General features: G+C 48.7%; 2 protein-coding genes and 2 pseudogenes across 2 annotated transcripts; 2 read left to right on the top strand and 2 right to left on the bottom strand.

The window, feature by feature from the left end:
* Positions 1 to 25,806: 25,806 nt before the first annotated feature.
* LOC140409381 (stromal cell-derived factor 2-like protein 1 pseudogene) lies at positions 25,807 to 26,323 on the bottom strand (annotated as a pseudogene).
* Positions 26,324 to 68,151: 41,828 nt separating this feature from the next.
* On the bottom strand, positions 68,152 to 119,655 carry cetn4 (centrin 4). Its single transcript, XM_072495703.1, has 5 exons — positions 119,479 to 119,655; positions 90,608 to 90,763; positions 89,118 to 89,246; positions 88,873 to 89,010; positions 68,152 to 68,327 (listed from the first exon to the last, which is right to left on the bottom strand). Exons 1-5 carry the CDS (start codon positions 119,479 to 119,481, stop codon positions 68,238 to 68,240), a joined length of 516 nt encoding a protein of 171 aa, XP_072351804.1. The 5' UTR covers positions 119,482 to 119,655; the 3' UTR covers positions 68,152 to 68,237.
* LOC140409493 (large ribosomal subunit protein P1 pseudogene) lies at positions 80,085 to 80,455 on the top strand (annotated as a pseudogene).
* A 190-nt stretch (positions 119,656 to 119,845) lies between the features above and the next one.
* Positions 119,846 to 125,665, top strand: bbs12 (Bardet-Biedl syndrome 12). Its single transcript, XM_072495702.1, has 2 exons — positions 119,846 to 119,979; positions 122,798 to 125,665. The coding sequence occupies exons 1-2, from the start codon at positions 119,953 to 119,955 to the stop codon at positions 124,940 to 124,942; spliced, it is 2,172 nt and encodes a 723-aa protein (XP_072351803.1). The 5' UTR covers positions 119,846 to 119,952; the 3' UTR covers positions 124,943 to 125,665.
* The last annotated feature ends 18,514 nt before the right edge of the window (positions 125,666 to 144,179 follow it).

The following is a 144,179-nucleotide window of genomic DNA, read 5'->3' as shown; positions in this document are numbered from 1 at the left end:
CCATGGCAACAGCCGACCACCCACACCCCCCACCCATCCACCCACCCAGCACCCTCACCCCCCTCCCCAACCCCACCCACCCCACCCGCATGCACACCACCCCCCCCATTGCCGATCCACCTGCGGCACAATGGCCGGGCTCACACAGTTGCGGGTGGACGCGTGTCTATTGCAGGCCATGGAGGATGATGACAACCCGCCCTGCGATGAGCTCCTGGCTCCACATCGTTGGACTATGTCTAACCCATGGCCACAGTACCACCATCCACCCGGACCATCCCTGCATGCGGCTGTGACATTGCAGCGCACGGTCCCGTCCTCTGCCCGGGGGGATGTTGATGGCGGCCCAGGGGGAAGGGGGCAGACTTACCTGGGGCTGAGGTAAGACCACCCCTCACACACACAGTTGCGCTCAACGTACATGACACCCCCGCACGCTTTGGACAGAGCACAAAGGCAGCTTCTGTAGGTGTAACATTGACTTTAATAACCAAAGGAGTTCATGCACGTGCCCTAGCCCCTAAAACTCATCTGTGCCCTGCACCCGTGCCAACTTACTCAGTGTCTAATTGTTTGGCCTTACGGGCCCTTTGACTACGTCTACGTGGTTCCCCAGACGGTACAGCAGAACTGGAGGTGGACTCCTGTGATTCCTGCCCTCTGACACTGGATCCCTTTGGCGGCCGTTTCCTGGGGCGTCCTCGCCTAGAAGGGCCAGGCTGCGGCCCGGGCGACTGGGATGGCGAGCTGCCAGCTTGTCCTGCCCGTTGCCCACCCGATGCACCTGGGACGGAAGGGGGGGAGTCCGAGGTGTCGCGGTGTTCCGGGACCTCCCCTACAGGGGGAGCCGGGACGGACCACACCACCTCCTCCTCCCTCGGGGTGCCCGATGGCCCCCAGGCCTCTACATGGGTGGGGGATGCGAACGGACTGGCCATCCGACGCCCCCCCGACATCTGGCGCTGCCAGTCCTGGAGGCCCGTGCTGGTATCGACAGGGGTCTGCAGGTTTGTAACCATGGAGCCCAGGGGGTTGGCAAACCCTGTCTGTGACTGTGCGACGCCGGCTCGCACATGGCCACTGGCGCCGATGCCCTCAGCGATGGCCTGCAGAGACTGGGCTATGGCCTGCTGAGACCGGGCTATGGCCTGCTGAGACTGGGCTATGGCCTGCTGAGACTGGGCCATGGCGTTGAGCGCCTCTTCTATCTGGCGCTGGCACTGGCTCATGGCCTCCTGTGAGAGGCAGCCATGTCCTGGGCCACAGACGCCGCCTGCATGGAAAGCCCCAGGCCTCGCAAACCGTTCCCCATGTCTGACACCGTCACACCCATTGCCTCCACCGCGGACGCCACCCGTGCGGTATCGGCCTGGGTGGCACGCATGACCGGCACCACTCCCAGCTCCTGGACGCGGGTGGACTCCTCCACCTGTGACTGCAGCCGCCGCAAGCCGGCCGTCACCCTCTTCGCTCGTCTCCGGGTCGGTGGTTGCATCGGATCTATGTGTGGGTGTGGTAACTCCAGGAACCCGGGATCCATCTGGGCGGCAGATGTTCGCTAGGGCTGGGCTGCCCTCTGACCGCCCGGCCCCTGTGCTGCTCCTACCTCCACCAGCTGTACCGGGACGGCTGTGTTGTGCGCACCAGTGAGTGTACCAGACGCCTCATCACTAAAGTGCCCAACCGAGGTGAGTGTTTCTGCGATGGTGGAGGGTGTTGGTGACAGCAGTGGCGTTGTGTCGTGCTCTTCGTCCCACTCTGAGTCCATGGCACTTTGGGGTGGGGGTTCGTCTACACCCATCCACTCTGAGTCACTGTCCGGTATTTCGTCTTCCTGGGTAGTGCTGTCCCGGGTAGTGCTGTCCCGGGTAGTGCTGTCCCGGGTAGGGGTGTCCTGGGTAGTGGTGTCCTGGGTAGTGGTGACCTGGGTAGTGGTGACCTGGGTAGTGGTGACCTGGGTAGTGGTGTCCTGGGTAGTGGTGTCCTGGCTCGGCTGTGACGGGGGCCTGTGGCTGCCCCTCTCGTCGCTGGGTGGCACACGCCTGCGTCGTCGCACCCGCACGTGACGGGGGCGTCGTCTCCCTGTTGCTCCAGGTCTCTCCGTCTCCCGTGGTGTGCGAGGGGCATCCTGCGGGCGTCACATGCCGGAGGGTCCGGGTCTCTCCGTCTCCCGTGGTGTGTGAGGGGCATCCTGCGGGCGTCGCATGCCGGAGGGTCCGGGTCTCTCCATCTCCCGTGGTGTGCGAGGGGCATCCTGCGGGCGTCGCATGCCGGAGGGTCCGGGTCTCTCCGTCTCCCGTGGTGTGCGAGGGGCATCCTGCGGGCGTCGCATGCCGGAGGGTCCAGGTCTCTCCATCTCCCGTGGCCTCCGAGGGGCATCCTGCGGGCGGTCTGCATCTGCGGGGATGGGTGCCTCGACGTTTGCTCCTGCGATACACAATGAAGCATGCATGGTTAGACACGCAGGCAGTGATCAGGTGATATGGGGAAGGGGGATATAGGGGAGGGGGGATATGGGGACGGGCTGTCCATGGCTCACTTGCTAGTACGCCCCCGACCTCTGCATCAGCAACCTCCCGGTCCTCAGGTCCGCCAGCCAGTTCCAGGGCCCTTTCCTCGTGTTCGGTCAGTGGCCTTGCATCAGCGGGGCCTCCTCCAGTCCTCACATGCTCCCAGGTGTTGTGTGCGCATTTCTCCTGTGGCGGGGGGGTGGGGGTGGTGGCAGGGGTAAAAGGCAACAGTGTTAGGCAGGTATATGAATGCACGCCATCGGTTGCGCGTGTATTGCAGAGGTTAAGGTTAGGGCTGGATTCACTTGGGGATATGGGGGATATGGGATATGGGGGACATGGGGGAGGGGGGATATGGGGGAGGGGGGATATGGGGGATATGGGGGAGGGGGGATATGGGGGAGGGGGTATATGGGGGCGGGGGGGATATGGGGGAGGGGGGATATGGGGAGGGGGGATATGGGGGTGGGGGATATGGGGGAGGGGCGATATGGGGAGGGGGGATATGGGGGAGGGGGGATATGGGGGAGGGAGGATATGGGGAGGGAGGATATGGGGGAGGGGGGATATGGGGGAGGGGGGATATGGGGGAGGGGGGATATGGGGGAGAGGGGATATGGGGGAGGGGGGATATGGGGGAGGGGATATGGATATAGGGCGGGGGGAGGCTCACCCTGCCTGCTCTGACGAGGTCGTTCACCTTCTTGTGGCACTGGGTGCCTGTCCGTGGTGTCAGGGCCGCAGCGGTGACGGCCTCTGCCACCTCCCTCCACAGACGCCGGCTGTGGCGTGGGGCAACTCTGCGGCCGTGCCCGGGATACAGGGCCTCCCTCCTCTGCTCCACTGCGTCCAGGAGCGCCTCCACATCCCGTGACTGGAACCTCGGGGCTGAGCGGCGGCCAGCCATCCAGTCGGGTGTTCCGGTCGGGTGTTCCGGTCGGGTGGGGGGGAGCAGCGCGTCCTTCTGAGCCGTCACGCCGTGCGGCGTGTATGACGCTACACAGCGTGAACCACGTGCGCAAGCGCGGATCCCGTCACGTCGCTGCTAGACCATTTCGGGCCGGAGACTTTGCAACGATTTTTCCGGCGTGACGCAAGTCAGATTTGCGCCGGTTTTTGCGCCGATCGGCGGACTTTGCGCCGATAACGGAGAATTTCGCCCCAGCTGGTGGTCATGAAAAGTGCATATGAATAAAATGTTATATAAATAAAGGGCACAATCTATCCGAATGGGAACAGAGTCCCATAACACGCGTTTAGCCGGGTGTTTCCCAGTGCTCAGAGCGCTGAGAAACCCCACGCTATTGAACACCCATTTGGGTATATACGGGGCCTCAGCAGGGAATGTCCCGACGAGGCCGCATTTAATCCCGTTTCTTGCATTGAAGAGCTCCGCACGCCGGAACTCCTTCGTGCAGTAGATCGGGGTGCCATTAAATGCTATCCCAATCTCTCGACCCACCAATGTGCCCCTGAAATCCCCAACTTACCTATAAGGGTGTGCCCAGCCCCCCCCCCCCCCCCCCCCCCCCCACCGCCGCACACGCGTAGAGCACCCCCAGGCCTGATCCGCAGTGCTAGGCTGCCATCCTGGTGACTTCGCATTGCAAACTGCTGGTTCAACTCTTGGCATTTCTGGTGTGTTCTAGTACTCGGAAAAGTTCACTTTGTGAAAAAAAAGTTTTGCTGGTATTGTATAGTTTGTTGGCTGCTTTAGAAATATAGGCTGAGAATCTCTGATCCCAGATGGTCATGCACTGGATGTACCCCCCAAGATGTGCTGGGACCTGACACACTGACTACACAGGAACTTTCTAGGAAGTTTGGACTTTCGATGGGCAATCATCTGGAATGCTCCTGAAACTGAGTTAGAGTCAGAAACTTTGAATGGTTCTGATTTACATACCCTGTCACTCCTCTGAGGTTTCTGCAATTATGGGCGGTCTCATAGGCTGACTTCCTGGTTGGAGGATGAGAGGGAGTCATCAGAAAGACTGTAAGGAGCAGCGTAGCGGACAGTGAGTGGAGGACGCACAACACAGGAAGCCATACCCACAGTGGGTACTCAGTGTTGACTGGGGTGGGAAAAAGGCATGTAGCTCTCCAGCTGCACAGCTGAGTTTTCTCTCCAGATTCTCTGGCATTCTGTACACAGAAAATCTGGGGTCATGGTTGTCATGATATCCAGATCAGCATATCATGGTGTAATCACACAGACACTGATGGACAGGCATTTGGACCAACCAGCACACACACAACATCGCAGCCAATCACTAGTGAGAGCACACGCACTATAAAAGGGGGAACACGAGAGTTCCCGCTCATTCTGGTAGGAGACAGCCCGGGACACAGAGCTTGCAGTGTGACACTCAGACATAGACCATGTGCTGAGGGCCTCACCAACATTAGTGACAGGGCTAGGTCCATAGGTTAGCTGGTAGCGAACGTACGCAAGTCTATAGTTAGTTACATCTGTTAGTTAACATAATAAAATCAAGTTGTACCATCTACAGCCGTGTTGGCTCATTTGTGTATCAGGAGACCCAACACGACATGATACCACGAGTGGACGCAGACCAGCGACTGTGAGACCTACCTGCACCATTTCAGCAATCCGCCATCCTGCTCCATGGAAAGCATCAGCCCGCCGCAGCCGCTCCGAATAGCTGGCAATCTAGGTGTAAACTGGAAGTTGTTCAAATAGCGCTTCCAGCTATTCCTCGAGGCCACAGACAGGGAGAATGCATCAGACATCAGGAAGATAGCCCTTCTCCTCTCCACGGCGGGGCAACACGCCATCCACATCTTTAACTCCCTGGCATTCGCGGAAGGCGAGGACAGAAAAAAATACAAAACGGTGCTGCTCAAGTTCGATGAACACTTCAGCGTGGAAGTCAATGAGAGCTTCGAACGGTACCTATTTCAGCAGCGCCTGCAGGGTAAGGATGAACCTTTTCAATCATACCTAACACACCTCCGCATTCTTGCGCAATCCTGCAGCTGCGGGGCCACCTCCGACTCCATGATAAGGGATCAGATAGTTTTTGGGGTTGGCAGACACCCTGCGCCAGCAGCTCCTTAAAGTGAAACAAGTAACCCTGGCGACTGCAATCGAGACCTGTGTCCTCCATGAAAACGCGACCAGCCGGTACTCCCATATCCAGGCGGCCGAAACGGCGCGGCACGGGGCCCCCGAAACGGAGTGGGTCCAGTCGATCGAGTACCTCCCGGCCCACGGCCCGGACGAGGGTGGCCATTGTGCGTGCTTTCCAAGGCCTCCCGCGCTTGTACACGCCAAAAGAGGGGACGCTGAGGCAGAGGAACGCGGTGCACAGCTACACAGGACCGCACCGCGCATGCACGGTGGTGCAACGAACGTTACGAACGTAATGACGTCACGACGTGCAGCAACTGTGGATCTGCACATTTAAAGCGGCAATGTCCTGCTAGAACCCGACAGTGCCTACGCTGTGGCAGGTTGGGCCACTATGCTGCCTCAACCTTCCAACTCGCAACAATTCCGCCAGTCTCGCAGGACCGTGCGGGCCATTCAGCCTACATTCACTGGCTCACCTCCAGACACCTTGCAGACCGGCAACACCGACGACAGCGAGCCCTTCCGCGTTGCGGTCATCCATAAGAACAGGCTGTCCCCAAGTAGGCACCACCAGCAGCTGCCAGTCCGCACCATTAATCCGGACGATGAGTGGTGTGCCACCCTGACGGTCAACCCGAATTCGTCGCCCACCTGAGAGACTGAACTTATGAGCCTGTTTTGGTTTCTTTTGTTCCATTGGACTTACTGAACTGGTTTACAGTACTGTTGACATGTTTCTATTATCGTTCTGTGTCCGAGAGTTGGCATTTGTTCCATTCTTGGTACACTTTTGTTCTCATGTTGCACCTGACATCTTCCTATGTATATAGTTAGCCTCCTGTACATTTTGTAGTTAATCTCACACACGCATATTTAGTTGCACCCAGTACACAATCTTATTTATTATCATGCAGGCACATATTTCTTGTGAAAAGGGGGGGATGTCATGATAGCCAGATCAGCATATCATGGTGCAATCACACACACACTGATGGACAGGCACTTGGACCAACCAGCACACACACAACATCGCAGCCAATAGTGAGAGCACACGCACTATAAAAGGGGGAACACAAGGGTTCCCGCTCATTCTGGTAGGAGACAGCTCGGGACACAGAGCTTGCAGTGTGACACTCAGACATAGACCATGTGCTGAGGGCCTCACCAACATTAGTAATAGGGCTGGGTCCATAGGTTAGCTGGTAGCGAACGTACCCAAGTCTATAGTTAGTTGCATCTGTTAGTTAACATAATAAAATCAAGCTGTACCATCTACAGCCGTGTTGGCTCATTTGTGTATCAGGACACCCAACATGACAATGTTTTCTGCCCTCACTCTGGCAGGGTAGGACCTAATAGAGCCAGAAACTCCGGTTCCAGAGATTGGGGCGCCATCTTTAAAGCACGCCTTGATCTGCGTTAAAAAGAAACCCCCACCCCCTCAAAGACATGGGGGGCCCACCCAACCCTCCTCCACACAAGCACCAGGGAAATCCCCACCCAAACAAGCACCAGGGCAATCCCCCCCACCCCCCACCCCCCCCCCCCCCGCCTCCACAAAAGTGCCCATGCATTGCTATCCAGATTGGCAGCACCCCCAAGGTGCCAGGAGGCAGAGAAAGGCACTGCCTGGGCATGTCGCACCCCCTCCCAGGGCCTACACTTACTTTTGCACCGGCAGGGTCCACTTGACAGCTTCCCATTTTTCAAGAGCTGTTGTAAACCTTGCCGACTTCATGGGTGGAACATATGGCGGGGAAGCACTTTTAAATATATGTAAATGTATTTAAATAAGATTCCTTCTCAGGGTGACGTCACCAGTGAGGGGCTGGGTAAACTGAAAAATGAGGGGCGTCCCACCCCGCCACCGGCTGCCGTATTCTCCGGCGCCGTTTTTCGGGCGGGAGTGGGATTCCCGCCACACCCGGTCTGGGGGGGGTGGGTTGGCAGAGGTTTATAAGATGATGAGGCAGAGAGATAGAGTGGACGTTCAGAGACCATTTCCTCAGGTGGATGTAGCTGTTACAAGGGGACAAAACTATAAGGTTCAGGGTGGGAGATATAGGAGGGATGTCCGAGGTAGGTTCTTTACTGAGAGAGTGGTTAGGGTGTGGAATGGACTGCCTGCTGTGATAATGGAGTCGGACACTTTAGGAACTTTCAAGCGGTTATTGGATAGGCACATGGAGCACACCAGAATAACAGGGGGTGGGATAGCTTGATCTTGGTTTCGGACAATGCTCGGCACAACATCGAGGGCTGAAGGGCCTGTTCTGTGCTGTACTGTTCTATGTTCTATCTATGTTCTAAAATTCTTAAAACATAAGTCGTGTCATGCAATCCTTTGCTTCAGTCAGTGGGAAGTTCATATATCTTTTTAAAAGGTCTTGGTTTTTTGGGGGATCATGACAAAAGGTCAGGAAGATGAGGCAAGGAGGACTATGATATTTTTCTCGTTCCATTGATGGACATCTCTGTTAACAGGAACATCTGATTACAGGCATATTTGGGTGTGTTCAGCTTAACAGCTCGTCAGAAATCGTCAGAGATAGATTAGTCAGAGAACTCTGTGGTAATGGAGAGACACTTAAGTAAGGAAACCATGTTTTAAGTGTCGGTTTGAAATGGAGGAGCAAAATCTTTGTGATTGTAACTTTCAGGAACAGGAGCTAATGGAATTTTAAGGTCACTTATCCACCATCCAATGTACATTAGGGCTGAGCTCCTGCACAGCAGATGCCAAGGAACAAGGCTTCATTAATTATCATTTGGAGCTTTAAAGAACTGTGTGCATGTGCACAACATTTCTGCATTACAGGTGCTTTCCCACCAAACCATATTATGTTGTGTGGAATGGGTGCATATAGCAGACCTCAACACCCAGTCATACAGTCACAATGTGAGTCAGCACTAAGGATACCGAGCATTGCATTCTTTGTAACTTAAAAGAGTTACAACAACACCCAAGAAGCTCAACGCCATCCAGGCCGAAGCAGCCTGCTTGATCGGCACTCTATCCGTCACCTTAACATTCATTCCCTCAATCACCGATGCATAGTGGCAACAGAGTGTACCATTTATATGATGCACTGCAGCTACTTTTCAAGGCTCCTTCAACAGCATTCTCCAAACCCATGACCTCTACTACCTAGAAGGATAAGGGCAGCGGACACATGACCACTATCAGCCAGTTCTCCACCTAGCCACATACCATCCGTAATTGAATTTTCGCTGGCTCAAAATCTTGGAATGCCCTTTCTAAGAGCACCTAAGTTGTACCTACACCACATAGAACATAGAACATAGAACATAGAACAATACATGGATAGAAATGTTTCAAAAAGATAGCACACCGCCAGCTTCTCAACAGCTATTTGGGATGGGCAACAAAAGCTGGCCATTCAAGAGATGCTCACATCCCATGAAAGCATAAAAATGAAATGCTCACTCCTTGAAAACACATATTAGCATATTTGGAGGTGCAATATAACCATTACTTGCTATGGTATTCACCCAATCAATTGACTCTCAACCAAAAAGTGCTCAATGACCTAATAAATTGACTAATTTAATTGAGGAAAAAATTGTACAATTCTAGATTCTTTAAAAGACAACATTTTCTTCTCTGTGTATCTTGGAAACTTAGATTGTATGACTACTATTGATAAAGACACTAAGAACTGGAAAGTGTTTAAGATCAAAGTAACTACTGAAGTGAATGAAAGGTGAGACTCTCAGATTTAAAAAGTTTGTTTCTGTGCTAAGTCTTTGGAAGTGAAAAGAGCCAATAAGTCAGTTATCAGCAAGGTGCTCCATGTCTTTATTAAGGTTACTCTGCATTCAATTATAGATGATGACCTATTTACTTTCAACCTGTTCCACTGCCAACCAACAGTCTAAGTGTTGGGCAGAGTGTGTATGTGGAGTGCTTATTTGCGTGCTGTTGGAATTCAGTGCAAGTGATTTTGTTTGTGAAGGTTCTTATCTGCATGAGATGTTTTTATGAGTTGGATGGAATGAAAATGATCAAAATGCCTTCAAAAATGTCCTTTAATCTGTGTATTTCAGATAGCGTAATTTCTTTCCCCAATGCTTTATAAACATGTGATAGTTGCACAGTTTTAGATTTTCTTCAACTAGCCACTCTAAATTGGGCAGGATAGAGGGGAATGGGGAAAATCAGGTTGTAAGGAGCCCACAACCTCTAACTTAAAATTCCTTAGCCTGATCTAACCCAAGAACTTTGAGCATTGCATTAGGAGCAGCCTCACTATGTAACCCAGTGAATTCTGAAAACAGTTCCATCATTTTTTTTATTCATTCAGAATATGGGCATCAGGGACAAGGTCAGTATTTGTTGCCCATCCCTTACTGCCCTTAACTGAGTGGGTTGTTAGGTCATTTCAGAAATCAACCATATTGTTGTGGATCAGGATTCCAATATCAGCTGGACAGAGGCTGATTTACAGTTCGTAGGGTCCTGCGCTCAACTAAATTTCTGGGCCCTCCCCCCCCACAACCTCATCCCCTCCTGGGCACACCCATCTTCGCCCCACAGAACACAAAGGTGGAAACCTCAAAAATACACAAATTGAGCATTGCTTTTTAGCTTGTAAAAACACGCCTGTATGAATAATTGCTGAATTGAAGTCCTCACAAAGTCACAGGGCGGAATTCTCTGTTGGCTAACGTCAAAATCGGGAAACGTGATTGGGTGGTGAATAGGTTCCGTGTCGAAAGCGCGGCGGCACCTATTTGACACCATCACCTCGCCATAAACACTGTTTGGATATCGGTAGTGGGCCTGCCCCGGTATTCTCAGGGGCCTCTGCAATGCTCTGCCTCTGATGGGCCGAGATCCCGATGCCGTGGTTCACTTGTGCTTTTAAAAATCGTGAATCAGGTTTGGTGGCTGCTGAGGGAGAGAGAGGAGGTTCGGAAAGTGTCTAACATCGCCATAGTTGTGCCGCTGCCCAGGGGCTTCTGCCAGGATTGGGGGAGGGGGGGGGTTAGCGGGGAGTGGCCAGGTGGTGGGCTGTGGGATCGGGGGGGGGGGGGGGGGTCATGGAGCATCATTGCCGCAGCCGGAAAGGCAGCCATACAGCTGCACACGCCGCTGACAGTCCATTGTGAACTTAGGACCACCGGTCGTAAAGGTAACCCCCCCAGGTCACCCCACTCTGGCTCCAAGCGAACCATCAGCTGTAAAGGCGCACTCCAGCACAACCAGTGCCATCTTGTTGGCTGGGATGAGAGTGTGTGAGGATTGTAATCTGTATGTGCGGTTGCAGGTTGTCAGCCTCCTGAATGTCAATCACGGACCCACGAATCCCGCACCGTTTTTCATTGGAATCGATTGTGTTCCACGTGGCGTCCGTGCTAGCACTTTCACAGTCGCTGAATCGGTCCAGGTTCGATGCCAGTTTTGCTGTCGTGAAAGTCCACGAATCCTGCCCCGGCATCAACACTTACTGCATTCTCCGATTTTGAGGCGACGTCCGGAGCATGTGTTTAGTCTTACGACCAAAAATTTGGCGCCACCCCCGCACCGATGCTCCACCCGGTGGGGGGCTAACAGCGGTTGCGCTGTACAACATGGCATGACAGATAGTGCCCCCCTGTAACCCCCCTCATCATCCCAGGACCATGCCCCCTCCAGTCCCCCCAGTGAAGCCTCCCCCCCGGCCAGTGGAACGGCACCCCCCCCCCCCCCCCCCCCCCGCTCCACCGCCCCGACTGTGGCGACGCTGGACACAGTCCGCAGCCGCCACGCCAAGTCCCCAAAAACTGTGAGCACACGCGCCCCACGCCATCGGGAAGTCGGCCCATTGGGGCGGAGCATCTGAAAAACGGCGCCACCACCGATTGCGGCGTAAAAACTGATTTTCCGGTCAATCGCCGAACGCAATTTCGGCACCGGCATTCGGAGAATCCAGCCCTATGGAACGTAGCCCATAAACTCGCCCTCCCTCCAAATACATACCAACCCTCACATACTCTCCCTTCCTGCAAGTCAGCAATCCAAACCCCTCACGCTCTCCTACCCCCACACTCGTTCCCCCACACATCCCATCCTCTCACAGCATCGCACCTCATGCCTTGCTGTTGCTGGCTTTCTCTGGGTCGTGTCACAAACCTGCCGGTCTCGCCTGCCTGGTGGCTGATGAGATATGTAGAGGGACAGGTAGTATTGAGGAAGCAGGGGGGTTGCAGAAGGACTTTGACAGGCTAGGAGAGTGGGCAAAGAAGTGGCAGATGGAATACAATGTGGAAAAGTGTGAGGTTATGCACTTTGGAAGGAGAAATGGAGGCATCGACTATTTTGTCAATGGGGAAATGCTTAGGAAATCAGAAGCACAAAGGGACTTGTTCAAGATTCTCTTCAGGTTAACATGCAGGTTCAGTCACCAGTGAAGAAGGCAAATGCAATGTCAGCATTCATGTCGCGAGGGCTAGACTACAAGAACAGGGATGCATTTTTGAGACTGTATAAGGCAATGGTCAGATCCCATTTGGAGTATTGTGAGCAGTTTTGGGACCCATATCTAAGAAAGGATGTGCTAGCCTTGGAAAGGGTCCAGAGGAGGTTCACAAGAATATCCCTGGATTGAAGAGCTTGACGTATGAGGAACAGTTGAGGACTCTGGGTCTGTACTTGTTGGAATTTAGAAGGACGGGGGGGGGGGATCTTATTGAAACTTACAGGATACTGCGAGGCCTGGATAGAGTGGATGTGGAGAGGATGCTTTCACTTGCAGAAAAAACTGGAACCAGAGGACACCATCTCAGACTAAAGGGACAATCCTCTAAAACAGAGATGAGGAGGAATTTCTTCAGCCAGAGGGTGGTGAATCTGTGGAACTCTTTTCTGCAGAGGCTGCGGAGGCCAAATCAGAGTGTCTTTAAGACAGAGACAGATAGGTTCTTGATTAATAAGGGGATCAGGGTTATGGGGAGAAGGCAGGAGAATGGGGATGAGAAAAATATCAGCCATGATTGAATGGCGGAGCAGATTCAATGGGCCAAGAGGCCTAATTCTGCTCTTATGTCTTATGGTCACGTTGTGGTGGCTTGATTTCAGTGCCCCGCTGTTGCTGGCTTGCCCTGGTTGAGTCACAAACCTGCGCGTCTCGCCTGCTCCCCCTCGCTCAGCAGCTCACCTCGGTAGCTTTCAGCGCCTCCCGCCTTGCTGTTGCTGCTTACCCTCTGCCCTGGGTCAAGTTGCCGACTGCTCCCCTCGGTGACTGACTTTACCTCGTGGTGGCTTTTGGTGCATCGCTGTTGCTGGTGTTTGAGCCTCACCAGTCAGAGTCCTATTTGTTCTGCATTGACTGCCAGCTGGTTGGGTGTTGAAGGGGTGGGGTGTGGGGTGCGGGGGTTGTGGAGTGGGGCACCCATATGGCCGGTGGCACTCTGCACAACCAATAGGCACAGTGGGCGGTCAGTTGGCTGTGCAGCAAGATGGCTGCCTTGCAAGCCATGGCAAAATGGCAATGGCGGTCCGCATCTGGACATCCCGGTCCCATAGCGGGGGGTCAGGCCACCCCACGGGCCATCCCCTTCTTCCCCCCTGGGCCTGGCAGAAGTACCACCCCCACCCCAGCCAGCTCTGTCAATGGCAGGACCGGCAGCCCACGGTCATGCTTCTGCATGTCCTACTTCCTCTCTCTCCCTCACCAGCTACGGTGCCTGTTGCCTGTTTCCCGATTTTTTTAAACCACAAGTGAACCACGCCGTCGGGAAATCTCCCCGGTGGAGGCGGAGCATGTGGAGGCCCCGGAGTATACCGGGTCAGGCCCGCTAAGGATATGTGAACGATGTTTACCAGTACATGCGGAGTAGAGCACATTGATGCTGCTGTTAACGCACCAGAGCATGGCATTCTGCCGTGCGCCCAGCACCCGCCACGGTTTTGGCGTTACGTCCGATTCTCCGTCCAATCGCGTTTCACGATACCGGCGTGGGCCCTCGGATCTTTCATCAGAACTAGAAAAAGTTAGAGATGTAACAGGTTTAAAGCAAGTGCAGGAACAGCGAAAGGAGCAGGAGAGGTCAATTAGGCACTTTACAGCTTTCCCGACTCATCATTGAGTTCAGCAATTTCATATCATAGCCATTACTCCCCAGTAACACCACATCTTTTGTTTCTTTACTTGTGCACTATCGGGCGTGATCTAACCATGCCGGTTAGGAGAGGCCAAAATCGGGAACAGCGCCGGTATGCCCGGGCATCAGACTGTACACACTTTGAACTGGACCAAGCCTGCCAAGATGCCCGGGCAGCAGGATTCGCCACTATTGCCAGGATGCCAGAGGACTAGGGGCTAATTGATGGCACGCAGGTCGCCCTGCGCGCACCAGGGAGCGCCCTTCATTAACAGGAAGGGGCTCTACTCTCTGAATGTCCAACTTGTGTGCGACCACCACCTCCGGATCATGCACGTGTGTGCACGTTTTCCATGGAATGTGCATGACATCTACGTCCTCGGACACTCGGAGACCCCATGCCATCTTCGAGGACCACCACAGGATGACGGGCTGTCTCTTGGGGGGATAAGGGGTACCTGCTGAGGTCCTGGCTGATAATGCCAGTACGGAGGTCAGAGACCAAGGCGGAGACCCGGCATAATGAGGCCATGTTTTTTCTTAATAAATTTAGAGTACCCAATTCATTTTTTTTAAATTAAGGAGCAATTTAGCATGTCCAATCCACCTAGCCTGCACATCTTTGGGTTGTGGGGGCGAAATCCACACAAACACGGGGAGAATATGCAAACTCTACACGGACAGTGACCCAGAGCCAGGATCGAACCTGGGACCTTGGTGCTGTGAGGCAGCAGTGCTAACCACTGCGTCACCGTGCTGCCGTTAACGAGGCCCTGTTGCCACCCGTGCTGTCATTGAGCAGTGCATCGGAGAGCTCAAAATGCGGTTCCGATGCCTGGACTGCTCGGGTGGTGCACTGCAGTACACCCCCGCTTTGTGGTGGTCTGCTGTGCCCTCCACAACCTGGCACAGTAGCGGGACGATGTGCTGGAGGAGGAAGAGGGACATGCAGCCTTGTCTGAGGATGAGGAGAAGCTGAGCCAGGAGGAGCTGGGGAGAACCTGTGGGAGCAGCTGGACGAAGGAGAACAGGTGCAAAGGCAAGAGTCCTGCATGACCAGAGAGGCCCTCATCCTCACCCGTTTCTCATAAGACGGGGCTTTGTCCGTCATCAAAACCCCCTCTAACCCCCCTTCCCCACAACTCCCCTCGATCACCCTCTCCCCCATTGACCACCCCACCTCCACCCACATCTCCCAAGCATTCTCGCTTCTCTCCCCCCAATTCTCCGACCCTCCCTTACACCTTCCCCGACTACACTGTTCCACACTACCAGGGTCTGTGCAACATCACTCCAGAGTGATGGGCTTGTGTTGGCACTGTCAGCAGGTCACTATACAAGGCAGGAGAGTGATGATGAACTGCTGTGAGGTAAGCTCTGGTGCTCCTCAGTCTATGCATAGTCTCATTCCTGCCTTTATGCTGACAGCACGCTCACACCCATCGCCTGCACGTGGTATGCATTGCAGGCTCCTGATGTTGATCACTGTGACTGAGGGTCGGGGGAGAAGAGGGCAACAGATTGGCCTGCTGTGCGGAATAATGCGACAGAGGCTTCACATGCATCAGGTGTAACATGTTTTAATTTTGAACATTCAGAACCCTAACTATCCCCAGCTGCCGACGGTGCTCACACCCCCCCATCTTGCCAACTCAGTGATCCTCAATCTTTTTCAGCAACAATGCAATTAGAGGTGGAGGTAGCCTTTTCAAGCCCTGTGGTCTTTGATGCCCTGCCAGGTGTCCCCTGGATAGCCTGGAGCCAGAGGGGCCTGGCTGCCTTACCAGTGACTCTGGCATCACTGTGCCATCCTGTTCTACCCCCTGACCTCGAGACTCGCCAGTGCCACCTCGGATGTTCATAATGGGAAAAATAGCCCTTTCCAAAGCATCAGCACTGCTGTTGAATATATGACAAATGAATCTATGTTCCTATGTTTTTATTCCATTATCTTTGATTTTTCAATTTACTTTCCCATTATACCACATTTTCAATGGAAAGACATTTTTAAAAAATGAAAACTGTATCTACGCTGACACGCTCATATCCTGATGCAAAATCTTGACATTTGAGGCATGGACACATTTCAGTTGTCTATTACTAATTCTGTTTTATGAATAATAACCGCATTCTTCCATTGGAGCATTTTCTTCAGTTTGAACTCAAGTTTTAGTTCAGAAATTCTGAACAAATTTACACAAATAGAAACATAGAAACAGAAAATAGGAGCAGTAGGCTGGCCAGTTGAGTTTGCACTGTCAGTCAGTATGATCCTGGGTCATCCTTTATCTCAAAGCCATACTTCAACTCTGTTCCCATGTCCTTCAATGCCTTTAATGTCGAGAAATCTGAATATTTCCTTAAACATATTCAGTGATTTGTCCTCCACAGCCCTCTGTGGTAGAGAATTCCACAGCTTCACCACCCTCTGAATGAAGAAATTTCTCCTCATCTCAGTCCTAAATGGCCTACCCTGTATCCTGAGACAGTGAACCCTTGTTTTTCACCTGCCAGCAACCGCCCGCCCAACCATGGGAAGCATCACCCCTGCATCCAGTCTGTTGTCCAGTCTGTCATAATTTTATGTGTTTAAATTCCAGCATTTAGGCCTAGTCGACTCAATTTCTCCTCATACAACAATCCTGCCATCCCAGGAATCTGTCTGGTGAACCTTGACTGCACTCCCTCAGTGGCAAGTATATCCTTTCTGCAGTAAGGAGACGAAAACTGCACATAATACTCCAGGAGTGGTCTTACCAAGGCCCTGTACAGCTGCAGTAAGACATCCTTGCTCCTGTACTCAAGTCCTCTTGCAATGAAGGCCTTCTTAACTACTTGCTGCACCTGCATGCATTCTTTTAGTGACTGGTATACAAGGGCAGTGTTCCTCTGCACATCAACATTTCCCAGTCTATCACCATTTAAATAATAACTCTGCCATTTTGTTTCTAATTCTGAATGAAATGAAATGAAAATCGCTTATTGTCACAAGTAGGCTTCAAATTAAGTTACTGTGAAAAGCCCCTAGTCGCCACATTCCGGCGCCTGTTCAGGGAGGCTGGTACGGGAATTGAACCGTGCTGCTGGCCTGCTTTAAAAGCCAGCGATTTAGCCCAGTGTGCTAAACCAGCCCCTCGGCTGGATATCCTCACACTTATCCATGTAATATAGTGGGCTGGATTCTCCGCCCTGCCCCGCCACATTTCTGCCCCGACCCGCCGGCGGGATTCTCCATTACGCCGGCCGGTCAATGGGGTTTCCCATTGTGGGGCAGCCCCACACCATCGGGAAACCCCTGGCCGCCGCCAAATGGAGAATCTCGCCTCGTATTTGCCAAGTATTTGCCCACTCACTCAACTTATCCAAATCACCTCTTCATATCCTCCTCAGCACTCACATTCCCACCAAGTTTTGTGCTGTCAGCAAACTTGGAAATACTACATTTTGTTCCCTCATCCAAATCATTGATATAAATTGCGAAAAGCTGGGGCCCAAGCATTGATCCCTGCAGTACCCCATTGCCTACCATGCCAAAAATACCCATTTATTCCTACTCTCTGTTTCCTGTTTGCTTACCAATTATCAATACATGGTAATATATTACCCCCAATCCATGTGCTGTAATTTTGCGCATTAACCTCTTATGTGGGAATTTAGCAAAAACTTTCTGAAAATCCAAATACACCACATCCATTGGTTCTCCCTTATCATTTCTGCTAGTTAGATCCTCAAAACACTGCAGGAGGTTTGTCAAATATGATTTCCGTCTCATAAATCCATACTGACTTTGTCTGATCCCTTTGATATTTTCTAAGTGTCCTATTATCGCATCCTTTATAATAGGCTCAAGCATTTTTCCTACTACTAATGTTAGGTCATCCGGTCTGTAATTCCCTGTTTTCTCCCTCCCTCCTTTTTCAAATAGTGAAATGCTGAATTTGAAGACCATAGTACATCAAACCAAATCCTTACTCGAAGATTTAGAATTTGGTGGAGTGGCGGAATTTCCCATTCTGCAGACTAAGTGTGGTCACAGGCGGGAAAGTTGATATGATTCCCGCTGGGCAGCAGGATGGATTTTCACACATGATTTTCTGCTTTCCAGCTCATAAATTATGCACCAGCGAGGAGCTCATTTAATTTTGTGGCAGGGTGGGTAGGGGCTTGTCCATCGTGCCATTGCCTCATGGGGTCGTGGGTCTTCGTGTCATATTTAAACAGCCCCGGCACAGGCATTTACTTGCTGCAGGCCAGATTTGTTGTTTTGATCTGTTTCTTGATGGCACCCAAAAGAACCCAGCCCTCCTTTTCAAAGTTCATCAAAACTTTGAAGGTCACCTCCAGACCATACAGAAATGGTGGGAGATCCACTTTCTGAGGAATGGGTGTAGGCCATGCACCCACCTGACCACACCAGCCTGGGAGGAGGTCACCAATGAGGTCAGTGCCCAGACACTCAAAAGAAGAGTTCCCTACAGTGCAGGAAGTGCATGTGTGATCTCATGTGCTCTGCCAGGGTGAGTGAATATTTTCCCTACTCCAAACTCACATTCTCATAAGGCCATAAGGATTAGAGCCACAGGGATGTCATACTACCAGCAGCCGGCATAGCAGCACTGAATGTCTGTCAGCCACTGTAAGCTCGCTGTCTCATGTAAGATCTTGCGCAAACGGTGTTAATCCCTTAATAATAATCTTTATTAATGTCACAAGTAGGCTTACATTAACACTGCAATGAAGTTACTGTGAAAAAACCCAAGTCGCCACACTCGGCACCTGTTAGGGTACACTGAGAGAGAATTCAGAATGTCCAATTCACCTAACAAGCATGTCTTTCGGGCTTGTGGGAGGAAACCGGAGCACCCGGAGAAAACCCATGCAGACACGGGGAGAACAGACTCCGCTCAGGCAGTGACCCAAGCCGGGAATCGAATGGCTGCTGAGGGAGAGAGTGGGGGTAAGGAAAGTGTCCAACATTGTCATGGCTTGCTGACAGACATGCCACTGGCCGGGGGGGGGGGGGGGGGGGGGGGGCTTCTGCCTGGGCCGGGGGAGAGTAGCAGGCGGTGGCAAGGAGGCGGCCTGTGGTGTCGGGGTGGACGGGCACGGAGCACCATTGTCGCCGCTGCGCACACTGCTGACTGCAGACTGTGAACTTAGGGCCACAGGTCGCATGGATGTCCCCCCTTTGTGCCCTCTGGCCCCAGCCGACCCACCAACGGGATAAGCGCACACCAGCACAATGAGTGCCATCTTGTTGGCTGAAATGAGTGTGTGTGGGGAGTGCAATGCGTATCTGTGGCTGCAGGTTGTCAGCCTCCCGAGTGTCAATCACGGACCCGGCAAATCCCGCACCGTTTCTCATTGGAATCGATTGTGTTCCATGTGGCACCAGTGCTAGCCCCTCCATGGTCGCTGAATCGGTCCAGGAGTGGTGCCAGTTTTGCTGTTGCGGAGGTCCACGAATCATGCCCCAGCATCAACACTTAGTCTCAGGAACGGAGAATCCCACCGATGGAGTTTATTTCTTTTCTTGCCCTATTGCCATTCCCTTTGGCCATGTGAGACTAACTCTCCTGTCTTCCACCCTACCACAGATCTTCCATTTGTCCTCATCCTACCCACCCTTTACTCATAACCTTCCCCTTCTTCAGTTCTCTGCCTACAGTGCTGCAAACAAGTCTTGCAAGGAGGCAAGTCCCAAATCCACCCCAGCCAGAATGGGGGTTGAACCCCATGCTGTTGGCGCCAATATGATTCACACCAGCCGTCCAGCCAACTGACTACCCAAGGGGCCTGAGCTGCTGGAACATCATGCACTTTTACATGCATGCAGTACAAAGCGATGACTTGTGATGGTAGAGACTCCAATTTATTTTCCATCACATGGCTCACCAAGAATCTCTCCAACTCTTACCAGTGGTGTATGGTGGAAGAATTTGCAGATTGATACTAGACATGTTTGGTTGCATTACAAAGGTACCTTCCTTAGCCATCACATCCTGGAATGGGACTTGAACTTGAAGATTCTGGTTCAGAGGCAGGGACACTAACACTGCACCACAAGACCTCTGCTCAAACCTATTAAGCTCTGACTTTTCCCAGTTCTGATGAAAAGTCCTTGACCTGAAATGATAACTTGGCTTCTCTCCCCAAAGATACTGCCTGACCTATCGAATGTTTCCGGCATTTCCTGTTTTTAATACTGTTTAAAAGCTCAGTGTTGGGACCATTGCCTTTCTTAAAATATAGGACGTAAACAAATTAGAAGATTGGGCAGACAATTATGATTTGAAATATATTATGAGAAATGAGGAGCAATATATTTAGGGGAAGAAACGGGAGAAACTTACAAATGAGCAGTGCAGCAGAGTCCAAAGATGTGCAGGTTAGGTGGATTGGCCATGATCAATTGCCCCTTAGTGGCCAAGAGGTTAGGTGGGGCTACTGGGTTAAGGGGATAAGGTGGGGTACACTTTCAAAGAGTCGGTGCAGACTCGATGGGCCGAATGGCCTCCTTCTGCACTGTAGTGATTCTAGAATTCTCCGAAACCTAGAGTTCAGATATACAAATATTTAAAATACTAGATTAATTTCCATTTATGCAGTAGACCATCAAGACATGTAATGCCTTACCAAAATGATTGAGCCTGCAGAATCCATTGTAGTTTTTAAAAAACAAATTGAAATATTTGAAAGAGATAAAATGAAAGGGTGCAAGAAGAAAAAGGGGTAAGCAAGAAAACGGGTATTTTGTTCTGAGAGAGGGCTGAACTTCAATGAATCATTTCTTTCCGTGCTGTAAAATTCTATGATTCATACAGACATGCACAATAGATGGATAAATATGAAAGTGGCAGAGCTACTGCCATTTTGACTAAATGTCAAGAGAAAGGTTTGACTGGTTAATCCAGCTTTATTCAGCTGCTTACAGGGAAGGGTGGAGCTGGGAGACCTACTTTCACCCACAGAAACCTATGACCATATTAATAACTAGAAAATTGTCAGCTCATTTAGGAAGATAACTGTAGGTGTTTCACTGTTTTTAAGTAACTCTAAAGTTATAAGAGCATTTTTATCTGTCCAAATGTTTTTAATAAGCACTCAATAAAAAAGATAGAATAATAAAAATCAATCAAGAACAAATACATTTGTGAAAAATTATTAATATCATGTATAATTGTAGGTTAATTTTTTTCTTATAAATTTAGTGTACCCAATTCATTTTTTTCAATTAAGGGACAATTTACTGTGGCCAATACACCTAGCCTGCACATCTTTGGGTTGTGGGGGCAAAACCCACGCAAACACGGGGAGAATGTGCAAACTCCACACGGATAGTGACCCAGGCCGGGATCAAACCTGGGACCTCAGTGCCGTGAGGCAGCAATGCTAACTACTGCGCCACCTTGCTGCCCTAATTGTAGGTTAATTAGAATGTGGTTTAAAATGATTTCCAATGCCCTGACTTCTCCATCTACAACAGTTTTATAATTATGTGTGGCAAGCTTTCCTTGAATGGAATGTGATTTGGATTCCATCGGCAAAACAAATGCTCATAAATGATCTGTCAATCACTAACATAATAATAGAGACCTCTAGTGTTGCTGTGAAACGTAGCGGTTTATGCATCTTCTTCCTTTTATTCCATCTGAAAACCTAAATATTTTAATGTTTCTTTGTAGTCACACTTTGAATAGTATTTCTGCTATATTTACAAAGATGAGTAAATCAATTAAAAATCTGCAGTTTTGTTTGGAAATCTAGAGGCTAAATTTCCCCATCTGCGGCAAAGGAATAATCCAAGTTTCATATATCGTAAATTGGCCTCTAACTGAATTATGTCAGTCTTACCTATTAGTATTAACTGATTGGTTAATTCCACAAGATATTGCTGTTAGCTGAAGGCATTGGCAGTAACCTTACCATAAGTCTGAATCATGTAAATAAAAGACAATTTCAGGAAAATATATTTTTCTTTAATATTTTATTTGTTGGCAGTGGCAGAGAGGAATTAATAGCTTATATTGCAAATACATTCTCATGATTCATACTTCAGTTGCTCTTGGTTCACAGTAGAGCGAGTTAAGCATAAGATGTTGGAATGGTTTGGCTTGCTCTAGGAAAATCAAATGACGCTAGTATCGACACCTAACCATTTTAAAGTATTTTCAGACCACAGGAGTAGCCAAGCAAAGAAAGAAGCAATTACTCTAAATATTGGTAAGGCTGGACCACCTAATCCTCTCAGATGAAGAAACAAGGGAGCTGGAGTTACCACAGAAGGAACAGGGTTACCATTAGCAATTAAAGTAATGCATTCTTCCATAATTTGACATTTTCTGCAGCCTGAAAAAAACATTTTAAAACGTTGAATAGATTTCATAGAATTTACAGTGCAGAATAGATACTAGTCCTACCTGGATTTGTCTATACAAGATACACACCAAATCTCTCCACCCTAGAAAGACTAATTTCCTTTTACTCTGAACCAGAAAAACTGTGGTTGGTAGATAAGTGTAATTTATAAATGAATGTAGCTATTTATAAATGTTGTGGTTTGTGGAGGCAGATTGTTTGCCCCCCTCCCCCCTCCCCTCCCAGTGCAATGAGCATAATAAAGATGTGCAGGTTAGGTGGATTGGCCATGATCAATGCATGGGGTTATGTGGAAAGGAGGGAAATGGGCCTAGTTAAAGTGTTCTTTCAGAGGGTCGGTGCAGATTGATGGGCTGAATGGCCTCCTTCTGCACTGTAGGGATTCTATGAAAAAAATGTGACCTAATGGCACAGCCAGTTATTTTGGCTCTCAGCTCAGAAAATAAATTGGAGAAAACAATTCTACAAGTCAACAGAGCTGTTTTAACATAGCTTTTTTAAAAGGTATTTTGGTAGATACTTGAAAGAATGTCATCTGGCCAACCTCTCACGGGAGTGAAAGTTTAAACTGGTGGATGGGTGCCAGTCAGTGGGCTGCTTTATTCTGGATGTGTCAAGCATCTTCAGTGTTTTTGGAGTGATCCAGGTAAATGGAGAGAATTCCATCACACAGCTGATTTGTGGCTTGCAGATGGAAAAAAGGCTTTGAGGAGTCAAGAATGATACAGGATACCCAGTCTTACCGGCTCTTGTAACCACAGTATTTATGTGCCTAATCCAGTTAAATTTCTGGTCAGAAGGTGCAGGGCTGGGTGAGAGGGGGGGGGGAACTCCCAGTGGGTTAGAATGGAGGAGAGTCTATGCAGAGGGTCAGGCTTGAGGGCGTTGGCAACAGCGCTGCTCCCGATGGCTCCAGGGAAATACTCAGGGAGTCCAGTGGTAGTGGTGACGCTCAGGATCTCGAGGCAGTTGCGCCAGCACTTTAGGTGAGCGGGATCAAGGGGAATGCTGATTCGAGGGATTCATAGATTTGAACCTGGGAGGTGGGATGGGAATTTGCGGAGATGGGAGGAGAGGGGAGTTAGGGCATTAAAGTGTTTGTTTCTGGGAGGCCGGTTTGTGAAGTTGGAGGAGCTGGGGGAGGAATATGGGTTGGGGCAGGGGGAGGAGATGTTTAGGTATATGCAGGTCCAGGAAGGAGGTACAGAGCTTTCTGATTGCACGGGCTCCCACACTGTTGGATTGGGGATTGGAGAAAGGTGTGGTGCCGGCAATTTATGGGGTTATTTTGGGAGAAGATAAGGTATCACTGGATGGGATTAAGGCAAAGTGGGAGGAAGAGTTGAGGGAGGGCATGGAGGAGGGGTGGTGTGAGGTGCTACGGAGGGTGAATGCGTCAACTTCATGTGCGAGGTTGGCACCTCAAAAGGGTGAGGATGAGCCGACTTTATGAGGGGGTAGAGGATGTCTGTGAACGCTGTGGGGGAGGCCCCGAAAATCACGTTCATATGTTTTGGTCCTGTCCAAAACTGGAGGGGTAGTGGAGGGAAGTCTTTAGGGTAATCTCAAGGGTGGTGCATGTGAGGCTCGAATCAGGTCCCCTAGAAGCCATATTCGGGGTGTCAGATCGGTCGGGGTTGGAGGCAGGTGTGGAGGCAGATGTCTTAGCTTTCACCTCGCTGATTGCCCGATGGCGGTTTCTGTTGGTGTGGAGGTCGGCTTCTCCGGCCTGTGCCTCGGCGTGGCGGGGGGACCTGCTGGAGTTCTTAACGCTCGAGAAAGTAAAGTTCGAGTTGAGGAGGAGGATGGTAGGGTTCTACAACTCGTGGACCTTGTTCATCATTCACGAATTGTATGACATCGAACATTAGCCGGGGTGGGGTTGGAATGTATAAATTATTCTTTTTCATTGGTGTTTTGTATTCAAAATGTTGGGAGCTGTTTGAGGGTGAGTGGGATGAGGGGATTGTAGGCTATGGGATTGCCATTGTATTTGTTGTTATTGTTAATTATTTGTTGTTGTAAATATGATGAAAATGTGAAAAAGGGAATAAAAATATTTATAAAATAAAAAATTTCTGGTCGATGGTGACCCTTGGAGTATTGAATGTGGGGAGATTCCATGGTAGTAATATCATTGATAGCTGAGAGTGTTTAGACTCTCTTTTGTTGGATATATTGTGTGGCCTTAGTGGCATGAATGTTATTGCCATTTATCAACCCTTTTGCTGAGTTGACTTTCTACATTTTTGAAGGTTATTCAACACTTCAGAGGTTTGTTCTACAGTTTGAAAGTTTATTCTATGACATCAGGAGACGTGCTCAACGTTTTTGCCTCTGGATTCTGTCAGGGCTTCTCCACAGACACATCCAAAATCTTCCAGAAGGCAGTTTACATGTGCAGTTGAAAGCTAGATTGCTTATCAGGGCCAGCAATTATGTCAACTAACCTGAGATAGTACTAATTAGAACAGTGTTTTTCAACTATTTTTCCTGGACCTAGTATTACCAACTGGCCAACATCGCGACTGACACCAGCTGACCACGACACACCATTATTGCTCACCTTTAATGCGACAGCTGAGCCTGCTTGGTCCTCACAATCTCGCTTGCTTTGTCAGTCAGTTACATTTCTGCTAAGTACTTTAGCTGACGATTTAAGTTCTCACTCCATCCTTTGAAAAAAATTAAGAGATTTGTCCTCGAACCTGCAATGCTTAGTCTTCAAATGTCTTTGAAGTTTTGAGGGTTTTAAACTTTCATTTGCCAGTACTTTCCTGCATATAACACACATCCTGATTTGCATTGGCACAATTAAAGCCATATCTCAAGGAATCATCTTTATACTGCTTTGTTCCCAATTACAGTTTCTTCTTAATGGGTTGTTCACCAGAGGCCATGGAGCTCTGTATACAGCTCACGTCAGCACTGGTTTGTCCATCGTGAACTCTCCTGAGAAACTCTCTCGAGTGTATTCAGTTGTGAGATCTTGGCCTGTTTGTGTCTCTGGTCCTCTCTTCATTATTCAGTACTTCACACAGTTGCATGCTTGCTGACAACTATAAAATGGAGGAATCTCTCCCCGGTGATTTTGCACCTAAAGCATGGACGTACAGGGGAGAGTAGCCAAAGCATGAGAGGGAGAGATAGACCGGGAGAGGGGGGGGGGGGGGGGGAGACAGCTAAATCTAAGAGGAAGGAAAGGCGAGCCACAGGGGGGTGGGGGGGGGGGGGGGCAGGAGCGGGGAGAGGGGGGGTAGAGGGAAGAGACGGAACAATAGAGGAGAGCCAGGGAGGGGGCGTGTGATGGCATTGTACATGCCGGACGTGTGACCTTCTCTTTGCTGCCGCTTCCGGCAGAAAGACTCCATTGTTTGTATTTAAAGGCCCACGGTGGCCGGCATTCAAAACCTAAAAGCCGGTCACTGCTGGCATTCTTTCTTTTTGGACTTGAAACTTTATTTCAAGTTTATGACTTTTTACTTCTGAAAATTGAAACAATTTCAGTTGAGCTTGCACATCCTTACATTGACATACAAACGTTGTTCTAAATATATTCCCATTTCTTTAGAATTTTAAACAAGTATAGGAAAAAGTACAATCTTGTTTTTACTTTACAAACTATACTTTAGATGAGATGAAGTAACTTGTCAATGTCACACAATTTCTTACCGGCCTCCTTACTTCCCCACACATAGTCTTATTAAAATAAAGCTATAACTCATCATGTTTCAATGGCTCGGCACAGGGTTTGATAAAGACAGCCTCCATTACAGTCTAGTAGTTGTTAGCATTAGGGCTGAATGTGCCTTGGATCTCAAACAGGCCTCAGACTGGATGACCATATTGCTCTCCAGTTGTCGTTAGAAAGACTTGGGTGGGTGCCTGCATGCTGGAAGTGTACATCATCTCGCTCCCAACTGGGTCCACTGCATCGCACTATCCAAACATCCAAGTCATCTCCTTTTCCATTCTCACCAAAATCACTTACTTCCTGGTTTCTAGAGAATGATGCAAAGTGTCAGCTGTATTTACTGGCCACATTTGATCGGTATTCCTCAGACAAACCTGGCCTGGCTTCCGTTTCACTATCCAGCCGTTCCTGTCGTCAGATACATCCACCCCAGTCAGACTGCTGACCACTTCCCGACCTGTACTCCATGTCTTAGGAGCGCAAGCGGACATTGAGTCGGCCATTGGGCAGCTTGACCACGGAGCCGCAGGTCACATATTACCGATCGGTGGTGGGGGATGAGCTGAGCAGCGTACAGAGAATGAGCACCAGCGCGGAGCTCCAAGCTGGGGCTACCACTGTTAGCATTGCACGCCCACCTGGCTGGCCGTCAGCCCCCGTTTCCCCATCCCCCACACGTGGTGACCAGTACACAGCACAGCCTCGCACTGCTCCCGCCCCGCCCCGCCCCCTCGAACGCCGCAGCCAATCGGGGACTGCCCACGGCCGACATTCTTAAAAGCCAGTCAAGGACTTTGCCCGCTTTCCCCAAAATCAGGAACACCACGACCGATCGCTCCATGACCCTCCTAAACCCGCCAGCGACCCACCCGTGGGTTGCGACTCTGAGTTTAAAAAACCCTGAACTGGAATGAGCAAGATTCGGTTTTGTGGCTTTGGCTGGCTTCACACTGGTGCAGTGTGTCATTGACTGCACAAGTGGCAGATCAGCCAGGGGCATTCGCTAGCCACAGGGGCTTCCACACTGTTTTAAAAAAAATATAGATTTATTTTTATTAAAGTTTTGCAAAATTTTTCATAATAAATAGTAATAATCCTAACACAGCAAAATGGAGTGAACATTAACATAGTGCAAAAAGAGAATATACAGTAGCAATTGACTAGACGTGACCCCATGTGCCTCAGTCTTTCCACACCCTCCCAACGGAGCACTCACCCCCACTCCCCTACGGGTCGCTACTGCTGCTGACGTTTTAATTTTCCCTGAGAAGCCATCAAATGGTATTATGCCCCCGCTCAACAGCAGCAGCTCTGTACACTTCGCAAAATTATTTACACACATAAGTAGGCATCTGTTCGCGGTGTTGTCGTCCCTTGCTTCTCCCAGACGGAGTTCGCTGCCGTTGTCGTCTCGTTCCGCTTCTGCGCACTTCCATTTCTGCGGCCATCCTGTCTTCCCCGTTTTCTCTGTTCCTGTGGACGTTAAGTTTGTTAACGTTTCCTTGCCTCCCCCCTCCCTGGCTCTCCTCTATTGTTCCGTCTCTTCCCTCTCCCCCCCCTCTCCCCGCTCCTGCCCCCCCCCGCCCCCCCCCCCCCCCCCCCCCCCCCTGTGGCTCGCCTTTCCTTCCTCTTAGATTTAGCTGTCCCCCCCCCTCTCCCGGTCTATCTCTCCCTCTCATGCTTTGGCTACTCTCCCCTGTTTCTTGGTTACCTGGCTATTCTTCTGCTTGTCTGTTGGCCACAAACAGGTCTCGGAACAATTGGGTGAATGGCTCCCACGTTCTGTGGAAGCCGTCGTCTGACCCTCGGATGGCGAATTTGATTTTCTCCATTTGGAGAGATTCCGAGAGGTCGACAGCCAGTCTGCAGCTTTGGGTGGTGCTGCTGACCGCCAGCCGAACAGGATTCTACTGCGGGCGATCAGGGAGGCGAAGGCTAGGGCGTCTGCCCTCTTCCCCAGGAATAGATCTGGCTGGTCTGAAACCCCGAAGACCGCCACTTTCGGGCATGGCTCCCCCCTCACCCCCACCACCTTGGACATTGCCTTGAAGAAGGCTGTCCAGTACTTCACAAGTCTGGGGCAGGGCCAGAACATGTGGGCATGGTTGGCTGGGCCTCCTTGACACCACTCACATCTGTCCTCCACCTCCGGGAAGAACCTACTCATACGGGTTCTTGTTAAGTGGGCTCTATGTACCACTTTTAGTTGCGTCAGGCTGAGCCTTGCGCACGTGGAGGTGGAGTTGACCCTATGCAGTGCTTCGCTCCAGAGTCCACACCCTATTTCGATCCCCAGGTCCTCCTCCCACTTCATTCTTGTTGCGTCCAATACGGTGTCGGCCCCTTCTAACAGTCGGCCATACATGTCACTACAGTTTCCTTTATCTAGTAGGCTTCCCCACTGTCAATGTGCAGCTGTTAAGGAACCACAAGTTCCCTGATGTCTTCAGACCTATAAACAGAGCCAAGGGGTGGTTGCTCGGCAACAAGGGATACTCAGTTCAGACCTGGCTCATGACACCATAAATTAAGCCCAAAAATACAATGAATGTTATATCACAACATCTATGAGTGAACAGGTCACTGACTTGTTGAAGATGCAATTCAGATCTGTTGGTCCCTTTCAGTAGGCACCAACCAGGGTCTCCAGATGGTCTGTTGTGCTCTGCATAACACTGCGCAACAGTAAAGCTTGCACCCCTGCAGAAGAACAAGATGAAGAGCTCAGATTCTCTTCAGACAATTCAGAGGGGGAGGGATAGCAAGGGGTGATGGAAGAGGGTGATGAGGATAATATGCCACCAGCTACTTAAACTCTGCCTGGGATTTCTTCATTAATGCAAATTTCACTTAGGTTTCACCAGTGGATCTATGTCAGAAGGAAATGCACCAGCTACTCATTCTGCAACCCCCATGGTACTGACACGAAGCAATTCTGTAACCAACTAACCATCACTTAAACATCCCCTATTGCTCCTCAACAATTCATGTCTTCCCAAGTTTCAAAGAAGTTAAAAGGCCACTAACCACTCTGCATCCAATAATGGACAAGACTGGAAAGTTGTGAAAAAGAATAACATTTATGTGGGCCAAATAAACAACAGAAACTTAAGAAGACACTATTTACAAGGGACCCATTTGTATTCCCCTGGTTTGTCTAATTCTGCAGGGGTAGATTTAGCCATTGGGATCCAAGGCAGCTTGTGGACTACTTTTTTCTTTTTAAGCAGTCACTTGGATCGAGGATAACTTGCTTCCGCTCTGGTTTGATTGGTTTTCTGTAATGGTTGATAAGTCCAAAGGGTGATCTTCAGACGATGTGGAGAAAGTGGTGCTTGAAAAGTCGGGGAGATGTGTTTGGAGCTTTGTGCGCTCATGCCAATGATTCGACTTCACCTCTGCATGATCCCAAGTCTTTCAATGTGTCCCAAGGATCCAGTGGGGATGTTTGACCTGTTCAGGGATGTTTTGAGGACACCCCTTAAGCATTTCCGCTGTCCTTCTGTAAGTCTCCTGTGCAGGCTAAAGACCAAGGCAGTGAAATGGGTCTGAAGCAGAAACACTTTGATCCCCACTTCCATCCTCTTTCTGCTGTCCTCCCTCGTGGAGCTCAACCGTACTTTTTTTTTCCTATAAATTTTAGAGTACCCAATTCATTTTTTCCAATTAAGGGGCAAATTAGAGTGGCCAATCCACCTAGCCTGCACATCTTTGGGTTGTGGTGGCGAAACCCATGCAAACATGGGGCGAATGTGCAAACTCCACACGGACAGTGACCCAGAGCCGGGATCGAACCTGGGACCTCGGCGCCGTGAGGCAGCAGGGCTAACCCACTGCGCCACCGTGCTGCCCTAGCTCAACCGTACTTCACTGAATTGGAAAACAGTTTGGTCCAGATCGGAGCAGATACAGTCAATGGTCAACCTATTTTTGGTGTCAGACACACTGGCTTCTTGATTCTGCCTGACGTTGGTCAAAATTCACTTGCTTAGAGCATCTCCTATTCCATGGTGCTGGGCGCTCCACCCTTGGAAAACAGATATCATTGATAAAAGGAAATTACTGCGGATGCAGTAATCTGAAGCAAAAACAGATAATACTGAACAATCTCAGCCAGTCTGACGGCATCTATGGTAGGAGAAGGGAGCTAACATTTTAAGTCTCGAAATGTCAGCTTCCTTCTCTCTCCACAGATGCTGTCAGATAATCTCATTGGTTTGATACCAAATAACTATTGGATGAGACAGATTCCTCCAGTCACTCATCAATCAAGATAAGTCTATTTAGAAGGCCTGTCATTGTCTCTTACGTTATCTACCGCTACACAATGGCCCTATGTGTTACTGACAGCCTGAGTTCATATCATTCACGAGATTTGAAGAGCAGACACAGAGCTGGCTGTTGAGGGCCAGGACCATACCTACGCCAAGGATGAGATTGGCATCTACCAAGTGAGTGAGGACTCATTGCCGGCTTCTCAGAACTGCGAATGATTTGTAATGTTGGCCACTATGCAACCAATGACTAACTGGGCGGGATTCTCTGTCCAGTGACGCCAGAATCGTGAATCACAATCGGGCGGAGAATCTTGCGTCAGCCGAAAATCGAGGTCGGCGGCGGGCGTCCAACAGAACGCCATGCTCTGGCACCTCAATAGCGGCATGAATGCGGTCCATGGCGTGCACATGCAAAATGTACAGCAATGGCCATATAATTAACGGGCCTGAGCCATAGTCTCCAGCCTCCACCAGGGCGGATGAGGCAACGGGGCTAAACAGACACCGTGGCTGAAGAAGATGAGAGAGGAAGTAAGCCAAGTGTTCAAAGGCACAACAGTGGGTTGCCAGTCGTGCTGCTGGCTGGGCGTCTGCCAGGGCCAGGGGGAGTAGCAGAGGCGACCAGGAGATAGGCTGTGAGGTTGTGGTGCCCCCTCGGACCGGGATGTCCAGGCAAGGACCACCATCTGGTTGCACACCTGATTGCCCACTGTGGTCCATAGATGTGCGGAGCCCCCCCCGCAGGCCACACTCCTAGGAGCCCACAGACCCCAGCTGACTCATCCAGGGGATGGGTGTGGCCCAGCACAGCCCTTGGTCCACCAGTTATTGGCATACCCCAGTGCACCCAACCGAGGCACTGTACCACTGCAGGGGCAGCAGGGGAACCGCGGAGCATGCCCCTACCAGTGGACGGATGCACCGTGGCCTTCGGCACCCAACCTGGTACACTGCCTGATAGAGTATAGTTTGATTCAAAGTTTTATTTATATAGGGACTAGTTGAATGCATATTGCTAATAGGAAAAAATATTAAAACTGTGTCATTTTCTCATATAATGAATTAACCATTGTATTCCAGTGTATTCAGTACTGAGAACAGATTGTTCTCTGTCTAATCAACTAATCAATTTTAGCTAGGTCTCTGCCAAGCTGTGAAACATGGCAGGTGTGAGAAAACATATTCAGTACTTTCCTTAAGACTGCGCCAGCGGACACTAAGCTAGTTTTGATAGGCAACAGTCAATCTTAAGTAATGTCCAATGTTTGATTAACAAGTTATCCTCCAAGTAACAGACATTCATTTGAACAAACCAGGAGGTCTCAGCTGAGAAATTAGAAGCCAATGAACGTAAACAAGGAGTTAAACCAGAGATAAGAATTTCCTTAAAAGTAGGACCTCATGGTCGAGGTTCTTTGCTCCTGAATTCTTGAATCATCTATCTGTTTGTTTGTATTCAAGTGATTATCTTTTGTGCTTAATGCTTTTTGCAATGTGGTTGATTTTTTAATGCATTCTTTGATATTTTGTTTCTAAGTTTTATTCAGTTCTTATTCAAGTGTATGCCAGTGAGTAATTAACAATAAAGTCGTATTTTTGACACCTCCCAAGCAACTGAACTACCGATTCTTATTGGAAGGTAAAAAAAGAGTCCCAACACTTCCCCTCGCAGGGCAGATGTGTGCCAGTCACACCCTCAGCTAACCCAAACCGCAGGACCACCGGTTGTTACCAAGCCCTGCCTGCCCACTGCGCCCCTGCCCCCATCCATCCTGCCCCAGACAAGTAGGCACAACCGTTGTACCCACAGTACACCACAGTTACAGTCCCAACAGATTCCCACCCCCTTGGCTGAGCCCCATCCGTGGGCCCTGACCACATGCATGTCATCGGTCAGAGGCACACTTTGTCCGCCCCCCAAACCTGGAGCTACTCTGTTGGTGGCATATCACATGGCCCACCAAAGGAGGACCTCCACATTAGGGCACAGATCAGGGGCCTCAGAGAGTATCACTGGCATGGGTAGTGCCAGCCACTGGTACCCCTGCAGGGATGAGAGGCAGGGTTAGAGGCAATATGCCAGGCAATGACGGGGTCAGAGGTGTTGTGCAGAGGGCAAAGTGTCAGGGGATTTTGTTATCGAACCAGAAGTGGTTGTCATCTGCCTAGCCGCCACAGCCCTGCCAGACGCAATGAGGCTGCATGAGCAGGAGCTGCTTGGTGAGGACCCTGCAGAACAGGAGCCTGCCCCAGAGGACCTGGAGCCAGCTGGTGACAAAGGAGCGTCGACCACCCAACAGGCCGAGGAGGAGATGGGAAGGAAGCATTGCATCAGGCCTCGTGTGTATCGGTAGTGCCTGTCGTACAAGGACCTGCCAGACCAAGTGTGTCGCCGAAGACTCCAGTTGACCCTATGGCATATCTGCTCTATCATGTCGCATCTGGAGCCGCGGGTGTATGGGGGAGGACACCCTCTCCTGGTGGGCGTCAAGGAGACTTTTTGCCATGGGATCCTTCCAAGTGCCGAGTGGGGACCTGTCTCGAATCTCCCAGACCTCCGTGCACAGGTGAATCCGCACCATATTGGAGGCCCTGTATGCCCGTGTGGCATAATTAATCAACCTGAATGTGGACTGAGGCCACGAGGTTCCTCAACCAGCGGGATTCACCGCCATTGCCGGGATGCCCCTGGTCCAGGGGGTGATCCCCCTATGGGCACCACCGCTTAAGAGGGTGCCCTTCACAAACCTAAAGGGATTCCACTCCTTCAATGTGCAGTTAGTGTGTAACCACCGGTTACACATCATGCACATCTGCACCTGGTATCCTGGCAGCTAGCCTTCATCCTGGCACACTCGACGGTGCCTGACAATTTTGAGGGCGCCCCCTCCTCCCCCAGTTGAAGGGTTGGCTCCTGGGTGACAGGGGTTATCCGCTGCGGTCATGGCTGATAACACTTGGGGAAGGCAGTGACATACTGGTATTGTCACTGTACTGTAAACCAGAGACCCAGAGTAATGCTCTGGGGATCCAGGTTCAAATCCAATCACTGCAGATGGTGAAATTTGAATTCAATAAAAATCTGGAATTAAAAGTCTAATGACAATGAAACCACTGTCAACTGTCGTTAAAAACCCATCTGGTTCACTAATGTCCCTCAGGGAAAGAAATCTGCTGTTGTTACCTGATTTGGCCTACATGTAACTCCAGACCCACAGCAATGTGGTTGACTCTTAACTGCTCCCTCAAGGGCAATTAGGGATGGACAATAAATGTTGGCACGGCCTGCGACGCCCACGTCCCATGAACAAATTTTAAAAAAGAAACGTTATAACAAAGCCATGCAGAAACCAGGAGCGTACTTGAGTGGTGCATTGGCTTACTAAAGATGCGAGTCAGGTGCCTGGACCGCTCTGGAGGAGCCCTCCAATACAGCCCCTGGAGGGTCTCCTCATCATCGCGCAGCAGTGGGGCAATATGCTAGAGAAGGAGGAAGGACGGCAGGCCTCATCCGACAAGTAGATGGGAAGGAGGGCCAGGTTGTTCTTTGTTCTTTAGGGTCTTGGCCAAGGGTGGTATCATGGCCGGTACAGGCTATGAGGGCCGAAGGGCCTGTTCCTGTCCTGTATTGTTCTTTGATGGGCAGGACATGGGGGGGGGGGGGGCGGTGGCAGCCACAGGAGGCCACACACATGTGCACCAGGGAAGCCACACACGGGACAATCTAATTGCCTCCAGGTTGCCGACAAGGGGGCCTGGCCACTGACAGCTTGAACATCCTGTCCCACTTCCACACACTCCCCTGTCCACCCTCCCTGCACCCCCCCCCCCATGCCCCTGCAGCTGCACCCCCACTTTGTGCTTCCCATCACCTGCTTCACTACAGGGTGCTGGCCCTGGGTTGGCAGTATCAGCACGTCTGGTCCATGGGATGGAGGATGTTGATGGTGGGATGCTGGTGAGGTGCTTGAAGAGGCTGCACCATGTTTGCTCTGCTCACAAAACAAGCACTTGGAATTATTTTTCCATAACAGAAAGACCACATGCTCCAGAGGCTACCTTGCCTTCCAATAAGGACATTGTGACACATGGGTGTAACCATTCATTCAGATATCGACGCGCTTCATTGAGATAATGAAGATCACAACAAGGGTCTTAAGGTGGCTCCAGCATGAAAGGCACTGGTGAAAAATGCTTGTATGAGGTAGTTGTCATCATCCTCCTAGAATATGGTGGTTATAAGTATCACATGCTGGGCAGCACGGCGGCACAGTGGTTAGCACTGCTGCCTCACAGCACTGAGGACCCAGGCTCGATTCCGACTCCAGGTCACTGTCCATGTGAGTTTGCACATTCTCCCCGTGTCTGCGTGGGTTTCACACCCCCAACCCAAAGATGTGCAAATTAGATGGATTGGCCACGCTAAATTGCCCCTTAATATTAAAAAAAAATTATTGGATACTCTTAAAAAAAATTTTTTAAGTATCACATGCCATTTGCCTCGCCTGCCCTGTGCTATGGCCTCTTCCTCTGAGACCACAGCTTCTTGGCCCTCATCAAGCTCAGCCCTCCGATGTCCTCATCAGAGGAGACGTACAGCTTCTCCAACTATTGTATTCCAAATTGAAGCATCAGTTTTTTTGAATACAGCAAACGATGCTGGAGGTTTTCTGGGGAGAGCACTGGAGAATGCCGCCTGACCAGTCCAGATATCTAAAACTCATCTTCGATATGTCAATAGGCTGCTCAATCAATGAACATGTTGGAGAATGAACATCATTCTAGCTCTCTTCTGAAGGATGTTTTGGCCACCAAACAGGAATCATCACTGTCCTTTGCGGGTAGCCTTTGTCACCGAGAAGGCAATAATAATAATCTTTATTGTCACAAGTAGGCATACATTAACACTGCAATGAAGTTACTGTGAAAAGCCTCTAGTCGCCTCATTCCGGCGCCTGTTCGGGTACACAGAGGGAGAATTCAGAATGTCCAATTCACCTAACAGCACTTCTTTCGGGACTTGTGGGAGGAAACCGGAGCACCCGGAGGAAACCCACGCAGATACGGGGAGAATGTGCAGATTCCACACAGACAGTGACCCAAGCTGGGAATCAAACCTGGGACCCTGGAGCTGTGAAGCAACAGTGCTACCGTGCTGCGCAGGATGTGTTGAGGGCCCTGGAAGATCTGTGGCACCTGTACGTAATTCAAAATGTAAGAGTCGTGGAAGCTCCCTGGGAATCCTGCACATACCTGCATATTCTGCTTCTGGTAGTTGTAGACCAGTTGCACATGTGGAATTCCTTCTGTTGCTGAATTGCAGTGGCTGTACCCAGGGACTTCTGAAAGTCACATATGTGCAGTTGATGGCACCCTCCACCTGTGGGAATCTGGAGATCGCTGCAAATCCCACTGCTCTGGCAGGCTGACTTTGTTCAGGAAGAACTGGATGTAATTGTGTGCTTTACTACTCAGGGCATCAGTTACCTCTCGGATGCACTTATGAGCAAAGTTTGAGATATTCTAGAGGTTTCTCTGTGGGGCCCTGGAACAAGCTACTCACAAGAAAGTTCAGACTGGTAGTCACCTTGAGAGCTACTGGCAATGGATGGCTTCCCAGTCCCTGCAGCATCAACAAAGAACAAAGAACAAAGAAATGTACAGCACAGGAACAGGCCCTTCGGCCCTCCAAGCCCGTGCCGACCATACTGCCCGACTAAACTACAATCTTCTACACTTCCTGGGTCCGTATCCTTCTATTCCCATCCTATTCATATATTTGTCAAGATGCCCCTTAAATGTCCCTATCGTCCCTGCCTCCACTACCTCCTCCGGTAGTGAGTTCCAGGCACCCACTACCCTCTGCGTAAAAAACTTGCCTCGTACATCTACTCTAAACTTTGCCCCTCTCACCTTAAACCTATGCCCCCTAGTAATTGACCCCTCTACCCTGGGGAAAAGCCTCTGACTATCCACTCTGTCTATGCCCCTCATAATTTTGTATACCTCTATCAGGTCGCCCCTCAACCTCCTTCGTTCCAGTGAGAACAAACCGAGTTTATTCAATCGCTCCTCATAGCTAATGCCCTCCATACCAGGCAACATTCTGGTAAATCTCTTCTGCACCCTCTCTAAAGCCTCCACATCCTTCTGGTAGTGTGGCGACCAGAATTGAACACTATACTCCAAGTGTGGCCTAACTAAGGTTCTATACAGCTGCAACATGACTTGCCAATTCTTATACTCAATGCCCCGGCCAATGAAGGCAAGCATGCCGTATGCCTTCTTGACTACCTTCTCCACCTGTGTAGCCCCTTTCAATGACCTGTGGACCTGTACTCCTAGATCTCTTTGACTTTCAATACTCTTGAGGGTTCTACCATTCACTGTATATTCCCTACCTGCATTAGCCCTTCCAAAATGCATTACCTCACATTTGTCCAGGTTAAACTCCATCTGCCATCTCTCCGCCCAAGTCTCCAGACAATCTAAATCCTGCTGTATCCTCAGACAGTCCTCATCGCTATCCGCAATTCCACCAACCTTTGTGTCGTCTGCAAACTTACTAATCAGACCAGTTACATTTTCCTCCAAATCATTTATATATACTACAAAGAGCAAAGGTCCCAGCACTGATCCCTGTGGAACACCACTGGTCACAGCCCTCCAATTAGAAAAGCATCCCTCCATTGCTACCCTCTGCCTTCTATGGCCTAGCCAGTTCTGTATCCACCTTGCCAGTTCACCCCTGATCCCGTGTGACTTCACCTTTTGTACTAGTCTACCATGAGGGACCTTGTCAAAGGCCTTACTGAAGTCCATATAGACAACATCTACTGCCCTACCTGCATCAATCATCCTAGTGACCTCCTCGAAAAACTCTATCAAGTTAGTGAGACACGACCTCCCCTTCACAAAACCGTGCTGCCTCTCACTAATACGTCCATTTGCTTCCAAATGGGAGTAGATCCTGTCTCGAAGAATTCTCTCCAGTAATTTCCCTACCACTGAAGTAAGGCTTACCGGCCTGTAGTTCCCGGGATTATCCCTGCCACCCTTCTTAAACAGAGGAACAACATTGGCTATTCTCCAGTCCTCCGGGACATCCCCTGAAGACAGCGAGGATCCAAAGATTTCTGTCAAGGCCTCAGCAATTTCCTCTCCAGCCTCCTTCAGTATTCTGGGGTAGATCCCATCCGGCCCTGGGGACTTATCTACCTTAATATTTTTTAAGACACCCAACACCTCGTCTTTTTGGATCACAATGTGACCCAGGCTATCTACACCCCCTTCTCCAGACTCAACATCTACCAATTCCTTCTCTTTGGTGAATACTGATGCAAAGTATTCATTTAGTACCTCGCCCATTTCCTCTGGCTCCACACATAGATTCCCTTGCCTATCCTTCAGTGGGCCAACCCTTTCCCTGGCTACCCTCTTGCTTTTTATGTAAGTGTAAAAAGCCTTGGGATTTTCCTTAACCCTATTTGCCAATGACTTTTCATGACCCCTTCTAGCCCTCCTGACTCCCTGCTTAAGTTCCTTCCTACTTTCCTTATATGCCACACAGGCTTCAACTCCCGGAGAATTTGGCAGATGTGATCACCACATCCCTTGACAAGTGAAGGCATCTAAAGCACTGTCTTCCGCTCATCTATAGTTATGAGAGCATCTTTGGTACATCCCTGGTCATGCCAAATACTTCAGTTGAATTAGTCTGTTTGCCGAATCTTCAGGGTCTTTGAGCACCCCGCTGGTGCCTCTTCTTCTGGGCAGGGCTCTTCCCTTTGCCTAGCCTGACTGCAATGGGCCCTTCCTCTCGGCCTCTTCAGTTGCTTCCTTGCCAGCAGCAATGTTGACAGCTCCATCCATTTTGCACTTGCACTTGTGTGAAAGCAGTGAACATGAATGCACAAACGGCTACAATGGTCACCTTCCATTCACAAGCTAGACTCATTGGGAAGCCCATTGGGTTGCATTCATCCAAGCTATTCCATAGCTACATCAACCCTTGCAGTGATATCACTACCTTAAGGATCACTGGCACAGACCCCCGCCCCCACAAATGCCTCAGGCCTGGCAGGGTTTTCACACAGGAGCTTGGATCTGAATGAGTGCCGCCAGGCGATAGCAGCCTTAGTCAGGGCACTGTCTGACTGAATCCTTTGGATCCCACAGCAGCCCCAACTTATTCTGATGTTATGATGCTATCTAGTTGGATTGGTGGGGGCTTGCAAATCCTGAATCCAGCAACTGTGAGGTCTAAAGGTATTTGGACCATTAGGTACATGTATTTTGGCCATTGGCCCTTTACAATTGGTTTCTTCTGATCCTTGCCATTTCTTCAAGAGAGTAAAAGGAACTTTGGAAGCCAATCCAAAAATGGCCCCAATCAAGAATAGGCTCTCTCAAAAAGTACGAGATAAGGTGCCACAATCCTTATGTAGCATTTGACTGCACCTAACATCTCTCAGCTGTGCTTTCCTCTCCATATGGTGGCCCAAAACTGCAGTAGTTGACTGCTCCCACAGCCCTTAGTGCCCTCCCTGGAAATTCTTTACAACCATTGTTTTTCAACAGCTTCACTGGATCTGCTTGAAAAATGGTGGATCTGAAGTTCATTATGGGACCAGCTTCCCTGTGACTCCCTCCCATCGTGCTAGAAGAGCAACATGTACAGGATCCATCCATTCAATCACTCTCCTTCTCCCTTTCATCCTTGACCCATTAAAAAAATTAATTCATGGAATCTGTGCATCACTGGCTAGACCAATATTTATTATCCGCTCCTAATTGCCCTTGAGAAGGTGGTGGTGAGCTGCCTTCTTGAATCAATGCAGACCAAGCAGTGTAGATACACCCACAGTGCCATTAGAGAGTTCCAGGGTTTTGACCTAGTGACACTGAAGGAACGGTGATATATTTCTCAGTTCGGGTGGTGAGTCTCTTGGTGGGGAACTTCCAGGTAATGGTGTTCCCATGCATCTGTTACCCTTGTCCTACTAGATGGTAGTGGTCGTGGGTTTGGAAGGTGCTGTTTAAGGAGACTTGAGGAGATCCTGCAATGCATCTTGTAGATGGTATACACTGCTGCTACTGTGCATTGGTTATGGAGGGAATGAGAACTTGTGGAAGCGGTGCCAATCAAGTCGGCTGTTTTGTCCTGGATAGTGTCAAGCTTCAAGTGTTGTTGGAGCTGTACTCATCCAGGCAATTGGAGAGTATTTCATCACATTCCTGAGTTGTGCTTTGTAGATGATGAAGAGGCTTTGTGGAGTCAGGAGGGGAGTTACACGTCACAGGATTCTGAGCCTCTCACCTTCCCTTGCAGCCACAATATTTATATGGCTAGTCCAGTTTAGTTTCTGGTAGGGCAATGATAACCCCAATGCCATTAATAGCCCTGTGCTACCCCCTTGAACACTTTGATGTTGATGTTCCAATGCCCTAGGTAGACCTGACTCCTCTTCACTATGTGGCCCATTGCACTGATTACTGAGATCCCCCTCCCCCCAGACCATCAAGTGACATCCCTCTTCCACAACATTATCCATTCCCTATATACAGGCTACAGATGCCTCCCCTGTGATTGTGCCATCTGCAGCCCAGTACCAAGCTGACCACACCCCACGTTGGGTGTGACTGACACATGACTGACAGGCTCTCCCCAAGCACAGCCCTCTAAATTGTAGCACAATTCCCCAGGACTTTCCATGCTTTCTGGCTTCAATTAATTACCCCACCCCACCCCCAGTCATGTGTCTGTGTCTTCTTCATCAATCATCCATCCCTGCCACCAGCCATGTGTCTCCATGTACCCTTTTCCCCAGGTTTCAGCGATGTCTCCGCTGCTGAGCTGCTTTCTGTCTGAGCCCAGCCCTGTCACTCTGGCTCTGTGGAATGACCTGGGTTCCAACATGAGCCACTTCAAGACTCTCAACCTGTGTTTCCGTTTCCACTGTTTCCTAGCAAAGGTCCATGTTGAGTGGCATGTCAATACCATAAATTAGAACATTAACAGGGCCCACATAACATGAATTACCAGTACTAAATCACTGAGGCAAGATTAATTTGCATTGATAGCACAATCCAGCAATTTCATGACTGCAACATATTTCAATTGGGAGACACGTGGTGAGATTGAAATTGGTTGGTTTTTTTGTTGAGTCCTACAGTGGAGCAACACAAATTGTCCAGCAATTTGTGGAAAATAAGAACTCATGGCATATCTTTTCTTCATGCCAAATTACTGAGTTCTTTAAAAATTAACAATGGCGAGTGCCATGAGCTCATTATTATTTTCACAGCAAGATCTGCGTCAATAAATGTATAAAGGCTTTAGGTCTTCATAACAGACTAAGTTCTTTAAAACGTGTTAAAACATAATATAATGGCACGGTAAGACACAAACCGTGAAATAGGATTTATATTATGCTTGAGATGGACAATAACCAGAACATGCTTGTCGAGTTTATATAATTTATTCCACAGCTGTTCAGGCTATAACTTGATTTTCCCACATTATAAAAAGTGCCAGTACTACGCTATCAATGTTTGAAACTCAGCTTCAGTACAGACTAGTGGTCAGAGGCACACTGTAGAAAGCGCTATTTTAATACTGGGTTTCTTCACCTAAAAGCAATTCTGCCCAGGTTTCCTAGAACTGGGGCAATCAGCTGGGCAAATTTTATTTTCTCTGATGCAACTTCTTTTGCGAAACCTCCATAGCTACACTTCTTAATAAGACAAAGCATTTCAACTCAAAAAAACCTGACCACAAAAAATCCCCCAACCTCCCACACACAAAAAACTCACTAAGAAGCTGTGAACAGGCCTGTGGCAGATACTTGTTTTGTGTCACAGAGGCAATAAAATGCTTAAATTGTATCAGTCTGCAAATGTCACTATTCTCTCCTTTTCTGTATTAAAAAAACAATCAAGTGATTAGTTTGGGTTCATATTTTGGTTAAAGACTTTATATTGCCATTTTAAAGTACTGAACAGCTTCATCCTATCAGTCTAATAGATATCATGATTTGAAATCCCAAAATACAGAATTTTTTCTCCACCTTTACAAAGTAAAGGAAAATTCCATCCACTCTGTTAGTGAGATTTGACATTGTTTCACAGGCAATTCTTTTTTTCTCATTCGCCTGAAGTCACTGACTCAAGGTTGGGTAGATTCCCAGGGGTTCTGGCAACTCCCCATACCTCATCCAAGCAAGCTATGCTTTAGTGTCCAAGTTTAAACAAATGTCAATGACGAACCTCAGCACTGGGGAAGGAGAAACAACACAATCAATCTTGTCTTATCTTAATCTCATTTCTACATTCACATTTACCTTCCATCATTAGTCAGTGGATCACAACAAAAGAAGGAAACTTGGGCAATATTCCTCTCCGTAGTTTAGGGCTGCTCAGGCATATTAGTTAGCTGGTATGTACAGCTCAACATCTATTAACCATTCTCTTCAACATCAAGAATGAGTTTTTAATTTAAAGAAGGAAGCAACAAAATGCTAGTGGTTACTATAGCGGGCTACAAAGCCAAGATAATTTCTGTTGATCAGAGTGATACCATGAGTGAGGACATAATCTTTTCATTTGTGACTTCACTTTGAAACCTATATAAAATGTATTTGAGGCTTTATTGAGTATGAATTCCCCACACAAAATGGAGTATGATATGTTGAATATATTTATTACTCAGGAATCCTCCTTCACCTCTTCTTTTCTGTACATTGATGAATGTATTGGTGCAATTTCCTGCTCTCAACTGAACAGGAAGATTTCATGAACTTTGTTTTCAATTACCATCAATTCCTTGTCTTCACATGGTCCATCTCTGACTCCTTTCTTGACTTTTGTTGCTATTGTTGGAGATAGACTGCCAAGCAATATTCACCATAAGTTCATTGATTCAGACAGCTACCTGAACTAAACTTCCTCTCGCCCCACTTCTTGCAAAAACTCCAGTCCATTCTCCCAGTTTATCACAATAGTTCTAACAATGCGATGTTTCATGCCAATGCTTTTCCTCAACCAAGGATTTAACCTGGTGTTGTGAGACTTCTTACTAAGGATTTCTCCAAAAGTGGTTGACTGGGATCTCAACCATGTCCATTCAATTTCCTACACTTCTGCTTTCGGGGCTGGTTTAGCATATGGCTAAATCGCTGGCTTTGAAAGCACACCAAGGCAGGCCAGCAGCACGGTTCAATTCCCGTACCAGCCTCCCCGAACAGGCACCGGAATGTGGCGCCTAGGGGCTTTTCACAGTAACTTCATTTGAAGCCTACTTGTGACAATAAGCGATTTTCATTTCATTTCATTAACCCCACCTCCCCCTCCCAGAATAATGATAGCTTTCCCCAGTACTCACTTTCCAACCACCCGAACTCCACATTCAACTGCCTCCGCCCTTCTCACCACCTCCAGTGTGAAGTCACTGCCAAACACATCTTCCCTCCCCTCTTTCAGCATTCCGAAGGGAGAGTTCCCTCCACAACACCATGGTCCCATCTCTATCATTCCCCAAACCCACCTCCTTTTCCACACAAGCGCAGGAGATACAACACCTTCCCTTTTACCTCTTGCATTCTCACCATCCAAGTCCTTCCAGGTTCAGTGATTCATCTGTATTTCACTCTGTTTGGTATACTGTATTCACTGCTCACAATCCAATCTCATCTACCCTACGCTCTGTGGAATGGGCCAATTCAGTCTGCAAGTGTGCCCTTAAGCTTCTGGTTGCTTGTCATTTCAATTATTTGCCTCAAACCCACTCTGATTTTTCTGTCCTGTTTCTACACTGTTCCAAGTTCATGCACAGCACTTCGACTTTCATCTAGGCAATTTAAAGTCTTCAGAATCTCATCGAGTTCAACAATTTCATTTCATAACCTCTGGGCTTTTTTTGATGGCAGCCTTTGGTTGTGAATCTGCTTTCCCATTTACAACTCCTCTAGATACATCTTTTATTTCTTGCCCCCTCACCATGGGCTGGATTCTCCGATTTGCAGACCAAGTGCTGACGCCGGCGTGGGAACAGTGGCGTTTTACGCCACAAAAAATGGTGCAAAATCTGCACCAATCCTTCGTCTGGTGGGGGGCTAGCAGCCACGCTGCATAAAACCCCCAGCTTCACCTGCGGATCACCAGCTGCGGAGGCAGGCTGCGTCCAGGGAAATATTGAAAATCCGGACTGGGGATGTGGTGTCAGAGACAGGGAAGATAAATGAGGCATTTAGTGAGTATTACCAGGGACTTTATGAGGCAGACCTAGGAGGAGAGGAGGGGGACATGGGCTGGTTGCTGGACGACCTGGAATTTCCCCAGGTGGAGGAAGCAAAGAGGCAGGCGTTGGAGGAGCCCCTGGGGCTGAGGGAGGTGCTGGATAGTATCAGGAGTATGAAGTCGGGGAAGGCCCCTGGGCCGAATGTGTACCCGGCAGAGTTTTATAAGGAATTTGCGGCGGACCTGGCACCACATCTGTTGGGGGCATTTAATGAAGCACTGGTGAAGGGGGAGTTGCCGGAGACAATGAAGCAGGCAGTAATCACACTAATCCCCAAAAAAGGGAAGGATCTGGTGGAATGTGGATCGTATAGACCCATATCACTATTGAACATGAATATGAAAGTATTGGCTAAGTTGTTGGCGGGGAGGATGGAGGATTGTGTCCCGGGGGTGGTTGTAGAAGATCAAGGACTTCCGGGTGCGGCGATGACCAGCTGAGTCGCACGTTTCGGCAGCTCCTGGTGAAACGGACTTTTGGGCTCTTGATAGGAGCCCCAACGGCAATTTTGACGGCTAAAAACACTGTGCGGTAAACCAGAAGGGAATCCCCCCTGGATACGGATGAAAAAAGGAGGAGAAAGTGGCCGGATTGCAGTGGATCCTTTAGAACAGCGGCAAGGAAGGCAAGCAAAAACTAAGATGGCGTCGGAAGGTGGCAGTTTAACATGGGGCCCTGAACAACAAGAGTTCTTGAAATGCTGTGTGGAAGAGCTCAAAAAGGAAATGAAGAAAGAGCTGTTGGCCCCGATACTACAGGCGATCGAAGGGCTAAAGGAGGAACAAAAGACCCAGGAGCGGGAGCTTCGGGTCGTGAAGGCAAAGGCAGCCGAGAATGAGGACGACATACAGGGCCTGGTGGTGAAGACGGAGACGCATGAGGCACATCAGAAACGATGTGTGGAAAGGTTGGAGGCACTGGAGAACAACGCAAGGAGGAACAACCTGAGGATTCTTGGTCTTCCTGAAGGTGCGGAGGGAGCGGACGTCGGGGCATATGTGAGCACGATGCTGCACTCGTTAATGGGAGCGGAGGCCCCGGCGGGTCCGTTGGAGGTGGAGGGAGCATACCGAGTGATGGCGCGAGGACCGAGAGCAGGAGAAATTCCCAGAGCCATAGTGGTGAGATTCCTCCGTTTTAAGGATAGAGAAATGGTCCTTAGATGGGCAAAGAAAACTCGGAGCAGTAAATGGGAGAACGCGGTGATCCGCGTTTATCAAGACTGGAATGCGGAGGTGGCGAGAAGGAGGGCGAGCTTTAATCGGGCCAAGGCGGTGCTTCATAAAAAGAAGATAAAATTTGGAATGCTGCAACCGGCAAGACTGTGGGTCAGATATCGAGGGAGGCACCACTGCTTTGAAACGGCGGATGAAGCGTGGACTTTTATTGTGGAAGAAAAACTGGAATGAGCGGGTTATTAAAAAGAACGTTTGAACAAAGTGGTGGGGCGAATGTGGGGGGCGAAGAGGGGGGTTAAAAAGGGGGGAAAGAGGAGTTTTATGTACTAATCCTGCGATGTGGTAACTTTTCTCTCTTCCACAGGTGGTGATGGGGGGAGGAGGGGAGGTGGAGGAGATGGGGCGTTGGCCATTGGGGGCGGGGCCAAGGGAGAAGCGTGGGCTTGGTTCCCGCGCTATGATAATCATGGCGGGAATAGAGAAGCAGGAAGGAGGGGGTGTCGCACGGTGCGAGCCGAGGTCACGGGGGGAAGCCGAGGTCGGCCAGAGTTTGCTGACTTCTGGGAGCAACATGGGGGGAGTAATTACGCTAGCGGGGGATCTAGCGGGGGGGGGGGGTAGGAGGGGGGAATTACTGGGTTGCTGCTGCTGGGGAGAGGGGGGAGCTGGTATGGGAGGGAATGGGCGGGGGGGCACCGCCTGGGGGAGATACAGCTGCGTGGGAACCGGGTGAGGAGCTGGAAAAAGGGGATGGCTAATCGACAAGGGGGGGGGGTAGGAAGCCCCCCAACCCGGCTGATCACGTGGAACGTGAGAGGGCTGAACGGGCCGATAAAGAGGGCACGGGTACTCGCACACCTTAAGAAACTTAAGGCAGATGTGGTTATGTTACAGGAAACGCACCTGAAACTGATAGACCAGGTTAGGCTACGCAAAGGATGGGTGGGGCAGGTGTTCCATTCGGGGCTAGATGCGAAAAACAGGGGGGTGGCTATATTAGTGGGGAAGCGGGTAATGTTCGAGGCAAAGACTATAGTGGCAGATAACGGGGGCAGATACGTGATGGTGAGTGGCAAACTACAGGGGGAGACGGTGGTTTTGGTAAACGTATATGCCCCGAACTGGGATGATGCCAATTTTATGAGGCGGATGCTAGGACGCATTCCGGACCTAGAGATGGGAAAGCTGATAATGGGGGGAGATTTTAATACGGTGTTGGAACCAGGGCTGGATAGGTCGAAGTCCAGGACTGGAAGGAGGCCGGCAGCAGCCAAGGTACTTAAAGATTTTATGGAGCAGATGGGAGGTGTAGACCCGTGGAGATTTAGCAGACCTAGGAGTAAGGAGTTCTCGTTTTTCTCCTATGTCCATAAAGTCTACTCGCGAATAGACTTTTTTGTGCTGGGAAGGGAGTTGATCCCGAAGGTGAGGGGAACGGAGTATACGGCTATAGCCATTTCGGATCACGCTCCACACTGGGTAGACCTGGAGATAGGGGAGGAAACAGGAGGGCGCCCACCCTGGAGAATGGACATGGGACTAATGGCAGATGAGGGGGTGTGTCTAAGGGTGAGGGGGTGCATTGAAAAGTACTTGGAGCTCAATGATAATGGGGAGGTCCAGGTGGGAGTGGTCTGGGAGGCGTTGAAGGCGGTGGTTAGAGGGGAGCTGATATCAATAAGGGCACATAAAGGGAAGCAGGAGAGTAAGGAACGGGAGCAGTTGCTGCAAGAACTTTTGAGGGTGGACAGACAATATGCGGAAGCACCGGAGGAGGGACTGTACAGGGAAAGGCAAAGGCTACATGTAGAATTTGACTTGCTGACTACGGGCACTGCAGAGGCACAATGGAGGAAGGCACAGGGTGTACAGTACGAATATGGGGAGAAGGCGAGCAGGTTGCTGGCACACCAATTGAGGAAAAGGGGAGCAGCGAGGGAAATAGGGGGAGTGAGGGATGAGGAAGGAGAGATGGAGCGGGGAGCGGAGAGAGTGAATGGAGTGTTCAAGACATTTTATAAAAAATTATATGAAGCTCAACCCCCGGATGGGAGGGAGAGAATGATGGGCTTCTTGGATCGGCTGGAATTTCCCAAGGTGGAAGAGCAGGAAAGGGTGGGACTGGGAGCACAGATTGAGGTAGAAGAAGTGGTGAAAGGAATTAGGAGCATGCAGGCGGGAAAGGCCCCGGGACCGGATGGATTCCCAGTCGAATTCTATAGAAAATATGTGGACTTGCTCGCCCCGGTATTGACGAGGACCTTTAATGAGGCAAAGGAAAGGGGACAACTGCCCCCGACTATGTCTGAAGCAACGATATCGCTTCTCTTAAAGAAGGAAAAGGACCCGCTACAATGCGGGTCCTATAGAGCTATTTCCCTCCTAAATGTAGATGCCAAGATCCTGGCCAAGGTAATGGCAATGAGAATAGAGGAATGTGTCCCGGGGGTGGTCCACGAGGACCAAACTGGGTTTGTGAAGGGGAGACAGCTGAACACGAATATACAGAGGCTGTTAGGGGTAATGATGATGGCCCCACCAGAGGGGGAAACGGAGATAGTAGTGGCGATGGATGCCAAGAAAGCATTTGATAGAGTGGAGTGGGATTATTCGTGGGAGGTGTTGAGGAGATTTGGTTTTGGAGAGGGGTATGTTAGATGGGTGCAGCTGTTGTATAGGGCCCCGATGGCGAGCGTGGTCACGAATGGACGGGGATCTGCATATTTTCGGCTCCATAGAGGGACAAGGCAGGGATGCCCTCTGTCCCCATTATTGTTTGCACTGGCGATTGAGCCCCTGGCGATAGCGTTGAGGGGTTCCAAGAAGTGGAGGGGAGTACTTAGAGGAGGAGAAGAACACCGGGTATCTTTGGATGCGGACGATTTGCTACTATACGTGGCAGACCCGGCGGAGGGGATGCCAGAAATAATGCGGATACTTGGGGAGTTTGGGGATTTTTCAGGGTATAAATTGAACATGGGGAAAAGTGAGTTGTTTGTGGTGCATCCAGGGGAGCAGAGTAGAGAAATAGAGGACCTACCGTTGAGGAAGGTAACAAGGGACTTTCGTTACCTGGGGATCCAGATAGCCAAGAATTGGGGCACATTACATAGGTTAAATTTAACGCGGTTGGTGGAACAAATGGAGGAGGATTTCAAGAGATGGGATATGGTATCCCTGTCACTGGCAGGAAGGGTGCAGGCGGTTAAGATGGTGGTCCTCCCGAGATTCCTCTTTGTGTTTCAGTGCCTCCCGGTGGTGATCACGAAGGCTTTTTGTAAAAGGATTGAAAAGAGCATCATGGGTTTTGTGTGGGCCGGGAAGACCCCGAGAGTGAGGAAGGGATTCTTACAGCGTAGCAGGGATAGGGGGGGGCTGGCACTACCGAGCCTAAGTGAGTATTATTGGGCCGCTAATATTTCAATGGTGAGTAAGTGGATGGGAGAGGAGGAGGGAGCGGCGTGGAAGAGATTAGAGAGGGCGTCCTGTAGGGGGACTAGCCTACAGGCTATGGTGACAGCCCCATTGCCGTTCTCACCGAGGAACTACACCACAAGCCCGGTGGTGGTGGCTACACTGAGGATTTGGGGACAGTGGAGACGGCATAGGGGAAAGACTGGAGCCTTGGGGGGGGGGGGGGGGGGTCCCCGATAAGAAACAACCATAGGTTTGCCCCGGGGGGAATGGATGGGGGATATGGAATGTGGCAAAGAGCAGGAATAACGCAACTGAAAGATCTGTTTGTGGATGGGAAGTTCGCGAGTCTGGGAGCGCTGACCGAGAAATATGGGTTGCCCCAAGGGAATGCATTCAGGTATATGCAACTGAGGGCTTTTGCGAGGCAACAGGTGAGGGAATTCCCGCAGCTCCCGACACAAGAGGTGCAGGAAAGAGTGATCTCAAAGACATGGGTGGGGGATGGTAAGGTGTCAGATATATATAGGGAAATGAGGGACGAAGGGGAGACTATGGTAGATGAACTAAAAGGGAAATGGGAAGAAGAGCTGGGGGAGGAGATCGAGGAGGGGCTGTGGGCAGATGCCCTAAGCAGGGTAAACTCGTCTTCCTCGTGTGCCAGGCTAAGCCTGATTCAGTTTAAGGTATTACACAGGGCGCATATCACTGGAGCACGGCTCAGTAAATTTTTTGGGGTGGAGGATAGGTGTGCGAGGTGCTCGAGAAGCCCAGCGAATCATACCCATATGTTTTGGTCATGCCCGGCACTACAGGGGTTTTGGATGGGGGTGACAAAGGTGCTTTCAAAAGTAGTGGGGGTCCGGGTCGAACCAAGCTGGGGGTTGGCTATATTTGGGGTTGCACAAGAGCCGGGAGTGCAGGAGGCGAGAGAGGCCGATGTTTTGGCCTTTGCGTCCCTAGTAGCCCGGCGCAGGATATTGTTAATGTGGAAAGAAGCCAAGCCCCCGGGGGTGGAGACCTGGATAAATGACATGGCAGGGTTTATAAAGCTAGAGCGGATTAAGTTCGTTCTAAGGGGGTCGGCTCAAGGGTTCACCAGGCGGTGGCAACCGTTCGTCGAATACCTCGCAGAAAGATAGATGGAATGGAAAAAAGAAGGCAGCAGCAGCAGCCCAGGATCGGGGGGGGGGGGAGGAGGAACCAGAAGGACTCTCAGGGTTGTTAATATATACTGTATAATATGTATAGGTCGTTGCGACAGATAATTATATATTGGACTGTTAAATTATATTTTTGGAGAGTGTTACTTGTGATAAGGCAGTTGCCAATTAGGGTTAGTTTTCATTTTTGTTATTTATTATTTATTCATTTTTTGTTTATAAAATAGGTCATTGTTATTTGTGTTGTTATAATATTGTGTAAAGGATGCACAATGTACTGTGTTGGTTGACCAAAAATTTTCAATAAAATATTTATTAAAAAAAAAGTAGAAGATCAAACAGGCTTTGTGAAGGGCAGATAGCTCGCGAGTAATACAAGACGGCTGTTGAATGTGGTGATGAATCCGTCGAGAGCTCTGGTACCGGAGGTGGTGGTGTCCATGGACGCGGAGAAAGCATTTGATCGGGTGGAGTGGCGGTACTTGTTCGAAGGTTTGAGTTTGGGGCCGTGATTTGTGGCAGAGGTGCGGTTGCTGTATGTGGCGCCAAGAGCGAGGGTAAGGACGAATGATAGGAGCTTACAAATCTTTGACTTACAGAGGGGTACGAGGCAGGGTGCCCGCTGTCGCCGCTGCTGTTTGCGCTGGTCATTGGCGATGGCTCTCAGGGGGTCGGCAGAATGGCAGGGGATAATAAGGGGACAGAGGGAGCATCGGGTGTCGCTCTATGCCGATGACCTCTTGCTGTATGTTTCTGATCCGTTGGAGAGTATGGGAAGGATTATGGGCCTGTTGGTGAGGTTTGGAGGGTTCTCGAGATACAAGCTGAATGTAGGGAAAAGCGAGGTATTCCCGGTGAATGAGCTGGCGCAGCCGGCTAATTTAGGGGGGATGCCATTTACGGTAGCGAGGGATCGGTTTAGGTACTTGGGGTTTCAGATAGCGAGGGAATGGACGGGGCTCCATAAGTGAACTTAACGAAGCTGGTGGAGGAGGCCAGGGAGAATCTTAAGAGGTGGGATACACTACACTTAACATTGGCGGGGAGAGTCCAAGTGGTGAAAATGAATATTCTGCCGAGGTTCTTGTTTATCTTTCAGGCTCACCCGATCTTTATACCAAAGGCGTTTTTACGGAAAGTGGACACAATCATCTCTGACTTTGTATGTGCAGGGAAGGTGCTGAGGATGGGGAGGACCCTGCTAAAGAGGCAGAGGCAGCAGGGGGGTTGGCGTTGCCAAACTTGCTTCACTATTATTGGACGGCGAATGTGGACAAGGTGCGGCAGTGGTGGGAAGGAGAAGGGGTAGAGTGGGTTAGGATGGAGGAGTAATCTTGTAAGGGGTCTGGTTTGAGGGCTATGGGGACGGCAGCATTGCCAATGGCTCCGAGTAGATATTCAGGGGCCCAGTGGTGCAGTCCACGGTGAAGATATGGAATCAGCTGAGGAGGCATTTTAGGGTGGAAGGGATGTCGGTGCTAACGCCGCTGTGCGAGAATCATGGTTTTGAGCCGGGGGGGATGTATAGTGTATACAGGAGGTGGAGGGAAATGGGGCTGGTCAAGGTGAGGGATTTGTATTTGTAGGAAGAGTTCGCCAGTCTGGAGAAGCTAAGGGAGAGGGTAGAGCTGCTGAGGGGTAGTGAGTTCAGGTATCTACAGGTTAGGGACTTTGCACGAGTGGTCTGGAAGGGGTTTCTTAGATTGCCGGGATACACCCTGCTGGAACGATTACTGCTTCCGGATGTGGAAGGGGAGGGAAGAATTGGGGATATATATAAGTGGCTGGGGGAGCAGGGAGGCGAGCGGGTGGTGAAGATCAAGGAGAAATAGGAAGCGGAGTTGGGAATGGAGATCAATTGGGAAGTATGGAGTGAGGCACTGCGAAGGGTAAACAGGATGAGCAAGGATGAGCCTGATACAGTTTAAGGTGGTTCACAGGGTGCATATGACTCGGGCGAGAATGAGTGGGTTCTTTCAGCGGGTAGCAGATGAATGTGCGAGGTGTGGGCGGGGGCCAGCGAATCATGCGCACATGTTTTGGGATTGTGAAAAATTGGGAAGATTCTGGGCAAGAGTGTTCGCGGTCTTAGCCAGGATAGTGGAGGAGGGAGTGGACCCGGACCCTTTGGTAGCAATATTTGGGGTTTCAGAGAAGCCGGAGCTCATGGAGAGGAGGAAGGCCGATGTCTTGGCCTTCGACTCTCTGATTGCACGGCGACGAATTTTGCTGGAGTGGCGGTCGGAATCGCCACCTGGCTTAGCAGCCTGGTTGGGTGACCTGTATGACTTCCTGCGGTAAGAGAAGATAAAGTATGAGTTAAGGGGCTCAGCAGGGGAGTTTGAGAAAAGGTGGGGGATGTTTGTGACCGTGTTTGAGCTGTTCGTTGCGGGGGGGGGGGGGGGGGGGGGGGGGGGGGGAATGGGTGATGGGAAGAGGGGGGAGTGAAAAAGGAGAAAAATCTGTACAAACTGTATAGTTGATTGTTGGGAAGAGTGTTTCCTGGTGTGTTTATTTGCTGTAACTTACTTTGATACAAGTTTGAATAAAATGCGTTTTAAAAAAAGCTTTACCTGCGGATACGGCTGGAGAATTGCCGGGTCCGTGGCCTCGCATGTGCATGGCGGCGGCACGTAGCAGCCGTGCCGTGAATATGGCGCTTGCCGCGTGCGTACCCGGCCTGCCACATACTGTCCCCCCAGTAACCCCCCTCGCCACCCCCAGACCATCCTCCACTCGTGTCCCCTGCCCCCAGCCCCGCCGCGCTGGACTCAGTCTGCAGCCGCCACGCCGGGTTCACTAAAACAAATGATGTGTTCCATGCCATTGGGTGTGGAGCATTTGGGGAGAGCCTCAGGTGGCGTCCTGAGGCCATCCCAACGGCATGCGGCGTACTTGAGTACGCCGTTTTTAAGGGGGCGGAGCATCCCAAATGCGGGCCGCCCTGATTTCGGCACAAACGGGGATTCTCTGGCCGATTGCCGAATTCCAGCATCGGCGACTGGAGAATCCCACCCATGGCCGTGATTCTCCGAGCCCGCGCAGGGTCGGAGAATCGCTAGAGGAGGCACGAGAATCCCGCCACGCCGCTCTGATGCCAGGCCACCGCCAATTGCAGTCGCCGCGGCGCCAGCCGGGGTACGTTGAAAGTGGCCCCCGACGCGATTCTCCGTGCTCGACGGGCCGAGTGACCGCCGGCGTCGTTCACATATGGCCCCAACCAGCGGGACCTTGGCATTCTGGCTGCGGGGGCCGTCCTGGTGGGTGGGCGGGGGGGATCCGACTCCCGGGGGGGCCCTTCACGGTGGCCAGGCCCGCGATTGGGGGCTACCAATCGGCGGGCGCGCTCATTTCTGGGGGGGGTGGAGCCTATGTTCCTCCGCGCCAGGCCCCTGTAGGGCTCCGCCATGTTGCGCGGGAGTCAGCGCGGAGACGGCAACCACGCGCATGCGCTGGCTGGAATACGGCCGTCAGCACATGCGCAGACCCGTGCCGCACCTTCTTTCGGCACCGGAGCAGCACACAGCACTCCGCCACCGTTCTAGCCCCCTGAAATCCGGAGAATAACTGGGCCAGGAGGCCCGTTGATGTCAAAGAACAAAACAAAGAACAAAGAAATGTACAGCACAGGAACAGGCCCTTCGGCCCTCCAAGCCCGTGCCGACCATACTGCCCGACTAAACTACAATCTTCTACACTTCCTGGGTCCGTATCCTTCTATTCCCATCCTATTCATATATTTGTCAAGATGCCCCTTAAATGTCCCTATCGTCCCTGCTTCCACTACCTCCTCCGGTAGTGAGTTCCAGGCACCCACTACCCTCTGCGTAAAAAACTTGCCTCGTACATCTACTCTAAACTTTGCCCCTCTCACCTTAAACCTATGCCCCCTAGTAATTGACCCCTCTACCCTGGGGAAAAGCCTCTGACTATCCACTCTGTCTATGCCCCTCATAATTTTGTATACCTCTATCAGGTCGCCCCTCAACCTCCTTCGTTCCAGTGAGAACAAACCGAGTTTATTCAATCGCTCCTCATAGCTTATGCCCTCCATACCAGGCAACATTCTGGTAAATCTCTTCTGCACCCTCTCTAAAGCCTCCACATCCTTCTGGTAGTGTGGCGACCAGAATTGAACACTATACTCCAAGTGTGGCCTAACTAAGGTTCTATACAGCTGCAACATGACTTGCCAATTCTTATACTCAATGCCCCGGCCAATGAAGGCAAGCATGCCGTATGCCTTCTTGACTACCTTCTCCACCTGTGTTGCCCCTTTCAATGACCTGTGGACCTGTACTCCTAGATCTCTTTGACTTTCAATACTCTTGAGGGTTCTACCATTCACTGTATATTCCCTACCTGCATTAGCCCTTCCAAAATGCATTACCTCACATTTGTCCAGATTAAACGCCATCTGCCATCTCTCCGCCCAAGTCTCCAGACAATCTAAATCCTGCTGTATCCTCAGACAGTCCTCATCGCTATCCGCAATTCCACCAACCTTTGTGTCGTCTGCAAACTTACTAATCAGACCAGTTACATTTTCCTCCAAATCATTTATATATACTACAAAGAGCAAAGGTCCCAGCACTGATCCCTGTGGAACACCACTGGTCACAGCCCTCCAATTAGAAAAGCATCCCTCCATTGCTACCCTCTGCCTTCTATGGCCTAGCCAGTTCTGTATCCACCTTGCCAGTTCACCCCTGATCCCGTGTGACTTCACCTTTTGTACCACTCCGGTGTTTACGCCAGCATCAACACTTGGCCGGGATTTCGGAGAATCCAGGTCCATGTCTTTTCACTTTTCAATTATCATCCTTTTTGCCATTTAATCTCTCCTGCCTTCCATCCTATCACAGAACTTCCAGTTTGTTCTTTCCTCTCTGCCCGATCGTTCCATGCTTTGCTTAAAAGATGTTACATCTTGAAACACCCAAGTTCTGATAGAGGGTCACCAGCCCTGGCAGAATTTTCCATTCCGGGACTAAGTCGCATTGCAAGGGCAGAAACCTGGGGGGTGGAATTCTCTGTTAGCCGACAGTGAAATCAGGAAATGCAATTGGGCGGAGAATAGCTTCCAACGCTAAAATCACAGTCGCCGCCAATTTGATGCCAAATCACTATTCTCCGTCACCTCGAAAACGGGGTCAATGCGTTTCACTCCGTACGTACAGTATGCACCATTTGCATATCATTAGTGGGCCCGACCCGCTACTGTCCAGGGCCTCCGCGATTCTCCGCCTCTGATGGGCCAATTTCCCGACGGCATGGTTCATTTGTGCTTTAAGAAATTGTGAAACCGGCCTGGCGGCTGCTGAGGGAGAGAGAGGGGTATGGAAGGTGTCCATAGTTTGCTGACAGTTGTGCCGCTGGCCGGGAGGCTTCTGTCAGGACTGAGGCGGGGGAGGGGGGGGGGGGGGCGGTTTGGACCGGCACAGAGCACCATTGCCGCAGCTGGCAAGGCAACCATGTAGCTGTGCACACCGCTAACAACCCACTTTGAACCTGGTGCCACGGGTTGTATAGGTGTTCTCCAGGGCACCCCCTGGGTGTCCTCTGGCCCCAGACGACCCATCAGCTGTATCGGCCCGCTCCAGCGCATGCTGGTGCCCTCACTGCCTTCCCCACCCCCCCAGCATCTGCACTCTCTGAGTGGAAGGATCAGAAACCCACAGTGCTGTCCCCATCTGCAAACCAGATGGACTGCAGTGGGGCTACGAAGCATCATCACATTGAGTTGTTCTTTTATACATGGGTTGCATGGATGTCCTTGCCACTGCAGCCCACACGCTCCCTGTACCATTCAGTAAGGTAAGAGTAAGCAGGTGAGAGTTCACTTACCCTGGTGGAGCGGATGAGTTCATTCATCTGTTTGCAGCATTGCGGAAAGTTCTCTTATGGAGGCTCTGGATACTGACCTCCAGGGAAACTTGCTCCCATGCAGGTTGATCTGACAGTTTGGCCTCCTGCTTCCATCTTCTGGTTCGAAAATGCCCTCTTCCGCATTTTGGCCTCCAGCACATTGGCTCAAGACACCATCCAAGACAAAGCAGTCTATTTGATTGGCACCCCATCCACAAACATTTACTCCCTCCACCACCGATGTAGCAGTAGCAGCAGTGTGTACAATGTACAAGGTGCAGAGAAGGAACTCATCAAGCCTCCTTAGGCAGCACCTTCCAAATCCGTGCCACTACCATTTAGAAGGATAAGGGCAGCAGGTACATGGGCATACCACCATCTGGAAGTTCTCCAAGCCACTTGCATAGAAATATATTGCCATTCCTTTACTGTTACTGGGTCAAAATGCTGGAACTCCCTCCCTAAAAGCACTGTGGGTGTACCTACACATCAAGGACTGCAGCAGTTCAAGAAAGCAGCTCGTCACCATCTTCTCAAGGGTAACTGGGATGGGCAATAAAAGTGGCCTAGCCTGTGAAGCCCACATCCCTTGAATGAATAATAAAAAGAAACTTTGAGAGATGCGTCACTGCATCTGAGAGCCAGAGCTTCCTATGATTGGCAGGCTATCTCCTCCATCAACGATGCAAATGTTGATGCCTGGACACTTTTAAATAGGGTGTTCAGATATAACGGTGTGTGCACCATCTAAGCCGCCCTGCCGCAAAATATGTTGGGTACTCCCAGACTAAAATTAATGAGACAGGCATTGTGTGATAAGGTGCAAATAGTCATGAAGGCCCGTCTTCTCAACCTTGTCCTCTTGCCTGAGGTGTGACCCTCCGGTTTAACCACCACAAATCAGCTCTCCCCTTCAGTCATCTGGGACTATGGCGACTTTACCTTTTTACTCACCAACCTCCATAGCAGGAAACATTCCTCTAACATGCCTCTGGAGCATCATCCTTCCATCTGCATGGGTTCACCACTCTAGAGGATGCGGCCCCAGAACCCTTCTGGACAACCTGCAGTGCATCAATCGCATGCCACACTATCCAATGGGTCCACAATCCAGAAGAAACAAGCCCCCCTGTGCCTCACCAATCACCCAAATCCATGGGTGGAATTTTCCTCTCCAGAACTAAGTCCTGTGGTGGGGATGGAGACAAGTAATGTTTCCCGTCGCAGTGGCCACAGGAATTTGCACAACCCAGCCTCATTAATTATGCAGCGGGGGGGGGGGGGGATGTCACCCGATGTTTTGCACAAAGTCATTACCGTCCACCATATTTAAAAGATGCCCAAACAGCAACTTATCCATCACACTGATCAAGGAGATGGCCAGAGGATGACATGGAGTTCTGGCACACAAGTTCACCCAAGGATACGAAACCTACCTGGGAGCAAGTCTCATAGAAAATAAGAGCAGAAGGCCATTCATCCCTTCAGGCTTGCTTGCCATTCATTATGATCATGGCTGATCATCCAACTCAGTAATCCTTTCCGCTTTCCTCCCATATCCTTTGATCCTTTTAGCCCCACGAGCTGTATCTAACTCCTTCTTGATGTTTTGCCTCAACTGCTTTCTGTGGTAGAGAATTCCACAGTCTGACCACTTTGGGTAAAGAAATTTATTTTCATCGCAGTCCTAAATGGTCAACCCCTATCCTCAGACTGTGACCCCCTAGTTCTGGACTCTCCCGCCATCGGGAACATCCTTCTTGCATCCACCCCATCTGGTCCTGTTGGAATTTTCTAAGTTTCTATGAGATCCCCCCTCATTCTTCTAAACTCCAGAGAATATAATCCTAACCGATTAAATCTCTCTCATATATCAGTCTGCCATTCCAGATCAATCAGGTAAATGTTCCCTCCACAGCAAGAACATCTTTCCTCTGATGGGGTGCGATTCTCTGGTCTCGTTGCGCTTTTGCGCGAATGAAACAAGGCCGGTGAATAGCAGGAGAGGCAGAAAACAAGAACCATGGCAGATGCCAAACAGTTTGAGATGATACCGGCCCGCTCCCCTAGGCAAAATCGGGATTTAGCCATAACGTGGCGAGAAACCAATTATCACAGCTTAAGCCCTATTTTCATAAAATTAACGGGAGCAACTCCTTATCCAACGGCCTCCCGTCATTCATCGGCCACCCCAGCAAGTGGTCATGCTGGCGCCAATTAGTATTCCTTTTTAAAAGCGTGAACCTGGCAGAAGGGCTTCTGTAGGGAGCCGAGGAGGTGAATAGCCATCTTTTCTCACAGGCAAAGAGCCCGGGGGCTTGGCATGGGGACCCTCGGTTGGTGGTGGAGGACCTTTGGCTGGGCAAGGGGGGGGGGGGGGGGGGAAACGACACCGCAGCGCCGGAGGGAGTGGGCCGCCATGGGAGGGAGCAGCAGCGTCTGCAGAAGCTCAAAGCGGCGGCCCATGTGCCAGACCCCGCCCCACACCCCGAGGAACTGGCCACCCATCAGGCCAGGGAGGTATCCAGAGAGCGGGTCCCGTGGTGGCCCAGGCCGGTCGTTTGAACAAATGACGGACAGCGTGTGCCACAGGAGGGTCCGCCTCAACAAGGTGACAGTGCGGCACCTATGCCACGTCCTCGTGGACTTAGCACCACATGGAGGAGGACATCTGCTCCCGGGGATTGAGCGGGGACACAGAACATAGAACATAGAAAAATACAGCACAGAACAGGCCCTTCGGTCCACGATGTTGTGCCGAACCTTTGTCCTAGATTAATCATAGATTATCATTGAATTTACAGTGCAGAAGGAGGCCATTCGGCCCATTGAGTCTGCACCGGCTCTTGGAAAGAGCACCCTACCCAAGGTCAACACCTCCACCCAACACTAAGGGCAATTTATCATGGCCAATCCACCTAACCTGCACATCTTTGGACTGTGGAAGGAAACCGGAGCACCCGGAGGAAACCCATGCACACACGGGGAGGATGTGCAGACTCCGCACAGACAGTGACCCAAGCCGTAATCGGACCTGGGACCCTGGAGCTGTGAAGCAATTGTGCTATCCACAATGCTACCGTGCTGCCCTTAAGAACAAATTACTCTACACTATATCATTCTACCGTAATCCATGTACCTATCCAATAGCTGCTTGAAGGTCCCTAATGTTTCCGACTCAACTACTTCCACAGCAGTGCATTCCATGCCCCCACTACTCTCTGGGTGAAGAACCTACCTCTGACATCCCCCCTATATCTTCCACCATTCACCTTAAATTTATGTTCCCTTGTAATGGTTTGTTCCACCCGGGGAAAAAGTCTCTGACTGTCTACTCTATCTATTCCCCTGATCATCTTATAAACCTCTATCAAGTCGCCCCTCATCCTTCTCCGTTCTAATGAGAAAAGGCCTAGCACCCTCAACCTTTCCTCGTAAGACCTACTCTCCATTCCAGGCAACATCCTGGTAAATCTTCTTTGCACCTTTTCCAAAGCTTCCACATCCTTCCTAAAATGAGGCGACCAGAACTGTACACAGTACTCCAAATGTGGCCTTACCAAAGTTTTGTACAGCTGCATCATCACCTCGCGGCTCTTAAATTCAATCTCTCTGTTAATGACGCTAGCACACCATAGGCCTTCTTCACAGATCTATCCACTTGAGTGGCAGCTTTCAAAGATGTATGAACATAGACCCCAAGATCTCTCTGCTCCTCCACATTGCCAAGAACTCTACCGTTAACCCTGTATTCCGCATTCATATTTGTCCTTCCAAAATGGACAACCTCACACTTTTCAGGGTTAAACTCCATCTGCCACTTCTCAGCCCAGCTCTGCATCCTATCTATGTCTCTTTGCAGCCGACCACAGCCCTCCTCACTATCCACAACTCCCCCAATCTTCGTATCGTCTGCAAATTTACTGACCCACCCTTCAACTCCTTCATCCCAGTCATTAATGAAAATCACAAACAGCAGAAGACCCAGAACTGATCCCTGCGGTACGCCACTGGCAACTGGGATCCAGGCTGAATATTTGCCATCCACCACCACTCTCTGACTTCTATCGGTTAGCCAGTTCGTTATCCAACTGGCCAAATTTCCCACTATCCCATGCCTCCTTACTTTCTGCAGAAGCCTACCATGGGGAACCTTATCAAATTCCTTACTAAAATCCATGTACACTACATCCACTGCTTTACCTCCATCCACATGCTTGGTCACCTCCTCAAAGAATTCAATAAGACTTGTAAGGCAAGACCTACCCCTCACAAATCCGTCCTGACTATCCCTAATCAAGCAGTGTCTTTCCAGATGCTCAGAAATCCTATCCTTCAGTACCCTTTCCATGACTTTGCCTACCACCGAAGTAAGACTAATTGGCCTGTAATTCCCAGGGTTATCCCCAGTCCCTTTTTTGAACAGGGGCACGACATTCGCCACTCTCCAATCCCCTGGTACCACCCCTGTTGACAGTGAGGACGAAAAGATCATTGCCAACGGCTCTGCAATTTCATCTCTTGCTTCCCATAGAATCCTTGGATATATCCCGTCAGGCCTGGGGGACTTGTCTATCCTCAAGTTTTTCAAAATGCCCAACACATCTTCCTTCCTAACAAGTATTTCCTCGAGCTTACCAGTCTGTTTCACACTATCCTCTCCAACAATATGGCCCCTCTCATTTGTAAATACAGAAGAAAAGTACTCGTTCAAGACCTCTCCTATCTCTTCAGACTCAATACACAATCTCCCGCTACTGTCCTTGATCGGACCTACCCTCGCTCTAGTCATTCTCATATTTCTCACATATGTGTAAAAGGCCTTGGGGTTTTCCTTGATCCTACCCGCCAAAGATTGTTCATGCCCTCTCTTAGATCTCCTAATCCCTTTCTACCGTTCCCTCCTGGCTATCTTGTATCCCTCCAACGCCCTGTCTGAACCTTGTTTCCTCAGCCTTACATAAGTCTCCTTTTTCCTCTTAACAAGACATTCAACCTCTCTTGTCAACCATGGTTCCCTCACTCGACCATCTCTTCCCTGCCTGACAGGGACATACATATCAAGGACACGTAGTACCTGTTCCTTGAACAAGTTCCACATTTCACTTGTGTCCTTCCCTGACAGCCTATGTTCCCAACTTATGCACTTCAATTCTTGTCTGACATCGTATTTACCCTTCCCCCAATTGTAAACCTTGCCCTGTTGCACGCACCTATCCCTCTCCATTACTAAAGTGAAAGTCACAGAATTGTGGTCACTATCTCCAAAATGCTCCCCCACTAACAAATCTATCACTTGCCCTGGTTCATTACCAAGTCCCAAATCCAATATTGCCTCTCCTCTGGTCGGACAATCTACATACGGTGTTAGAAAAGCTTCCTGGACACACTGCACAAACACCACCCCATCCAAACTATTTGATCTAAAGAATTTCCACTCAATGTTTGGGAAGTTAAAGTCACCCATGACTACTACCCTGTGACTTCTGCACCTTTTCAAAATCTGTTTCCCAATCTGTTCCTCCACATCTCTGCTACTATTGGGGGGCCTATAGAAAACTCCTAACAAGGTGACTGCTCCTTTCCTATTTCTGACTTCAACCCATACTACCTCAGTAGGCAGATACTCCTCGAACTGCCTTTCTACAGCTGTTATACTATCTCGAATTAACAATACCACCCCCCCACCTTTTTTACCACCCTCTCTAATCTTATTGAAACATCTATAACCAGGGACCTCCAACAACCATTTCTGCCCCTCTTCTATCCAAGTTTCCGTGATGGCCACCACATCGTAGTCCCAAGTACCGATCCATGCCTTAAGTTCACCCACCTTATTCCTGATGCTTCTTGCGTTGAAGTATACACACTTCAACCCATCTCCGTGCCTGCAAGTACTCTCCTTTGTCAGTGTTCCCCTCCCCAATGCCTCACTACACGCTTTGGCGTCCTGAATATCAGCTACCTTAGTTGCTGGACTACAAATCCGGTTCCCATTCCCCTGCCAAATTAGTTTAAACCCTCCCGAAGAGTACTAGAAAACCTCCCTCCCAGGATATTGGTGCCCCTCTGGTTCAGATGCAACCCGTCCTGCTTGTACAGGTCCCACCTTCCCCGGAATGCGCTCCAATTATCCAAATACCCGAAGCCCTCCCTCCTACACCATTCCTGCAGCTAAGTGTTCAGCTGCACTCTCTCCCTATTCCTAGCCTCGCTATCACGTGGAACCGGCAACAAACCAGAGATGACAACTCTGTCTGTCCTGGCTTTTAACTTCCAGCCTAACTCCCTAAACCCGTTTATTACCTCCACGCCCCTTTTCCTACCGACGTCGTTGGTACCAATGTGCACCACGACTTCTGGCTGCTCCCCCTCCCCCTTAAGGATCCTGAAGACATGATCCGAGACATCCCTGGCCCTGGCACCCGGGACGCCAGTACGGAGGCCGGAGACCAAAGCAGAGACCGACTAGAACGAGGCCCATGTAGCCACCTGGGCTATGATTGAGCAGTGCATCGGACTCAAGATGCCTCGACCGTTCCAGTGGTGCACTCCAGCACACTGCCCGGAGGGTTACCCGCTTTGTGGTGGTCTGCTGTGCCCTTCACAACCTCACACAGCAGCGGGGCAACGAGCTGGAGGCTGGTGATCAGGAACTCATGGCCACCTCAGAGGAGGAAGACGAGAATGATGAGGCGGCGCTGGACTAGCAGGGACTGGAGGACGAGGCCAGGGAGGAACCCGAGGACCAGCCGGAGGCTGCAGGACAGGCGGCAGCAGTGAGGGCCCGGCAAGACCAGCGAGCCTGGTAGGCCCTCATACTCGCCCGCTTCACATAGGACATGGCCTGGTCCGTCAACCCCCACTCCCATTTCCCACTCTCCCAGGGTATGTGTCACATCACTCCATGGTGCTGGAATTGTGTCCGTAACATCAGCAGGTCACTGTCGAGGGTAGGGGGAGGGGGATGCGGGGGGGTGATGTTAACCCGCAGAAAGCTGAGCGCCAGTGCCTCAATATATGCCATAGTCTGCCGCCTGCATGTCTGCTGAGTGCTCACTGATACGTATCACCTGCACGCAGTGTGACCGGGGAAAGGCGGGGGGGGGGGGGGGGGGGGATGCTTGGAGAGATGGGCCAAGGGTTCGGAGGAAGGCTCGCATTGCAGAAGTGACATAGGCGTCATACTGGCTGTGGACAAGGGGGTTTTACTGTGTTTTACAATACCCCACTCTCCCGACGGTGCTGCCCTCCCCACCACCCGCCCCCAGAGCCCTCGCTGTGCTTTGCCTTCCTAGCAAAGGTGTGTCTAGGTGTGTCCCCAGGATGCACATCTGAGGTGGAGGCAACCAGCTGCCTACCTCGTCCCATGGCCTTCGATGCCCCTGGCAGGCCCGAGGGCCCTTGCTCACTTGTCAGCGGCACATGCACAGCCGTGCTGCCCTGTCCCACCTGCTGGCTGTGAGACGCAACCTCAATGGAGGGGGGGAACTCGGGGAACTGATAGCCACCGTCGCCACTCCATTGGATGGATCCGGGTTGGCACCCAGTGCCCCCTCCTCCCAGTCGGTGCCCTTAGGGCCCTGGGGTTCACCTTGGTACAGAGGGGCAGCTGGTTTGAGCCCTGGCTGCCCCTGCATTATCTGGCTCTGCCAGCCCTGGCACCCTGATGCCTGCACCGTCGTGTCGACGCCCTCAGCGATGCTCCTCAGTGACTGGGCTGTGCTCTGCAGCGCCTCAGCAATGCCCACCTGTGACTGGGACAAACTCAACAGCGCCTCGGCCATTCCCATCCGGAATGCTAAAAAAAGATGAATGACCTCATTTGCGTTGCTAGGGTAAATAAACCCCCAGCTGTTCACGCTTATCCCAATGAATGGTACAAGGTACACGGGTCTCAATGGCACAGTGATACGGTCATCCCTCATGGCCCCACTGCAGTCCATCCACTCTGCAGGTGAAAAGGACACTCTGGGTCCCTCACCCTTCCACACTCAGAGCTCACATGTGGGAGGAGGGTGGGGCAGGGCATTCAGGTGTTGAGGGAACCAGCAAGCACCGCAGATGCCATGCTCTCCGAGTCTTATCATTCTGCATGGGCTCACCCCTTTGGAGGATACTGACCAGAATCCTTCTGGACAACTTGCAGTGCATCAATTACATGCCACACACTATTTGTAAGACTGGAAGCATGAGAAATACATGAAACCCAATTGCTCTTAACCCTATCTTCTCTCTTTTAACAGGAAAAGTTAAGGCGCAAGAGAGGGAAAAGACAGGAAGCGGCTCGCCTGACCTCAAGAACCAGTTCAAGAAGCAGGCAAGCCAGCTGGCTGGAGAGGATCCAGACCAAGCCTGCGGAGACAGAGAAGTTGGCGGGCCGCCTCCATTCAGTAAAGATGCATGCATATTCCATAGAAACTGAAGCACCATGTGTTCCTCTATGTTGAAGGCAGTTTTTACAGTCACATGTTCTCTCCTGTCACTTACAGGTGCAAGCAAAAAGAGGCAATTCATCCAGCCCACAGGAGGACCAAGGACATTGAAGAAGAGGAAGAAATGACACCACAGCAGTTACCAGCCCCCTCCACCTGTGCAGACACGCACCTCAGTGGGTACTAGATGTAATTCAGGCCAGATCTCACATTTTGGTAGTCGTGGTTGTTATTACCATTGACATTCAGTCACTTTATCCCCCGCCCCCCCATAACCTTGACCATCCAGGTGTGACATTTGATCTTCCCAGGGTTACCCTTCAACCCATCCCCATCCATCCTGTGCAGGTGAATGTTCACGTCTCCTACCTTCCCGAGGAACCCATCCCTGTGATGGTAGACGTGCCCCCACCTCCCCTCTCATTCTGCCGGCCACAGGAATCCCTCAGCGCCACTTCACCCATCACCAAACCCTCACCTTTCCACCTTACCGGCTCCCACTAACCCCTTTAGCCCCCCACCAACCCTCCGAGTGTGCCCCTAGGGCTCATCAATTGACAACACAGCACCCTCCCTCTGAACACTTTTCCCCTCTTCCTCCCCATGCCCGTTCACACCTGCACAACCTCCTTCATCTTTGTTCACACCTCCACTCCCCCCCCCCCCCCCAACCCGCTCTCCAGCTCAACCCTTCACACCCTCGCCCATTCCATGACCCCCGCTGCATCTCTTTCACCTACCACCACCCTTGCCCCCCTCTAGACTGCCACCCCCAACCTTACATTCACCTCCTCCCCATCTAATGTCAACCCCAACCCAGACCATCGCTTCCCAACAGTACCTCCTGTAGCCATCCACCTGCAGCTGTAAATCCACCTTCCGGAAGCTGCTGCAGTGAGAAGATCCATGTAGTTAATGTTCCAGGGTGATGTTCCAGTATTCATGGTTGCTGGAGGTCTCCATTCCAATCTCAAAGGCCTCAGGCCTTTTTCAGGTTGGCTGTCCCAGGCCTTTTTTAGGTTAAGTACCAATGTGTCTATATCATGTATATCATGTTAGTTCAGATATGTTCTGGACTGGTACAAAATTCCACTGGTGATGCGGATATTTGGGCGAGCGCGGGGGGGGGGTGGAAGAAGCATTCAAAGAACAAAGAAAAGTACAGCACAGGAACAGGCCCTTCGCCCCTCCAAGCCCGTGCCGACCATGCTGCCCGTCTAAACTAAAATCTTCTACACTTCCTGGGTCCATATCCCTCTATTCCTAACCTATTCATGTATTTGTCAAGATGCCCCTTAAATGTCACTATCGCCCCTGCTTCCACCACCTTCTCCGTCAGCGAGTTCCAGGCACCCATTACTCTGTGTAAAAAACTTGCCTTGTACATCTCCTCTAGTCCTTGCACCTCGCACCTTAAACCTATGCCCCCTAGTAATTGACCCCTCTACCCTGGGGAAAAGCCTCTGACTATCCACTCTGTCTATGCCGCTCATAATTTTGTAGACCTCTATCAGGTCGCCCCTCAACCTTCGTAGTTCCAGTGAGAACAAACCAAGTTTATTCAACCGCTCCTCATAGCTAATGCCCTCCATACCAGGCAACATCCTGGTAAATATCATCTGCACCCTCTCTAAAGCCTCCACATCCTTCTGGTAGTGTGGCGACCAGAATTGAACACTATACTCCAAGTGTGGCCTAACTAAGGTTCTATACAGCTACAACATGACTTGCCAATTCTTATACTCAATGCCCCAGCCAATGAAGGCAAGCATGCCGTATGCCTGCATGACTACCTTCTCCACCTGTGTTGCCCCTTTCAGTGACCTGTGGACCTGTACACCTAGATCTCTCTGACTTTCAATACTCTTGAGGGTTCTACCATTCACTGTATATTCCCTACTTGCATTGGACCTTCCAAAATGCATTACCTCACATTTGTCCGGATTAAATTCCATCTGCCATCTCTCCGCCCAAGTCTCCAAACAATCTAAATCCTGCTGTATCCTCTGGCAGTCCTCATCGCTATCCGCAATTCCACCAACCTTTGTGCAAACTTACTAATCAGACCAGTTATATTTTCCTCCAAATCATTTATATATACTACGAACAGCAAAGGTCCCAGCACTGATCCCGGCGGAACACCTCTAGTCACAGCCCTCCAATTAGAAAAGCACCCTTCCATTGCTACTCTCTGCCTTCTATGACCTAGCCAGTTCTGTATCCACCTTGCCAGCTCACCCCTGATCCCGTGTGACTTCACCTTTTGTACCAGTCTACCATGAGGGACCTTGTCAAAGGCCTTACTGAAGTCCATATAGACAACATCCACTGCCCTACCTGCATCAATCATCTTTGTGACCTCTTCGAAAAACTCTATCAAGTTAGTGAGACACAACCTCCCCTTCACAAAACCATGCTGCCTCTCATTAATACGTCCATTTGCATCCAAATGGGAGTAGATCCTGTCTCGAAGAATTCTCTCCAGTAATTTCCCTACCACTGACATAAGGCTCACCGGCCTGTAGTTCCCTGGATTATCCTTGCTACCCTTCTTAAACAAAGGAACAACATTGACTATTCTCCAGTCCTCAGAGACATCACCTGAAGACAGTGAGGATCCAAAGATTTCTGTCAAGGCCTCAGCAATTTCCTCTCTAGCCTCCTTCAGTATTGTGGGGTAGATCCCATCCGGTCCAGGCGACATATCTACTTTAATATTTTTCAAGACACCCAACACCTCGTCTTTTTGGATCTCAATGTGACCCAGGCTATCAACACACCCTTCTCCAGACTCAACATCCACCAATTCCTTCTCTTTTGGTGAATACTGATGCAAAGTATTCATTTAGTACCTCGCCCATTTCCTCTGGCTCCACACATAGATTCCCTTACCTATCCTTCAGTGAGCCAACCCTTTCCCTGGCTGCCCTCTTGCTTTTTATGTATGTGTAAAAAGCCTTGGGATTTTCCTTAAGCCTATTTGTCAATGATTTTTTGTGACCTCTTCTAGCCCTCCTAACTCTTTGCTTAAGTTCCTTCCTACTTTCCTTATATTCCACACAGGCTTCGTCTGTTCCCAGCCTTCTAGCCCTGACAAATGCCTCCTTTTTCTTTTTGACGAGACCTACAATATCACTCGTTATCCAAGGTTCCCTAAATTTGCCGTATTTATCCTTCTTCCGCACAGGAACATGCCGGTCCTGAATTCCTTTCAACTAACATTTGAAAGCCTCCCACATGTCAGATGTTGATTCACCCTCAAACATCCTCCCCCAATCTAGGTTCTTCAGCTCCCGCCCAATATTGTTATAATTAGCCTTCCCCCAATTTAGCACATTCCTTTCAGGCCTTCTTCTGCATCCCGTTAACAAGGTGCAAAATGGTTTCACGCTAGCCTCTAGTGGGAATGGTGATCCGCCATGAGCAAATGTTCCAGCTGCCATTTTACACCGGCAGGAAAATAGGAGTTTACAGCTCCCACTGCAGTATCGCCCTCCCTGCATTAAACCCACCACAGGAGGCCTGGAAAATTCCACCATTAACTCACTTTTCTCTCTTTCCTGATGCTGCCACACCTGCTGAGTATTTCCAGCATTTCCTGTTTTTTCTAGGGAGTAGGGGGATTTCTGTTCTAAAGTTGAAATTTAGTTGCCATCAGCAAGAAAAAACAAAGGGGAATTTATTCTATTTCATCCTTTTATATTTGAGCAAGGAATTCATGGGAAAGATATTGGACACCTGAAATGGAGAGCTTTCCTATTTTCCAGCATAAACATCCCACAGCTTGAACCAGGAGGAGGGGGCACTGGGTGCCATTCCGGATCTCAATGGTAGAAAATACATAAAACATATTTAACTTCAATCAAAACCATGTTTCATAAAACAAAAACAAAAATATATTTCAAAGCTTTTTCTGATACAATGAACACATAATTTTATTTGTGTGCTCGAGTACCAAGTCACACTTTGTCATATGTGCCATTAAAACTGGGTGGAGAATTACCCCCAAAATCAACCCCAATAAAAGTTTTTTACTTTTTAGAATTCAAAGGGTAAAGTAAAAACAGCTTTGTAAAAAAAATTATACTTATATACTTACCCCAACTGACAGTTCCCCATTTCCCAGTGATTCCACCAGACCCAAAATAAAACACCGAATGTAGGGCCTATGGTCTATTTACAAAAGAGTAATTAGACTACCCACAGACAAAGTACAATAAAGATTTTTTTAAAACACGTTTGAGTGATTTGAATGGCACCATTGGTAAGATCACTTCAAATATTCACAGTCATTTCAAATTAATATTTGACATAAGAGCACCGCACAGTTTTATCAGAATATAACACTGGTTTTGCACATTTTTTAAAAAAATACAGTACCCGTTTTGACTGTATACTGCAATACATCTTAATTGTGATAAATCTTAATTGCAATAAATCTTTAGTGGAACCAGACTTCAGTGGCACTTGAAGGCACATGTTCTATAAAGGGAAAGTGGAATATAATAATCGGGAATATTACTGTAAAGTCACTTAACTGCTACTTCAAAATACTATAGAAACTGAATTACACAACGCCAACTGGAGCAACAGGGTTCAAGATGCAGCAGAAATAGAATTTATCAATCTCTTTCACAAAAATGAGCAAACTATTGATTGTTGTGAAGGGGAATATTGTTTGAATTTGGATTTTCTGGGTTTAATTTAAATAAATGATATTGAATTCAAATATATCAAAGCCAAACAAATTTTCTTCATTCTTTATTAATTAAATACAGACACAACTAGTACTACTTTGGGACTGTAGGACAATATAAAATTAATAGAGGCTTGTTTTTTTCATGATCCGTAAAAATTCTTGTTCATTTATCTCACCATCACCATCACGATCAGCTTCATCAATCATTTCCTGTTTAGGAATGGAAAATAAAACTTTAAACACATTATTTGAAGTGGCATTTCTTCCTTTCTGATCACAAAACTGTAAACCTATTTGAAAAATATTTTAAGAAAAGAAACAGTATACACACATATGCTAGCAGATCGTCAGTGAATTAAGTGTTTAAGTGAATGCGAGGATTTGTTGCTTTATGGGAGGTGACTGGAAGGGCCAGATTTGCTGGAGTGAGGATCTTGTGGCATAATAGCCACGGTAGCACAGTGGTTATCACTGCTGCTTCACAGCACCAGGGTCCCAGGTTCAATTCCCGGCTTGGGTCACTGTCTATGCGCAGCCTGCACGTTCTTCTGCGCAGTCTGCATGTTCTCCTTGTGTCTGCGTGGGTTTCCTCCGAAAGACGTGCTGTTAGGTAATTTGAGCATTCTGAATTCTCCCTTTGTGTACTGAAACTGGTGCCGGAATGTGGCAACTAGGGCCTTTTCACTGTAACTCCATTGCAATGTTAATGTAAACCTACTTGTGACAATAAAGATGACTGTTATTATTATATCCCACATGGGACCTACGAGGTGGGAATGCTTGTCTTCCCCGTGCTCCTTGCGGAGTACGAGCCCCCCCACTAGGGGTGGGATAGCTCAATTACCCAATGTATACAAGGTCGACCAGTAAGGCATCGACGAGGGAGGAACCACATATACACTACCGGGTAGTATATATATTGTAAATGAAACTTTGTTCTTATTTTACTCGGTGTGGACTCACCATGTCCTTAAGGTGATGAGGAATAAACTGTTTTGCTGTTGATAAACCATCGGAGTGAGGATGGACCCCATGATATTTAGTTCCCCTGTATAAGTGGCCAAACGAACCGCTGTGTCTGCCAAAGATAAAGTATGCACTCCTTGTTTGATAAGATCAAAAGTGCTCTGCGCTACCACAGAAACGTTTGCTCCGTATCTAGCTCCTTTTGGAATATATGAACATTCACTTGTATTGGAACATGAATAGGGGCCACAAGGAATCCCAGAGGTACTCGTGACCAATAACTGGGCACTTTCACTAGTGAAGAGTTTGCCACTTTTGTAAAGAGCACCGGGATTTGGCATGTCTGCACCATCCGGCATCGAATGGATTGGCAGAGAGGGTGGTTCAGACGGTTAAAAGGGGACTCAAGAAACAGGCGTCTAGCTAATGGACACGAGACTGGCAAAATTTTTATTCATGTTCAGGACCACGCCACATGCAGTAACTGGGGTAGTTTCTGCTGAGACGTTAATGGGTCGTAGACTTTGTCCACGACTATGTTTGATTCTATCAGGCATTGGTGCGAAGGTGCACCATAATCAAGATCTGAAAAGGGCATTGCCCAGTTTGAGGTTGACCTCTTCGACACTTCGCACCCTGAAACCGCGGTGTTCGTTTGGAGCTTCAATGATGGTGCTCGCTGGCTCTCTGGGATTGTCATCCGTCAAACAGGACTAGTCTCTTACCAAGTTCGGGTCTGGGGGCAAGTAATGAAATGGCACCTGGATCACATTCACTCATGGAGGCTGCTTCCTCGTGAAGTGCCTTGAGCAAAGTCAGTCCTGAATCCTCCAGCTCCATTGCTGAGCCACTCTGCTGTGACGCATCCAGTCTCGACGCCAACATGCCGGACATTGTATGTTCCAACTCCAAAATAGAGACATAGACCTCAGAGGTCTTGGACACCGACCTCGTAGTTCAGCCGCCTCCTGACGATCATCCTGCCACGACATTCCTGCCACACGGCGTTCACCAACGAGGTATACGCCAACTGATCCAGGGCATCAGCTCCATGATGACTTGCTGGAGCCGAAGAGACTCTTGACGTCCTCTGCCTGCTCCTCCTTCTCTGCCTCATTGATCGTCAAGGGAGTCTTCGGACTTCCGGGGGGGGGGGATGGAATATCCCCTACCGGGTGGGAATGCTGATATGAGCTCACCTGTTTGGGTAATTGAGTTACCCCGACCCTATGTATAGAAGGTCGGCCAGGAAGGCACCGACAAGGCAAAAACCCAGTATGTGTCACGGGATAGTATACATATTGTTTGTGTAAATAAAACTTATTAAAAATAGCTTTTTTTCGCATATATATATATATTTTCCCTCTCTTGTTGAATACTCTATTCCAAAACTTGCTCCTGGACAGAATTTTTACTTCAGTTAGCATATGCTAAGCTTTACAATAACTCTTTCCAGAAATTTGATTGTACGTTGCTTTAATGCGGGCTGTCTTTTCAAAACACACTGGTAAGATCGGTGTGAATAGTACACTCGCTGTGAGGGGTATTCACTTCTTTTGGGGAGGCGATGTAAGCTTTTCTCTCCTTTCTTATTTTTTTTTCTTCTTTGCCTTTTCCAAATATACATACATATTTTCCTTTTGGTCAGTTTTTTTACATTTTTCAGGTGCAGGAATTCTGGGTACAGAAATATTCAACCCTTTATTTGCAATGGTTAATCTGTGGGAACCATAGACCTTTCTATGCTTTTGCTATTATAATGTCTTCTAAAACTAAGGCCGCACAGGGTGAATGCCTAATCAATTTTATCACATGGAATGTGAAAGCTCTAAATCACCCAGTTAAAAGAAATAAAGTTCTCTCTCATTTACATCATTTGAAAGTGGACATTGTCTTCCTGTAGGAAGCTCACTTATGAACATCTGATCATTTTTGAATGCAAATGGTTGGGCAGATGTTTGATTCTAATTTTCATAGTAAAGCGAGAGGTGCAGCGATTCTAATCCATAAATGCATTTTCAGGTTAGAGCTGACCATTCTAGTTAATGTCTATGTACCCAACTAAAGGATCACCTCTTCATTTCAAAATTATTTGTGTAAATTTTCTGGTCCCGCCCACTGCAGGAATCATTATGGGCGGGTCAGAAAATTTGACGGTTAGAGACTTTATACTGAGGACAGACTAGTGACCCTAAAGGAAATAACAAAAATACTGGAACTACCAAACGGAAATGAACTCCAACAACCACAGGTCAAAATCCCAAGGAGCCAACAGCTTACCCACTGACCTCGAGAAGCACAATGCAAGAGGAGTTACTGGACACGGACAGTCTGGGGAAGGGAAACTGCGGGGACCTATAAAGACGACTATTAGAAAGGACGTGCTCCCCACTGGATGAGACACGGGAAAAATGGTAGGAAAATCTAGGGACAGAAATACTCAGAGCGAAGCACTGAGTAGGGCCATCTCCAACTCCTCATACAGCTGAAAGTGGTGCACAGAGCAAATGAGTAGGTTCTTCCCGGAGGTGGAGGAGAAATGTGAACGGTGCCAGGGAGGCCCGCCCAACCATGCCCACATGTTTTAGGCGTGCCCCAGGCTTGTCAGGTTTTGGACAGCCTTCTTCGAGGCAATGTCCAAAGTGGAAGGGGTGAGGGTGGAGCCGTGCCCAAATGTGGCACTCTTAGAGATATTGGACTAGCCAGAACTATTTATGGGGAAGAGGGCAGAGGCCCTTGCCTTTCCTTCCCTAATCGTCCACCGGAGAATCCTCCACGACTGGCGATCAGAAGCACCACCCACTGCTGCAGATTGGCTGGCAGACCTGTCTTTCTCCACCTGGCGAAGATCAAATTCGCTATCTGAGGGTCAGAGGGTGGCTTCCACAAAGCGTGGACGCCAATCACCAACTTGATCCAGGACCTGTTCGAGGCCAACAGCCAAATGAGCGGCGGCGGGGGCGGACGCACGGGAGCCAACAGGACCACAGGGAAAGTGCGTGGAGTGGGGGAGGAGGCCAGAGAAAAAGTGCGTGTTGGGGGGGGGGGGGGGGGGGGGGGGGGGGGGGGGGGGGAGAGAGCTAGAAAACGGCCGATACAAATATCAGGGGGCCAAGACCACAAGAAATGGAACCCCCAAAGAGATGCCGAAAACAGGATATGGGAGGGAGGGGGGGAAAGAGAGAAGGGATGAGGCCAATTAATAGAAGGGAAAGACACCGCACACATGTAAACAGCAGATAACTGCCCATTGTAACCCAGGAAAGGACCCCGAACCAACAAATGGAGGGGGTGGGAGAGGACCGTGGGGGAGCGAGGATCGGTACAGAGGTGCTTGTTTATTGTAACCAACGCATCTATCCTTACCGAACATAGTGTATAAAATGTAAAAACTTCAATAAAATTAAATAATATGCAAATTTATGTTAATATGTTGAAATCAGGTTCACGTCCAAACTACGTCACCACCAAGGGGTGAGGAAGATCTCAAACTGAGCTCTCACCAGCGCAAATCCCGTTTTTGGCTGCCTGCGAGATTTAGCGGGAATTTTAGGATTTGTAGTCACAGCTAAAGGGGCAGGCAGATCGTGGCCATAGTTTCAAGTCAGGATGGTTGTGGGGCTTGGAGGGGAACTTGCAGATGATGTTCTTATAATTCTGCTGCCTTCATCCTTCTAGCTGGTAGAGGATGTGGGTTTCGAAGACGCTGTTGGAGGAACCTTGTGAGTTGCTGCAATGCATTTGGTGGAGGGTTCACACTGCTGCCACTGTGCGTCCATTGATGGACTGGGTTCCCATCATGCAGGCTGCTCTGCCCTGGATGATGTTGAGCATTGTTGGAGCCGCACTCATCCAAGCAAGTGGAGAGTATTCTATTGTGCCTTACTAATAGTAGAGAGCCTTTGGGGAATCAAGAGCTGAGCTACTCATCTCAGAATTCCCAGCTTCTGATCTGCTCTTGTAACAACTAAAATATTTATACAGCTGGTCTAGTTCAGATCCTGGTCAATGGTAACCCCCAAAATGTTCTTAGTGGGGGATGCAGCGATGGTAATGTCAAGAGGAGATGGTTAGATTCTCTCTCGTTGGAGATGGTCACTTCCTGGCATTTTTGTGGTGTGATTGTTGTCACAATATACACCAGTATATCATGGTGCAGACACACACTGATGGACACACAGTGGGACCAATCAACACACACAACACCGCAGCCAATCACCAGTTAGAGCACATGCACGACAAAGACAGGGGGCATCAGAGTTCCCGCTCATTCGAGCTGCAGCTAGCTAGGAGGACAGAGCTCACAGCCTGCAGCACAGACATTCACCATGTGCTGAGTGCATCGACTGGTTAAAGCTAGTATAGTGTTAACCCACAGTCAGAGTATGTTACAACAGTTAATGATTCAATAAAATAGTGTTCGCCTATTTCAAGTGTTGGTGACCTGTATGTGTTCCACGGATCCAGAGCACCCAACACAACATGATACCAGGAGTTGAGGGATATTAGCACTTCATAGACCTACCTGCAAGTGATCTGCCTTCCGCCAGCATTCCGTCATCCTGCAACATGGACAACATCAGCCCGCTGCCGCCGCTCCGCATCGCCGGCAACCTAGGGGGCCAACTGGAAGATGTTCAAACAGCACATCCAGCTCTTCCTTGAGGCCACAGACAGGGAGAACGCCTCGGATACCAGGAAGATTGCTCTCCTCCTCTCCACGGCCGGAGACCATGCCATCCACATTTTCAATTCTCTCACCTTTGCGGATGAAGAAGATAAAAAAAAGTTCAAGATGGCCCTTCTCAAGTTTGACACTCACTGCAGCATAGAGGTGAATGAAAGTTTTGAGCGCTACGTGTTCTAACAGCGTTGCAGGGTAAGGATAAACCTTTCCAATCCTTTCTCAAGCACCTCCGCATCCTTGCGCAGTCTTGCAGCTACGGGCCCACCTCCGACTCCATGATACGCGACCAGATCGTTTTCGGCGTTCAGTCGGATCCCCTACGACAGCAGCTCCTCAAAGTAAAGCAGCTCACCCCAGCGACCGCCATTGAGACCTGTGTCTTACACAAAAACGGCACGAGTCGGTATTCCCACATCCAAGCGGCTGAAATGGCGCGGCAAGCTCCCCACGAGGTGGAATGGGTCCAAGCGATTGAGCAACTCCAGGGCCTCAGCCTGGATGAGGGCGGCCATTTCGCGCGCTTTTTGCGGACTCCCGCGCTTGTGCACACCAAACGAGGGGACGGCGACGTCGAAGAACGTAATGCGCAGGAGCGCACCACGCATGACCGCACTGCGTATGCGCGGTGGTGCAGCGAGCATGCTGACGCTACAACGTGCGCCAACTGTGGCTCCGCCCATTTAAAACGGCAATGCCCTACCAAATCTCGACAATGCCTAAGATGTGGCAGACTTGGCCACTATGCTGCCTTCTGCCAAGCAGCTCAGCCTGCCAATTCATACCGCTTCAGCCAGCCTCGCAGGAATGTCCGGGCAATTCAACCCACGGTCACCGAGTCCGATGCGGACCTCCCACACAGCAGTGACACCGAGGACCCGAAGGCGCCTTTTCGAGTCGGTGTTGTGACAAAAAACAGGCTGTCCCCGAAGCAAAGACACCAGTCGCTGTCGGTATTCAGCATCGATCCAGACGATGAGTGGTGTGCCACCCTGACGGTCAACCGGTCCCAAATACAATTCCGCCTGGACACTGGTGCCTCCGCCAATCTCATTGCTGTCTGACTTCCAAAGCCTTCGTGTCAAGCCAGCCATCCTTCCATCAGCCTGCCAGCTATTGGATTACAATGGCAATGTCATTGCTGCTAGCGGCTCGTGCCAACTTGAAGTGACGCACAGGTCACGCAAAGCCATCCTTCCTTTTGAAATCGTGGGCTCCTCGAAAGCCTCCCTGCTTGGCTTGCAGGCATGTAAGCTGTTGAACCTAGTTCAGAGAGTTCACTCTCTCTCTCCTGATGACACATCTGCCTTTCAGGACACGGACTTCAGGGCACAACTCGACGCCATCACCGACCAGTACCACGACGTCTTCGAAGGCATGGGCACGCTCCCATATACCTACAAGATCTTACGGAAACAGAATGCCACGCCTGTGGTGCACGCACCTCGCAGGGTCCCAGCACCCCTTAAGGACCGCCTCAAGCAGCAGCTGCAGGACCTCCAGGACCAAGGAGTGATCTCCAGAGTCACGAAAGCAACCGACTGGGTCAGTTCCATGGTATGTGTGAAAAAGCCTTCCGGCGAATTGACAATTTGCATTGATCCAAAGGATCTAAATCGCAATATCATGAGGGAGCATTATCCAGTTACCAAGCGCGAAGAGATCACATGCGAGATGGCTCGTGCCAAGCTCTTCACCAAACTCAACGCCTCAATAGGATTCTGACAAATCCAGCTCGACAAATCCAGCAGGAAACTGTACATTCAATACCCCCTTTGGCAGATATTGTTACAACAGGATGCCGTTTGGGATCATATCTGCTTCAGAAGTGTTCCATAGGATCATGGAACAAATGATGGAAGGCATTGAAGGTGTTCGCGTCTATGTCGACGACATAATCATTTGGTCCACCAAATGCAGGAGCATGTCAGTCGCCTCCAGCGTGTGTTCAACTGCATACGTGAGCAGGGCCTACACCTCAACAGGGCCAAATGCTATTTTGGTTAGACGGAACTCAAGTTCCTCAGGGACCACATGTCCCAGTTGGGTGTGCGGCCGGAAGCAGACAAGGTTGCTGCTATCACAGCCATGAAAACGCCAGAGGACAAGAAGGCGGTCCTCCGATTTCTGGGCATGGTCAACTTTTAGGGAAGTTCATTCCTAACCTCGCCTCTCATACCACGGCTCTCAGGAGCCTGGTCAGGAAGACGACAGACTTCCAATGGCTCCCTGCCCACGAGCGCGAATGGAGAGAACTCAAAACCAAACTCACCACGGCCCCGGTCTTAGCTTTCTTTGATCCAGCAAAATCTTTGCTCCTGCAACGCGATGAGGCCTCTTCACGGGCTCCCGTTGCATATGCGTCATGCGCCATGACCCCCACAGAACAGCGCTACGCACAGATAGAAAAGGAGTGCCTGGGCCTTCTGACCGGTGTGGTTAAATTTCACAATTATGTGTACGGACTTCCTCAATTCACCATCGAGACCGACCATCGCCCACTGGTCAATATAATACAGAAAGACTTGAACGACATGACGCCTCGCCTCCAACGTATTCTTCTCAAGCTCCGGCGATACGACTTCCAGCTGGTATACACCCCAGGCAAAGACCTCATCATTGCCGACGCTCTCTCCAGGGCAGTCAACACTCCATGTGACCCAGCAGGATTAGTCTGCCACATTGACGCCCATGTGGAACTTCGTGGCCTCCAATCTACCTGCCACGGATGAACGCCTCGTCCAAATTCGCTGCGAGATGGCGGCTGACCCTTTGCTACAGCGTGTCATGCGCCACCTAACAGACAGGTGGCTCAAGGGCCAATGCCCTCAGTTCTATAATGTCAGAGATGATCTGGCGGTAGTAGACAGGGTTCTTCTGAAACTGGACCGCATTGTCATCCCACATAGCATGTGCCAGCTCGTCCTGGAACAGCTACACGAGGGCTATCTTGGCGTGGAAAAGTGCCGCTGATGGGCCCGAGAGGCAGTGTACTGGCCCGGCATTAATGACGACATAGCCAACACAGTGCTCATCTGCCCCACGTGTCAGCGCTTCCAGCCGGCCCAACCACGTGAGACCCTGCAGCCCCATGAGTTGGTCACGTCACCTTGGACCAAGGTGGGCATCGACCTGTTCCACATGCTGGGTAGAGACTACGTCCTGATTGTGGACTACTTTTCCAATTACCCGGAGGTGATACAGTTGCACGACATCACATCGTCTGCAGTCATCCGTGCCTGTAAGGACACCTTTGCTCGACACGGGATCCCACTCACGGTTATGTCGGACAACGGCCCCTGCTTCGCAAGCCAGGAATGGTCCAACTTTGCCAGACGGTACAATTTTGCACATGTGACATCCAGTCCCCTGTACCTACAATCTAACGGCAAAGCAGAGAAGGGCATCCACATAGTCAAACAACTCCTCTGCAAGGCTGCCGATGCTGGGTCCGATTTCTACCTTGCCTTGCTGGCCTATCGCTCCGCCCCACTGTCCACTGGCCTGTCGCCAGCCCAGTTGCTTATGGGTCGCACCCCGAGGACGACGTGCCGTCCATTCATGTCCCTGACCTCAACCACGTTCCGGTCCTTCGACGGATGCAGCTGTCTCGTGCACAGCACAAGGCGGCTCATGACTCCCGTGCAGCTGATCTCCCTGCTCTGGCTCCAGATGACAACGTCCGCATCCATCTTCCGGGTGGTGGCTGGTCTGCAACCGCTGTGGTCCTTCGGCAGGTGCCCCCCCGCTCGTTCCTGGTTCGTCTACCGGATGGCTCCATTCTACGCTGCAATCGACACGCCTTTCGTCTCGTTCCGCGCTCGCTACGTGATCCTCCAATGTCGCCTCGCCCTCCTGCTGACCCTGCCATGGACTATGCAGAGATCCCGGTCACTCTGCATCCTCCTCACTCTGACGCAGTCCAGCCCGCTCCTCAGCCGGCGGCTCCCGACCCACCCTTGAGGCGGTCAACCAGAATTCGGCGCCCACCTCAGAAACTTAATTTGTGAACTTTGTGGGCTTATGGACTTTCTGATTTGTTCTGTTCTTCCGTTTGATCGTTTACATGGTTTGTATATAGTGTTCATTTCGTTATTCTTGTGACATACTGTTTTTCTGCACTAGGCACCTTCCCATGTAAATAGCTTAGTTCTCATGTACATAGTCCTGTAAATATTTTGCACACACGTAGTCAGGGACATTCTCACCATACACTATTTATTGCCACACAGGTACATATTTCGCACACACGTAGTCAGGGACATTCTCACCATGCACTATTGATTGCCACACAGGTACATTCTTTTATAAAAGGGGAGGATGTCATAATATACACCAGTATATCATGGTGCAGACACACACTGATGGACACACAGTGGGACCAATCAACACACACAACACCGCAGCCAATCACCAGTTAGAGCACATGCACTATAAAGACAGGGGGCATCAGAGTTCCCGCTCATTCGAGCTGCAGCTAGCTAGGAGGACAGAGCTCACAGCCTGCAGCACAGACATTCATCATGTGCTGAGTGCATCAACTGGTTAGGACAAGGCAAAGGTCTTTAGTTAAAGCTAGTATTGTGTTAACCCACAGTCAGAGTATATTACAACAGTTAATGATTCAATAAAATAGTGCTGCACTATTTCAAGTGTTGGTGACCTGTATGTGTTCCACGGATCCAGACCACCCAACACAACAATTGTTACTTGCCACCTATCACCCCAAGCCTGAATGTTGTCCAGGTAGTGTTGCATATTGACATGAAGCGTTTCAGTATCTGTGGAGTGATGAATGATACTGACATTGTGCAATCATCAGAGAACACTCCTACATTTGACCATTTGAAGGGTGGGTCATTGCTGAAAAGGCTGAAGATGGCAGAACTCTTGTAGCCATTTTCTGGAGCTGAGATTATTGGCCTCCATCAGTCACAACCATCTTAATGTTAGATAAGGAGAGTTTCCCTGATTCCTATTGACTTCAGTTTCACTAAGGTTCCTTGCTGCCACACTTGGTCAAATGCTGCCTTGATGTCAAGGGCAATCACTCTCACTTTCCCTCTTGAGTTCAGTTCTTTTATCTATGTTTGGACCAAGGCTGCAATGAGGTCAGGAACCAAGTGGCCCTGACAGAACCCAAACTGAGCTTCAGTGAGCAGTTATTGTTGTGCAAGTGCTGCTTGATAGCACCTTCCGTCACTTTGCTGATGATCAAGGGGAGGCTGATGGGGCAGTAATTATTTGGTTGAATTTTACCTGCTTTTTGTGGACTGGATTTACTTGTGCAATTTTTAGGTAGGTGTCAATGGTGTATCAGTGAACTATTGTATCATTATTGGTTATGAGGAGAATCTGAGTATCAGTATTAGTTATCAGTGATTTTTTGTGAGTTACTTCTTGTTACTGATAGAATCTCCCCCCCAACTTTCAGTTTATCCTCTTTCTGTAAATTTCCTTTATTTGCCTGCTTTGGGATGGTCTCAGAGTTCTTGGACTTTACACAAAACAACTGCTAGTGCAAAATAATGAACAAAAATACTCAACTACCGATAACCTGACCTTTAGAAGATAAACATAACATTTTCAGATATCACATGATTAGGTCTCTAGGAATACCTCCAACCAGAATTAGCAACATTGTTCAAGTGGAAGTATATCTGTGTCCTGTACATATTGCATCTGTCGCAGAACCAGTCCCAATGTCCAGGTTTGAATTTTTCCCTACACCATTTCTCCTTTCTTCCATACTTTACTATTCCCATACTGATTAATACATGAATCTGCGAGGTTAGCTCAGTCTGCTGGATGGCTGGTTTGTGATACCGAGTGACACCAGCACCGTGGGTTCAATTCATGAAGGCCACACCTTCTCAACCTTGTCCCTCACCTGAGGTGTGGTGACCCTCAGGTTAAATCATGCATTGTCAATGTCGGGGGCGTGACCCGCAGGTGGGTCGCGGGCGGGTGTCTGGAGGGTCGCGGAGCCGTCTGTCGCGGCGTTCCCGATCGCGCAAAACCACGCGCAACAGCTGCAGCAGCCAGCTTTTATCTATGCCGGCTGCGAGCGGCCTTTTTACCATATTAAAAAAATGCGGCCGCACTGCGTGTGCGTGCCCGATCATCGGTGTGCATGCACAAAAACTATGTGCATGCTCACCGATGATCGGGCACACATGCGCAGTGTGGCCGCATTTTTTTAATATGGCAATAAGGCCGCTTGCAGCCGGCATAGTTAAAAGCCGGCTGTTGCGCGCTCTGCCTGATTCGGAAGTGCTTGGTTCTTCTGAACGAAGCTAAGGCCTAGTTTCCCCCCAGCGACCAGCACCATCGAACCCACCCGCAGAGATCCAGCGCCATGGCCTCCACCTCGGAACTCGCCTGTATCTACAGCGCGCTCATCCTGCACGACGACAAGATCACGGTCACCGAAGACAAATTCAATGTCCTAATTCAAACAGCTGGTGTGACCATTGAGCCTTTCTGGCCTAGTCTGCTTGCCAAGACATTGGCTAATATTGACATCAATAGTCTGATCTGCAACGTTGGTGCTGGTAGCAGTGCCACTGCTGCTGCAGCAGTTGATTCCACCGCTGCCCCTGTTGCTGCTGAAGAGAAAAAGGAAGAGAATGAACAGGAAGAATCTGAAGAGTCTGACGATGACATGGGCTTTGGTCTCTTTGATTAAACGTGCCGTGCAACAACATTGTTACAATTTATAAAAAATAAATAAAAATTGACGATAGAAGCCGGCTGATGCGGCTGCAGACAGCGAATTTTTGCAATCGGAGACACAAGAGGATTTTTAAAAATTCCATGTAATCTTCCTGCCTGAGGGAGGCAGAGAGCAGGTCACGGCCCCCGAACGTCGCCATCACGTGCTTTGTGCACGATTGCGATTCAGCCATTTTGTCAGCAGCAAAGAAGGTAAGAGAAAATGTTGGGTCACGAAGGTCGGCAGGCGTGGGCCGCGAAGGTCGGCCGCCGTGGGTCCCGAAGGTTGGCCAGGTGGTAAAAATGGGTCCCCGGAAAAAAAGTTTGAAAAACACTGGGTTAAATCACTCTCGCTGTCCTGTCAATATCTCTCAGGATTTTAAAAGTTTTGACCAAATTGCCTCTTAAACCTCTCCAACCAGTCAGCTCTCTCTTAAAAGGGGAGAGCAGTCTTTGGTCCTCGGGGATTATGGCTACTTTCATTTAATTGGTCTCCATATTTAAGGAAAGCTGTAAATGCATTGGAAACAGTTCAGAGAAAGTTTACTAGACTAATAACAGGAGTGGGCGGGTTGTCTTAAGTGAAACGTCACGTGTATTCGTGCACCTGAGGAGGCTGGAGGCGGACCTGGCCTTTTTATAAGAGACGCATTTTAAGATAAGGGATCAGACGAGGTTGAGGAAAGGACGGGTGGGGCAGGTGTTCCACTCGGGACTGGACATGAAGACGAGGGAGAGCGGCGGTGCTGGTGAATAAGCGAGTGGCGTTCGAGGTGGAGAGCATTGTGGCAGATCCGGGGGGGGGCGGGGGATTAGGTTTGTGATGGTGAATGGGAAGCTGGAGGGGATGCCAGTGGTCCTGGTAAACGTTTATGCCCCAAATTGGGATGATGTAAATTTCACGAGGCGGGCGCTGGAGAAGATTCCTGCCCTGGACTCGCACCAGTTGACCATGGGAGGGGAAGCTTGGACCCCTCGAGCCCGAGGTCGGGAAAGGTGTCGGCAGTGGCGAAGGAGCTGAAAGGGGGGTTTATGGAGCCTGTGGAGAGGGGGGAGTGGGGGGAGGACAGGAGACCGCCCGATCACTCTACTCTCCAACATCAGAAAAGTGATGGAAGAAGTCATCAACAGTGCTATCAAGTTATTGCACTTATTCAACAATAACCTTCTCAAGGATGCTCAGTTTGGGTTCTGCCAGGGTCACTCAGATCTTGACCACATTACAGCCTTGGTTCAAAAATGGACAAGAGCTGAATGCCAGAGGTGAGGCGAGAGTGACTGCTCTTGACATCAAGGCAGCATTTGACTGAGTATGGCATCAAGGAGCCCTAGCAAAACTGGAGTCAATGGGAATCAGGGAAAAACCCTCCACTGGTTGGGGTCATACCTGACACAAAGGAAGATGGTTGTTGTGGTTGGAGGTCAATCATCTCAGCTCAGGACATCACTGCAGGAGGGTGACACTGTGGCACAGTGGTTAGCCCTGCAGCCTCACAGTGCCAGGGACCCAGGTTCGATTCTGACCTTGTGTGACTTCTGTTTTGGAGTTTGTAGGTTCTCCTTGTGTTTGCTTGGGTTTCCTCCAGATGCTTCGGTTTCCTCCCAGAGTCAAAAGATGTGCAAGGTAGGTGGATTGGCCATGATTAGTGTCCAAAGGTTACATGGAGTTACGGGGATAGGGCGGGGGAGAGGGCCTGGGGAGGCAGACTCGATGGGCCAAATGGCCTCTTTCAGCACTGTAGCGATTCTATGATTCCTCAGGGCAGTGTCCTAGGCCAAGCCATCTTCAGCTGCTTCATCAATGATCTCCCTTCCATCATAAGGTGAGAAGTGGGGATGTTTGCGAATGACTGCACAATGTTCAGCACCATTCGCGACACCTCAGATAATGAAGCAGTCCACGTCCAGATAATGAAGCAGTGCCAGGCAATGACCATCAACTACAAGAGAAGATCTAACCATCGCCTTTGACATCCAATGGCATTACCAGCGCAGAACCCCCCACGATCAACATCCTGGGGGTCTAGCCATATTAATACTGTGGCTATCAGAGCAGGTCAAGGGCTAGGAATCCTACGGCGAATAACTTATCTCATGAACCCCCCCAAAGCCTGTCCATCATCTCCAAGGCATAAATCAAAAGTGTAATGGAATACTCTCCACTTGCCTGGATGAGTGCAGCTCCAACAACACTCAAGAAGTTCAACACCATCCGGTACAAAACACTTGATTGCTACCCCTTCCACAGACATTCAATCCGTCCACCACCGATGAACAGTGTCAGCCGTGTGTACCATCTACAAGATGCACTACTGTAACTCACCAAGGTTCCTTAACATCACCTTCCAAACCCATAACCACTACATCTAGAAGGACAAGAGCAGCAGATACATGGGGACCTGAACAGCTGGAGGTTCACCTCCAAGTCAGCGGTTCAAGAAGGCAGCTCACCACCACCTTCTGAAGGGCAACTAGGGATGGGCATTAAATTCTTGCCTAACCAGCGACACCCACATCCCATAAATGAATAAAAAAACTATTCTATGATTTTATGAAGGCAATGATTTTGAAAAAGTCAACACTAAATACAAAGCTAAAGTGGAATCATGGTGCAAGTACGTTGGTGCACTGTGCATAGAACGACAGGATGTGGGTTGCTAACCACAATTCCCCAAATAGTGAACTTTAGCTTACCAGTAGCTAACTAAAACAAACAATGATTGTGGAGCGGTAAGCAGCAGGGGGCGGAGGTGGGTTGGGGGGAATTAAGAAAGTCAATGTCGCCACCTATTAATGACTAATGAAATTGCAGGAGCTGCAGTGGTGCAGGAGGTGCTCATATGAAAAGAAAGTCATCCCGGAGTGCTCACTGCTCATCTTCTATAATAAGAATGATTGAAAAGCAATTGAGCGTGAGGGGAGGAACTGCAACAAGAAGCACTAAAAGAGAAAAATGAGTGAGTTCAGGGTAAAAAGGAGAAACAGATGGAAAGAACAGGTAGTAAAAGGAAAGGGGTGACAAAAAAAGCAGAAGAGACATCCCAAGAGCAAGCAAAGCACATCATTAGGAAAACAATGGTAAGAAAAAGAATGCTGTTAGATAAATAGGGCAAGGAGAAAAGAGGAGAAAGCGAGGCAATACAATAAAAAAACAAAATAATGAATGAGGGGGTACGAGGGGGAAGAAAGGGGGGAAAAGAAAATTAACAGGAGAAAGAGTCAAGGGACAGAAACAGAGTGAAGAAAGATAAAGAGTGAGAGAAAGAAAGAAATTTAAAATAAACCAAGAGTGAAGGAATGAAAGTGTGAATAGCATGCTGGAGAGAGAAACCAAGGGTGACGAATGTGATATAAAATATAGTAAGTTTAAATATTAGTTACAGTAATGTAGATAGAGGCCAGTTTAATTCTAGTGAGTTCACAGACAAAGGATTTCAGAAAGCATGGCAAGGAAGGGGGAGGGGTGTCTGGTAGAGGAGGAGAAAAGGATGCTGGGTAACAAGAGACCCAGGGTTAAGGAATGAGAAGTGAGCCAATTAGGATGTAAGGCCAGGTCAGGAGGGGTATAGGATGACCTATGGGAATCGTGTATGTGAAACCTGATGCCATTTGAATGTATTTGCAGAGATCCCTTTGTCTCGGACCTCATTCGTTTCTAAGGGGTCCAGGAGACTGGTTCTGTGTTCTGTGTCCCTGAGAAGCGAGTCAGACTTGCAAGTTGGTTAAAAATAAATAATACCGCTGACTTCTGGGAGCAACATGGGGGGTGTAATTACGCTAGAGGGGGATCTAGCGGGGTGGGGGGGGAGCTAACTGGGTTGCTGCTGCTAAGGGGAAGGGGGAGCTGTTATGGGGCGGGGTGGTCGAGGCGGGAGGGCACCGTCTGTGGGATATACGGGTACGTGGGAACCGGGTGAGGAGCTGGGGTAAAAAAGGGGATGGCTAGTCGACATGGGGGGGGGGGGGGGGGGGGTAAAGAGCCCCCCAACCCGGTTGATCACGTGGAACGTGAGAGGGCGGAATGGGCCGATTAAAAGGGCGCGGGCACTCGCACACCTAAAGAAATGAAAGGCAGATGTGGTTATGTTGCAGGAGACGCACCTGAAATTGACAGATCAGGTCAGACTACGTAAAGGATGGGTGGGGCAGGTGTTTCATTCGGGTTTGGATGCGAAGAATAGGGGGGTGGCTATTTTAGTGGGGAAATGGGTACCGTTTGAGGCAAAGACCATAGTGGCGGACAGTGGGGGTAGATACGTTAATGGTGAGTGGCAGACTGCAAGGGGAGGCGGTGGTTCTGGTGAACGTATACGCCCCAAACTGGGATGATGCAAACTTCATGAGGCGTATGTTGGGGCGTATCCCAGACCTGGAGGCGGGAAAGTTGGTAATGGGGGGAGATTTCAATACAGTGCTTGATCCAGGGCTGGACCGGTCGAGGTCCAGGACCGGGAGGAGGCCAGCAGCGGCCAAGGTGCTTAAGGACTTCATGGAGCAGATGGGAGGAGTAGACCCTTGGAGATTTATCAGACCTAGGAGTAAGGAGTTCTCATTCTTCTCCCATGTTCACAAGGTATATTCACTTTTTTGTCCTGGGAAGGGCACTGATTCCGAAGGTGACAGAGACGGAGTACACGGCCATAGCCATCTCGGACCACGCTCCACACTGGGTAGATCTGGAGGTAGGAGAGGAAAAGGAACAGCACCCACTCTGGAGAATGGATATGGGCCTGTTGGCGGATGAGGGGATATGTCTAAGGGGGTGTATTGAAAGGTACTTGGAGCTTAATGACAATGGAGAGGTTCAGGTGGGAGTGGTCTGGGAGGCGTTGAAGGCGGTGGTCAGAGGGGAACTGATATCCATAAGGGCACATAAAGGGAAGCAAGAGAGTAAAGAAAGGGAGCGATTGCTGAGAGAACGTCTGAGGGTGGACAGGCAATATGCAGAGGCACCAGAGGAGGGACTGTACAGGGAAAGACAAAGGTTACATGTGGAATTTGACCTGCTGACCACGGGTAAGGGAGAGGCACAGTGGAGGAGGGCACAGGGAGTGCAGTATGAGTATGGAGAGAAGGCGAGTCGGTTACTGGCCCGACAATTGAGGAAGAGGGGAGCGGCGAGGGAGATAGGTGGGGTGAGGGATGAGGAGGGAGAGATGGAACGGGGAGCGGAGAAAGTGAATGGGGTGTTTAAGACATTCTATGAGAGGTTGTATAAGGCTCAGCCCCCGGAAGGGAAGGAGGGAATGATGCATTTCCTGGATCAGCTGGAATTCCCGAAGGTGGAGGAGCAGGAGAGGGCGGGACTGGGAGCACAGATTGATGTGGAGGAGGTGGTAAAGGGCATTGGGAACATGCAGGCGGGGAAGGCCTCGGGACCGGATGGGTTCCCGGTGGAATTTTATAGGAAATATATAGACCTACTGGCCCCGCTTTTGACGAGAACCTTTAATGAGGCCAGGGAAAGGGGGAAGTTGCCCCCGACTATGTCGGAGGCGACAATATCGTTACTTTTGAAGAAGGATAAAGACCCGCTGCAGTGTGGGTCCTACAGGCCCATTTCCCTTTTGAATGTAAATGCTAAGCTCCTGGCCAAGGTAATGGCGACGAGGATAGAGGATTGTGTCCCGGGGGTGGTCCATGAGGATCAAACTGGGTTCGTTAAGGGGAGACAGCTGAACACGAACATACGGAGGCTGCTAGGGGTGATGATGATGCCCCCACCAGAGGGGGAGGCGGAGATAGTGGTGGCGATGGATGCCGAGAAAGCATTTGACAGGGTGGAGTGGGACTACCTGTGGGAAGTGTTGAGGAGATTTGGTTTCGGTGAAGGGTTCATTGGATGGGTACAGCTGCTATATAGGGCCCCGGTGGCAAGTTTGATCATGAACAGGCAGAGGTCTGACTACTTCCGTCTTTATAGAGGGACGAGGCAGGGGTGTCCCCTGTCTCCGTTACTGTTTGCATTGGTAATTGAGCCCCTGGCCATAGCACTGAGGGGCTCCAGGAAGTGGAGGGGAGTACTCAGGGGAGGAGAAGAACACCGGGTATCATTGTATGCAGATGATTTACTGCTGTATGTTGCGGACCCGGTGGAGGGGATGCCTGAGATAATGCAGACGCTCGGGGAGTTTGGGGAATTCTCGGGGTACAAATTGAACATGGGGAAGAGTGAGTTGTTTGTGGTACATCCGAGGGAGCAGAGCAGGGGAATAGAGGATTTACCGCTGAGGAGGGTAACAAGGGATTTCCGGTACTTGGGGATCCAGATAGCCAGGAGTTGGGGACCCTTACATAGGCTTAATTTAACACGATTGGTGGAACAGATGGAGGAGGATTTTAAGAGATGGGATATGGTGCCCCTGTCACTGGTGGGGAGGGTGCAGGCGGTCAAAATAGTAGTCCTCCCGAGATTCCTTTTTGTGTTTCAGTGCCTCCCGGTGATGGTCACGAAGGCTTTTTTCAAGAAGATCGAGAAAAGCGTCATGAGTTTTGTGTGGGCTGGGAAGACCCCGAGAGTGAGGAGGGGGTTCTTGCAGAGTAGCAGGGAGAGGGGGGGACTGGCACTACCGAGCTTAAGTGAGTACAATTGGGCCGCCAATATTTCAATGGTGTGTAAGTTGATGGGAGAAGGGGAGGGAGCGGCGTGGAAGAGATTGGAGATGGCGTCCTGCAAAGGAACCAGCCTACAAGCACTGGTGACGGCACCGCTGCCGTTCTCCCCGAAGAAATACACCACAAGTCCAGTGGTGGTGGCAACACTGAAAATTTGGGGTCAGTGGAGACGGCATAGGGGAATGACGGAAGCCTCGGTGCGGTCCCCGATAAGAAATAATCATAGGATTGTCCCGGGGAAAATAGATGGGGGATTTGGAGCATGGCAGAGAGCTGGGATTGTGCAACTGAGGGATCTGTTCTTGGACGGGACGTTTGCGAGTCTGGGAGTGCTGACGGAAAAATATGGGTTGCCCCAAGGGAATGGATTTCGATACATGCAACTGAGGGCTTTTGCGAGGCAACAGGTGAGGGAATTCCCGCAGCTCCCGACGCAGGAGATTCAGGATAGAGTGATCTCAGGGACATGGGTGGGGGATGGTAGGGTGTCAGATATATACAGGGAAATGAGAGACGATGGGGAGAACATGGTGGATGAGCTGAAGGGAAAATGGGAGGAAGAGCTGGGGGAAGAGATTGAAGAGGGGCTGTGGGCAGATGCCCTACGTAGGGTAAACTCTTCGTCCTCGTGTGCCAGGCTTAGCCTGATACAATTTAAGGTTTTGCACAGGGCACATATGAACGGAGCAAGGCTCAGTAAATTTTTCGGGGTAGAGGATAGGTGCGGGAGATGCTCGAGAAGCCCAGCAAACCACACCCACATGTTTTGGTCATGCCCGGCACTGCAGGGGTTCTGGGTGGGGGTGGCGAAGGTGCTTTCAAAGGTGGTGGGGGTCCGGGTCGAGCCAGGCTGGGGGCTGGCTATATTCGGGGTTGCAGAAGAGCCGGGAGTGCAGGAGGCGAGAGAGGCTGATATTTTGGCCTTTGCGTCCCTAGTAGCCCGGCGAAGGATACTCCTTATGTGGAAGGAAGTCAAGCCTCCGGGCGTGGAGACCTGGATAAACGACATGGCAGGGTTTATAAAACTGGAACGGATAAAGTTTGCACTAAGGGGTTCGGCTCAGGGGTTCACCAGGCGGTGGCAACCGTTCATTAACTACCTCGCAGAACGATAAAGGAAATGGGAAGGTAACAGCAGCAACCCGGGGGGGGGGGGGGGGGCTCAGGTGGGTCCTCAGGGGTGTTTTTGTAAAGATATTGGTACTTGGTTATGTATATTGAATTGCTGATTTTATTATTTGGGAGAGCTATTATTTTTGTTATGGCAGTTGCCATTTAGTTTATATATTATTTATTTATTTGTTAAAATACGGTCACGGTTATTTATATTGTTTTGCTGTTGTAAAAAGGGGAAAAACCTTTGTACTGTTTTGTTTGGCCGAAAAAGTTGAATAAAATATATTTTTTAAAAAATAATAAATAATACTATGCCTACAAATCCATCTCGAGTTTTATTGAGGACAGACTGACGGGTAAAGAATTCAATGTTTTGTCATTGGGAGAGGCTGTGCACAAGAAAGAGATAAAACAAAAGCAGACGCTGAAAAGTGAGATGGGATAAAAACGATGGGAAGAAAGCTTGTAATAAAGTGAGAGAAATCAACGGTACAATTGAGCAATAGGAGAAAAATTTCATATTTAGGTTCCTGGATATGCTCTATTTTATTATTTACAAGTTAATAGGTAGTCCCTCCATCCAAACACAATTGGTAGACATCAGCCAGCATGCCCTATTACAACTTTTCTATCCAGGGAAAAACACACAAAAAAAATCACCTGCAACTCTTCATCAGTTAGATTTTCACCCAGTTCTTTAGCAACTCTCTTAAGGTTCTTGAATGATATCTTGCCAGTGCCATCATCGTCAAACAACCGAAAGGCTTTCATAATTTCTTCCTTGGAGTCTTTCTCACTCTGGGACAAAAGAAGTGGTTGTATAAATCCTTGATTAACTTTTCATTACTACTAATATTGCAAAAACAATTCTTGTTTTTTTTATACATGTGTATATTATATCTCACCATTTTCTGAGTCATCATAGCTAGGAAGTCATTAAAATCAATGCTACCAGATCCTTCCTTGTCAATGTCTGAAATCATCTTTCTTATTTCTTCCTTTTTAGGTTCAAACCCTAATGCACGCATAGCAACCTAAAAAAAAGTTAATATGTCATTCCATTTAACTTTATAATATGGATGCATTTTATAAAGGAGGACCGAAGTGTGATTTTAAATGGTGAAGGGACGATATGAACGTAAACATTTCATGTTCCCACTTTCAACAAGGAAGCAATGTGGTTTCTATCTGGTACAGAAACGTTTGTATATTTTCTAGTTTGGGATGCTGAACAGGAGTCACCCAAGATAGTAAATGTCAACCTTGGCTTAGTAATTAGTATTAGATTTCCCTAGTTTGGGTACCTTCCTTTACCATCCAAGCTACCAAAAAAGACATAAAAATAGAACAAACTTCTATTTATATTGCACCTTTCATGATCTCAGGATTACCCAAAGCACTTTACATTCAATGATATATTTTAGTATTGTAACTTTTGTAACGTGGGGAAAGATGATCGATCGATGCTCATTGTGAGGGAACAGCAGTCAGACTAGGTAGGTGGAGGGAGAGATTTTTAGTCTTCTGCTTTTGAGACAGTGAGTTGAATACTTTGCCTTGCAAGTACCACCCTGCATAATATCGTCCACTTCAAAATAAAATAGAAGTAAATGCAGTTCAAATATGTGTTAAAGTTACAGATAGGGTTTAATTAGCTACATTTCCAGCATCAACCTAGGGCTGAATTCTCAGGTCCCAAACCCAGTGTTTCTCGGCAGCACCCCGAACGGCCGGAGAATTCCAGCCCTAATGAGGATTATTGAAACGTTATTTTATAAAGTTTCAATAAAAATCTGAATTGTATCATTTAAAAAATATTATCTTCTATACAGATATTAGAAATTACATTAAAATACACCAATTTACTTTTTAGCAGATCAGTGTGGTTCAGGGAGGTTTTTGGTCCAAGGCGAACTCCAAGAATTGAGCATATAATCTCAAATGTCATTGTCGCACAATATTATCAAAATGGCCTTTCCTTAGAGTGGTGTATCTTAAAAATCTGTTTCCACGAGGGGAAGGGTTCCTTTTTTCACATCAGGCGCCTTTAAAAATACCAGACGCGCCCCTTCTATTTTTTTCTCTATGTGTTTAAATTATGGCAGGATTACCCGTCAAGGTAGCTGGAGAGCTGCCCTCCACTTTTCCTGCCAGAAACAGCAAAAATCAAAACATTCCACCTGTCATTTGCCTACTGGTAATGTATTTACTGCAAATCATTTTGAGATGCAGCGAGACACACTAGAAATGCAATTCTCTTTTCATACAAACTTAAGTTTTAGATTGTTGTTTGCAAGGATTTTCCAAAGAACTGAAAATTGTCTTCTATTTCTAAGAATTGAATTTAAAAAATAAAATGTAGCATAACATTTATGTTGGTATTATTTAAAAACACCTTGATTTCTTTTACGTCAATAGTTCCAGAACCATCAGTATCAAACAAATCAAAAGCCTCCCGGATTTCTTGCTTTTGTTCCTCTGTTAGATCAGGTCTTGGCCCAGCTTTTCTACGCTGTGAAGATCCAACACCACTTTTCCTGAAGCTTGCTGCCTACAGAAGGATTAAAATATCTTAAATGATTGACATATACATTTAAATGGTTAATAATGTTTGTGCAAACTGTGCTTACTACACCCCATTTAATAGATCTACAGAGGATCTATAGCACAGAAGGCAACCATTCAGTCTATCATGTCTCTGCCAGATCTTTTCTAGAAATTTATTTCATCGGTCTCTCCCCAGAATTTCACATTTTCTCAAATCTAAACATGTACCCGCCCTCTCTTAAAACACCCCCAAAACCCCTGTGGCACAAACCATTTTATGTCCCTACAACTGTTGTGTGAAAAATATTTCCTCTAACCTCTCCTTCTCAGTGACTCTTTAAACTGATGGGGCGGCACGGTGGCACAGTGGTTAGCACTGTTGCCTCAGTGCCAGGGGCCCGTGTTTGATTTTTGCCTTGGGTGACTGTCTGTGTGGAGTTCGTACGTTCTCCAAGTGTCTGTGTGGGTTTCCTCTGGGTGCTCTGTTTTCTCCCAGTCCAAATATTTGCAGGTTAGGTGGGGTTATGGGGATAGGGCAGGGAGTGGGCCTAGGTAGGGTGCTCTTTCAGAGGGTCAGTGTAGACTCCTTCTACACGGTAGGGATTCTATGAATGACCCTTCATAATTAGACTCCTCAAAACAGAGGAAATCATGCTTCATTATTCATTGCATCTAAATTCTTAATCGTTTTAAAACGATTTACTAAATTTTCTCTTAGTCTTCTCTGCTCCAGTTGAAAAAGTCCCATTATCCCGAAGCTTTGTTAACAACTATACAATGCTCATTGTGAACCTGATTCTTTAGTACTCGTCAGTATTCTTCAAGTATTATTAATGGGCAGAATTTTCCATTCCTAAGGATGGAATTCTCCCATTTTGAGACTTAAGTGCGGCAGTGGGCGGGTTCCTGTACTGCTGACCAGAATAGTGGGATCCTGTGCCAGGTTCAGCACGAGGGAGCTCATTAATTATGCACAAGCGAGATCTCCTCCAACTCTCCTAGCAGACTGGTAGCTAAATCGTCCGCCTGCCCTCAGCTGACTGGTTTGAATGTCCTAGCGCCATACTTAAATACCAGTGCCATACACTTATATCAATCTTTCCAGCCAACTTGACTTCATCAGACCATGCAGAATGTCAGCAACCCAAAGGGAGAAGACTTGAGACCTCAAGAAGTCTGTTCCAAGATTCAACCACCCTACCCCATAAGAATAATAGTAAAAATAATCTTTAAATGTTACAAATAGGCTTACATTAACACTGCAATGAAGTTACTGTGAAAAGCCCCTAGTCGCCACACTCCGGCACCTGCTCGGGTACAAAGAACAAAGAAAAGTACAGCACAGGAACAGGCCCTTCGACCCTCCAAGCCCGTGCCGACCATGCTGCCCGTCCAAACTATAATCTTCTACACTTCCTGGGTCCGTATCCCTCTATTCCCATCCTATTCATGTATTTGTCCAGATGCCCCTTAAATGTCACTATCGTCCCTGCTTCCACCACCTCCTCCGGCAGCACGTTCCAGGCACCCACTACCCTCTGTGTAAAAGACTTACCTCGTACATCTCCTCTAAACCTTGCCCCTCGCACCTTAAACCTATGCCCCCTAGTAATTAACCCCTCTACCCTGGGGAAAAGCCTCTGACTATCCACTCTGTCTATGCCCCTCATAATTTTGTAGACCTCTACCAGGTCGCCTCTCAACCTCCACCGTTCCAGTGAGAACACACCGAGTGTATTCAATCGCTCCTCATAGCTAATGCCCTCCATACCAGGTAACATCCTGGTAAATATCTTCTGCACCCTCTCTAAAGCCTCCACATCCTTCTGGTAGTGTGGCGACCAGAATTGAACACTATACTCCAAGTGTGGCCTAACTAAGGTTCAATACAGCTGCAACATGACTTGCCAATTCTTATACTCAATGCCCCGGCCAATGAAGGCAAGCATTCCGTATGCCTTCTTGACTACCTTCTCCACCTGTGTTGCCCCTTTCAGTGACCTGTGGACCTGTACACCTAGATCTCTTTAACTTTCAATACTCTTGAGGGTTCTACCATTCACTGTATATTCCCTACCTGCATTAGACCTTCCAAAATGCATTACCTCACATTTGTCCGGATTAAACTCCATCTGCCATCTCTCCGCCCAAGTCTCCAAACAATCTAAATCCTGCTGTATCCTCTGACAGTCCTCATTGCTGTCCGCAATTCCACCAACCTTTGTGTCGTCTGCAAACTTACTAATCAGACGAGTTACATTTTCCTCCAAATCGTTTATAAAGTCTACGAACAGCAAAGGTCCCAGCACTGATCCCTGCGGAACACCACTAGTCACAGCCCTCCAATTAGAAAAGCACCCTTCCATTGCTGCGCTCTGCCTTCTATGACCTAGCCAATTCTGTATCCACCTTGCCAGCTCACCCCTGATCCCGTGTGACTTCACCTTTTGAACCAGTCTACCATGAGGGACCTTGTCAAAGGCCTTACTGAAGTCCATATAGACAACATCCACTGCCCTACCTGCATCAATCATCTTTGTGCTCTCTTCGAAAAACTCTATCAAGTTAGTGAGACACAACCTCCCCTTTACAAAACCATGCTGCCTCTCATTAATACGCCCATTTGCTTCCAAATGGAGTAGATCCTGTCTCGAAGAATTCTCTCCAGTAATTTCCCTACCACTGACATAAGGCTCACCGGCCTGTAGTTCCCTGGATTATCCTTGCTACCCTTCTTAACAAAGGAACAACATTGGCTATTCTCCAGTCCTCCGGGACATCACCTGAAGACAGTGAGGATCCAAAGATTTCTGTCAAGCCTCAGCAATTTCCTCTCGAGCCTCCTTCAGTATTCTGGGGTGGATCCCATCAGGCCCTGGGAACTTATCTAACTTAATATTTTTCAAGACGCCCAACACCTCGTCTTTTTGGATCTCAATGTGACCCAGGCTATCTACACATCCTTCTCCAGACTCAACATCTGCCAATTCCTTCTCTTTGGTGAATACTGATGCAAAGTATTCATTCAGTACCTCGCCCATTTCCTCTGGCTCCACACATAGATTCCCTTGCCTATCCTTCAGTGGGCCAACCCTTTCCCTGGCTACCCTCTTACTTTTTATGGATGTATAAAAAGTCTTGGGATTTTCCTTAACCCTCTTTGCCAATGACTTTTCGTGACCCCTTCTAGCCCTCCTGACTCCTTGCTTAAGTTCCTTCCTACTTTCCTTATATTCCACACAGGCTCTGTCTGTCCCCAGCCTTCTAGCACGGACAAATGCCTCCTTTTTCTTTTTGACGAGGCCTACAACATCTCTCGTTATCCAATGTTCCCGAAATTTGCCGTATTTATCCTTCTTCCGCACATGAACATGCCGGTCCTGAATTCCTTTCAACTGACATTTGAAAGCCTCCCATATGTCAGATGTTGATTTACCCTCAAACATCCACCCCCAATCTAGGTTCTTCAGTTCCCGCCTAATATTGTTATAATTAGCCTTCCCCCAATTTAGCATTCTTCACCCTAGGACCACTCTTATCCTTGTCCAGCAGCACTTTAAAACTTACTGAATTATGGTCACTGTTCCTGAATGCTCGTAGTATTCGGAATAAGGTAAATGAGTTGATGGCGCAAATCATCGTGAATGACTATGATTTAGTGGCCATTACTGAAACATGGTTAAAGGATGGTCACGACTGGGAGTTAAATATCCATGTGTATCAAACTATTCGGAAGGACAGAGTGGATGGTAAGGGAGGTGGTGTAGCTCTGTTATTTAAGGATGACATCCGGGCAATAGTAAGGGATGACATCGGTGCTATGGAGGATAAGGTTGAATCCATTCGGGTGGAAATCAGGAATAGTAAGGCGAAAAGGTCACTGATAGGAGTAGTCTATAGGCCACCAAATAGTAACATTCTGGTGGGGCAGGCAATAAACAAAGAAGTAACGGATGCATGTAGAAATGGTACAGCAGTTATCATGGGGGATTTTAATCTACATGTTGATTGGTTTAACCAAGTCGGTCAAGGCAGCCTTGAGGAGGAGTTTATAGAATGTATCCGAGATAGTTTCCTAGAACAGTATGTAATGGAACCTACGAGGGAATGAAATGAAAATCGCTTATTGTCACGAGTAGGCTTCAATGAAGTTACTGTGAAAAGCACCTAGTCGCCACATTCCGGCGCCTGTTCGGGGAGGCTGGTACGGGAATTGAACCGTGCTGCTGGCCTGCCTTGGTCTGCTTTAAAAGCCAGCGATTTAGCACAGTGAGCTAAAGCAGGGAACAAGCGGTCCTAGATCTGGTCCTGTGTAATGACACAGGATTGATTCATGATGTCATAGTTAGGGATCCTCTCGGAAGGAGCGATCACAATATGGTGGAATTTAAAATACAGATGGAGGGTGAGAAGGTAAAATGAAACACTAGTGTTTTGTGCTTAAACAAAGGAGACTACAATGGGATGAGGGAAGAACTAGCTAAGGTAGACTGGGAGCAAAGACTTTATGGTGAAACAGTTGAGGAACAGTGGAGAACCTTCCAAACGATTTTTCACAGTGCTCAGCAAAGGTTTATACCAACAAAAAGGAAGGACAGTAGAAAGAGGGAAAATCGACCGTGGATATTTAAGGAAATAAGGGAGAGTATCAAATTGAAGGAAAAAGCATACAAAATGGCAAAGTTATTGGGAGACTAGAGGACTGGGAAATCTTTAGGGGGCAACAGAAAGCTACTAACAAAGCTATAATGAAGAGTAAGATAGATTCTGAGAGTAAACTTGCTCAGAATATAAAAACAGATAGTAAAAGTTTCTACAAATATATAAAACAAAAAAAGAGTGGCTCAGGTAAATATTGGTCCTTTAGAGGATGAGACGGGAGATGTAACAATGGGAGATGAGGAAATGGCTGAGGAACTGAACAGGTTTTTTGAGTGGGTCTTCACAGTGGAAGACACAAATAACATGCCAGTGACTGATAGAAATGAGGCTATGACAGGTGAGGACCTTGAGAGGATTGTTATCACTAAGGAGGCAGTGATGGGCAAGCTAATGGGGCTAAAGGTAGACAAGTCTCCTGGCCCTGATGGAATGCATCCCAGAGTGCTAAAAGAGACGGCTAGGGAAATTGCAAATGCACTAGTGATAATTTACCAAAATTCACTAGACTCTGGGGTGGTCCCGGCGGATTGGAAATTAGCAAACGTGACACCACTGTTTAAAAAAGGAGGTAGGCAGAAAGCGGGTAATTATAGGCCAGTGAGCTTAACTTCGGTAGTAAGGAAGATGCTGGAATCTATTATCAAGGAACAAATTGCGAGGCATCTGGATGGAAATTGTCCCATTGGGCAGACGCAGCATGGGTTCATAAAGGGCAGGTCGTGCCTAACTAATTTAGTGGAATTTTTTGAGGACATTACCAGTGCGGTAGATAACGGGGAGCCAATGGATATGGTATATCTGGATTTCCAGAAAGCCTTTGACAAGGTGCCACACAAAAGGTTGCTGCATAAGATAAAGATACATGGCATTAAGGGGAAAGTAGTAGCATGGATAGAGGATTGGTTAATTAATAGAAAGCAAAGAGTGGGGATTAATGGGTGTTTCTCTGGTTGGCAATCAGTAGCTAGTGGTGTCCCTCAGGGATCAGTGTTGGGCCCACAATTGTTCACAATTTACATTGATGATTTGGAGTTGGGGACCAAGGGCAATGTGTCCAAGTTTGCAGATGACACTAAGATGAATGGTAAAGCAAAAAGTGCAGAGGATACTGGAAGTCTGCAGGGGGATTTGAATAGGCTAAGTGAATGGGCTAGGGTCTGGCAGATGGAATACAATGTTGACAAATGTGAGGTTATCCATTTTGGTAGGAATAACAGCAAAAGGGATTATTATTTAAATGATAAAATAGTAAAACATGCTGCTGTGCAGAGAGACCTGGGTGTGCTAGTGCATGAGTCACAAAAAGTTGGTATACAGGTGCAACAGGTGATTAAGAAGGCGAGTGGAATTTTGTCCTTCATTGCTAGAGGGATGGAGTTTAAGACTAGGGAGATTATGCTGCAATTATATAAGGTGTTCGTGAGGCCATACCTGGAGTATTGTGTTCAGTTTTGGTCTCCTTACTTGAGAAAGGACGTACTGGCACTGGAGGATGTGCAGAGGAGATTCACTAGGTTAATCCCAGAGCTGAAGGGGTTGGATTACGAGGAGAGGTTGAGTAGACTGGGACTGTACTCGTTGGAATTTAGAAGGATGAGAGGGGATCTTATAGAAACATATAAAATTATGAAGGGAATAGGTAGGATAGATGCGGGCAGATCGTTTCCACTGGCGGGTGAAAGCAGAACTAGGGGGCATAGCCTTAAAATAAGGGGAAGTAGATTTAGGACTGAGGTTAGGAGGAACTTCTTCACCCAAAGGGTTGTGAATCTATGGAATTCCTTGCCCAGTGAAGCAGTAGAGGCTCCTTCATTAAATGTTTTTAAGATAAAGATAGACAGTTTTTTGAAGAATAAAGAGATTAAGGGTTATGGTGTTCGGGCCGGAAAGTGGAGCTGAGTCCACAAACAATCAGCCATGATCTCATTGAATGGCGGAGCAGGCTCGAGGGGCCAGATGGCCTACTCCTGCTCCTAGTTCTTATGTTCCAGAAATGCTCCCCTACTGAAACTTCTACCACCTGGCCGGGCTCATTCCCCAATACCAGGTCCAGTACAGCCCCTTCCCTAGTTGGACTGTCTACATATTGTTTTAAGAATCCCTCCTGGATGCTCCTTACAAACTCTGCCCCATCTAAGCCCCTAGCACTAAGTGGGTCCCAGTCAATATTGGGGAAGTTGTTTTTACTTGTTTCCAAAATCTGTCTACCAATCTGCTCCTCTATCTCCCGCTGGCTGTTGGGAGGCCTGTAGTAAACCCCCAACATTGTGACTGCACCCTTCTTATTCCTGATCTCTACGCATATAGCCTTGCTGCACTCTGAGGTGTCCCCCCGTAGTACAGCGGTGATATTCTCCCGAACCAGTAGCGCAACTCCTCCACCCCTTTTACATCCCCCTCTATCCCACCTGAAACATCTAAATCCTGGAACGTTTAGCTGCCAATCCTGTCCTTCCCTCAACCAGGTCTCTGTAATGGCAACAACATCATAGTTCCAAGTACTAATCCAAGCTCTAAGTTCATCAGCCTTACCCGTAATACTTCTTGCATTAAGTACAAACCCGCTGTATTTTGCAACATCTCCCTGTCTGCTCTTCCTCAGAGTCATACTGGCCCTATTCCCTAGTTCTCCCTCAATGCTTTCACCTTCTGACCTATTGCTTCGGTACCCATCCCCTTGCCATACTAGTTTAAACCCTCCCGTGTGACACTAGCAAACCTCGCGGCCAGGATATTTATGCCTGGGAAGTATGCCTGGGAGTATTGCGTACAGTTCTGGTCACCGCATTATAGGAAGGACGTGGAGGCTTTGGAGCGGGTGCAGAGGAGATTTACCAGGATGTTGCCTGGTATGGAGGGAAAATCTTATGAGGAAAGGCTGATGGACTTGAGGTTGTTTTCGTTGGAGGGAAGAAGGTTAAGAGGAGACTTAATAGAGGCATACAAAATGATCAGGGGGTTAGATAGGGTGGACAGTGAGAGCCTTCTCCCGCGGATGGAAATGGCTGGCACGAGGGGACATAGCTTTAAACTGAGGGGTAATAGATACAGGACAGAGGTCAGAGGTAGGTTCTTTACGCAAAGAGTAGTGAGGCCGTGGAATGCCCTACCTGCAACAGTAGTGAACTCGCCAACATTGAGGGCATTTAAAAGTTTATTGGATAAACATATGGATTATAAAGGCATAGTGTAGGTTAGATGGCTTTTGTTTCGGTGCAACATCGTGGGCCGAAGGGCCTGTACTGCGCTGTATCGTTCTATGTTCTATGTTCTAATTCTAGCCTCACTGGCACGTGGCACAGGGAGTAATCCCGAGATTACAACCCCAGAGGCCCTGTCTTTTAACTTTCTGCCTAGCTCCCTGAACTCCTGCTGCAGGACCTCATGCCCCTTCCTGCCTATGTCGTTAGTACCAATATGTACAACGACCTCTGCCTGTTTGCCCTCCCCCTTCAGGATGCCCGCTACCCGTTTGGAGACATCCTGGACCCTGGCACCAGGGAGGCAACATACAATCCTGGAGTCTCTTTCATGTCCACAGAAGCGCCTATCTGTGCCCCTTACTATAGAGGTCCCAATGACTATTGCTCGTCTGCGTTTTGCGCAGGGCTAAATCGCTGGCTTTGAAAGCAGACCAAGGCATGCCAGCAGCATGGTTCAATTCCCGTACCAGCCTCCCCGAACAGGCACCGGAATGTGGCGACTTGGGACTTTTCACAGTAACTACATTTGAAGCCTACTTGTGACAAAAAGCGATTTTCATTTCATTTTTCATTTCCCTGCTGAACATCAGAGCCAGCCGTGGTGCCACTGCTCTGGTTGCTGCTGTTTTCCCATGATAGACTATCCCCCCCCCACCCCGGACAGTATCCAAAGGGGTATACCTGTTGGAGAGGGGGACAGCCACAGGGATTCCTGCACTGACTGCCTGCACCTTGGGTGTGACCACATTTATATAACTGCTATCAATGACGCTTTCCGCCACCTTCATGCTCCCAAGTGCATCCAACTGCTGCTCCAATCGAACCATGCGATCTGTGAGGAGCTCTAGTTGGGTGCACTTTCTGCAGATGAAGCCATCCGGGACGCTGGAAGCGTCCTGGACTGCCACATCTCACAGTCAGAACATTGCACCACTCTAATTGACATTGCATCAATTAATTGGTAAATTAAATTTTTTTAAATGTTTTTTAAAACGTTACTGTTAACTATGTTTCCTAGCACTAGATTTCTACTAAATACAGTACTCTCCGATCTTTAGCTCAGATACCCGTCTAAATTATAATTAATTAATTATGTTTAATTAGTTTAATGCTTAATTTTTAAATTTAGTGTAGATTCCCAACCAGCCAATCAGGTCACAGCCTTACTGTGATGTCACTTCAGTTTTCCGCCCCCCCACACAATTTGAAAAGGTAATAAAAATTAAAATAAATACAAATCACTTACCTTCCAAGGTTCTCAGATGCTCTCTGCTTCTCTCCTTGCAGATTAAAAGTTACAGGCCAGAAGAGAGAGAACAAAACAGTAGGGAAAAAGCACATTCTCCCACTCTGCACTGAATTACCTCACTGCACCAAATTACCAAGTTGCAATCCCCACTCTGGATGTGTCTCACTCAGGTTGTCTCGACTTCACCCTGCGCAAAGCTGAGGGAGAATTCAGAATGTCCAATTCACCTAACAAGCACGTCTTTCCAGACTTGTGGGAGGAAACTGGAGCACCCAGAGGAAACCCATGCAGACACTGGGAGAACGTGAAGACTCCGCACAGAAAATGATTCAAGCCGGAATCGAACCTGCAACCCTGGCGCTGTGAAGCAACAGTGCTAACCACTGTGCTACCGTGGTGCCCATACGCCCCCCCCCTCCCACTTGGATCTCTTCCCACCACATCTGGAGTCTTTGTGCATCCACTTCCAGTAATCAAGCTAATATGCCTTTGAATCCCTTGCTTGTGAGGTTTTCATGCAGTCTTGTCAGGGTCCAGCTTCCCTTCCCTCAATTTTCTCTTTCCCCTCCATTGTTCATCTTCTTCATCCACCTCCTTGCAAGCCAGCATGAGTACGCGCCCTTCCACTCCCCTTGCATAACCCTCTTTTCACATTGCCTCGGCATGCCACCAAACACGCCCTTGGCTGGTTGGGAGAATTCCGCCCTCAGTCCAGTGACAGGTGGGAAATGCAGAATGATTCCCAATGGGTGGTAGGATGGGTGAGCATGCACAATCTTCTGCTTTTCAGCTCATTAGTTATGCATAAACGAGGAACTCGGCAGATTTTGCAGCAGGCCGGGCAGTAAGTCACCCGCCCCGCTCTTACCTCATGGGGTCGAATGTCCTGACATCATATTTGAATCGCACCCGGATAGACATTCACTCAACTGCAATCCAGGAGCTCCTCCAGAGTCCTTGCATCCACAACACATAATGGAGAAGCTTGCAGGTGTGAGCAGTCAAATCCCACGGCATAGTGGGCGCCTCCAGAATTGATTTCTGCTCATCTGGCACAGCTGGCAATACACCCATGCTTGACCAATGCTCAGCGTTGCAGTGGTCCAGGTTTGCTCTTTGACAAGGGTGATGAGAGCCATGTGAGAGAAGCCTCATGTCGACTCTTTTCACTTGTCTCCACCGGGGGACCACACAGGGCCACACCCATGGCAACCCCCAGTGAGGGCAATGCCAACCAACGGTGCCTCTGGCAGCAGGGCGAGGCGCCAGGACTGGGTGCACCGGCGGATAACAGGCCAGGGGTGAGGGGGAGTAAGCGTGGGGGGGTGAGGGATGAGGATGAGGATGAGGGATGTGGGCATCCAAAATGGCCACCCACATAGATCGATGAGAAATTGGTCAACACAGAGACACAATAATACTAGTTCAATACACACACACAGTTAATATTAATCAATCACACACACATGCAGGTTGGCCTCTAAACTAACACACCGGACTATTCAGACCTTGGAGGTAGCTCCTTCCTAGGGATACCCTCGTCCTGTCATCAGATGTTGGACAGCCAACATATTGCCAAACCTGTTCTTGATGGTTCTAACCCACCTGGCTATTCAGACCTGGTAAGTAGCCCCTTCCTAGAAATACACGATCGTCCTTTCATCAGTCCTTGGACACCCAGCAATAAGTAATTCCTGTTCTTGGCAGTTCTAACCGACCAGTCTATCCAGATCTAGGAAGCAGCCCCTTCCTAGGAATACACACTCGTCCTGTTCTTCAGCACACTCTGGTAGTGGAGTAACAGCATTTCCCTCGCCCTACCTGGGGACCCACGGAAGCATTCAAAACACTCGGGTAGTGGAGTAACCATATTTCCCCTGCCCTACCCGGGGACCCCACACATTCTTCACCCGCCGCGGATCATATGCACCTCTCTCACCACTAATCCCCTCCGACCCCCACTATCTGAAAAGGCTACTGACAGGACCAAACACTTGGGCAGGTCTCAGACCAGAACCGCTGCTCCACACCCCACCGTTTGGCTGTGGGACGAAAAATGTATTCAGTGACTCAGGTCACAACTCATCCTCTTCTTCACTCTTCTACAGGAGGTCCCTTTGGACAGACCCCACATGCTATTTACGCTTAGCAACCCATGGTGATTGTTGCTGTGAAGGAATCGGGCTGCCCTACAATTCGGCACCCCCTCCTCAGGTCAGACCTCTGTGCTCCTGGGACCAAACTGTATACAGCTGGTCGCCCTGGAGTTCGGCTGGTTAAGCCAGATCACAACCAACATAAGGTTGCGTTAAGGGGGTGGTCGAATACAGGTTCCGACCACTCCAAGCCTCAGCCAAGAGAAGGCTGTGTTGGGTTCGAACATGTTTAGATGAAATGCGGAAGGGGGTCACGGATGGTGACAGTATGATAGAATGAACGCAGACATTAGGCGTGCAATAATAACAGAAACTATGCTTGATCCCCCAGGACACCCGGAGACAGCAACCCCAGGATGTCACCTGGCAGGTGCAGAAGGCAAAGCCAGAACTTGGTGGGATGATTCCTGGGATTGGGGCTCTGACCTTCGGAGACACCCCATTGTTCGACTCCACCCCACCTGGCTATCATGTTGATCCTGTTTACCTTGATCTACCTCATCATCCTCACAGTCCAATTCCGTAGGTGGACAGCAGAGATCATGGAGCGCCAGGACATGGGACTCATATTTACTGCACGGCCCCTTTAATCCAGCCAGACAACGATCCCCGGGGACTGACACTTGTTTTGTACTGAGTATCCAGGTTGTCTTGTATATGACCTTTGTAGAACTGTAAATTCTTAAGGCCAGCCTGTTTACATTGATTTGCACTACCGTCTGTATGTTCTGTAGTTTGTACTGGACAGTATTCCTCCACTTCTGTATTATTTCTGTATTTATTATTATTATTCTGTATCTGTATTTTCGATATTGTCCCACCTCTGCATTAGACTGCCAATTGTATCTTACAGTACGGATACTTCCATTTCTTTGACCATATTAGATCTGTTATGGAATGTATATTTATATTTGTCTTTGTTGTTCGTGTATTCTGTATTAGGGAGTTGTGCATGTAGAATTAGGGTCCTACCTGACGGACAGGTGATTGGGGATTCAGGGCATGTATTGGGCTGAGTGCGTGATCCACCACACATCGCCTTAAGGATGGGGGGGGGATCTGTGGACTTCTGAAATAGCCGCCCGCAAAGTCAGTGAGCACCACATGGACACGGACGGGCTGCAGCTTGCAAATGTACAAAGGCTGCAGCCCAGATGGTGCCTCGGGACATTGCGGTTGAACGCAGGAGGGGGCCATTCGGACAACCCGAGTCTGCTCCGCCATTCGCTCTCTCGACCACCGACGGCAACAGCAGTGATACCATCACCAGCCAAGGAGAGGAACATCCATGCCATCCACCGAGGGACCAGAGCCGGGGACACAGACGACCAGCAACTGACATCCAGCACTGCCAGACAACGGATTACAGATAAGGCCATATGTGCTCTGTATTTGCCAGTCACCTGGACGTGAAGTTAGGGTCGTTCTTGTGTGTTAGTTTAGAGTGCAACTTGTATGTGTGTGTTCAGTGTGTGTGCGTATAATAAACTATTACTATATTGAACAACTTGTGGACATTTGTCCAACCTATATGGGTTACAGACACACACTGTGGTTTAGAAGGTACAACAGGGGTCGGCGGGTGTCGACACATGTCATGGGGATGCGCAGCTAAGCAGGGTCTCACTTGCTCGCCTGCCGCTGACCTCCATGTCGGCGACCTCCCTTTCCTCCGGGCCGCCGACCACGTCCAGTGCCCTCTGCTCGGGCATGGTGAGGAGCCGCAGGTTTGGTGGTCCCCCGCCGGTCATCTCCCACTCCTGGCGGTTGTGCACGGCCTTCTCCTGGGGGAGGTGGGTGAGATAGGGTTACGGGTGTGTGGGAGGGCAGGGTTAGTGCCAGGGGCACAGTGCAGCCAACTCACCCTGGTCACCCCGAGGAAGTCGTTGCCCACAACACTGACCGCCTCTTCCACCTGCGCTCAGGTACGGCAAATGGCAGCGCCTGGTGGCCTTCCTCCCAGGCCGGGGTACAGCGTCATCCACCTTTCCTCCACGGCATCCAGGAGGGTATCCAGCTCGGCATCCCTGAACCATGGCGCTGCTCTCCTTGCAGCCATCTTGTTGACTGGGACGGTGTGCGTGTGTGTGTGTGTGGGGGTGGGGGGATCGTTAAATGCGGCTGCGGTGTATGAGCCTCATGCGCACCAATCACGGACCCGGCGAATCCAGCACCGTTTCACCTGGAACTGGTTGTGTTCCATGTGGCGATCTGTGCTAGCCTATTTAGAGTTGCTGAATCAGTGCACCTGTTGCGCTGTTGTTGCTGTTGTAAAATACCACTGTTTCCACACTGGCATCAGCACTAAGACTCAAAATTGGAGAATCCTGCCCATGATCTCTTGTCAGCCATGACCATTCATCTGGGAGATTGTAAATTTCGGAATTACAAGTTGGCGGCCCTCTACCAACTATGCCCCTCGAATGTATCCACCTGCCACCCTTCGTCCCTGCTTCTCGCTGAAGACGGTGGCACATGGCACAGAATGAATGGCAGTTCCATACCTTGCTGGGATCTCAGTATTATGAGACCCATGATTCGGGAATCAACCTGCTGTCATGCGGCCTACACTATAGAGCAGAGAACACAATTGAACATATCTGTCATCCAGTTGCCTCAGAATTATTTGTGCTGACCTTGAATTCCACCCACCTGAAAGGAACCCCACTTCCCACTTCAAGGTTTCATGTGGAGAGCAAGTGATGTGAAGTGCAACCATTCACCAACCTCTACCTATCATCATAGATCCATCCAACATCACCATTCCGCTCCCTTCTGTCACCCTTGAACCTCCCCCCAGACTCAATTAATATCCACCTCCACATGCCATTCCTCCTCTCAGAACAGACACCCATTACATTCCCATAACCACTCTGCCCCCTCCCCTCCAAGCCATGTCTTGTCCCCTTCCTTGACCCACCCAATGACACCATCACCTGCCAGACTCTCACCCTACTGCTTCCCACTACACCCTCTGATTTTCACTGTTCCATCCAACCATCAGGACAAAGTTCTACCCCAGTACCTCACCCATCCCACCCTGCAAGACACCCCATCCCCCCCTTACCCAGACACCCCACCCTCCCTTCCCCAGATACCCCACTCTCCCTTCCCCAGATACCCCACTCTCCCCCAGACACCCCACTCTCCCTTCCCCAGACACCCCACACCCCCTTCCCCAGACACCCCACACCCCCTTCCCCAGACACCCCACACCCCCTTCTAGGGACACCCTATCCACCTTCCAAGGACAACCCAAAACTCTCAAAGACCCTCGTAAAATAAGATGAAAGCAATGCAGCGTCCATGTACCCAGAGGTCGTTGATGAACTGAAGCTCGCCAGGTGCACACCACTTATGCACAGTCACAAAACGGACCATTCTAATTATCCACTGGCGGGGCACTTAATTTGAAGTGGGATATAATTCCACTAGTTGGTCTTTTAATAAGCATTCATGAGATGGAAATACATGCAAATGTGATTCCCGACATAGATCAGCAGGAAATTCGACCTGCCTTTAAACCACAGTCAAAATTGTGAGAACAAAACTCCAAACGAGTATCCTGTTGGAGAAACTGACTTTTTCTATCATCCTAAATTTAGTGCCCCCACCCATCATAATTCCCACTCTTGATGGGAACAAAAATTCAATCCATTGCATTCCCAAGTTATATATCAAGTTAAAATTTTACATTGGTTGCCCCATACTAATTAAATGGAAAATATCAACTTTACTTCAAAAGCAATTTGAAATAAAGTCTTATACTCAAGCAAGCAAAATGCACAACTAAGTCTTTGTTTGTGTTGTTCAATATTTTAGCTATGTCGCTAATTGGGAACCTAAATGTGCCTAACTGCATTCTTGATTCAAAAATAAAACTAAGAAATAGACAATGTCCTTCAGTACATGGGGCAGGATTCTCTGTTTCGAAGACTAAATGTTGATGCCAATGCAGAATTCGTGGACTTTCACGACAGAAAAACTGGCACCGCACTTGGAACGAGTTTGCTACAGTTAAGAGGCTAGCACTGGCGCCATGTGGAACACAATCGATTCTAATGAGAAATGGTGCAGGATTCACTGGTTTTGCGATTGACACTCAGGAGGCTGACAAGCTGCAGCCACATATATACACTTCACTCCCCACACACACCACCCCAGCCAACAAGATGGCAAGGAGAGCGGCACCCCGTTTCACCAACGGCGAGCTGGAGACCCTCCTGGACCCAATTCTGCTCCTATGTCTTATAGTCTTATTAATAAGGGGATCAGGGGTTATGGGGAGAAGGCAGGAGAATGGGAATGAGAAAATATCAGCCATGATTGAATGGCAGAGCAGACTCGATGAGCCGAGTGACCTAATTCTGCTCCTATGTCTTATGGACACAGTGGAATAGAAGAGGGTGACCCTGTACCCCGGCCTGGGAAAGAGGTTGCCAGCTGCCGCTGTTCGTCGTGTCTGGGCGCAGGTGGCAGAAGTGGTCAGCGCTACCAGCAACACCACCCCAACTGGCCAGCAGTGCTGGAAGAAACTGCACGACATCAAGACGGCCAGGGTGAGTGGACAGCACTGTGCTCTGGCACTAACCAGTGTCCCACACACCCGTAATGTTACTCCCCCACTCTCAATCCAGAGGATGGGCGAACCCCCACTCTGCCCCACATACCAGGACCCATATTGGTCACCTGGGCATATCGGGCCTCCGTTTCAGCACGGATGCACCTGTGCATTGAAGTCTGTGAGATGCCAGACAGGTCCCCACTCGGCACCTGGAAGGATGCTGTGGCGTAAACGTTCAGGGCAACTTTCACCTTGAGGGCCACCGGGAGTGGGTGTCCTCCCCCATACCCCCACGGTGCCAGGTGTGCCATCATCTGGTAGATATGTCGCACTGTCTCTATGCTCAGCCGGAGTCTTCGACAGCACGCCAGGTCAGGCACCTCCTCGAATGACAGGCATCGCCGGTACACACGAGGCCACATGCGGCGCATCCTTGGCACCTCCTCCTACTCGGCCTATTGGACGGCTGGCTCTCCAACTTGGGCAACCTCCTGTCCCTCTGCGGCATGCTCCGCTGCTGCCCACTCCACTGCTGCAGGTTCCTCCTCCTCCTCGAGTAGCACACGCTTGTACAGAACAACCAGCGTGAAGACCACCATTGCTAGTTGAATTCCAATATCCATTGTCTGCAAGGGGTGAAAGGCTGACATGTTAGCATGGTGCTTAACCCCGTGCCCAACCAGGTCCACCGGGCTACATGTTGCCTCTGGTTGGCACTGCGGGCTCTGTCTCCACATGTCGCTCCCCCCATCCCTGCACCCCTGGCCCCATCAGTGGCCGGTACCGTGGGGGCCTCTGGCCCTGGCACCCATTCGTGGTGCCAGGGGTACCGTCAGCTGACACACTGCCCTCGCCAGGGTTATGTTTCTCCCTGTGTCCTACCTCCTCTCTCTCCGTCATCAGCCACCACGCCGCGTTCAAGATTTTAAAAGCACAAGTGAACCGCGCCATCACGAACTTGGCCCATCAGAGGAGAATCGCGGAGGCCCCGGAGAATACCGGGTCGGGCCCACTAATGATATGCAAGCTGTGTTTACTGTATGTGCGTTCCGGTACGCAATGACGCCGCTGTCGAGGTGACGAGAATCACGATTTGGCGTTAAATCGGCGCCCACCGGGATTTTGCCGTCGAAACCTATTCTCTGGCAAATCGTGTTTTGCGATTTCAGCGTCGGCAAACGGAGAATCCCGTCCATGATCTCAATGCACATTTAAAAAAAAAATTAGAGTACCCAATTCATTTTTTCCAATTAAGGGCAATTTAGGACGCGGCCAATCCACCTACCCTGCACATCTTTGGGTTCTGGGGGGCGAAACCCATGCAAACACGGGGAGAATGTGCAAACTCCACACGGACAGTGACTCAGGGCCAGGATCGAACCTGGGACCTCGGCGCCGTGAGGCAGCAGTGCTAACCACTGTGCCGTGATGCTCTATCTCAATGCACATTTACACAGCATAAGCTTAGATTTTGAGTGAGACAAAATGTATGGGAATGTTTTTGATGATATATTCGACCTTCTCCAAATTCAAAAATTTCATGAGGTCATCCAACTAGGTGGAGGCATTGGGTAGAGTAAGTGACCTCCACCCAAGCAGAACTCGTCTCCAGGCTATTAACGAGGCAAAGGCGAGAACATCTGCCTTCACCCCGTCTGCAGTGCGGCAAGTCCGATACCTGAAATATGGTCACCAAAGGTCAAGGCCCCAGTTCGATGTTAAGAATTACTGACTTGGTGTTAAAGAAGGAGACCCAAAAGCTGAGTAACTTGGGACATGACCAGAACATACGAGTGTGGTTAGCTAGCCCCCAAGAACACTGCTCACACTTACTCTTCACTCCCGAAAAGAAACCATTCATCCTAACTTTGGTCAGATGAGCCCCATGCACACCTTAAACTGGATCAGGCTGAGTTACACACATGAGGGCATGGAGTTTACCCTGCGGAGGGCTTAACTTCTCATCTCCTCATCCAAAATAGGTCACAATTCTCCCTCCCACTTTGCCTTCACCTTATCCACTAGAGCAGACTTCCTGACAAGACCTGGCCATGGATACCCAAAATACTCCCCCTACCAGACACGGCTAAAGACAGAATCCTCCTCAACATGGAGGACGGTGGTGACAAGGGAAATGAGGGAAAAGTCTTTTGCAAAATGTTACGAATCTGGAAGTATCAGAACAGGTTTATCCCAGAGAACTGAAGCTTTACCAACAGCTCCTCAAAGCTAGCAAACCACGCTTCCACAAACAAGACCGCAAACCTCTCATGATCCTTCCCCTCCGACAACCTAAACATCGAGTCTAAACTTGATTGCACAAAAAGATGGTTACCACAGATAGAGCCAACAATTACATGGAGCTAAGCTTAAAGTGTTGTCTAAGTTCCTTCCATATTCTCAGGGTGGACGCCACCATCGGGTTCGAAGAAAACCTCGCAGTGGATAAGGTAAGCGAGACAGTTACCAAGGCACCCAAACTAGATCCCCTACAAGAACTCAGCTCCATTTGTCCCCATGTGGAAATTGGATTGCTCGCCACCCCGGCAACTTCTCAATGTTGGCCACCCAATAATAAAATAGCAAATTGGGCAAGGCTAAATCCCACAACCGTCTATCCCTCTGGAGAAACGTTCTATATCCTTGGGGTCTTGCCCGCCCAAATAAAGGAGTTAACCCCAACAAAAAAAGGGCTAAGGGAGAAAAGTGTGGAGACATTGAAAAATAAATTAAAACCTGAGGAGGACATTCATTTTAATAGTCTGGATCCTGCCTGCCAAGGACAGGGGGAAATTATCCCACTTTTGCAAGTCAAATTTAACCCTACTCACCAAACTACCATAGATCAATTTATGAAGCGAGGTATAATCATTGGCCATCTGGATACCAAGATAATGAAAGTTAGATCTGGCAAGACAAAATAACATCCCCAAATTGGCTCCCATCCCTGGGGGATAAACAGGAAAGTATTCGCTTTTATCCAGATTCAACTTATACCCAGAAAAGGAGCCAAAACTCCTAAGTAGCTTCAGTATCTCATCCATAGTAGAAACTGGATCCGTAATATAAAGGAGCAAATCATTTGCATACAAAGACACCCTGGATTCTCTGTGATTGGGACTATGTCCCCACGCCGTCATACAAACTGTGGACTTTCACGCCAGAAAAACTGGCAGGGACCCGACGTAAATCTAGCAGCTTTTGCTGCAGATATGGGCCCCCGCACTTCCGGGTCAGAGGCCGCGCATGCACACGGCAGCGGCCTCACCTTGCTCCATGGCGGACTCAGACCACGGAGCAGTTCCCCAAAAATAGACCCCCCCGATTGGCCGTGCGCCCAACCCTGACCGCCAGCCCAAACATTGCCCGGCCGGGTACAAGGCCCCCCTGCCCACCGATTGGCCTGCCCCCGACCAGGGCGGTCGCGGACTGAGTCTGCACTCGCCACGCTAGCTTCCCGACTGGCAGAACCATATTAGATCCACTCTGTGGGACTTCGGCCGGTAGGGGCGGAGGGGGCCTCCAGCAATGGCCCCAGGTAGGTGCTAGGCGGCGCGAGTACGCCGCTGTTCGGGGCCCGCAGAATCGGGGAACCGGTGCCGGTCCCGATTCCATGCGGGGAAATGGATTCTCCGCCCCGGCGCCGGCCATGATTTTGGCGTCGGGGTGCGGAGAATCCAGCCCCCTATATTCCCTTCATCCGCCTTATCCCCTTCCACTTATCGGACGGTCTCAATGCTATGGTCAATGGTTCAATCATAAACAGGGAGATAGTGGACATCCCTGTCTTGCACCCCTGTTCAACAAAAAATAGCCCAAGCTCAAGGTATTAGTGCTTACTAGCTATGAGAACATCATACAACAGTCAAACCCACAAAATGAACTTTTGCCCCAAACTAAACCTCCCAAGGATCTCGAAAAGATATCTCCACTCCACCCTATCAAACACTTTCTCAGCGTCCATGCATACAATCATCTCTGGTTCGGGCACAGGAGAGGGGGAAAGAACAATAGGCGCGATTCTCCGGACGAATTTCGAAGTTAATTTGTGCCGGGTTTTTCGGGGAGTTTCCCACCGCCGCTGCTGGCATGTTTCCCACCACTATTCAATGACACATACTCACTTTTTTGGACCCTGGGGTGGTCCTCACCGGTTTAGTGCACTTAGAATTTTTTGGGGGGATCTGAACTCAGATATTGGGCCACCATTTTGAAAGGGTATCCCGATCTCTAAGTGAGCTTGAAGGTCCCCCACATCCCCCACCCAATGTCACCACCCACACACATGGGCACTACCCCACACCATTCCAAGTGAGAACAACCAGGTGGTCCGAGGGGAGATGATCTCGTTCAAAGCACATGCGGGTAGGGAAAGGAGGGATGAATATGAACGGCTAATGAACGAGATAGTGGAGGTAGATAGGGAATACTCGAGGGCGCCCATCTCTGAGGGATTGGCGAGGAACAAAAAAAAAAAAATCACAGGGGCAATTTGATAGGTTGACGACGGGGAAGATGGTAGGACAGTTGCGTAGGGCAAGGGGGGTGCAGTACGAATATGGGTAGGACAGTTGCGTAGGGCAAGGGGGGTGCAGTACGAATATGAGGAGAAGGCGAGTCGAATGTTAGTGCATCAGCTACGGAGGCAGGTCCCGTCCAGGGAAATATTGAAGATACGGACTGGGGCAGGGGATGTGGTGTCGGAGCCAGGGAAGATAAACGAGGTGTTTAAGGATTACTATAAGGAGCTGTACAGCGCGGACCAAGGGATGAAGAGGGGGACATGGGATAATTCTTATCGACAAACTGAAGTTTCCACAGTTGGAGGAAGAGAAGAGGCAGGCACTAGAGGATCCCTTGGGGCTGAGGGAGGTATTGGATAGCATAAGGGGTATAAAGTCAGGGAAGGCCTCGGGGCCCGGTGGTTACCCAGCAGAATTCTATAAGGAGTTTGCGACGAACACGGCACCGCATCTTTTGGAGGCGTTTAATGAGGTGTTGGAAAGTGGGGAGTTGCCGGAGACGATGACACAAGCAACGACCACATTAATACCAAAAAAGGGGAAGGACCCGTTGGAATGTGGGTCACATAGACCCACACCGCTTTTAAATACGGATGTGAAAGTACTGGGTAAGTTGGTATCGGGAAGGGGTGGTTGCGGAGGACCAGACAAGCTTCCTCAAGGGCAGGCAACTTTCCAGTAATATAAGGTGGCTGTTAAACATGATCATGACCCTGTCGAGAGCCCAGGTGCCGAAAGTAGTGGTGTCCATGGACTCAGAGATGGCATTCGACCGAGCGGAGTAGCGTTATCTATTCCAGGTCCTGGAAAGGTTTGAATTTGGGCTGAAGTTTGTGGCATGGGTGCGGCAGTTATATGTGGCACCGATGCGAGAGTGTGTACCAATGACATGGGTTCACAAAACTTTGGACTGCACAGGGGAACAAGACAGGGGTCGCTGCTGCTATTTGCGCTGGCTATAGAGCATCCGGCAATGGCTTTTAGGGGGGTCGGCAGAATGGCGAGGGATTACGAGGGGACAGAGGGAGCATCGAGTGTCGCTATACATGGACGACCTACTATTGTAGGTTTTGAACTCCCTGGAGAGCATGGAGAGGATCACGGGCCGGTTGGGGAAGTTTGGGGCGTTCTCGGGATACAAGTTAAATGTAGGGAAAAGCGAGGTGTTCCCGGTGAATGAGTTGGGTCAGCAAGCCAATCTAGGGGGGATGCCATTTAAGGTGGCCAGAGACAGGTTTAGATAAATGGGGATTAAGGCAGCGAGGGAATGGGCGATGCTACACAAATGGAATTTAACAAAACTGGAGGAGGAGGTTGGGGAGGATCTGAAGAGGTGGGAGACGCTGCACTTGACAGGGAGGGTCCAAGTGGTGAAAATGAACATTCTGCCGAGATTCCTGTTCATATTCCAGACACTCCCGATCTTTGGACCAAAGGCCTTCTTTCGAAAACGGGATATGATTATTTCACACTTTGTATGGGCAAGGGTTAAGATGACCCTGTTACAGAGACAGAGGCAGAAGGGATGGTTGGCTTTGCCAAACCTGCTACATTATTACAGGGCAGTGAAGTGGAGAAGGTGAGGCGTTAGTGAGAAGGAGATGGGGTAGAATAGATTAGGATGAAGGAAGAATCCTGTTAGGGTCCAGCTTGAGGGCTATGTGTGACGGCGGCATTGCCAATGGCGCCAAGAAAGCACTCGTAGAGACCTCTTGTTTAGTCCACAGTGAAGGTCTGGAACCAGTTGAGGAGGTACTTTAGGATAGAGGGGATATCGGTGTTAACGCCGTTGTGCAAAAAACAGTTTTGAGCCGGGTGGGGGGGTGGATTGATGGCACGTATAGGAAGTGGAGAGAGGTGGGGCGAGTTAAGGTGAGCAATCTGTACCTGGAAGAAGGGTTTGCCAGTACAGAGGAACTGAAGGAGAGGGTAGAGCTCCCGAGACTAAGTGAGTTTAGGTACTTGCAGGCAAGGGACTTTGAGTGGAAGATTTGGAAAGAGTTCCCCAGGTTGCCGAGGTACACCATATTGAAGCCACTGCTGCTTCCAGATGTGTAAGGGGAGGGCAGGATCGGAGATATATACGGGTGGCTGGGAGAGCAGCGAGGTGAGCAGGTGATGAAGATTAAGCAAAAGTGGGAGGGGGAACTGGGAGGGGAGATAAACTGGGGAGTATGGAGTGAGGCGCTACGAAGGGTAAAAGCTACCTCCTCGTGCTCAAGGAGGTGCCTGAGACAGTTCACAGGGGACACATGACTCGGGCAAGAATGAGTGGGTTTTTCCCGGGAGTGACAGATGAGCGTGAGAAGTGTGGGCGAGGACCAGCGAATCATGGTCATATGATCTGTCATCTTCTCAGCTCCCCAGGACTTCTCCTAAGCTCCACCTGCACAGAACCAGCAAACAGCAACACTTTTACTGCCTGCAGTCTGCTAACAGCATTTATTTTTCAGCATGGCCTTTTGCCCTGATGTAGAACATTCACTCCCACAGCATTGTTAAGCAACAGTGCTACCCACTGTGCTACCCTCACTGACCTATGGAAACAACGCATCACTATTTACCTTATCCTTACAGTTTATAGCTCTGAAAACCTGCCAGGTCATTCCTTCTCCTTCTCAGCTCTTGCTTCTCAAGTTTTGCACCATAACTATAACCCCTCATTTATGGTAACATCCTAATAAATCCATGCAGCATATTCCTAGTGCTCTTGCATCCTTCTGAAATTAAAATAGTCAAACTGCATACAATTACTGGAATAAATTGTATTTGCCTTTTAAGGTCCATTTCTATTTGCACTGACACGTTTAATGATCTATGTACCTCAACATCAAAATCCCCTTATATCTCCAATCAATTTCATCTGTTAAAGTGCATTTTCTTTTCCTAGTCTTGCTTCTGAAACCTATTCCTTTCAATTTGCTACAAACTCTAGGACACTGCACATATTTGGAGAAATGGGCGAACATGTGACAGATGACATTTTTAAAATATATATTTTTATTAGAGATTTTCCATTTTTACAAATAACACAGCAAATGCTCAGGATTGGTAGAGCACAGCATAAGTGCCTGAACATACAGGAATACAGAAACAGGTAGGAGAACAATACAATTGATTCAGCTTAATCATTAAACTTGGTGCCTATGTACCAATGATTAAACTAGAGAATGAGGGAGAAGAGGATAAAGCCATGAAAACATGGTAAAATGGCACAGACCTTCACGTGTAGCGAATGCTCGTACAGCCAATGAAAATATAGATTTTCATGCCATATTCGGGTGCGCACCAAAACATATCTCCCCCAACTTCAATTATACGGGAGGCATCAATAATACATCATGACGTCCATTTTCTCACATATATGACCTGTCTGTGCCCAAAGACATTAGTTCTAAGAGGATATTTCGCAGATAACCACAAGACGCAACAAATCCCCCAAATCCAGCATAGTACAGAGCAATTATCATTCCACACATTTATACATACACAAGACCAGCAATTATTGATAGTTAGTTCAGATTGTAATCATTGCGGTTAGCATCTTACATCACACTGACAATGACAGGATAAAAAGATACGACCAAGAGCAGAGGATCTCACATTAACAGGATACCAAGACATGGCCATGAGCACATGGCCCAATGAAGCAAGTCCCCCATCATAAGGCAAAAAAGGAAAAAGCTGCATATTAGAAACCTAACTCAGTCTCCCAAAACATCCATGCAAAGAAGGGACATTCCAAGCTAAGGGGAACAACAGGATACCACCCGTAATACAAGGCATGGCCTGGCATTGTACACTCTTGTATACAGGAGCCAGAAAAACCAAGGATACCCATACCACGTCAAGACTCACTACACAACAGACCGCACTCCTCTCCAGCCACATCAGAGGCACCACTCCGGCCTCATCAATACTGAAAGGTTTGCACCATCCTCCACCGAGGAAACCCAACGAGAAGAAGAATCGTCAAGACACCCACCAGTTCTGTGCCTCAGGATCCTCCCTCGCTCAACACAATAAGGGAAACCCCCTAAGACACAATATACAAAATCAGAGTCTGTATAACTTGAGTAAAGAAAGGACATGGAATAGACGGGGGGGGGGGGGGGGGGGGGGGCGGGCGGGTTTAGCAAGGATGAGTAAATTCATTGAGGAGGTAGAGGTTAGGTGTGGGCGATGCACAGGGAGGCCTGAGAATCACAGTCCACGTTCTGGGCATGTCCAGGCTGAAGGGGTTCTGGCATGGGTTCCGAGGTGGAGCAGAGGTGGCGATATTCGGGGTGTTGGAAGACCCGGGAGTGAGAGAGGCCGATGTTTTGGCCTTTGCCTCCCTGATGGCCCAGAGACGGATCTTGCTTGCGTGGCGGAACCGACGAAAGCAGGTGTGGGTGAATGACCTGACGGAATTCCTGAGGCTGCATAAGATCAAGTCCCTCTTGAGGAGGTGGGCGGATGGGTTCTCTTGGAGGTGGAAGCCGTTTATTGATTTCTTTAAGGAGGTCTGAGGGGTCAGCGGGGGGGGAAGATGGGGGGTTAAGGAGGTTAAAATGGGGAAGGTGGGATGGCCGATATTAGGGGAGCGTGTGGGGAGTGGGTGTTGGTTGTTTATAATGTTGTTGGATTGTTCTTCTGTCTTTTTTTTTTTAATATGTTTTATTGAAATTTTTTTCCCAAACAACAATTTTTCCCCTCTTACAAAGCAAACGCAACAATAACAATACAGAAATTTCTAACAATACACAAGTAACAAAACCCCTTTATCTTTTACCTAAACTAAACTAAACCCCCCCCCCCCACCCCGCCCCCCTTCCCCCTGGGTTGCTGCTGCTGGTCATCTGTCTTCCCTCTAACGTTCCCCTAGGTAGTCGAGAAATGGCTGCCACCGCCTGGTGAACCCTTGAGCCGATCCTCTCAGGGCAAACTTTATCTGCTCCAGTTTAATGAACCCCGCCATATCGTTTACCCAGGCCTCCAGTCCGGGGGGTTTCGCCTCCTTCCACATGAGTAGGATCCTGCGCCGGGCTACTAGGGACGCAAAGGCCACAACGTCGGCCTCTTTCGCCTCCTGCACTCCCGGCTCTTCCGCAACTCCAAATAGAGCTAACCCCCAGCCTGGTTTGACCCGGGCCTTCACCACCCGCGAAATCACTCCCGTCACTCCCTTCCAATACCCTTCCAGTGCCGGGCACGCCCAAAACATATGTGCGTGGTTTGCCGGGCTTCCGCCACACCTCCCACATTTGTCCTCCACTCCAAAGAACCTGCTCAATCTTGCTCCCGTTATGTAGCACCTTAAATTGAATCAGGCTAAGCCTGGCGCATGAGGAAGAGGAATTTACCCTGCTTAGGGCATCAGCCCACATACCCTCCTCTATCTCCTCCCCTAGTTCTTCTTCCCACTTTCCTTTTAGTTCGCCCACCGACTCCTCCCCCTCTTCCCTCATCTCTCGGTAAATCTCTGACACCTTGCCCTCTCCGACCCACACCCCTGAAAGCACCCTGTCCTGTATCCCCTGTGTCGGGAGCAACGGAAATTCCCTCACCTGTTGTCTAGTAAACGCCCTCACCTGCATATATCTCAAGAAATTTCCCCGGGGCAACTTATACTTTTCCTCCAATGCTCCCAAGCTCGCAAAAGTCCCATCTATAAATAAATCTCCCACCCTCCTAATTCCCAACTGGTACCAGCTCTGAAATCCTCCATCCATTCTTCCTGGGGCGAACCTATGGTTGTTCCTGATTGGGGACCCCACCAGGGCTCCCAGCACCCCTCTCTGTCGCCTCCACTGTCCCCAGATATTCAATGTTGCCACCACCACCGGGTTTGTGGTAAACTTTTTAGGTGAGATCGGTAGCGGCCTGTATTTATTTGTTGATATAAAAATGCTTTGAATATTTAAAAATAAAATTCTGACCTTATGATGGGGAAAGATCATCATGAACAGCTGGAGAGAGTTGAGCTGAAAACAATAGCCTGAGGAACCGTTTCAGAAGCATCCTGGGACTGTGAGAATTGGCCTCTAACCATCACAACCATTGCTTTTTTTTCGAGGTATGACCCCTGCCATTTGAACATTTGCCCCAATCCTCACGGACTTCAGTTTTACTCGGGCTTTTTAGGGACACACTCACTCAAATGCTAGCACCCAATATTTGGACTTCATCTCAAGCGAACGATTGTCAAAGTTCTGGAGCCAAGTGATTATGTCCTAAGTGAGCAGGTTATTGGTAAATGAATACAAGCCATCTGAAAGCATTATTGATGAATCCCTTGACTGCTTTTCTGATCATTGCGCAAGATTGATAGGGCAACAATTAACTGGGTTGGCTTTACCCTGCTTTTCTTTTTGCACAGAACGTACCTGGGTAAATTTTCCACATTATCAGGTAGATTCCAGTGTTGTAGCTGTACTGGAATAGTTTAGCTAGTGGTGCTGCTAGCCCTGGAACACAGGTGTTCAGCACAAAGCTGAAATATAGCTGGGGCACGTACGTAGCCTTTGTTGTGCCCAGTTCACGGAACTATTTCATGAAATTAAAATTAGAATTTGGCCATTCGGGGATGATGTCAGAAAGCACTTCTTCATACAAAGGGTAGTGGACATCTGGAACTTTCTTCTCCCAAAAAGCTGTTGAGTCTAAGTCAAGAGACTGGTAGACTGTTGTTAGACAAAGATATTAAAGGTTACTGAACCAAGCTGGAGTTAAAATACAGATCAGTCATGATCTATGATGGCTCGAGGCAGAGTGGCCTACTCCTGTTTCTAGGTCAGTATCAAGAGGTCTCTTTCTCAAAGAATATCTCTGTAAAACCTGCATGTATTCCTGAATGTCAGTGGTATTTACAGTGGATTGAGAGCGGAGATATTCTTTCCTTGTTGTTTAAGTGGGAATAAAGATAGCAATGTATTGAATAGGATTGTTTAAGGGGCAACTGTAAGTTATTTTCTGGTGTGATGTTAAAGACTTTATAATGTGTTATTAATAAAGTTTGTTTGAATATTCCATACCCCTATTTTTTTGTGCAATCACTCCTGGAGCAAGGTATCCTTTCCTCAGTCTTACAAAATTAAAATAAAATATTGGGGTTTCTGTCTAGTGTCCTAGCCATTGTTGAGGTCTGGTCTGGCATTGTAATACATCCGCAATGGTGGGGTTGTTAATGAGAGTGGGTGTTCAACATGCAGAATACATTAAATACTGAATTGAGCTGTGGGAAGGCAGAAGATGTGCATCAACCAAAGGATTTCTTGCCCATTTTTGATCTGAGGCCACAAAACTACATGGGGTCTGGAGTCAATGTTGAAGATTCTAACAGCGACTAGCCATGTTTGACTTCTGGTGCATCAACAAAGTCAGGGATTGTATTAGAGGGGTTTCAGATACTGGCTATTCTGTAAGTATGACTATGTCACATGTGTCCACCACTAATCTGCGTGACAACTCTCCCAATATGGCACTAGCCCCCAGATGTTAGCAAGAAAAACTTGGCAGGATCGAGTGGGCAGGCCTTGGTAGTGTTCCGGAACTCAATGCAGAGTTTAGTTTGCCTCTTGTTTTGGCTTTCCACCGGTTTGAACAACAGAGTGTCTTGCTTGACTACTTCAGCGGGCATTTGAGAGTCATACCAGGCCTGGTGGCCGGGGTACATTTCCTTCCCAAAATGATATTAGTGAATTGGTTGGCTTTTTTTTTTACACAAGCAATAAACAATTCACTTCCTTATTTTTATAAGTAACTAAAAATTTTCAAACTGACACATTCTGCAGATTATTAGCCCAATAAAATCATTGCAATCATTTGACAATGAATAATCCGGCAGAATGTCTTACATCAATTCGGGTCTACCAAAGACGAAAATAACTTTTCCTGAAATTGAAAGTCAGAAGCATTTTGCAAAAGGATTAGGGATTGGAGAGCTTTGGAGCTGGGGCTCATAGCACATGGCTGCTGTGGCCTCATTGGCTATAAAGCAAGCTGCCAGTCAACAGAAACGGATATTTGACATGTCTGATTTGGATAAAACGAAGCCAATATATTGGGATTTGTAAATATTTTAAACTGACAGCATAATTCATTTTCCTTTAAAGTAAAATGAGGATTTTTGAAGTCTATTAAAATTGGCTAAATTGTGACTCTGCTTCACCTAAACTTGCAGTTGCAGACTTAAAGATTGAAAACATCCACTTATTGGAGTCAAGAAATCCCTCCAGACGGATAATATTTGACCGGGATGGGTGGGGGTGTCACACTCAACCCATTTAATGTGTAAATGTATTAAAGTGGAGGAGAACCGATCAATCCGTGAATTACTCAACAAATTGTCAATTCCATAAGGATTTTTTTAAAATCTTACCATTGTCCGGAGTAAGCACTGAAAGTGTATGAACAAAACAAACTGCAATGTTGAGCTCTTCCAGCTACTGCTTCAATTTTCCAACGTAAACAAACGGTCCCAACAGCCGGACTGTATTTCGCCGGGACAAACACACCACTCGTCAACAACCGAAGGCGGGGCGCAATGACGTCACTCTGACTGACACCTCGGCTGACCATTCAGTGACCGGCGTCTGCGCCGGCCCGACAATGACGTGCATTCACCAGCCAATGGTGTCCGAGGGTCGCTGATGACATCATCAGGCTTGGCTTTGTTGGGGGAGGCGGGCGCGCGCTCGGTATCACAGCAACCCCGCTCAAACAGGCCACAGCGCGCGGGGCAGCCCCGCTCAAATCAAACCCCCCCCCCCCCCCCCCCCCCCCCAACCACAGCAATTGGCTTGTTGACCATGTCCTGGCAACCGCCTGGGCTCGAGAGGTGGCGGTGCAGCAAATGGAGCAGGCGGCCGGCTATTCGCAGGTAATGAGGGGAACCTCGGCCGGCCCCCTGGCCAGAAACGTTGGGCTTGGTCAGGGTGACCCATCGACCAGTATTTTGCGGAATTGCCATGTTATCTCATGTTTTGCCCCACATTGGCTTTTCTGGGACATCATTTGTTTGTTCCATGTTTCCCGAGTAAAGCACTGGGAGACTGTGCGGAAATTCCTCTTGGTGCTACCCTGCGCTCACTCCCCACTCACATGGTCATATGGGGAGTTCTGAGGAGCTGACGCTATGCCTATGAGTCCCAAAGAAAGCGAAAGTGCCGAAGTATTCGGTTAGGGTAAGGGGGGGCGGTTAGGGAAATGGAGGTGGGGCGAGGGTGGTTAGGGAGAGGGTGGTGAAAGGGTGATTAGTGAGGGGGCAGTTAGGGTGAGGAGGGAGGGGGGGGGTGGTTGAGGGGGCGAGGGTGGTGGAGGACGAGAGGAGGAAGGGGTCGGGTGGGGAGATGTGTGAAAGTGCAGAGTGTGATCAGGGGGAGCATGGTTAGGGTGATGGCGGGTTGTGTGGTTATTTTTGGTTGGGTGAAGTGAAAAATTATCAAGCAACAAACCCCCATTGTCTAGTCTTGCCACCCACGTTTAAGTTCCCCATATTTTAGAAACCAATCCAAAGATGTGCAGGATAGGTGGACTGGCCATACTAAATTGCCCCTTAAGTGTCCAAAGATGTGTGGCCATGATCGATTTGTGGGGTTACGGGGAATAGGGCAGAGGAGTGGGCCTAGGAAGAGTGCTGTTTCGGAGGGTCGGTGCAGACATGATGGGTCAAATGTTCTCCTTCTGCACTGAAGGCATTCTGTGACTAGTTTAAATGCCTTCGGGTCCATCGCCTGACACCCAGATCATTTTTGGATCCCAACACCACTTCACATCTATGTTACCAATACAAAGCTATTTTAAAATAGAGAGTAGATGAATTCCTGACTGGAAATTTCCTGATAGATTGGAACTAGTTCTGGAGTAGTTGGGACCTATACAGGCCAGACAGGTTGCACATCAGACAGCCAGGATGATTGTGCTTGCTCGGCAGTTTGCTAGTGCAACCAAGGAACAGACTATTTTAGACCTCATAGAAACCCTGCAGTGCAGAAGGAGGCCATTCGGCCCATCGATTATGCACCGACCCTCTGAAAGAGCATCCTAGCCTCAGCCCACTCCCTGCAGTATCCATGGAATGCCACCTAACATATGGGTCAATTTTAACATGGCCAATTCACCTGCACATCTTTGGACTGCGTGAGGAAACCGGAGGGAACCCATGCAGATACTGGGAGAGTGCAAACTCCACAGTCACCCAAGGTCAGAATTGGTTCCTGGTCCTGAGGCCACAGAGCTAATCATTGTGCCGCCCATTGGTAATGTGCAATGCATTCGTGACCTCATAATAAAGGAGCCTCTGGACAAGAGTGATCATTACATTATTGAATTTCTCATTCAGTTTGAGGATGAGAAATGTGTGTTTGTATGACTATGTACTGATCTCATCCTTTATTAAGAGCTACCCCACCTTTTTTATTCCTGTTTTTCCTGAAATGGCAAATTCTGTTAAGTATTCCGGTTCCAACCTTGGTCACCTTGTAAATAGACCTCTGTAATGGCTATCATATATTAATTTATTTCTGATTTAAACTTCAAGTCAATAGCAAGGGTACGAGTTGGCTAAAGGGGACTGGGAAAATAGGAAGGATGGTAGAGGCAGTGGCAGACGTTTAAGGAGATGCTTCATAACTAAGGTATATTTCATTGAGAAAGGAAGGTGCTTTAAGAAGGATCCCTATATATGGATAATTAAGGATGGTATCAAATTGGAAAAAGACATACAATGCTACAAAGATTAATGGTAGGCTCGGAGATTTTGAAAATTTTAGAAACCAGCAAAGTCTAACTTTAAAAAAGAGAATTGGAGTAAGGGAAAACTGGCAAGAAATATAAAAACAGGCAGTAAAAGCTTCTTCGAATATATAAAATGAAAAATAAAAGCTGAAGAAAGCATTGGTCCCTCAGAGGATGAGACTGGGGAAAATGGGAAATGACAGAGACTTTGAACAAGTATTTTGTATTTGCCTCCACAGTGAAAGACACAAAAAGCTTCTCAAGAATAAGACACGGTCTATTCTAGAGGCGAAAGAGAGGGAAAAGCCGAATCACTGGAAGCGTACTGGGGGAAACAAATAGAACAAAAGGCTACCAGTCTCCTGGACCTTATGGCCTGAATCCTAGACACTAAAAGAACTATCTGCAGACATAATGGATGGATTATGTTTATAGGCAGAGGATCAGCTTTTCAAATTGACAAAATAACATTGCATCAGTAGGTTTGGATGTTTTCAGCAGGTCCAAGGTGGGCATACATTGCCAGTGACCTTTAAGGTTACTGTAGCCCTGAAACTTTTCACCTCCAGTTACTTCCATGGATCTACTGATGATATCTGCAGGATTTCATAATTTGCTGTCCACAAGTACATCTCACAGTTAACTAGTACTATATTTGCCAGGGCTGCCATTAAATCCACGTTGTTACTGATGAGGACAGTCCGAACCAGAGAGCTGTCACTTTTGCAGTGTCTGGATTTCTACAAGTACAGGGAGAATTAAATTACAACAGTGAAAGCGATTTCAAAATTTGAGGTACAAGTATTAAAAGATTTAATTTTTCCTACAGCATATTGATACCACTACAATAAAAAAAAACCATGACATAGGTTTCTAGCATTAAACAGAGTGAGGAAAAAGGGTTAAATTTACAAAATTACGACAAGTATAATGGTATTTTTGAATTTCTCTTTCCTTTACAGTCTGTTGGGATACGGTGCCTATTCATAAACCGGAAATCTCATCTAGGCCTGGAACAGATCGCTGCAGTAGCTGCATCAGGCAAATCATTGCTTGGCTCCAGAAAATGCTACAAGTTTATTGTAGATGACCGCACTGGTGAAACAGTTGTGATTTGCTCTGCATTCAGACTTTTAGAGAATCTACAGTTGGATTGTCCAATCGGACAGTTATTGAATGAAGCAGTGCAGGCACATTACAAACAATACAAATCTGGAACGTCCACCCTCCTTTTCCTTACTGGAGCATGGAGCAAAGCTGTTTTAAATTGTATCAAGCAAGAGATTCCCATTCCAATCATAGTATCTGTGATGTATGAAGGACTAGAACATTGCTTTGAGGTATTAACATCACATCAGATATCCATTGATAGCATTTTGAAAAGCTCACTGTGTGAACAACATCCACAAATGTTTAAACTTGAAAAATTATCATGTCCTTTAACTAGCTCTCCTGCCCATCTGACTAATGAAGTGCAATCAGTTGTGAAGGAACACACTCGCTTTCGGTCAAATACATCAGTAAAAGGGAATTGCACAAACAACTACAATGTTAACAATGAGATTGGCTCCTTATTGCAGCCTTTTTCAAGTAATATAATGACTCGGGCCTCTTCTGACCAAGGTCAACTGAACTCTGCATGCAACAGGATAAAACCAAAGGTAAATATGAGTCGATACTTCAGGAATTCTAATAGAAACAGACAAGAAGAAGCTTTGCCAGATTTGTTAAATAGATTTGAAGAGGATTCCTTTGTCACTCCAGCTGATTCTGCCAGCTTTACAGCATTGGCTTTGTCACTAAGCCACGGAAACCAGAGGATGATGAAGTTAGTAGTAGAAGCTTACAAAATTCAGACTCAAAGTACTTTGGCAGAAAATAGTAGTAGCAAAATACTCCCAGAATTTGACATTGGTAATTTGGTTACCTATTTCTTGCCAGGGCTACCTGAGCATGATTCCTGTGTTGGTCCTGGTTTTATCACATTGATCTCAGGAGAGCAGTCTGTAATTGTCAAGCATTTAGCAGCTTTACCTCTTCATACTATATTTATAAATGGAGATTTGACTGATAAGTATCTTCATCCAGGGTTCAACAGAATTTCAAATAAAATAGTCACTCAGACTGTTGAGGGCATTTCTAAAAATTTAGAAGAAGAGTGGTTACGTACAACAATGGATATACTTCATACATTTCGTATTAATTTAGTTCTGACAAAGGGGATAGCATCTCCACATTTAATGGATATGTGCATGCAAGAAAATATTTTAGTAATTCAAGAAGTGAAAAACCCTGTGTTTCAGAGGTTTGCAGAGGTTATGGGAGGTATCATTGTAACTTACATTACACAAGTAAACGAGAATTGTGTGGGAACTGGAGGACATCTATGTTTCTGGAAAACAGGAAATGGAGGCATACTGAACTTGGGAGAAAAGGTTGCTGTGCAGATAAATACTTCTAAAACTGCTGTCACCACGGTAGTGCTTTGTAGCCCGTTGGGTTGCAAGCTGCAGACATTAGCGGACCAATTCTGGACTTGTGCATATCGCCTAAAACATGCACTTGGTGAGAGACAAATCTTTCCTGGTGCAGGAGCCACTGAACTTGCTTGCCTCTGCCATCTAAAACAGCTAATAAAAAAATCTTTCAAATCAGGAACTGATATATCTAGTATAGGTGCACATTGTTCTTCATGGTTTTCAGACACTGCAGCGTTGTACAAATCACAAGTCTTGCAAGCTTTGGCTGATGGCTTGGCTGAGTACCTTGTGACTGCAATGGTTAATACTGGCATGTATGGAACACCATTAGATGCTTTGTCAGAAGTGCAAAAGTGCCTTCACCAAAGTGTTGGGCTATTTCCTATCATTTCAGGGTTATCAGAGCAATGTGTGACTGCTGATGTACCATGCAGGGCTTCCTGTCAGAGTCTGAATGAAGACTGCTTTAAAGTCTATGATAATGTAACAGTCAAGCTAGAAGCTTGGCGAAGGGCTTTAAATCTAGTGTTATTGGTACTGCGGGCAGATGCTGAAATTATCACAGGCACCAGATCTAAAACGTGTACAGTTGCTGAAGACTGGTTAAGAGAAGGAACATTCCTATAGAATGAATGAAAAGATCAGAAAATCTGCAGTCATCCAACGTGGAAGGTAGATGGGTTGTACGCACAAAGAAAGGTTAACCTCGTCATGAAGGTGGACTGCAAAGTTGATGTAAGTGTTTACATTTGCGACCAAAGGTACATGGCACACAACATAGGGTTTTGGTCCGACTGCAACCCATTTGGTTATGGTGGTTGCTACTACTTCCGTATTTCTAATTATAGAACACTGATCAGCAAATGGCTATGATAAAAATATTTACAGCTGGAATTCATTTTTCAAAGTATGCAACTGTAAACCATTGTTCTGTTGTACATATGTGCAAACCAGAATTTTCCTGGCCCTTTGGCAGCAAAGGACACCGGAATCTAAATAGAATGTGTTGGGTAGCAAACCCGACATAACTTTGTGGCTGGAGGAAAGCTCCAGTGGCACCCTAAATAGGGTGATGACCAGGGCAATTGGATGGCAGAGGTGCCCTGTTAATTCATAGTCTCCCAGAAGACGTCAGTAGATATCGCACTCAAACACGTTCAAGATCTGGAAATGGTCCTACCCCTCAATTATTTTCTTTGTTCAGATGCTTCTGGCCAAAGATCCTAATTGTGTCATTTGATGATTTGTATTTGCTGCACTGTAAATGTTCCAACAACTAGAGAGCGCTGAATCCTGTAAGATTTTGTGGTGCTGATGAGTTTTAAATAAAACAATTATCAGTTTAATAAATGTGGCAAAATTGTTTTATTTAACTGATTAATTTACCAGAATCTAACATTTTATTCTTCCTTTTAAAAGTAGCTATTTCCCCTCCTAAATGCATCGGTTGATTTGGGTGAGAAATTTTTTGTATATGAAAGGTCACTTTTCCACGGAGTTACATATATGCTGTCATATAGTTGGGTTGGGAGGTGAAAATAACACAAGAAAGCATTTGATGCAGTTTATCTCTGCTTCTGTATTGATTGAAGATTAGATTTAATTCCAAATTGGTAATTGATTCCTGTAATTGGCAAGTATGAAACTAAATAACACCTTAACTTAGTTTTTATATTTACTTGTAAACATGCAGAATATTAATTTTGTTAAAATGTTCATAATGCTAGTTTATAAACTTCTCATCAACAAATATTATACACTCCAATTTACATTTACATAGCACTATTTAGCAGTAGGAGGTTATCCAAAGGAGTAGGTCAAATTGCCCTCAAGCCTGCTGTGCCAAACAACAAGATCATAGCTGATTCAGAATCTCTACTCCACTTTCTTGTTTGATACCCATATTTTTTGATTCCTTTAGAGATGCATTGAATGGGCTCTAGTTCAAAGCATTCACAGCTTTCTGGGGTAAAGAATTCTAGAGATCGGCAACCCTCTTGAATGTAGAAATTTCTTCAGTCCTAAATAGCCAATCCTCTGTCCATTCCCCATAGACTTCAGCATCTCAGCATGTCTCAGAATTTACCCTGTCAAATCCTCTTGAGTCTCATAGCTATCAATTTGATCACCTCTCATTCTTTTAGGTTTCAGAGAGTATAGGTCCATTTTACCCACTCGCCTGATAGGACACCCTTTGCATCGGAATCAATCCACTTCAACTGCATGTTTCCCCCTCTAAGCCAAGCACAAGAGACCAAAATGGTGTCTTACCAAAGCCGTGCTTAATTGTAGCAAAGATTTACTTCAAAGGCGCAGGCTTGGGGGGCTGAAGGGTCTGTTCCTGTGCTGTACTTTTCTTTATTCTTTAAACCTTTTGTAATAAACTCCAAATCGTTTGCCTTTCCAATTGGTTGTTCCCACATGTTCATTTTCGGTGTTTCTTGTACAAGGGCACCCAAATCCTTCAGTATTTCTTTGCCCTACGTCTACTTTGTCAATCCTCTTTATCAGCTTATATTCCAGAAATAAAAAGTGGGAGGAAATTTCACAGTTTATGCCTGGACAGCGGAATGCCCCACCACTATTGATCGGACAAAAGGAGTGGGTGAAGTGTGAGAGACCACAGTTGGAGGAACGCAGAGTTCTAGAACCGTGTTTTCCAAACTTTTTTGCCTGGGATCTATTTTTACCAACCGGCGTTCCTTCGCTACCCACATCAGCTGACCTTCATGACCCATGCCACTTAAACTTCGCGACCCACCATTTTCACTTACCTTTTAATGTGACAGCTGAGCCTACTTGGTCCTCACGATCTCACTTGCTTTGTTATTCAATGTTACATTTCTGATAATGACTTCAGCTGATGATTTAAGATCTCACTGCATCCTCTTGAAAAATCTCAACCTCTTGAAAAAAATCAAGAGGTTTGTCCTCTAACTCGCCCTGCTTAGTCATCAAATGTATTTGAAGTTTTGTGTTTTAAACTTTCATTTGCCACTGCTTCTCTGCGTAGGGCGGCACAGTAGCACAGTGGTTAACACTGTTGCTTCACAGCGCCAGGGTCTCAGGTTCGATTCCGGGCTTGGGTCACTGTCTGTGCAGAGTGCACGTTCTCTCTGTATGCGTGGGTTTCCTCTGGGTACTCCGGTCTCCTCCCACAAGTCCCGAAAGACGTGCTGTTAGGTAATTTGGATATTCTGAATTCTCCCTCTGTACTCAAAACAGGTGCTGGAATGTGGCGATTAGGGGCTTTTCACAGTAACTTCATTGCAGTGTTAATGTAAGCCTACTTGTGACAAAGATTATTTTTTTTAATTATTAAAAAGTAGAGAACGAGAGTAAGCTTGCAGTGAACATAACTGACTAAAAATTTCTATAGGTACATGAAGAGAAAAAGGTTGGTGAAGACAAATGTCAGAAACAGGGGAATGTATAATAGGGGATAAAGAAATGGCTGAGTAACTAAATGCATGCTTTGGTTTTGTCTTCACAAATGAGGACACAAATAAGTTACCAGAAATGTTGGGGAATACAGGGTTTAGTGAGAGGGAGGAACTGAAGGAGATCAATATTAGTAGAGAAATGGCAGACACAAAACAAAGGAATTAATGGGTCTTTTACAAATTGGTAATAGTGAATAGCGGGGTACAGCAAGGATCGGTGCTAGGACCCCAGCCATTCACAATATATGTTAATGATTTAGATGAGGGGACAAAATGTAAAATCTCCAAATTTGTGATTACACCAAGTTGTGTGGGAGGGTGGAGCTGTGAGAAGGATGCAGAGATCCTTCAGTGTGATTTGGACAAGTTGAGTGAGTGGAAAAATGAATGGTAGATGCAATATAATTTGGATAAATGCGAAGTTATCCACTTTGGTTGCAAAAACAAGAAGGCAGACTATTATCTGAATGGCCAGGAATTGGGAATGTGCAACGAGACCTGGGTGTCCTCGTCCACCAGTCACTGAGGGTAAGCATGCTGGTACAGCAGGTTGTAAAGAAGACAAATGGTATACTGGCCTTCATTGCGAGAGGATTCAAGTACAGGAGCAGGGATATCTTGCTGCAATTATACAGGGCCATGGTGAGACTACACCTGGAATATTGTGTGCAGTTTTAGTCTACTTATCTGAGGAAGGTGTTCTTGCTATAGAGGGAGTGCAGCAAAAGTTTACCTGACTGATTCCTGGGATGGCGGGAACTAACATATGATGAGAGATTGAGTCGATTAGGATTGTATTCGCTGGAGCTCAGAAGGATGAGGGGAGGAATCTCATAGAAACCTATAAAATTCTATTTAGGACAGAGAAGAGGAGAAATGTCTTCACCCAGAGAGTGGTAAGCGTGTGGAATTCATTACCACAGGAAGTAGTTGAGGCCAAAGTGTTGTATGTTTTCAAGAAACAGTTAGATACAGCACTTGGGGTGAAGAGGATCAAAGGGTATGGGGGAAAGGGGGATTAGGTTATTCAGCTATGATCATAATGAATGGCGGAGCAGGCTCGAAGAGCCAAATTGCCTCCTGCTCCTCTTTTCTATGTTTCTATGAAATGGCCCAGCAAGCCACTCGGTTCAAGATGGGCAATGGAAGGGCGACACTGTTGCACAATAGTTGCGCTGCTGTCTCACGCGCCGAGGACCCGGGTTCGATCCTGGTCCTGGGTCACTGTTCGTGTGGAATTTGCACATTCTCCCCATGTTTGTGTGGGTCTCACCCCCACAACCCAAAGATATGCAGGGTAGGTGGATTGGCCACGCTAAAATTGCCCCTTTAAAAAAAAAAAAAGACGAGCAATGGGGAAAATAAATATTTAATCCTTTTACAAGAGAAACAACTTTTAAAGTCCTTTTCAAATATTTCTAAGGACAGTTGCAGATTTCCCAAATATTTTAAAGTAATTACAAATTTTCCTTTTTGTTATTGATTCCGGTCAACGGCTATCACAATAGGTAATAGTATGACCTCTCCTAAACATACAAAATAGGAGCAGAAGTATTTGGCCCCTCAAGCCCACTCTGCCATTCGATAAGATCACGGCTGCTCTGATTGTATTTCAAGTTCAACATTCCCACCGACCCCTGATAACCTTTAATTCTGTTGTCTAACAAGAATCTATCTACCTGCACCGTAAAAATATTCCATTGCCTTCTGAGGCCGAGAGTTCCAAAGTCATACAACCCTCAGAGAAAACATTTCTCCTCTGTTCTATAGGGGCAACCACAAATTTTTAAACCATGCCCCCTGGTTCTGGACCCACCCACAAGAGAAATCCTTTCCACATCCACCTTGTCAAGGCCATTCAGGATCTTGTATACTTCAACCAAGTCACTCCTCAGTCTTCTAAACTCCAGTCGAACGAAGCTCAGATTGTCTGCCCTTTCTTCATAAGACAACCCACTCTTTCCAGATGTCAATCTAGTAAACCTTCTCTGAACTGCCTTCAATGCATTTACATCCTTCCTTAAATAAGGAGACCAAAGCTGTACACTGTATTTTAACTGTGGTCTCACCAATGCCCTGTATAACTGAAGCATAACATCTGTACTTTTATATTAAATTCCTATCCTTGTTAGATCAGCGAAACAAAAACAATTGGTGCATTTGAATAATGGTAGAGGGCGAAACTTGAAAGGGACAAATAAATCTAAACCAATAAGCTAGCAAACCATACCTTAGAGAAGATCGAGTAAGTTTAATAGTGCAGTTGCATTGCAAGATATCATAGGATGTAGCTCGGAATTAGGATGGGATATAAACCAAATGCTTGAGGGTTGACATAACTTTGGACATAGAACATACAGTGCAGAAGGAGGCTATTCGGCCCATCGAGTCTGCACCGATCCACTTAAGCACTCATTTCCACCCTATCCCCATAACCCAATAGCCCCTCCTAACCTTTTTTTGGTCACTAAGGGCAATTTGTAATGGCCAATCCACCTAACCTGAACGTCTTTGGACTGTGGGAGGAAACCGGAGAACCCGGAGGAAACCCACGCAGACACGGGGAGAACGTGCAAACTCTGCACAGACAGTGACCCCGCAGGGAATGGGACCCTGGCGCTGTGAAGCTGCAGTGCTAATCATTTGTGCTACAGTGTGTTGCCCAAAGTTGAATGTTCTCTTCGGGCGGTCAGCCGAGCTGTGGTCCTGGGAGTCCATCCAAGATGGCGGCGCCCATTGGTCGCACATGGCTGGGGGTGCACAAAATGGCGGCGCCCATCCATCACCCGTGGCGTCCGCGGGACAAGATGGTGGCGCCCGGAGGCCGCATGTGGCCCTGGAGGAGGAAGATGGCGGTGCTCGCTGGCCGCACAGGGACCGTGGAGAGGATTCTGGTGGCGGTCCACATTCGCCACCGGAGACCGCAGCGCCCGCCCAGGCCTGGCATACCGCCACGAAGTGGCCCTTTTTACCGCATCCCTTGCAGGTGGATGCGCGGGCCGGACAGTGCTGCCGGGCAAAAATAGCAGCGGGGCCCCCCGGGGTTGCCAGGCCATCTTGCAGCACAAGCTTGTGGGGGGATGGGCAATGTCTCTGGGTCGGCCGCGGGGGGGGGTTCCACGCTGCCCGGGGGGCTGCCGCGCGGTCGGGGACGTAAGCGCGGGCGTTTCGGGAGGCCTCATCCAGGGAGCCGGCAAGGGCCCGTGCCTCCTTGAGGCCTCGGGTGTCTTTCTCCAGCAATCGCTGGCGGATTTGGGAGGACAGCGTACCTGCAACGAAAGCGTCCCGGATCAAAAGTTCTGTGTGGTCGCTCGCCGAAACTTGCGGGCAGCTGCAGTTTCTCCCCAACACCAGGAACACACAGTAGAATTCTTTCAGCGATTTCCCCAGGGATTTGTCGCCTCGTCGCTAGCGGATGTCTGGCGTAGACCTGGTTTACCGGGCGAATATAATGTCCTTTTAGCAGCTCCATTGCTGCAGTTGATGATTCTTGTACTAATGATGATCTGTAGCTGTCTGCTATTAGGCAATAGATTGCTTGTTGGTGAATCGATAATTGTTTGCTGATACAGTTGTATGTAAGCAATTCTGATATGTGCCTATCTTTGCTGAACGAGGTCACCTGAAGTGCAATTTATGTGGAGAATTTCAATGCAAAATATATTAATTCTATAACTAATCTATTTATCGGTGTGATTAACCACCGTCGAGCCAAAGTCATGACTCCCTCCTCTCTGACTAATACATCTCAGTCTGGCCTGCTAAATATTGGTTAGGACTTGGAGGTACTTGAGATAGAGGTTCTCCGGTTTTGACACTATGTCATGGCAGTCAGCACCGGCCTGGTATTTGGAGAATTGGAATCTTATTTCACCAAACTCGCGTTTGTTTCACATTTAAAATTGTATTTTGCATGATTGAGCTATGGAAGTGACTCTTATGTGTTAATCACCTCCGTGTCCTGTGCATAATAGCTTAAAATTGTTCTAGGCACAGTCTAGTGACCTATGCAAATCTCACAAGGCAAACAAACTTTAAGTCAAACATACTCAATTGATTTTAGAATTAATCAATTTAAAATGATTGCAGAGGTATATATGATATGGTCTTTATTTGATCTATTAGGTTTTAATCTTAATGAAGGACAAAGTGTTGTATGTGGAAAATTTAATGAAGTTTAATTCAAAAACAATTGTACCACACTTACTCAGACAAGGAAATCAATAAAATGTAGTTTTAAGAAGAATGGAGGGCTTTATCCAATTTTAGTCTGACACTAAGCTTAGTAGCTTTATGTATTTATGATAATTATAAATGTTTATGTTTCACTTTTTCGACTGGTTGTCTTGTAACATAATATTTTGGCCAGAAGGGGGAGCTGCGAATGGAAGATAACTTTAGTTAGGGGCTACCCTGCAGGATATCACCATTTTTGACTATATCTAATTTTATCTGAGCAAAGAAACGCTGCATTTGTTTGGAGGTGTTTATCACATCACAAGGATGCGTAATGTATACTTCATTTATAACAGCTTAACTTCAAGTCTTAAAAAATCATTAAGAAGTCTTACAACACCAGGTTAAAGTCCAACAGGTTTGTTTCGTTGCCACTAGCTTTCGGAGCGCTGCTCCTTCCTCCGGCAAATGAAGAGGTATGTTCCAGAAACATATATATATAGACCAATTCAAAGATGCCAGACAATGCATGTCTTGTCTACTTTCTTGCATCTTTGTAGAAACGTAATGTCAGTGTCTATATGCGCGATCTTCCTGGAGATCCTCTCCACTATGAGCCGGCAGTTTGCGGTGTTGATGGTAGCCATGATGTGGAGATGCCGGCGTTGGACTGGGGTGAGATCAGTAAGAAGTCTTACAACACCAGGTTAAAGTCCAACAGGTTTGTTTCGATGTCACTAGCTTTCGGAGCGCTGCTCCTTTCTCAGGTGAATGAAGAGGTATGTTCCAGAAACATATATATAGACAGATTCAAAGATGCCAGACAATGCATGGATCTTGTCTGCTTTCTTGTATCTTTGTAGAAACGTAATGTCAGTGTCTATATGCGCGATCTTCCTGGAGATCCTCTCCACTTTGAGCCGGCGGTTTGCGGTGTCGATGGTAGCCATGATGTGGAGATCATGGCAGCTAAAAAATCATGGCAGCTAAAAAAAATTGGCTGAAATTCTTTTATAATACATACTGAGGTGAATGCAGAAAAGAACATGTCCCAGAGACTGATCATGGGCAGTTGTTTCACGTTGAGGATTAAATGATGTTATAAACTCCTAAAAATTTATAATTTTCTGAATCCAAGGGCAGAATGATTAGAAATGTTAATAGTAAAATTTGTGCTTTTAAAAAAATAAGTTGATAGTAACAGTTATGGAGGTTTTAATTTTAGGAGATGCGTCAAATAATTTACTTTTTTTTAAAAAAGTATTTTTATTGGTTTTACAATTATTTGCAGTAACATTTGCCATGGATAACACACAATAATAAAAAAGGAAAAAGACGAGAAAACAAAATGGGAATTTACAAACTGGATATCCAAAAGGAAATAATGAAGGGCAAACAAGCCTTTATGCATTCAAGAAAAGGAAACTATGTACAGGTATGGGGGCTCCTGTTTTTGACCCCCGAAGTCCGGTTGCCAACTGCACTGTTTTCCATATGACCCTGCTGCCACCTGATACTAGAACATAATGGGGGCCGTTTGGTGTCGGCCGTGCATGCTTCAGCTTTGCTGCTGTGGTTGCCCCATGTGTGCCCTCACTCTTTGTCTCCTATGGCTCCCCTCCCCTGCTTGCCCTGTGTCTGCCTTGGTGTCATACCCCCCCCCCCCCTCCCCAAACTCTCCTGTCCCCCCTTCCTATCTTCCCCCTCCCTCCCTTTCACCTTTCCCTCCATTATCCAATTCGGTCCTCCCTCCCTCTCCCTTGCTTATTGGTTTCTGGTCATGAACAGGTCTCAGAACAGGCTGGTGAATAGCCTCCACCTGCTGTGGAAACTTCCCTCCGATCCCCGAAAGACGTATTTTATTTTTTCCAATTTGAGAAACGCTGCCAGTTCAGACAGCCCGTCTACAGCCTTGGGCGGTACTGCTGATCGCCAGTCGAGGAGGAGTCTTCAGCAGGTGATAAGACAGGCAAAGGCTAGGGCGTCTGCCTCTCCCTGTAAAGACCTCTGACTATTCTGAAACCCCAAAGACTGCCACTAGAGGGCATGGTTCCACCCTCACCCCCTACAACCTTGGACATGTCCTCGAAGAAGGATGTCCTGTACCCGACGAGTCCGGGGCAAGAACAGAACATGCGGGGCTGGTTGGCTGGGCCTCCCTGGCACCATTCACATTTGTCCTTCACCTCCGGGAGGAACCCGCTCATTTGTGTTCTGGTTAGGTGCACCCTGTGCACCACCTTTAGCTGTGTTAGGCTCAGCCCTGCGAATTTGGAGGTAGAGTTCGCCCTGTGTAGTGACATCACCGGAAGGCTGTGATCTGATTTGCTAAGAGGGAATCTGCTAAATTTTAATCTCTGTTAAATTTGAATCTGTGTGAAATTACTGGTTAGTCAATAGTTAATTAACTAATTAGAGCTAGAAATGGGGTTTAGTGGGGTGCAATGCTTCAATTGACAGATGTGGGCGATCGGTGATGCCGCAGGCATTCTGGACAACTACATCTGCAAGAAATGCACCCAATTGCAGCTCCTCACAGTCCTCGTGGATCAGTTGGAGTGGCAGTTGGATGCACTTGGAAGCATTCAGGTGGCGGAGAGAGTCATAGAAAGGAGTTTTAGAGATGTGGTCACACCCAAAGAGCAGGCAGATAGATGGGTGACCACTAGAAGGGGCAGGCAGTCAATGCAGGAATTCCCTGTGGCTATCCCCCTCTCTAACAGGTATACCATCTTGGATGCTGTTGGGGGGGTTGGTGATAGCCTATCGGGAAAACAACAGCAGCCAGAACAGTGGCACCACAACTGACTCTGTTGCTTAGCAGGGGAGGGCAAAGTGCAGGAGAGTGATAGTTATAGGGGACTCTACAGTAAGGGGCACAGATAGATGCTTCTGTGGACGTGAAAGAAACTCCAGGATGGTATGTTGCCTCCCTGGTGCCGGGGTCAAGGATGTCTCTGAACGAACACAGGCCATCCTGAAGAGCAGAGGGTGGTGAACAGCCAGAGGTCGTAGTACGCACAGGCACTAATGACATAGGCAGGAAGAGCGATGATGTCCTGCAAAAGGAAGTTAGGCAGTAAGCTAAAAAGCAGGATTTCTAGGTTTGTAATCGCAGGATTACTCCTGTGCCACGTGCCAGTGAGGCTACAAATAGGAGGATAGTGCAGCTAAATTTGTGGCTAAACTAGTGGTGTAGGAGGGAGGGTTTCAGATTTCTGGACCATTGGGATCTCTTCTGGGGCAGGTGGGACCTGTACAAAAAGGACAGGTTGCATCTAAACTGGAGGGGCACCAATATCCTGGCTGGGAGGTTTGCTGGAGTCATTCGGAAAGATTGAAACTAGTATGGCAGGGGGGTGGGAACCAGAGCGTTGGCTTAGAAGGTTTAATAACTGAAGGGGAAATAGAGAACAAAAATAAGAGAACAACAACATCATCCTGTCTGCTCAAACATGTATTTGTTTCAACGCCTGAAGTATAGCAAGTAAGGCAGATTAACATAGAGCACTGATTGGTACTTCGAACTATGATGTTGTGGCTATCACAGAGACGTGGTTAAAGGAAGGGCAGGATTGGCAGCTGAACGTTGGAGGATATAGATGCTTCAGGAGAGATAGAGGGGGTGTAAAAGGGGTGGGGGAGTAGCATTGCTGGTTAAGGACAATATTATAGCCGTACTGCAGGAAGACACCTTGGAGGGCTCAAACAATGAGGCAATCTGGGTAAAGCTCAGGAACAGGAAGGGGGCAATCACAATGTTGGGGGTTTATTACAGGCCTCCCACTGACAGCGAGATATAGAGGAGCATATAGTAGAGAGATTTTGGATAGGTGCAAAAGTAACAGGTTTGTTGTGATAGGGGATTTTAACTTCCCCTATATTATAGAATTTACAGTGCAGAAGAAAGCCATTCGGCCGATCTCGTCTGCGCCGGCCCTTGGAAAGCGCACCCTACTTCAGCCCCACACCTCCACCCTATCCTCGTAACCCAGTAACCCCACCTAATCTTTTTGGACACTAAGGGCAATTAAGCATGGCCAATCCACCTAACCTGCACATCTTTGGACTGTGGGAGGAAGCCGGAGCACCAGGAGGAAACCCACGCAGACATGGGGAGAACGTGCAGACGCCGCACAGGCAGTGACCCAAGCTGGGAATCGAACCTGGGACCCTGGCGCTGTGAAGCAACCGTGCTAACCACTGTGAAACCGTGCCACCCTGACTGCACGGTAGCATTGACTGGGACTCACTTAGTGCTAGGGGCTTGGATGGGACAGAGTTTGTAAGATGTATCCAGGAGGGCTTCTTGTTGCAATAGTTAAATAGTCCCAACAAGGGAAGGGGCAGTACTGGACCTGATATTGGGGATTGAGCCTGGACAGGTGATTGATGTTTCTGTAGGGGAAGATTTTGGGGGTAGTGACCACAATTCCGTAAGTTTTAGGGTACTTTAGGATAGGGATGAGAATAACCCTCGGGTTAGGGTGCTAAACTGGGGAAAGGCAAATTATGATAACATTAGACAGGAATTGAAGTATTTGGATTGGGTGCGACCATTGGAGGGTGAATCAACATCGGACGTGTGGTAGTCTTTCAAGCGACAGCTGATGAGGATTCAGGAAAGTCAAGTTCCTGAGAGAACGAAGGATAAGCATGGAAAGTTTAGTGAGCCTTAGATAATGAGGGATATTGTGAACCTCGTCAAAAGGAAAAAGGAGGGTTTTGTACGGTCTAGAAGGACGGGAACAGTCAAAACCCTTGAGTATAAAGAAAGTAGGAAGGTACGTAAGCGGGAAATTAGGAGGGGTCATGGAAAGTTCTTGGCAAGTGGGGTTCAGGTGAATCCCGAAGCTTTTTATTCATTTGTGAAAAGCAAGAGGGTGGCCAGGAAAGGATTGGACCTGTTGCTAACTTTGCCTTAGTTTAATTGCTCTGTTTTATTACCTTTGCTCTTGAGTCGCCAGGTATCTTTATGATACCGCCACGTGGTTCAAGTCCAAGTAATGATCAATAATCCCATACACCAATTAGTAAGATTTCAATCAAAGCACATTTATTATACACAGTAATCACTAATCATGCATAAATTCTACGTCTAAGCTACTTCTACAACTAACAGGCCTATACTTAATTGGAACTGGCCCACCAGGTCAGGGAAACAAATGGCCTTTCGTTCGGGTTCTGAGCCTGCGGGATTTGAAGTTGGTACAGATTGATATCTAGGAGCGCCTATCTCGTAGCGAGCGTTGAAGTAAGACTTACAGGTTCGGTCAGCTGCTGAAGAGTGACGAGCTGGAAGCGAGCCGAAGAAGAAGAGCTGAAGAGCTGGGGAAGAGAGCGACTTGAACTTTGGGCTCAATTCTTATAGTCCCCAGGGGCTTCCCGCCTTTCGGGGCGGACCCTGTACCTGGTCCCAAGAGATTGGACTTTGTCCCAATCACTTGGTTCGATTTTCTCCAATGCTGGAGCGGTTCCCTGATCGATGGGCGGTCTTGAGGTGGTCATTCACCTCCTTTTGTGTAGGCTCCTGCTGGCGCCGAAGAGTCTGGTTTTGCTTTGTGTGTCTAAATGTTGCTTATTGTTCCCGGGGATTGCTCATTAGTATGCAGATGGCTGGTGTTTTGTTATGCTGATGGTTGCTGGTATCGATCTTGTCTGGCCTTTCCAGAGGTAAATACACAGCCAACCTGCAGCTGCTCATTTTTGTCCTGTTGGCTGACTTTCCCATCAGCTTTTGCCATTCGCCATTTTGAATCGGGAGTTGGCCATTTTAAGTGGCTACAGACCACTTAAGGACAGTGGGGGGTATCTATGTGTTGAGCCAGAGGAAATGGACAAGGTACAAAATGAGTACTTTGCATCAATGTTCACCAAAGAAAGAGACTTTGTGGAAGATGATTCTTGGGGAGGGTGTGTGGATAGTCTGGTCATGTTTACAGCGAAAAGGAGGAGATATTGGGTCTTTTAAAAGACATTAAGGTAGATAAGGGCCTGATGGGATTTGCCCCAGAATACTGAGGGAAGCAAGGGAGCAAATTGCTGGGGCCTTGACTGACATCTTTGTATGCTCATTGGCTACAGGTGAGGTCCCAGAGAAGTGGAGAATAGCTAAAGTAGTACTGCTGTTTAAGAAAGGTAGCAGGGATAATCCAGGAAACTATAGGCCGGGGAGCCTCACATCGGTAGCAAGTAAATTATTGGAGAAAGTTCTCAGGGACCGGATTTATACCCATTTGGAAACAAATGGACTCATTAGCGATAGACAGCATGGTTTTGTGAACGGGAGGTCATGCCTCACTAATTTGATCGAGTTTTTTGAGGAGGTGATAAAGATGATTGATGAGGGGAGGGTGGTGGATGTTATTTACATGGACATCAGTAAAGCCTTTGACAAGGTGCCTCATGGTAGACTGGTACAAAAGGTGAGGTCACATGGGATCAGAGGTGAGGTGGCAAGATGGAAACAGAACTGGCTCAGTCACAGAAGGCAGAGGCTGGCTATAGAAGGGTGTTTTTCTAAATGGAAGATTGAGACTAGTGGAGACTTTGGAGAGGGTGCAGAGGAGCTTTACCAGGCTGTTGCCTGGTTTGGAGGGTGTTGGCTATGTGGCGAGGCTGAATAGACTCTGACTGTTTTCATTAGAACGTCGGAGGTTGAGGGGTGACCTGATAGAGGTCTACAAGGTAAGCGAGGCATGGATAGGGTGGATAGGCAGGCACTCTTTCCCAGGGTGGAGGCTCAGTCACGAGGGGTATAGGTTTAAGATCCGTGGGGCAAGTTTAGAGGAGATGTGGGAGCAGGTTCTTTTAACACTGGGTGGTGAGTGCCTGGAACGTGCTGTAGGGGGAGGTTGTGGAAGCAAATACATTAATGGCATTCAAAAGGCATCTCGACAAATACATGGATAGGATGGGTATAGAGGGATACGGCATTAGGAAGTGCTGAGGGTTTTGACCAAGGGTGGTATCATAACCAGTACAGGTTTGGAGGGCTGAAGGGCTTGTTCCTGTGCTGTATTGTTCTTTGTCTACATTTCAGTCCCCTACCGTCAGTACCCCTTCATCCTGTCTCCACCTTTTAAAGGGGCATTCATAGTCGCGGGGGCGAACTTATGGTTCTTGCCGATGGTGGCCAGGGTGGATATTGCAGCAAGACCAAAGTGGTGTTTCAGTTGGTTCCATGTTCTCATCGTGGTCACTACCACTGGGCTTCTTGAGTATCTGACTGGGGAAATGGGTGTGAGACCATGGCCAGTGCTCGGGGGGGATGTCCCCGTGCAGGAACTCTCTTACATTTTAACCCATTCCACCACGGCTCCTTGACCCATCCCCGTATTCTTTCTTTCTGTGGTAGCTGTCCAGTGGTAGAATAGTAGGTTCGGGAGGGCCAGGCCCCCCATGTTCCTCCTCCTTTGCAGTTAGCAGTACATTGTTTCTGATCTCAGGGAGGCATGGTGGCACAGTGGTCAGCACTGCTGCCTCATAGCGCCAAGGACACAAGTTCAATTCTGGCTTCTGATGACTTGTGTGGAGTTTGTACTGCACTGTAGGTATTCTATGATTCCATGATCCCTGGATTTCCCTCCCCTCCCCCCGAAGAAGGCCTTGGAGATGTAGATCCGGAGGGATCTGAACAGGAAGAGGAACCTAGACAGCTCATTCATTTTGATCGTCTGCACTCTTCCCGCTAGGGAGAGAGGGAGCAAGTCCATCCTCTGCAGGTCCCTCTACCTCCCGGCCCAAACCGTTCCAGTACCTCCATGTGGCACCTCCGTTCAACTCTGTCGAAGGCCCTCTCTGTGTCCAGGGAGATGATCAGTTCCGGTGTCCCCTCTCCGAAGGGGGTGAAGATTTATGAGCGGCATGGTAGCACAGTGGCTAGCACTGTCGCTTAGGTCCCAGATTTGATTCCCGGCTTGGGTCTCTGTCTGTGTGGAGTCTCCAAGTTCTTCCCATGTCTGCGTTGGTTTCCTTCGGGTGCTCTGGTTTCCTCCCACAGTCCAACGATGTGCAGGTGAGGGGGGTTTGGCCATACTAAATTGCCCTCAGTGCCCAGAAAAAAAGCTAGATGGAATTTCGGGGATACGGCGGAGGTGGGTGCTCTTTCCAAGGGCAGGTGCAGACTTGTTGGGCCAAATGGCCTCCTTCTGCACTGTAAATTCTACGATTTTATCGTTCAGCAGACATTTGATGCTCGCCATTAGTTGTCTGCCCTTGAAAAAGGCGCTCAGTTCTCTCACCATGGCCGATTATTTCGCTTCTTTGAGGCTGGACCTGTCCATCCATGGGTCCTGTACGCATTTGATGTCTTCCCACACGATCTGTCGGTGGGAGTTTGGGTCGCAAATTTCTGTCATGACCTTTTTGATAAAGACTGCGTTGTCCCAGTTGGGAGCATATATATATTCACCAGCAGCACTGGTGCCCCTTCCAGGACACTGCTGACCATTACATACCATCCCTCCGGGTTCGTCACCATATTCATCACGGTAATTGCTGTCCTCTTTCTGAACAGTATGGCCATCCATCCTAGCCCTTGTCCTGTAGTAAGCTTGCTAGTTCTGTCCTTTCCAACTCTTTCTTACCCTTCTCCTTCAGTTGTGGCTCATGCAGGAAGACTATGTCAGCCCTCAGTCTTTTCAGATGGGAGAAGACTCTGGATCTTTTTACCAGGCCGTTGAGTCCCCTGACATTCCAGGTGACTAACCTGATGGGGGGGGCTTTGGTTTCCTTTTCCCCCTGCCCCCCTGCGGGGTCAGCCATACTCACCATGTGGTCCGGGGTTTCCCTTTGTTCGGGGGCCATCTAAGGTCTGTTGTAGCCAGTGTTCTACCCTCTCCTCCTCCCATCTAATACCCGATTTCCCCCCTCTGCCCATGCTACCCCCTTCCCCGTGCTGCTGTGTGTTCCCACCTACCTTCTCCCTGACTTTTGTTTAAAGTAGACCAAGTTTGAGATTCAAGACTACGTGCTCAGCTGAGAAAGCTGCAAATATTCATGAGTTTTAAACAAACAAAAATAAACTTTACTATACAAGATAAGAAAGATAAAACAATTGGGAGGGTGGGTGGGACTGGTGGAGGGTGTGTGTGTGGGGATCCAGCGGGCGCCAAGCCCCGTAGGGAGACCGTAACCTGTCTGCCGTCGGGGTACGCCACGTAGGTGTACTGAGGGTTAGCGTGGAGGAGCTGGACCCTCTCGACCAATGGGTCCTATTTGTGCGCCCGCACGTATTTGCGGAGCAGGATGGGTCCAGGAGCTGCCAGCCAGGTCGGGATCGAGGTCCTAGAGGAGGACTTCCAAGGGAAGACGAGACGTTCGTGAGGTGTTTGGTTGGTCGTGGTACACAGCAGTGACCGGATGGAGTGGAGGGCATCCGGGAGGACCACCTGCCAGCGGGAGACTGGGAGATTCCTGGACCTTGGGGCCAGTAGGACGGTCTTCCAGACCGTTCCGTTCTCCCTCTCTACCTGTCCGTTTCCCCGGGGGTTGTAACTGGTCGTCCTGCTCGCGGCGATGCCCTTGCTGAGCAGGAATTAACGCAGTTCGTCACTCATAAAGGAGGACCCCCCTATCGCTGTGTAACAGCATAAGGATACTGTGGAGGGCTTTTATGACGGTGGCTGCGGTCATGTCGGGGCAGGGGATGGTGAATGGGAACCGGGAGTACTCGTCAATCACGTTCAGGAAGGGCGTGTTGCGGTCGGTGGAGGGGAGGGGGCATTTGAAGTCCATACTGACGCGTTCAAAGGGACAGGAAGCCTTTATCAGGTGCGCTTTCTCTGGCCTGTAAAAGTGCGGCTTGCACTCCGCACAGATTTGGCAGTTCCTGGTGGCTGTCCTGACCTCGGTGAAGTAGGGCAGGTTGCGGGTCTTGATGAAATGGAAGAATCGAGTGACCCCCCGGCTGGCAGAGGTCCTCGTGGAGGGCTCGGAGGCGGTCCATTTGTGCGACGGGATAGGGCATCAGGAGGCTCGTTTAGCTTCCCAGGACGATTCAAGATCTCATAGTTGTAGGTGGAGAGTTCGATCCTCCACCGTAAGATCTTGTCGTTATTTATCTTGCCCCTCTGTGCATTATCGAACATGAAAGCAACCGACCGTTGATCAGTGAGGAGAGTGAATCTCCTGCCGGTGAGGTAATGCCTCCAATGCCGCACAGCTTTTACTATGGCCTGGGCCTTCTTTTCAACTGAGGAATGGGGGATTTCTGACGCGTGGAGGGTGCGTGAGAAGAAGGCCACGGGTCTGCCCGCTTGGTTGAGGGTGGCTGCCAGAGCTACGTCGGACACGTTGCTCTCAATCTGGAAGGGGAGGGACTCGTCGATGGCGTGCATCATGGCCTTTGCAATGTCTGCTTTGATGCGGCTGAAAGCCTGGCGGGCCACTGTCGACAGGGGAAAAACCGTGGGTTGGAACGGCGGGTGGGCCTTGTCCGCATGAGTTGGGGACCCACTGGGCGTAATAAGAGAAAAACCCAAGGCAGCGTTACAGGGCCTTGGAGCAGTGAGGGAGGGGGAACTCCATAAGGGAGCGCATGCGTTCAGGGTCTGGGCCTATAACTCCATTATGCACTATGTAGCCGAGGATGGCGAGGCGGTCGGTGCTGAACACTCATTTATCCTTGTTATATGTGAGGTTAAGGATTTTTGCAGTATGGATGAATTTTCGGAGCCCCTCCTGATGCCCTATCCCGTGGCACATGTGCCAACGCACAAATGGACCGCCTCCGAGCCCTCCACGAGGACCTCTGCCACCCGGGGGGTCAGCCGATTCTTCCATTTCATCAAATTTTGGTGCCGTGTCCTGCCGGTCGTGGCCGCAGATGGTGACATTATCAAGGTACGGGAATGTGGCCTACAAACCGTACCGGTCAACCATTCGGTCCATCTCTCGTTGGAAGACCGAGACTCCGTTAGTGACACCGAAGGGAACCCTTAGGAAGTGGTAGAGCCACCCATCTGCTTCGAAAGCACTGTGTTTGCGGTCGCTAGGCCGGATGGGGGGCTGGTGGTAGGCGGACTTTAGATCCACCGTGGAAAAGACCTTGTCTTGCGCGATCCTGTTGACCAGGTCAGATATGCGGGGGAGAGGGTACGCGTCAAGCTGTGTATATCTGTTGATGGTCTGGCTATAGTCTATGACCATCCTATGCTTCTCCCCGGTCTTTACAACCACTAATTGAGCTCTCCAGGCGCTGTTGCTAGCCTCAATGACACCTTCCCTCAGTAACCGCTGGACCTCCAACCTAATAAAGGTCCGGTCCTGGGCACTGTATCGTCTGCTCCTGGTGGCAACGGGTTTGAAATCCGGGGTGAGGTTCGCAAACAGGGAAGGCGGATCGACCTTGAGGGTCGCAAGGCGGCAGACGGTATGGGGGTGGGGGGGTGGTATAGGGCAGCTGAATTTGAAAGTTAGGCTTTGGAGGTTGCACTGAAAATCTAACCCTAGGAGTGTGGCAGCGCAGAGATGGGGAAGGACGTAGAGCCAGTAGTCTTTAAACTCCCTTCCCTGGACCGTGAGATTCGCTACGCAAAACCCCTTTATTTCTACTGAATGAGACCCGGAGGCCAAGGAGATTTTTTTGGTTAACTGGGTGAACGGGGAGTGAACAGTGCCTTACCGTGTTGGGGTGTATGAAGCTCTCTGTGCTCTCAGAGTCGATCAGACAGGACGTCTCATGCCCATTGATGAGCACAGTCGCCGTTGCAGTCGAGAGTGTTCGGGGCTGCGATTGGTCCAGGGTTACCGAGACTAGTCGTGGCAGCAGTTGGATGTTCTCTTCGGGCGGTGTGTGGGCAGCACGGTAGCATTGTGGATAGCACAATTGCTTCACAGCTCCAGGGTCCCAGGTTCGATTCCGGCTTGGGTCACTGTCTGTGCGGAGTCTGCACATCCTCCCCGTGTTTTCGTGGGTCTCCTCCGGGTGCTCCGGTTTCCTCCCACAGTCCAAAGATGTGCAGGTTAGGTGGATTGGCCATGATAAATTGCCCTTAGTGTCCAAAATTGCCCTTAGTGTTGGGTGGGGTTACTGGGTTATGAGGATAGGGTGGAGGTGTTGACCTTGGGTAGGATGCTCTTTCCAAGAGCCGGTGCAGACTCGATGGGCCGAATGGCCTCCTTCTGCACTGTAAATTCTATGATAATCTATGGTCATCTGAATTGGGGTCCTGGAAGCCCAGCCAAGATGGTGGCGCCCACTGGTCGCACATGGCTGAGCCTGTACAAGATGGCGGCGCCCA

Source organism: Scyliorhinus torazame, chromosome 3 (assembly GCF_047496885.1).
Source record: "Scyliorhinus torazame isolate Kashiwa2021f chromosome 3, sScyTor2.1, whole genome shotgun sequence".
NCBI lineage: Eukaryota > Metazoa > Chordata > Chondrichthyes > Carcharhiniformes > Scyliorhinidae > Scyliorhinus > Scyliorhinus torazame.
Note: the sequence above shows the minus strand (reverse complement) of the source record. Positions and strands in the feature narration are given on the sequence as shown.

Bases quoted from the DNA above. Each gene is read 5' to 3' on its own strand.
- cetn4 (XM_072495703.1), bottom strand. The intron at 89,247-90,607 runs GTGTTTTTAAAT...ACTTTTTTTTAG, and splicing joins TTGACGTAAAAGAAATCAAG to GTTGCTATGCGTGCATTAGG. The intron at 68,328-88,872 runs GTGATTTTTTTT...ATTCCTAAACAG, and splicing joins TAACTGATGAAGAGTTGCAG to GAAATGATTGATGAAGCTGA.
- bbs12 (XM_072495702.1), top strand. From the start codon at position 119,953: ATGGAGCAGGCGGCCGGCTATTCGCAG. The intron at 119,980-122,797 runs GTAATGAGGGGA...TTTCCTTTACAG, and splicing joins AGGCGGCCGGCTATTCGCAG to TCTGTTGGGATACGGTGCCT.